The following is a 144,179-nucleotide window of genomic DNA, read 5'->3' as shown; positions in this document are numbered from 1 at the left end:
CCATTAAGTCCAACTGACATATTAACAACTACAGTTAATACAGTTAAATATCCATCTAAAGCTCTTTCATACCTGGCTTTATTAAGAGAGCAGCAGAGACAGGCATGTGCACTTCCACATAGCTCTATACTTTACTACTAGTGACCTGGAAGTGACATTTATACAAGACAAATTTGGATTATCAAGCACTCAAGTAATTCTTAGCATTATGTGGAGACTTATGAAGTCAAATTGTAGTCTTAAGCCAAAGAAAACAAAGACATAATATAAAAACATTGGTGACTAAAATAAGTTCTGCAGTGCTGTTTTAACCATAGTATTCAATGATGTAAGCAAGATGAACCACAGAGAAATAATTATTACCTTTTATTACAGGAGTCAGTGTAGATGGGAAGAGGCAATAGGTATTTTTAATAGTAGCTTTAAAACAGGGTGGAATTAACACTTTGCTTAATAGGAATGCATTATGTTTAAAGGAAAGTACTTCAAATCGATCGTGTACCTTCAGTTTTCTTACTCGGGAGTATTAAAGGATACCAACTAAACCCTGAGTATTTGAATGGATGCACGATTCCAGCTGCGCTTTTTTCTTTTTTAAAGAGATGCGTTTTAGCAATTCCAAAAATTATACTGAAAAATACTGCTCCTTTTCCTTGGATCCACTTGAAAGTCATCACTTAATCCTTTCCAAGGTAAACACTGAAGCTTGCTACATACTACATATTATTCCCTAGTAAGAGATCTCCAATTAAACCCTAAAAATATCAATCTACTAAAGAAGTACAAATATCCTTTTAAATTCACTCTAAACCAGTCACAACTTCCAGTGCTTTGTGTGAAGTCAAAGTGAACGCTCACAAGCATCCCTCTCCCACAGGATCCTAGTTTGTCTAATATTTTTATATCATTAATAGCTACAACAGAAACCAAGACTCCAGAAATCAAAAGCTAACAATTTGTAAGATTAATATGCAAGAAAAAAAAAAAAAAAAAAGGAAAGAAAAACTATCCATAGCTTTGAAATGAATGTTAGACTTGTTTTCTTAATACTTGTTTGTGCTATTACAGCAATAGAAGATTACATATAGGCTGTTCAAAGTAAACTATATCAACATCTATGCAACTTTTCAATTAAATGAAAATTTGGTTTTGGTGTAAGTACCCAACGCTCTCGTGGTCAGCATACAGCACTAAAGACTATCACTACAACATAAATCTCTTACTACCCATCCTATCTCCCCAAGGACAGTTGGTCTCTGGCTGCCTCTAGGGCAGGGTCTGACACTCGGAGCTAGCTCCCTGGGACAGTCACTTTCCCTCTGTGCATGAGCTGTACCATATCGGGCAGAATACTTCAAAGCTGCAACAGAAACAAGCTATCAAAGGAGGTTATGGGTTTTCAGATGAACTTTTCAATAGCCATGCTTAATATTAAGGAAGACTTTGCAAACTGATGTAATCTCTGATAGGCTCTCACGTTGTTTCAGATTTGTTTCTATCACTGTCACAGCCATATGATTCCCAGCTTGGAATAACAGTACAATAAGAAGAAAAAGAAAAGAACGAAATCCCTATAGCTACATTTCTTAAACATGCTAGACCTCCAATACTTCATATTTTATACATTTCTTTAGTAAGAGACAATGTGGAGGATGAATTGTTAGTTGAAAATCTTAAAACCATTTCTCAGTACTGAATTCTTTTGATATTTTCTCTTTTCACATCAATTTCTAACTGAGTCTAATAACCCAATCCACCCATACAGATTCTATTCACAAGCAGGAAAATGAAATATATATATATATATTCAAGAATGCACTGAAGTCTTGTATTCATTCTCAATATAGCATTTCTACTGTATGCACTGATATCATCTTAACAGAAAAAATCTTGAGATGTTGGTGCTTATGCCCAAAACTGAATCCAATTTTATCCATGATTTGGCTTCAAAACAGTGTCTAATTTTTGCTAAAACATACAGTTTTAGTTGAACATCTTTCTACTGGGCACCTCTCCTCTATTTATATGCCTATTAAATTGCTTAAGAAAGTCTTCTATAAAAATAGTCTGTAACACTATAAAAGCTTAAGTGAGTTACTTCATTTACCTAGCAATAGTGAAATGTACTTGCCACATACTGAATAGACTTTTGCTAATTCCAACAGGAAAAAGTTGTTTTCGGCATTCTTAAGTTTCCTATCTGCTTAAGAGACTTAAAATCTAATGCAAATACAACAGAGAATATGCAGATTACAAATCTGCCACTTGGCAGAGCAATATGCACACTCCAGAAAAAGTGTTACAGAAAGTTATAAGACTACCAACAGAAAGTTAAAGTGGGGAAGTACGCTTTAATTCAGCCTAAATTTACCTAACAGAAAAGAAAATGGTTTATGTCATAAGACAACCAACCAATCTTACATGGGGAAATAAGCAGGAATTAGAGACCTTAAAACACAAAGCTCTGTAGAGGTTCCCAAAAAGTATCACTACAAAAGCAATAACCCAGGGTCACCCCTGTGTAGAGCACTCCATTTTTTGTTAAAAGCCTTTGTCTCCCTTTTTATTTATTTTTTAAAGTGGAGACTTCAGAGGCAGTTGTTAAACTAAAAACATCCCTCTAGGTTTGGGATGAAACTAAAAATAAAAATCTTCCTCAATGTAGAGCAATATTACATTCCCCCCCTCACAGACTTATTTCATAAAAATGTCAGCTATTAAGTTAACATTATTTAAAGGACTTTAGGTTGTAGTTACTGAATGCAACCTAAGCCATATCCATAAAGGTCTGACATTGATCCCTGGTTGTATAAAACATGATACAGAGAGGCACTAAATAAATAATCTGTATACTACTTCCAAAGCATCTCTATTTATCACTGAGTTAATGATAAGGATCTGATTTAAAGTGAACCCTAGTGAGGGTCAAATCCTAGTACAAGCTGTAATATGATCTGCAAGAGTGCTGATAACCTGAAACAATATGAAGAAACCCTGTCAGATAAATACAACAAGCCAGTTGTCCATTAAACCTCTCAGAAAGAGGCCAACAAAACCAAATGTGGATGGAGCCATTTCCTTTTGTAAAGAAGCGTGGAAAAGCTGCACCTGAAGTCTAGGCTAAGCAAGCACACTGCACAGAACAGCTAAGACCGATCTTAAAAACAAACAAAAACAAAAAGAAAAAACAGCAACAAAAGAAAAGTACAGCCACTCATGAACAATATTTTAGGTGTGACCTTGCATCTCTCAGAGGCCTCAAGAATTACCACAAACCTCAAAATAATCAAAGACAAATGTTTTTAAGGTATTATTGAGTGGCTAACGTGAACTTCACCCCAAATCACAAATGAAAATTACATTTTTTAGGGTTAAATACATGGATTCTTAACATTTCATAACACAAATGAAACTGCCTGAATAAACTTACTGAATTAAAAATTGACCTACTAAATAAAATTCTCACTCATCCTTTAAAAAAATAAAACAAAACAAAGCTGTCAGAGTTCTGTGGAAAAACAGGAAAAAAAATCATTTGATTAGAGATCAATCATACATATGTGGAAAATTACAGAAGGAAGGGTGTATGGTTGCCCTTGACTCAAGCTCCATCCAAACGCAGAACGCTTGCCCAGCCTTCTCATAGCATTGGGGTTTGGTTTCTAATGCCATTTGTGTTAGGGCTGTCAGCCAAAGCAATGAGAACTTCAGAACTGAAATTCAGGAAATTCCCATTCTGCACTCATTCTGCTGTCCAAAAAAACTCTTATGCTGTAGCATATGTAACTAGACAGCTATAGTTTGATCTTTTTCTTTCTTTTCTTTTTTTTTTTTTTTGGTTTACTTTCAAGCAAATAAGTGACATCCCATCACTTCAGGCACTGTCAGAATAAACAAGTACTCTTGACCTGAAGACCACAAGGATGAAATGTTAGGAAGGGAAACCAAAGCACTTATAATTTATCCAAGCCTCATAGTCATCTTAAAACTTAGAAGGGTTCCCAGTTGGTGGTTAGTAGCTTTCCCTGACATTATAATACTTTATTGCTTACTAAAATGATTAATATATATGAATAACCTATTTTTATATTTATATATATATTTACAGCGGATCATAGTTTTTTGACTGGTTAAGAATCTAACATATATATGTTATATATATACGTTAGATATATATATATGTTAGATATACAAATACATACACACAGGACTCAATGGTATAAATCATCAACAGATAACTCTCATTTGTACTGTATAGTCTCCAACAAGCTAAGACTGTAATTTAGAAGAAACGGCTTTGCAACAGCAGCTCTGTGTGAGGTGTTACTCTACTGGACACTTTATATTGTGCGTAAGCAGGTGCAGAAAAGACTTTCAAATTTTATTCTCTTTCTGCACACTATGGTCTCATGTTTTAGTTTGAAAAAAGATTTTTTTTTTTTTTTCCTCAGTAAGTACTACTTCAACACATTCAAGGAATTACAGTAATTTTAGTTTCTTACAGAGATGAAAACAAATGTGTGTGCAATGTATACAAACTGAATCTTTACGCCCCACCAAAAAAAAAAAAGGAAAGAAAAACAGAAAACAATAAGCATAAAATACCAGTAATAAAAACTTCACATCTTAAATGTCAGCATTGGAGCCCTATTTTCTTCAAACAAGATTTAACTCTTCATTGCTGTTGCTGTAATCCTACTGATTCCGTTCTTAAAACTAGATCTTCCCTCTTTTACAAAATGGCATATGAGGAGAGAGAAAACAAAATAACAGCTTCTCCATTTTCTTCTTTGTGATGATTCCCAGTACAAAACAGTTTTGTTATAATTTTGCCTGTGATGGCATGACAGCCCTCTTGCTTCCTGATTTTACTAAACCATTTCTATGGAACTTGCTTTCTGCCTCCTGGAGTTCCAGCCAGGCCAGGAGGGACAAACCCGGTACGGGGCAGGGGTAAAGGCGAACTGAAGCTTCTCCTCCAGGGTCACTGTTCATTAGCCTTCTGTTCTGCCCACTCCCCGTTCAACTTAAATAAACACCCGTTAACAAGATGATTATATATCTGTTTCAGGGAATCAAAATAATTTATTATCTCAAAGTACGTTCAAACTGCCCACTCAGGACTTGGGTGTGCTCTGTGGTCCTCTTACAAAGATGCAAGCAGTAAGGGGTGAGCAACAGCTTCCCAAGCAGTTTAACTGTGACAGAAATCTTTATAGAAAGATTTATGTCTTTTCCAGAACTGCATGCAATTCATATTATCTGTAAAAGAGGAATTATTTTATGAAAATATCAATGTAATGCAAATTTAATGAAAAGCTAGTTTCCATTTTAAAACCCGAAGAAAATTTTAGAAATACATTACTATTAAGAAAGTTGCAATAAAAAAAAAAAATGCTCATTATTCATAACCTTGTTTCTTTGCTATTTATGAAACTCTGCAGCTCTAGACAACTGTGTAATTGTAACTTTGCAAATCACTTTTTATAAGTGTTTAGGTAGAACATCTCAAAACTTCTCGGTGGCTTAAGAAGCCAAAATTTCACATATTGCAGGCCAATTTTATGATCACTTCTAAACAACTAAATATTACTACAAAATCTGAAGTAATGAAGGGTACAGTAGGTTCCTAGTGCTCAACATGATGCATGCTTTCACTGAGTTCATAGATACATCTACGGCTGCTTGTCAAACAACTTCAAATAAATAAAAATCTGAAAACTGAGAGCCTGTTGGAAGGTAATTTAAAATTATGGGAGTAATTAAACCACACGCTTTGGTAAGAGTACAGCATGGGTAAGAGTACTCTTGGTAAGAGTGCTGCATGGGTGTGCTGGAAGCTGCAGCCCTGCAACAAGGGGTTTCCAAGGCTCCTCCAGCATCCTGGAGGGTTGGGTAGGGGCATGGAGCTTTCGGTTTCCATTCAATTTTTCCATTCAATTTCTCTTCTGCCCTTCTGCTTTCCATTGAATATCTGCTCTCCCTAGTGAGCATCCGTGTGGGAATTTTGAACTCCTAAGTAGAGCAACTTCCAAAAATTTGGTCAGTTTTTAAAGTTAATGTAGGTGAAGTTAGGTTCCCTTTTCTCCATTCAACTGAGCACCCACCCACCTAATCCTAAATAGTATTGTATTCTGTCAGCTTGGTTGCAAATAGAGCCCTGTTTTTTCGCAGTTACCATAATTTACTACAGGTCCTGCCATACACATGTCTATGTATTAAACTTTGTCTGCAGATGGATTTTAGGAATACACTAGACTTCAAAGCATGTTGATCACTTTTTCTACCGACAGCGATGCTCTGCATTGCCTAGTACTTTTATAAAACTCCCTTATCTTAACTATCACTATGAACTAGAAGATACACTGAACTCACCCTAAAACAATGGTAAAAATAACATTTTCTTTATGAAAGACTTTTTTTTTTTTTTTTTTTTTTTTTTTTTTTTTTTTTTTTGAGACCAAGTAAACATTTTGTTTCAAGATACCTCTACGGAAAACCAGCAACATGACAGCCACAGTGATGCCAAAAAGAGTCACGATCTTTCCTCACATCCTTTTCCCTTCTCCCTTGGAAAACACATGCCGATTTCTGACTTCCTGAGAAAGCCAAAATTATCTGCTTGAGCTAAACAGCTCCACTTCTCACAGATTTGGGGGCCTGCTCCAGTAAGTGCTTATTCTGATAAAGTAGAAGAGGGCCCCGTATCCCCAGCTCAAGAGGAACCCCTTGGAGATAAAAGGCACAGGTTCAAACCCTCCTAAACAAAAGCAATCTCAATTTTCACAGTTGTAAGAAAATGTTACTATGCACAGACTGATTAGAAATAAGAATTACGTCAGATTGATTTGGGGACCACTGAATCTACTTTTTTTTTTTTTTTTTTTTTTTTTTGTTTTTCAGCAAATGTAACATTCGAAAAGTTCCGACAGCTCTGTCAGTAAGTCGGTTGAACTCTTCATCCCTCAAAAAGGCTGCATGCCATTCTTGTTTTACTGTTGTAATACTTGTGGTAACAAGGAATTTAAACCATTAACCACCTAAAATAAACGTTGAATAATTTTATCAAAGAGAACGGAGCCTTGTTTTCCACAGCCACAAATCTGACCTGCTGACATTTGCCAAAAAGGTACTTTGTGTTTTCTGCACTGACTGGAAATCCCATGTGCTCATACCACATCCCACTACAAAAGTAAGTCAGCCATGGATTAACTTCCATATGTTCTTTTAATTGATTTAACAAATATAGATAAGATAAAGATACTTATGTGGCATTGTAAAGAGCACAGACTAAGACCTGGTCACCTTCTGCACCTTCTCTGCATTGTGAGCTTTGTGAGCATTTCAGACTATCAAGCAGATACGCAGCAATTCGGGAGCTACGATACACAAGAGATTTCATTGGCTCATTTTAAGTTGAAATCAAAATCACCATCATATTACTTTCAAAATGCTTCCACAGTCACTTTCTATACAGTTCAAAAGAATACCAGCAGTATGTTTCCAAGCTTAATTGCTACGATTTCACTTCCATGTGCATGTGTAATCCAGTTTAATCTCTCGCAGAACACACCCTCTAAAGCTGCAATCAGCTTTCTAGAAAGCCCCGAGAACCAGGAGCCCTCAACAGAATATTTTTCTGTCCCTCTGCAGACGTGATCACTCCCAGACTGGCTACTTTTCAGCTGTAATATCTGAATGGATGCAGGCGGTTGTTTCTTTTTGGTCATACCACATTACATGCTGAGACAGTGATGATCTGTGGGAATTCAGGAACCCGTTCAGAATTCTCCATTTTATAAGGGAGAAAATGTCAGCTGTGGTCAGCTCCCTACCCTTTTATGGCTGACTTTTATTATTCACTCCTGCCTCTTGCTGCCTGCCTCCTGAGCAAATGTTCAGATTTCTATTCAAATTGCAGAAGCTAACTTCCTCTGCAGAGAATAATACAGATTCAAAGGAGGACAAGTGTTGTTTATTAGCAATTACCATGAAAGTCCTTCCTGTAATTAACCTCAGCTTCATGGACACTACTATTTGCACTTCAGCTATCTCATAAACAGGGGCTACATTTCCATTATTGTTGGGGAAGATGAGTCACTGCAGAAGAATGCTTATCTCAAGTCAGTTTTAACCAGCTTTTGTCTGCTTGAGATATTAGTCACTGGTACCTACAAGCTCACAAGAAAGTCTGGGATCTGCGCTGCTTTTTTAAAAGCCTCTTTCCTCTTCCCCTTCATACATATGCAATGCATCAGTAACAACATCAGGGCTGTGAGATATATAAAAATTCTCTTTTCAGTTAAACATACACTTTGCCTGTATGATCACTGAATCAGAACCAAGAAGAATTCCAGATTCTGCCCAGCTAACGGGAGGTCTAAGACTGAATAACCCAACATTCGCTCTCTAGGCCATAAAGAGACAATGGTGAAGGATGTTTTAACATTTTTCAAGCACTCAAAGAACCGAGTTACAAATCGGTGCAGTGATGTATGCCTTTTGCCTGACAAAACAGAGCTTTAGTTGCAAAACACCAAAAAATATGAAAATACCACAACAATGCCCCTTCCTGGATTTTTGATCTGTACTTTCCTTTTCTATCTATAAGCAAAGAGTCTGGACATTAGGAGATGTTAATGAAAGCATTTATCTCACATGGAATTGCAACATCTCACTTAATTCCTTGAAAATAAAAGGCTAAAAATCCAAAGCCCTCCTGGACCTAATCCAACAAAGATGTATGCAGACAGAATTCCTGTAGCCCTCCGCTGATTTTACCAGGAGTCAACCCACACTGAGCTACGTGCAGGTATTCCACCACAAGGCTGGGGCCTTCTGAAGGGTGTTCAAGAACATCTTTCAATGTTTTTCAGAGCATGAATAAGTAGAGAGGAAAGTTAAAGCTTTACCAGTAATGCAGTATTAAACAACATAGTTGTGATTCTTGCAATCTGACTGTATCCTAAAGTAAAATGTGATTAAAGGTATAAGCCATCTGCCTTCTTCACCTAATTTAGCTACCGGGCTATCAAATAGAACTCCCAGAAAAATAAAAACACTAATTAAGGCTAACTGGGATATGAAATTCTTCCCACATTCACTGCTTTGAGTAATTTAATTTCACATTCCCAAGTGCCAATTTCAGACAACCAAATCAAAGTCTGCAGAAGTTTGTATGAACTGCAAGGCCACAGACAGGAATATTCCTTTACTTTAGATGTGAGTTTATTGGGCATTTGCCATTTCAATATTATTTTTTTTTTCTCTTGTTGTGAAGTGCTAGGTAACTGTAATACAGAGGAGTAGACCTGTGTTATTTCATGCAGAAGCATCTATATTTGTACATCCACAGCACTATGAAGGTAAGTTTTAGAAAGTCTTTTCCTTTCCTTTCTTTTTATTTTATTTTTAACATTTTTAATGCAGTTGATACGGATGACATTTAACCAAAATGAGGCTGAATGCCATTCTCTTGACGAGATTATTTTCAATGTATACAGCAAACCAACTACAGACATAAACTGCATGGAAGCTTGTTTTTTTCTTTCCCAGGGGGAGTGGCAACTGAAACCTGGACCTTTGCCACATTGGTTGTGCAATTCAGCTCACAGTACTTATAGAGACAGGATGGTCAGTGCACCAGCATACTAATGCATCCGACTACTAGACTGGCCATTGTTAGCATTTTATAAATTAAAGCAAAACCACATTTTAGTGTCAGAAAAATACCACTCCATGTGATTTTATGGTTGAAGCATGACTTCCAGGCCTCACCAGCTATTTCCAAGAGATAGTTTTGTTAACTCAAGCTTTCAGCTGCTCTAACAGTGTTGTTGAATTTGAAGTTCTCAAAAAATGTATTAGAAAAAAGACAAATGCTTTCTACATTTTGTATCTTTTTTTTTTTTTTTTTTTTCTTCCTGTAGCTCATGAGCATACAACTTTATGGTTTCCAGTTGTGCATAGGAATTATATGATTGTTTGTTACAATCAGTTTCTGTTTGAAACAAAAGAGAAATTAGCTGTGTAGTAACATAGCAACAAGCCTAAATAAATCACCACTGCACTCCGGTGATTTCTCTGAAACATCAAATGTGGTTTTTTAATCAGTCCTCCTCTTTCAACAGTTACACACTACCATACTTCTAATTTAAACAACTTCATTTTGTAGTTACATGAAACAATAACATGATATAAATCACAAACAATTGGACTATAGCATGTTACTTTTCAGTGTCACGTGAAAAATGAAGAAACCAACTGTCTTCAATGTCTATATCAAGTTTAATAAGAAGATTCATATTTGTAAAGAGCTAGTAATGTAAAAATATTTTTTTAATAAAAAAAAGAAAAAAATCAAGTGATAAAATATGGGCATTTGGAAAAAGCTTCTGTGGCGAGCTCTACGTTTTCAAAGAGAAGGGACATTTAATTTTTTTTTTTACTACTTTTAGAAATCATTTCTCTTTGTACTAGGAGTAGGAATAACTTTCCTAGTTTTAAGGTACCTAGTTTACAAGGATTATGTTGAATAAACTGTGTTAGCTTTCCCTTCTGTCTAGCTTTTAAAACGTACTTAATTATAACGAAATGGTACTTTGCTCTGTCAACAAGTTGTGAAGTCACTTGCTTAACCTTTTTCCTCTGATTCTGTCTGCTATTCCTCTTCTCTGGTCCTGTTTAATTTTTTGCATTTCCTGATTTTTATCTTAGGAAAACAAAAGGCAGCTGCACTAAGTTACATGAAACAGCAAAGTGACTCTGCTAGTTAGTGATTTGCAGGTTCTAAACAGTGAGTTGTGTGAAATGAAAAGGGGAGTGTCATGTTGCAAAAACTCTTTTCTCTCCCCTTTCTACAGCTGTATTTCTAATCAGCAGAAGATACATCTTGCTTGGAGTCAAACCCCTTTCTCTCTGCACATTCTTAACCTTCTATCTTATGCATGGATCACTGGTTAGCTTAGAAATGCACAGACACAAAAGGGGAAACTGACATGTGAGGTTTGATGGCAATAATGGCTGTTTATAAGCCTAATCCATCACATTTAGTGGACACCTCCATTTTTGTCCCTCTGAAAAGGTATAAATAATAAAATGGTATAGCTGCAGCTCAGAGGTGCCTTGGTAAATATTTTAACTATTTACAAGATCACACCAATAACAAAAGAAGCATCTGTACCATCCATGCAGAGGCCTGTGAATCATTAGAATAGTATCCAGATGGTTCTTACAATTCATCCACAATAAAATGTCTTCATGACAGAGCTTTTGTGACTTCACTGATATTTTTATATGACACTGTTCAATATTCCAAACTTGCAGTCTTTTCCCTGAGAACTTCTTCGTAAATATTCTTTCTTTCTCTAGAAAGAAGAAAAAATTAACAATAAGGATTCACACACAAGGTAGATCCAGTTGAACTCATTCTCTACAAATAATCAAATAACCAGCTTATTAGTATTTCTCTTTCAGACACATGTTATCTGGAATATGTCAAGGGTACCACTGAGTCAAATCCCTTGATAAGCTCAGGGTGCTGTTGGCTACTTGGGCAATAGCATTTGATAGTTTTTCTTTGATTTTACTTTGCTTGTATCAATACCACATCAAAACAGCAGCACATCACACACGGTAACCAAACATAGGAAAGGAAATTCAGCAGTCACAAAATGAATCCAATGAGTTTGCTTTTTAAGATCTGTCACAGCAGCTCTGAGGATAAAGCAGTGCTTATTTGCTTTCTTCACAAAGTAAAATACTTTGAAGCGGCAACATATATCAGCCAGCATTACAGATCTTGTTATTATCTAACTTGAGGCTTTGGACACTAGTTTTTTAGATGCCAAATCAAAACACAACAGACACAAAGCTAGCAATTTTACAATAGTGTTGAATACCCAGTTGCTAAATAACCAATGCCCTTACAATGTTTGATACTCTCACTGAGCAACTTTAGATGAAATCTGTAATAATTTTTTAATAAGGTCAGCCTCTAGTTTTTGGTTACTTTTAATCTTACTCATGCATGTTATAAATCAGGTTAGGCTTTAAATATTCTTGCCTGAATAATGACTCGATTCCTTAATATTCCTTAAAGCAGGAGTACCATTTAGGTTTCAGTAACTACGTTAAAAATGTTTCTTAAATATTACTTCAAATGGCTTAAAATGTTACTTTACTTGTACACAACTACCAAATCTTATCTCTAATTGTTCCAAACCTTGATGAAGAAATTAAAATCCACCAGCTCAATGTATGCACAAGCAAAAAGTACACAGGAGTATGAACAGTGGCTCCAAAGAATATGTTTATATCCATCCATGCTCACATTTTATGAGAAAGATGGGAAAATGAGAGACCAAAAGAGTTTCGCAAAAATATGAAAAAAGAAAGAGTAACAATAAAACTATATATTTTTTTTCAAAATAGAAATACTCTTAGATAGAGTCTGGACCCCTTTTCCTTCCCAAAGATAAGCAAAGTGGTTATAGAAGTAAAGCAATTCAGAAGCATTCCTGAATATCAATGCTACCCCAATTGCAAAATTTGCTCAATAAAATTAACAGCCGTCTTTTGAATGGAATATCACACCTCTAAATGAGTTCAAGCTGGTGCTGTTATTGTCCAGTGGAATGTGAGATTTACATTTCACAGCTCCTCACCAAAGTAATGAATGAATCTGATCTCGTAAACAAACAATTCCAGTTTCATGTTATTTCAATGGCCCTCCAACAATGTGTGCCTCCACAAAGAAAAATATTTATCATGTTTGTGCTCAACTCCAATTCTAAATGGGACCGTAATAAAACAACACCATAAAAACCATTTTCACAGCCGAGTTTGCAATTTAATAAACAGATGCACACAACAGTCTTTGGAGATCAACAGTTAAAAATAAATGAAGTAGAAGACTCCCCACATCACAATAGGAACAATTGAAATGGCCTCTAGCAATATGTAGTAGAGTCACAAGGTATGTGTCCTTGGACTTTTCACAGGCATCAACCTTTGAAGTATGTTATCATGACATCAATGCAAATCAGTCAGATGATTTCAAGGAAAGGCCAAAAGTGATTTGTTTTGTTTGCATGGTCCTAAATATTAAATATTACTCCCCAAGCAATGAATATTTTCAGATGTACTATACTCATGCTGGACTTGCCTAGTTTACTAATACATCCTATTACTTACTGAAAAAAAAAAAAATGTCAGATATTTTTCTCAGTGGAAAGGTTATGGCTGGATTTAAAAACATTTCCAAATTTCAAAAAACACTTCTCTATTGGGATGCGAAGTTCTCAGACCTGCACAGGAGCAGTGTAGTTCTCAGGAGCTTCCACTGAAGTCAGTGGGAACTTTCCCCTCGACATATGTGAACAGAGGTAAGCTGAGTTCTCGAGAGTTAAACTTCTCAAATACTGTATTAACTTAGGGGTGAATCTGCACAGAAATTGGTTGCAATTGTATTTCAATGCAAGTCATTGAAGACATGCATTAGACTATCATTGAGTGACCAGAAATTTCACGGGAGCTCAGTAATACACCAATTAAACCTACTATTTTCAGCAAATCTGTATCTTGGTATTACCTGGAGTACAATGATACCACATCAGAGCAATAACAACACAGTGGAAGGGATGCAACCACACAAGAATCTAGATTTCCAATGAAATTTTAAGAAAATGCCTACATTCAGTGTATTGCGATTAGGCTCTTGCTTTTTCCCTGAATTTGGACATAGACTGTTAATTCCTTGAAGTGGAGAGTGGTGGGATTCAGGCAGAGGCATTCAGAAGGGTAGCTGCTCAAGGTGACTAAAGGTAACAGTATCTAACACAACTGAAATTATACAGTAATAAAATTTTAAAAGACAAACAAACTATTAAAGTAACCAGAAATCTACACTATAACAGAAAGACCTAAAACTGAAGTATTGCAAAAGAAAATCTGTCTTCATTTACTGTTTTCTACAACTGGTGCAGCCTTCCTCAGGGCTACTAGCTCAAAATGAGAGCATTTACATTTTCACATTGCTTATGCAAACAAAGTACTTAGATCTTAACGGTCTTCTCACCTTGTAGGATCTAGCATGGGATGCACATCAGCTTAACATTTATTTCAGTATTCAGTATCTAACGTGCTAATTATTTTCTTTCTTTTTTTTTTTTTTTTTTTAACTACCTCCCATCAAAATAAGCCTCCCAATAAAAGCAAATTTTAATGAAAAATGTACTTCAAAACTCTAATCTGGCCAATTGCCCAAAAAAAGGACTCTGCCTAACAACAGGCTCCAAATACAGTATTAGGAAAGAAGAAATTATTCAGTGTTAAACATTTTGTTTATGTTTGGTAGATTCTTTGACCTGATTAGGAGTTTATTTGGCCTCTTAAATGGTCATGAGAATTCTCTGGTGTATGCATGATTATTTTGGTGGAAGTCCCATAACAGCTAAATTGAGCACTGATAAAAGCTTCAAAGGAGGTATCTTCACCTGGAAAAGGTCAAAATGTTTGAAGGGTCTCCAGCTCTTTAGGACAGAGTGTCCTGACAGTCAGAGGCACGGAATCATCATGGTGTCCCAGCATTATTCGTCACAATAAGCTTTACTGAAAGACTAGAAAGGCAGCAAACATGATAACATGTCAAGCATTTTCAAGCTACACAAGCCACAAGGTTTATCTTTTTTGATTGGGATAAATAAGATGAATTTTGAAAGTCAGACTCTAAATCCCTTTCCCCACTGACCAAGATGGTACTGCTCTGATTATCAAACGAATGATATGATGATGATAAAACTAAGACCTCAGTCTTAAGATGCTGCATATGCATTTTGAAGTCTGCATTTAAGAGAGGTTCTTAAAGGAATCTTAATAACAGTTTTATTGCAATAGAGTAAAATTTTGCATGATGCAACACATTAATTCTAGCAAAATATGTGCTACCCCACGAATATATAAAGGTATCACAGAAAATGAGCTAAATGATGCTTATCTGAAGTGCCAGTTAAAGCAATTTTATCAAAACACTCATGATTTATAAAGTGCAATTTTTAACAGTGATTCAAGGATGTACAGCTTAATGCCTTCGTAATCAAGAATCAGCTCAGATATTAGTGACCACTTTTATGGTAAGGCACTTCACAGATTTCTAATCCTATCAGATAGTATTTTAAATACTGAAAGTACTGTCTGTTTCCCCAGAATAGACAAGGTTATTTCATATTCCTTTACACCTAACATAGGACTTAAAACAATGGGCTGTAAACAGAAGACTGCAATGCTTGTAAGCGTCCCTTAAACACAGTCAGGTAGCCAGCTGAGCACACTACACGCTGCATTCTTAACAATCTTCTCAGTATACAGTGAAAAATCCTGGTAGTAAATTACTTCTCAGGTGATTGTTCAGGCTCTGTTCCAAGGTCCACTTCTATAAACAGGAGCATTTCCATTTACTTTAATAGGCTTTGGCTCACACTCCAAGCAATGCACATTTCACTTACATTCCAAGTTAGCACAAGTCTACTTAATTATTAAACATCTGAAAACTAACTGGACGTTTCTATAGAATAAAATTTCCAGTTACTGATCAGAAAATACTTGTTTTCATTTCTTGTTTTCTTTTTTTTTTTGTTTGTTTGTTTTTATTACTTTTTTTTATTACTCCTGACAGATGTGGTATCAACAGCTTGAAATTCCGTGCTTTCATGCTGGAGACTTGTCCTCAGCCCTGCCTGAGCTGATAGTTGAATTCCTGCTTAAGACAACAACAGCATGAAGAGTACTTCACCATAACCTCAGTTCTTCAGGTTTTTCATTCTGCTGAAACTTGCACTGTGAAAGCTTATTATCATCAGAGTGGGTGTTTTCATGAGATAAATTCAACCAAATGGCTGATGCAGGTTATATGTCAAATCCACAAAGGATGCAAATCTGATACAAGCTGTGTCACTACAGAGAGATGTGGAGATTTACAGATCTGGAAGCTCCCACTTCTATCAAACTGGATCAATACCCAGCTCAGTCAGACTTCAAATGGAAGCCACTGCACAAATATTTGCTGTTTGATATGATTTTGTACCTTCTGTTCACTTTAACAGTCATACATTTTAATATTTCCAACAGCTGCTGGTAAGATATTTCACATGAGAAACCAAAATTGTTGATTTTGATACAACATTACCTTTATTCAAAATCTAATTTGGCCTTCACAAGCTCTTGCAGACTCTTCAAATACTAAAACTGAAGTGGCAGGCAAGATGTAACAGAGATGTCAACAACTACCTTGCCACTTCCCGAGTTTTGAGGTCACTTTATGCGGAACCAATAACTAGAAGAAAATTAAGCATGCTTCAGAACATGAGCTGATAATGACTCAGCAAGACTGACATCCTGTCCCCTTCCCTTCCCTTCCTCTTCCCAGTGCGTACAATCAGTTTTGGTGACAAATGGAAGACCTTTTTACTTCCCCAGAATTCTCTTTATGTTACAGCATTTGTCCCATGTTTGTTTTATCAGCTCACCACTAAGGATTTGCCAGAAAGTTCACACAAAATCCCAGTATCACATTAGAAGTGGTCCTAAATATTTAGGTTTCTAGGTATTGTTGCAGTAGCTAAAGCCTTTTCCTGTGACAGACAGCTATTGGAGGCAGAATCACAGCTGTGGTGAGTATCTGCACATCATCTCCAGGAACAAGCAAAAAAGACTTGTCTGTAAACTGTGAAATGGGCAGACAGCAGCATGTTCCAAGACCGCAGCAATTCCCCAAACATTTCCAAAATCAGGATGAACAGAAGACAAATTTACAGCATCTAATATATGCACAAAGCCTAATTCTCATCTCAGTTGGTATGAAACATGTATTGCTTTTAATGACAAAAGAATTATTAAGGGAGAGCCTCATTCTCGTGGTATAAATGCAGTGCGCTAATTTTGGAATTGGTATGGTTGATTCAAAGGAAGTTCACTGGACTGACATCAGTATAAAACTGAGGACATAATTTGATCCCTTACCTGTAATAAGAGTGATAAGTTTACTACCAAAAAGCCCTATTTAAATAAAATAGACCTTAGAACTGAGAAATATTCAGAGCAATAGAACACAACAAAACAACTTAATAAGGATTAAGTATTAAGGATCAAGCATTGTGTTCAGTTAACAATAACTTCACTACCTATAATTTACATTGGGTGCTGACCACAGGGCTAAAAACAAAAGGAAAAAAATAAATGCCTTAAGACTCATGGTCTCTCTTAAACGCTGGATTCATGAAGTGACTATTAGGCATATTTCTTGCTTCCATTTATGCCTCAGTTTCCCTACCTGTAATCTGAGATTACTAATAAATTATTAACAAATATCCTTATAAATAGTTCTAAACCTCTGTCATCTACATAAACTGAATTTGTAATGATATTAAGTTATGTACAATAAATTACTATTATTTTTTAATTTGCCTACTGCCAATGTGGTTCGAATTATACAACACATACTCCATGCATGTTTCGTAAATTTAATTTACTGATTTTATTCAAAAACATCTTTTAAATTAAATGTTGTTATCCATTTTCTTGCTCAGCTTGTACTTTGCTTTTTTGCTGTGAGCCTGCCAAATTCATCTAATCAACGCAACAATCTAGCTGCAATCAAAGACAGTGGGAGTATTTATAAATCCAATCTGCTGCAGCAAATATGAAAGAATACAGAGACAGTGCAGTATTTAGTAATAACCCAGAGGGGATCAGAGTATCTGCTGCTTTCAAAACTTTTTCTGTTCCTTCCATCATTTCATTTGCACTTTTCTTACAGGCAAATGGGCCGCATTATCTTTAAAGGCATATTGCATATAAAAAATTAAGCTAAATTAGCAAGTCAAAAAATTAGGAAGTGCATATTTCCAATGCATTACGCCAAGAGAAGGAACGGTTATGTAAGAGCAGGCCATGTACTTTCTGCCCATGGCAAGAAAGACTACATGTTATGGCTTATCTCCTGCCCAGATGCACTGAGCACCTTTTTTGTGACCATCATCACTATGTTCTCTGAGACACTGCTAAGCTGTCATGCATTTACCTTCATAACAAGTGTTTCAAATGCAAAGGTATTATTACAGCAATTTTAAAGATAGGAAACTGCAGTAAAGAAAGCTAAGATCAAAGGTGCTAGTAACCCCAAATTCCCTGCTTTGGGAACCCTAAGACCTAACACCATCAAATGGTTTTGCAGTGTCCAGTACTGCACGTGCCCAAAGGCTCTAGCAACAACAACATTCATAATTCAATCACACTGTGAAATCTTATGCCAAGATGCTCACACTAAACAATGAATGATCATAAATCAACTTGTCTAGTATCATATCATACTTCTGTGGCACTCCTGGCTATATCTATAGTGTGAGTTATGCCAAAAAAGAACTTGAGTACACTACCTCATCTAGTTCAGGCTAATTGCCCTGGAATTTCCCATATGACCAGGTATTTAAACATAAGTCAGTCTCCAAACCCACATCTAATTGTCTTCACCTGGCAAGCCATTAGCCTCACAAGAGAAAGTCAATGCATGAGCTTGGCATCAAGAAGTTTGGTCTTGATGCCAAGACCATGGTCTTTATGCCAATCCATGATCTCACAGGATTACATGGGCATGGAATCGTAGCCTGCATGGCAGATGCAGAAGTATATCTTAATTCTTGAGGACAATATAAAAAACCTTTTATTTCTATAGGCAATGCACTCACTTTCTTCTCCAGCCTATCTAGCCTGCTGCGTTTTCTTCCCACTTCCCCGACAAGCCACTCTGTCTGTTTCTGATCTGAGTCTCATGCGTATGAAGTACAGGCAGCTCCAGTGACTACATCAGTGTAAGTGCGACCAGAAACCATCCTGAAGAGCAATAAAAGTGAGGCATCGGATCCAGGGTAGTTAAAGATATGTTTTCGTTTTGTACGGCACTGCTTTCAGGAATGTTTTACATTTTTAATATGTTGAAGTTTTAATATGTTGGGCCAACTTCAGTCAGGGTAGATTAAACAGACTTTGACTTCAAGGGATGATAACAGGGAGAATCCTGGCTCACTGCACAAAGCAACTGTGACTTACCTGATTTCTGCCCTATCCGTAACAATCGAAAAATATTGTGCTTTGGTCCATTTCTAACAAATTATTGGACTGTCACTACAATACTGAGAGATGTCTTCTGACCTCTTTTGGCACCACTTCATTTCAATATTGTGGGATAGCCTGCTTATTTACATGGAAGAGCTCATATTTCTCAGCAAGCTTGAGTTGTTTTAAAGTGGACCTGTCAGAGGGCAGAGTTTTTCCAAGTCAACTAAACTTCTAGAGAAAAAGGCTATTCGTTGATTTGTTTGTTCCAGCTGAGTTAGACACTGGTTTGAAAAAGACTTCTGGGTTTCCTGCGTTCATGGAAAGAATTAACTCAACCATACACGTCAATTGTCAAGTGTTACTACACTGAAGCAAAAGAGAGCTGTCCTCATTTACAATACCAGCATATCTTGCCCTAAAAGTTATTTGCAATTAATCAATATTTGGATGAACTACTATTTTTTCAGGCAATTTCTGTCATTAAGATTTGTGGTAGTAACACAAGATTTGCAGTATTGGAACTTTGTAACAAATTCACTAAGCAATATGACTCGTCAATGAGAAAGGAAAAAATTCTGTTCGTTGACATAGAAAATGTTTGAAGAGGGAAAGAAATTTAATTCAGAAAATAAACTTCTTAGAAAAAAATGAAAAAATCTGCACTCAAGGCAAAGATCTGATAAATATTGAGTAAATAAGTTCAAGTTCATAGCAGTTGAAGAACAGTTCAACTTCAACCATATCATTGTCAGGAAAAACAAATACAAACTTGCCCCAAAGCAAAACAACATTAGAGAAATCAGGAAGAGGATAGATAGACAGACAGTAAGTTATGGACATAAAACTCTTTGTACCAAAACCAATTAACCCTAACCTAAGGCAAGCCTTTTTCTTCTAGCCCTTCATTTAAAGGTTTTACAATTTATAGCCTGTGTTTCTCAGGGGAGGTCTAGCTCTGCTCTGATTTCACATTTCACAGCAGCACATGTGTAATCCTGCTGCAACACAAAGCACACGATCTAGCTGATACCAGGAAATCCACTTTTCACAAGTTAGAAATACACTGGAGCTGAGCTGTAACCAGAATTGACTTCTTATGCAAGAGGCCAGACAAGTATGTTTGCAGAACTGACAGCTTGGAGTGATATTCATCGCAACACCTTCCTGTTCCCCATCTGATACCCTGGGGTTGGGGTGGGTGGAGGGGGACGAATGGACAAAACCAACCCCTGACAGCACCGTTTGAAAGAGAACTACATTTTAAAAATGATTTAAAAAGTTAAATTTAGGCTTTTGATGGGCATGTATAATTGTCATTAGTAGCAAGATAGGAAAATGCAATATGATAACCATTTCATTTACTCAGTGTCCTCCGGTACCCAGGGAAATGCATGAAGTCCCCACTTGGCAGGAGCAAGTCACCAACTTCACAAAGAAAAAAACTCATCTTGCATAAACTTGCATGTTTAATGATCTTTAAAATACTTATAATCTCAAATCAAAAGCAAAATACATGTGTACGTAATATGACTTCCAGAGGGAGCTGTTCCTACAAAATTTCAGAAGAATTTGTCATTTATCTTTGCAATGGATCTCCAGATGCAGGCTGAGAGGAAAATAAATCCATTCTACAATATTTACAAATACACAAAACCTAACTCATGTCATGGAATTCATTAATTCCACTGAAATGCTCCCTAAATTCTGCAATACTTAGGGAAAAACAACTTAAGTTTTTTTTTTTTTTTTTTTTTTTTCTTAAATTATTTACTTACAACATAGAAAAGGATCATGTACTTGTTAAGTACCATGCATTTCTATAGCTTCCCAATAAGAATATACATTCATGTAGATGATATGCATATGCAAAAGTACTATCATTTGACATTTCCATTCTGAAAAAAAAAGTGCACCTCACATATGAAAATGAATGCAAGACCTATCTTATAGTTTACACAACTTTTAAAATATCTGTTGTATTCATCTTATGAACTCCTGTCTTCACTGAAGTCTATCTTGGGAGACAGATTTTCTGAAGTTTCACCAGCTCTCTACTAAATACACAGTTATTTTTTACAATACAGTTTTGGGTAGGAAAGTTGTCCTCCATGAATCTAGAAACAGATATACATATATATGTGAATAAAGCACCACCAATAAACTCAGGAAAAAACACTTAAGAACAGCTTGAGCCAAACAACACTAACTTTACTATGTTTTATACTGAATCCCAAAACTACATCACGAGCAGGTGGAAGTACAATTTTAAGGGCTATCTATTATTTCCTTCCACCAAAACCATAGAAACACTTGTGCTAAATACCTTTTCCTTTCTCATTGTGAAAATTGGTTCTGAAATTATATTATTTCTTGCGAAGAAATACTGGTCCCATGATGGACTGGAGTTAAATGAAGAGGGACACTAGTTCAAAGCTACTCTAAGATTTTATTTTATTATATAATGCCTACAAAGAGCAGCTGTACTTCTTATATACTGATATGTGTTTACCTCTGAGTATCTTGACTAAAAATCTCCAAAAAGACGCAAGTGATCATCTAATTATCTGTGGAGTTTGAAACCAGGGTTAAGGCCATAAAATGAAAACCTAGATTGTAAACTGTTTCATGCCATGAATGAACAGCCCACCAGCAAGCCAAACACTTAAAATACAAACTATAAAAGATGCAGTTTGATAGCGTATCAAAAACGTATACAGAGTACCTTCAAAGTAGACACTTTATTTCAGTCACATATTCAGGTTTATGTTTCCTGATTAGGTAAAATTAGACTATATCCTCTGAGATCTTAAATCCTAGTAGGCAAGATTATTCCTTGTATAAGCGTGTGTAGTCACTAACTCAAGAACATGTCTACTTTTAGGCTGGATGATCTTTTTTTCCAAAGAAAGAAACATTACCCAGAAGTATATGCTGCTCCCCCAAATTAATATTTTTCTGGAACTAATCTACAATACAGCTGCATAGGAAGACATGAAACATCAGGTCTATACACTAATAAGCAACTCTAACCAGCAGCCTGCTCTGTGATGCCACTATTCCTTCAGAAAGGGTTGTGATATACTAGAGCTGAGAGAATGAATGAAAAGCTGCCTTCTTACCAACCAAAGATCACACTATGTTATATATGTTATATAAATCCAGCCATATGAGGCTAAAACAACCTTATTCTGGCTTTGACCTCACTATGGATATCACCAAGTTTATAGTTTGTAGTATGCTATTCTTCTACTTTCACTGAGAGTTATTTTGTACTTTATTTAAACAGGTTGATTTTGAATTCCCATTTTTTGATCCATCCCTTCTGTACCCCTGGTTCTTCCAGCACAAATCCATGGATTTATCCATGGACAAATGTGTCACCAGTGAAATCATAAAAGCTTTGTTTCCTCAGAAAAACAAAAATTTTTCTAAATATTCACTCTCCCCATATGACATTATACCTCTATAAGCAAGGACCGCAAGGATATTTGTGCCAAAAAAAAATTGGTATAAATAAACATTAAAAATGTATCCCTGGATGACAAATGACAACAACATGTGGAGCAAATAGTGATGCCTTTTCCTGTTATATTTGTAGTATTAGAAGAAAACATCTGTGTTATCTAAAACACAGAGAAACAATATCCAAATCAAAGATCTCACTGCTTGATTTAACGATTTAGGATTTGTAACAAGACATGATCAGGCACTTCACAAAACATTGGTTCTCAGAGCTGCTTGGGGCGGTGGGGGGAAAGCAGCATCTGTGAACCCAAAGGACATGAAAGTGACAAAACCAAATGCTTCTCCCAGAGTCAGAGATTTTGTGATTTGACCTTCTGTTTTAAGCTAAGGCTTTCAAGCCAACTTGTGCAAGAAGATGTCTTTTCTTCTTCCACCTCTGATGGGAAACCACTTATTACATTTCTGGTTTTAGAATCAGTGTATACCTGACTGCAAAGAATCTCACTTTAGGGTCATATTGGAAGGATCATTCTGTATGATTCACAAACGTCTCTGTCAGCACCTCTGAGAAGTGTGCCAGGTTAATTATTAGATTACAATTGCTTCCAGTGATGTTTGTGAAGGGTAAGCATTGATCTGGCAAGCTTCTCAAGACCCCAAAGATCTCAATCTGCTCAGGTTTGCTTTTAGCCTGATCTTTACCTGAGATCTCCCATATGAGCATCACAACACAAATGATTCCCTTTCTGGGTTGCAGTGATCTATGCCAAGTGATACTGCTGACCAGAACACAGGCTGAAGCACTTTTCTTTGCTCTTGTGCATTTCAACATTTATTTTTGTAAATAATTTAGCACATTTTTAGTTATCTGTTTTGCAGTGTAGGCAATTTAAATTACTGGGACATCACTTAGATTAGGGAATTGCTCATCATTTAAAGAATCTGTAGCAGTAATACATTTTTGTATTAGGCAGGAGATAGTATTGAGATTACATTGAACACTTACATGGGTACTGTTTGTCATCTAGAGCCTACACAGAAAGACATGTCCTTTTTTATGGTAATATCACCATCACAGTCTTAAAGTATAACAGGAACCAGAGTCTTGCTTTCTCCATGCTCCAATAACTTTATTAGCCCAATCTCTCTTTGTTCATGGAGGATCACATCTGATCACACGACCTTTGTGCTTCTGTTCCTGCAATGCACTCTGGGTCCAAATAACTCCACTATGCATTATTTTTGCAGAAAACAGAAGCTTGAAAGATCCTTACAAGCTCACCCAATCCATCCTGCTGCCTAAAGAATGACCAGTTATGCACTAAACCCTCCAGTAATGACATAATAACATGATTATTTTGAAACACTTCAATGCTAATATCCATGTCATGGTAAGCCTACCTCATAAGTTGTTTCTAAATGAAGGAATTAAAATCCTGTCTTACAGACAAAATATCTGGAAGTATTTCCATTTAAGGGCCTCGTTTTAAGTCTGCTGAGTGAATTACCCAAGGAAAATATTTTTGGGGTAAACAATGAAAAAGTAGAAAATCTAGATAAGGCAGATGCCAAGTGAGGCAAACATACTGATCAACTCTTAATGGGTTTCAGACCCTTAATATTTGTACTCTACAGGGACAAGACATCTTGCCTTACTACAATCAACACTGGAATGGTCTAAATCATAAGGCTCTGTATTCCAGTCTCAAACTTTCTCAAACTGTCATGTACGGAATTGTACATGACAACGTCATCCTGAACCTGCAGAGACTTCCCAAACTGTTATGACATCAGAGCTGACAGAAAATTCATCTCTGCCAAAACCTCATTAAGAGTGGGGTCTGAAGGCCTTAACCAGGTCACCTGTTTAAGAACTGAGATGAAGAGCAGCAGCCTTTTGGATACAAATTGACATAGTTGATATTCCATAGCTTCCCTGGGTAATTCCCTCAAATGACACTTAACCATTTTTGCTCTATAGTTACTTGCTAAATAGTTGGTTTTCTGCAGCTAAATTCTGCTGAAGTCTAGCTCAGATCAGCTTTGCCGTTTTATATTTCTGATTTAGAATTTGTATTTATGTACTTAACCCATTAACTGAAACCTGTGCTTGAGCTGGAACTATAAATAACCAGTACACCAGAAATGTGAAGAAATCGTTTTAAAGGGCATAGAGAGAGTGCCAAAATAAAGTTAGCTGGCAGAAAATAATTTAGCAAATCTCATAAAAACAAACACTGTGCTACAATTTGTAAGTTAACAAAGATATTTAAAGCATGTTTAATCGACATACAAATTTTCAGCGTATACCAACAAAACGTTTATAGTATAAAAGTACTGACAACTGGAAGTTATCTGCAGAATTTTATAAATAAGTACTTGCAGATGGAAATTTAAATTACTTTTTAGAAAAAAAAAAAAAAAAAACAACAACAGTGGAGTGAAAGTGGCTTTTAATAAAACATGAATGTAGTTGGTTTGTGCCAGTTAGGTTCAGAAAAAAAAACAATTACTCCTGTTCTAGATAACATGTATCACTAAAAAAAACATACTTTGCTATTCTATGTTCTAATTATTTTGATTCATTATATTTTTTTTTGTTTTAAAATTATATTTTTTAAGTAGAATCTTTTGAAGTTAAGAGATACTTTCTTTCAGCTACACTTTATGACCTAACAGTATAAAAACTGTGCAGAATTACTCTTACGCATTATTGGAGAGAAGATTAAAACAAATTATAGAGCTTGGTTCTTAAAATATCCCAAACACTGCTTATTACTACACCACACTTTGCAAACGGCTCAGCTGTCAAATGGTATTTAGTGAAGCTCATTTTGGAAAACAAGAATCACTTGGATTCAAGGATCAGGATCAACAGTCAGAGAAGGGGACTCCTTTTCAGATAAAACAAAGCATTCCAGCTTTTTCAGAAAAACCCTTATCAGATGCCATGTTTTCATCCCATCTCTATAGCACCAAATGTGAATGAGGTAAATGAACAAACTCCAAAGGACATAAAATATTACTGTACAATGCATTTTGTCTTCTGTATTGCAGGGAAAAGTATGTATTCACATGTTTCCAGTCAGCAAATAACATGAAGTCACTGGAATTGCTTGAGCACTTTAAGTCAATGCATTCTTAGAAGCAAGATTACAAAGGTCACTTGTTCTCTATCATGATTAGCAATGTAATACCAGCCCTCAGAGGAGACAGCTCCTCAGCCTGTAAGAAGCCAGCTTGAAGAAATAAATGTGATAATGAATTCGAAAAAGGCTGAAAACCTTCCAAATTGACTGCTATTGGATATGTCTAATATTTGACTGAGTTCAAAAATAGTTTAGGATGGCATACGGAAAGCAATTTAGGCTACGAAGGTTACTTTGGTGGAATAAAATAAATAAACTCATCATATTAAATGCCTTCCTTATAATTATTTTTAAGGGTTCAAGATGATACTAACTAAAGCCTGACTGCCTGTGTTGAAGCAAAAATTGGATAACATCAAAACTTGCTTTGAACTGCCTGAAAGCAACCTTGGAACTAAGAGATCCTAAGGTAGGATCATGGTGAAGAGGAAAGCCCACCTGTGATGAATGCCTTGTACAATTTGCCTACTCTAGCAAGAAACAACTAACATTCTCTGAACTCTTCTTGAAGTGATGATAGTAAATGACAGTGCAGCTGTCACCATTAGAACCTGCTGACATGGCACTTCGAAGGCAATAATATATATTTTTGCTCAATATAAAAATGCAAACTATCCATTCCTAATCATGGTGACATTGATCCCTCCATGAAGAGAGTAGAATTCACCCTGAATTTGCAACATATAAGTAAGGAGGTTTTAAGGACATGTGGATTATTATTATATAACAAATATAAAAGATATGTTGATGTCCTCAGCAACACTGTTGAAGGGGAAAGGACTCTGATAAAAGTTATGCTGAAACTTTGAAAGCCAAGTCTCTTTTTTGGCTATTATTTTGAATGCCTTTCTTGCCTAATGAGTTCACCTCGTTTTGAGGCAGGATATCAATCTAAAGAAAAGTCATTTTTAAATGATACACATAGTTCATATAAGCACTGTTAATTTTCATTCCAATTTTAGGCTACAAATATGAACCATTAAAGCTCATTTCTATTTGGATTGAGAAGTAATACTCTACTGCACAACAGTCTAATACTTTTACAGTCATTAAAAAATTATCATAAGAAAAAATAACTAGTTCAAAATCCACAGAAACAGAACATCAGAAAAAGGCAATAAACAGGTTTGATTTTGTCCTATGGTATGAAAGGCAGTTTAGCCCTTCAAAAAAACTATATCAAAAGAAACTATATTGTTGTTTGCTTCCCAAGACAAAAAAAAAAAAAAAAAAAAAAAAAAAAAAAAAAACACTATCCTTAAACAGGGGGTGTTGGTGGAAGGTGGAAGGGATTCAAAATATATTTATATTTGAACTAAACATGCATTTAGTTTCATCATTGCGAAAGGCAAAGTGGCTAACAAAGTGCAAAATAAAAGCAAACGATCCGTTCAAAGTCCATCCATGAACAGTCATGCAGAATCATAATGAATTTTGGTTCCTAAACACATTATCTATATTCTATAAAATATGGTCATGGCAACTGTCAATTGACTGAGCATCCTTGACAGTCAGCATCAACGTTGGATTTTGTAAGGAGCACAGGATACTCTTCTATCTACTAGGGCCTAACAAAGACACTGCTCAGCAATTATTTGTTTTGTTGTAGCAACAGTAATTCAGAATTAACTCAGATTCTCTTTAAGCAGTATACCTTACACATTAGTTAAAAATCCTGGAAATCATCCAGAATACTCAAAGCTGCTCACAATAATTACAACTTGCACTCAAGGGTTTCTCCTGAAGCCTCCAATTCCTGTGCTTTCCACCCCCCCACTTTTTTTTTTTCTCCTCCTCCTCTTCATCCTCCTCATTCTCTTCTTCATCATCATCTTTTAATCCAGAGAAATATTTCTAAATAAGTATTTGCAAAGTCCTCAACCTCCACACTTTTCTCAAATATATTAATCATCCAGGGAACCTCCCTCTTACCCAGAAAAATCTGAACTGGCTCAAACCTGCTACTGATTTTTTAATGAGATTAACTATAAATTCCTCAGCCTGCTAATTTCAATAGATTATTTCTTTCAGAATTGTACTTGAAACAAACAATAAGAACATTGTTACTTCGTGCTGTCCCAGATTCTACATGCTTTGAAATGTATTCTAGTTGCCCCTCCACAGATGCCGCTGACATGCAGAAACCCAGCCAACACAAATGAAAAAACCTCTTGGGCCTAACCTGGCATGTCCTAAAATGTTGTCTGATTTTGTAAACATTTACTACCAATTGAACAAGCACACATAACCTTGCTGAAGAATTTCCAATAGCTCAGTTCAAAACAAACATCTGGAAAATTTGAACTTCTATGTACAGTTGGTTTGTGACATATAAAAATCTCCAAGCCCTTCTGTTTAAAAGCTTTCTTTGCAATGTGTTTCAACACCTAAGCAAAACTGGTTAAATTTCCACTTTGTTTACAGCCTGCACCATCTCCTATTGAACCAGAGCTGCATCTGTATACAGGAGTTCTTTTTAATTGCTATGGTAAAGATATACTGCAGTTAACTCACAAGATAATCATTAATCAGACCTCCATAATTATGAAAACTGCAATAAATTGATTTATTATTTTGCTTCCTGTATTTGAGCCAGTTGGGTACATTCAGGTCACAACCCGCTCTTCCTAACCAGATGGAAGAGATCCCTGTTTGTTTCTCTTCAGACGAAAATTCATAAGATCCCATGATTACTTGTCTTCCTAAACCAGAATTTCAGAGGAACATCAGCTAACGCGGAACACAGTAAAACTCAAAATTCGTGTCAGTGGGATTGCATTTATGCAAATGAAGGTCAGATGTAGTACGAGGAATTTACCCAGGTCTCAATACAGATAGCGACTCGCACATTGCTTTTACCACAGGACCTTTCCTAGTGATTTAACATAGCTTCAAAATGTCACTTACAAATAAAATAAAACAAATCACACGTGCACACATAAAAAAGAAAAACCAGTACAGCCCTGGACAGAGACTGTAACTGGTATCACTGTAATTTCTGATGCATCAGAAAATTTCCTTCAGCTCTTTGAAATCCTTTGCTAACTCTGCAAGTAAAACTATTAACGTTAGGATGTTTTCAGTGTCTCTTCTAAGCTTAGGCAGTAAAGGCAGGAAATAGGACTTGCAGATATCTCCACCTAGGTTTCTGGTCTGAAGACAACACCAATGAACAGCAACATAATAACCTAGACAGCAGAAAAGGTAAATTTGCCTACATACATACCTCTATGTATGTCAGAAGAGATATATAAACACTGCAATTACACTTTTTCTTCCACACAGAAAGCTCCAGCCAGGTATGTGTTAAGACATCCAGCAGAATTTAGACATGGATACTGCACAATTAGGAAATTCTTCCTAGTGCAATTCTTCCCTCTGTGTATGGAGGGCAGAACAGTGTCAGATCTTATTATTAGGACTGAAGGAACAACAACAACAACAACAAAGCTGCAAGAACTGCCAGGATAGGATCTACCAGCCACCGAGCTGTCTGTCACTTGTTTGAACTTCCTTACAATTATAGCACATCTCTATTCTTTTCTTTGTCAGAGAACAATTGCACTACACTATATTGGCTTTGCTCTGAAACATTTTAGTAAACTGCATTGTTTAAAAGCACTGTTTTTTGGATCTAACTTCTTTCTTGCACAATTTTGTCCGACTAAATACCAGCAAATCACATGTAATTAAAAAAAATAATAAATAAATAAATAAAAAATAATTAAAAAGTACTTGACCTAGGATTTATTAAACAAACAGACCAGGCTAAAACAAAAAAACAAACAAAAACAAAAAACAAACAAAAAAAACAGGTTAATATAAGCATCACATCTACTTGTTGAATTACTCCCTACTTCAATTAGATTAACAACATTGCTATTGCTGCTTTATACATGTTAGTATTATTTTTAAAAGCACTACTAGTTAGTGCTTTTTAATTTATTTCTCCCACACTTACTCGCCTTCATGTTCTTTTAGACATTCTTTCACCCTTCTGTATTGATATATTTACTCTGTTGAATGCATCAAACCCTCTAAGTAAATAGTGACTTTATCTGGTGTACTGACAATTTAGTCTAGTATGGTATTAATGAAAATAAAATACAGAAAATCTACACCCTTTAAAGACCTATGACTATGGCCTCAATATTATCACAAATTGGAGAATCATTTCTCTTAAAGCAGCAAGACTTGTGGACCAGATCAATGATTTTCAGTCTTGACAAAGCACAGTTGTGAGTAGTCATCTGAAATGGACTTAGATTCATCTCTCTTGAGAGTCAATGTCAGCATCAATGATGAAGGTTTCATCTACATTCATTAAACTGACAATGATAAAAGGAACTCACAATGATCACACTTGCTCATCTTCTTAGGGGTCAGCCAACTTAAAAAGGTATTGCCTTCAGGCACTCAGTAACAAACGTCCCTATCTTTAAGAATCAAATTGCAGCCAACAAGTAAAGCTAACATTTACTATATGCATCTATAAGCTGCTATGAATAACAATATAGTGTGCTGCCAAACTGTATGCTAACAGCTCAAATCCTATTTTATGACCACGTGAACAACATTTACTGGCTGTTATATCAGATATTCCAGAATTGTACTGGAATCTAAAGGAGTACAAACTAAATAATAGAGAAATAGCAGAGATGGTGTGATAAAGAGCTTAAGTGGAAATAAAATTAAACAATGTTTTAGAAAGAAGTAATTGCAACTTTTTATTAAGGGACTAGTATACTGGTGATGAGAGAGGACATAAAAATCTCTTATGCTTTCTCCTACAAGCATCTAAGAATGATCATTGCTTCTCGGTTTCTACCAACAGTTAAATCTCCAGCACATCATTTACATGAAACTATCTGTTCTAATTATTCAGAACATCCTTTGTATGAAACTATCTGTACCTTGGCCAGATACTAGAAAAGAATGAATCAAGATTCAGCCTCAGTACCACCTCAGCTGTACACTATTAAATTATATGTTGTAATACCCATTTCTTACAACTTTTGTCTACCCCAGAAGTTGGTGGTTTGATTGCAGATTGCATTACAGTAATTTAAGGAGACCGTCTACTGCCCCCGATGAAGAATCTGTTGCTTACGGAGATGAAGCCACATGAAAAAATATCACTGTGCTCTTCTGGGTGAGAAAATCATTAGAGAACACTTCAAATCAGGTGTCAGTGAGATTAAGAAACTTCTACCCCTCCTACATTTCTTGCACACCACTAATACAAATATATATGTTGTCAGTGGGCCCCAAAGTTTCTCTCTCTTGTGATCAGCATAGATCACAAGTTAATTCCTTTTTCTCTGGCCTCACTGTTTTACACCCTATTTACAAATAGGCCAGCTATATAAGGCCTATATAGGCTAGCTACAAGGTCAGCTAAAATAAAAAGGATCCTTCAAAACCCTCTCCCAGTGAAATCAAACTGCCTTTTTTTTTTTTTTTTTTTTTTTTTTTTCTTTTTGACACTTGGGAGCAACAATATAAGACTTTTTAAAGGTTTCAAAAGACAGCCATTCTTTCCAGCACAACACATGGAACATGAATAAATGTTTGAAACTCCCTGACTCAGTTTTTCATCAGCAGCCTTCAGCATTCCTTGTTTCTGTGAGTCACTGAGGAGCCCTCATCCCTTCTGTATATCCTTCTCCTCTGGCAGAAAGAGACCAGCTTTCTCTTTCTGTCCTCATCCATTATTCTCTCCCTCCTTTAGGCTAGTGAGGGATCTGTTTCCTTCCTTTTTATGAATCTCCAAGTCTCTATCAGGTGATCTGGGGGGACTGGCATAATCAGGTAATCTTTGCAGTACTGCCTAGCAGTATGTTATTTACTCACTGTTTTACACTGAGCAGAGCATTCCCTTTGTCCAGTTGTGCCATGTGTAGGAGGATGACTGTCAATAATTCATTCTACCAGGTATAGAAGTTTCTGCTGTAAGCTCCTCAAGGCTTTATTTCAACAAAAGGCAAAGAAGGTACCAAACTATGCTCTATCTGAAAAAGACTTTACAATCTGAAAGACGCAAAGGAAAATTCTTACCAAACTCCATTCATAATTCATAAAACAAAAATGTCAGTATTTGGGGTAGTTTCAATTTTCATCCCCACCTTTTCTTCTTTTCTGGAAAACCAGGGCAGGGACAACTGTTAAAGCACACTTGTTAGAAAGAGGGGAATGACTGCTGACCCACCGGAAGCCCTGGCATCACGATGTGTTAACACTCGGCCTACTCATGTTTTCTGACTGAAGAGACAACAATTTGTGTAAACCAAAATCATAATTAAAAAGCAACCAATCCTTTATCTCAAGGTGTAGTTTTAATTCCTAGTTAAACATTTTGGTGGAAAATTACTGCTGTATGGGAAGAAGCAGTGACTGACAAATCTATGCATATACCTTTCATACTAGTAACTACAAGTCCACCACAAGTACACATCCATATAAAGTTGCCCAGACTGGCAATTGCTTGTGGCCAGATTGCAATTCCCACAAGCCTCTGGGTCCATAGGATTTTAGACTATACCCATATTCTGGTGAAACAAACTGAATCAGAACCAATTACCCTTGTGTAAAACTCTGAATTTTGCAAAATGACTTGTTTATTTTGAAGGCCCACCCACTACACATGAAGTTAAACATGGCTCAACAAGAAAAGAAAAAAATGTGTGGATGCTCTTCGCCCACAAATTTGGGCTAGTTCCCAGCGCATGAGAAAGTGATCAAACACTGTATCGTTATGGCAGACTCTCCTGAAGGAGATGCAGGGAACACCTAGTCACAGCCTTTCCTCACTTGCTCTGCTGCCTGTGCCATCACCATGTGCATGAAAGGAGGGATCCTTGTTGCGTATAGCAGGAGGTAAACTCTTCTGATCATTCAGTGACAACAACAGCAGGCAGCAAAGCAGCTTCGACGTAGAGGAGAATTAAGACATAAGTGTAAAGCTGATCCTGTGATTTATATCTGCATAAATTTATGTTTTTCTTTAAGCTATGTAAAGAAGAGTAGTTCATAAACAACAAAATCAATACAAATTGTTCTATGAAAATTTCTGTGTGCTTTCTTATTATGCAAAGACTACTTTTATGTGTGCACAAAATATGCACACATCATATGCAAGAGGCTTTAAAATATAAAGAACATTCTGTGAAACAGCTCTTTCAAGCTATTTATAAGATTATAATCTCTCTGAACATGCCTTTTTTTTTTTTTTTTTTTTTTTTTTTTTTTTTTTTGTGAAAGAGGATGTGCAAGTATAGGTTGATATTAGAAATCCAGTTTCCCCCTATGATACACTGGTGTCCTCAGTTACACAAGCACAACCATATTCTTGACTGTGAAACACAAATGGAAGCACTAATTAAGATGTGGGTTATAAGGTTAAGCCAACTTTGACGTACAAAATACCCCAAAAATCATTTTACAACGTTATCAGTTTGGACTTGCAAACATCTTATGCACGCGTCTGGCAAAACACCCCAAGCATCTGCTAAAACAGGGTCTGGTATATATGGGAATGGTTGATTAGCCTTTTCACCTGACTAAATTTTTAATCCTAATACTTTTGGAGGTTTAAGGGATTAAAAGAACAATTTGTTATTGTTATTTCTGTTTTGCTCTTTAACAGAACTTACTACCAGTATTAGTATAAACTCAAGCAGCATGAGATGCAAGGCACATTTCTGCCAATAAAGTCATTTTCATCAATAGGTTATGCTGCTGAAATAGTATGGGATTCAAAAAGCAGCAGAAGTTTGTGCTGGAAAGCAGACTGTACATATCCAATATTAGTAATGAATTTTTAACCAGACCTAATTGACAATGGATTACATATTCAGAAAACTTTAAAAAATGCTATATTTGAAATGTCAAAACAGACCAAAGTTCTTGATTTTTCCAGTGTATTTCTGTAAACAAAATTAGAGCTGAAATAACATTTTCCTTCCTATCCATTTCTATGATGCATGCCATATCTTCTCGTAAGCTATCATTTTTCAATGAAGGAAAAATGGGAACTATTTAGCACTTCTTCTTGGACAGACAGGCTCCTCTTCAAGAGAACAAAATTAGTAGCAAAAATACTTTATAAATGACAATTCAAGCTCATTATAATTAAAACCACAGCTAACTACTTGAATATTTCGATACAAGAATCGTGCTGTTTAAAGAGCTATGCTTACTTCCAGCTGTGATTGTGTGTGAAAATAGCTTCTATAGCAAGCAAAGCAAACAAGAGATTGAAATTAAAAATATTCTACAGTTATGGCAAGGTACGGTAATCTTAAGAATATAGTTTGCTTTTAAGTGAAAACTTATCACAAAATCTCATTTCCCCATGTGACTCAACTTTGTTTTATTATTATTATGAAACCTATAATGTAAGCATTTTTAAATGAAGGTACGTATATGATAAATAAACCCAACAAACCAAAAACCCACAATCTAAAAAACATGTACCTCCCTTCTCTCAATTCCTATGTCACAGACCCATCTCACTTGGTATACATCATCTCCAGTGAACCAGAGCTGCTTTTTAAATGATGGAAAATGCACTATATTGAAAGTAAATGAATTTCAAAACATTTCATGACCCGAAATAAAGTTTAAATGGCTTTAAAGTTTTTGTTTGTTTGTTCATTTTTTTTTTTTTCCTTATATCTTATGTGGCTTCAAAAAGGGAGACATGATTACAGAATGCAGAAGTGGAAATTGCTTTTGCCATTTTCTGATTTAGAACTTTAATTTTTCAAAATTCCTCATGAACAGTCCATGTTGTCCCCTGGTAAAAATCGTAAAATATTCTGATGCCTGTCTAGTTTACTTCCTCCTATTTTCTCTCCTCTCTAGCAGCTTATCATCTACCCCTGTTAAAATTTAGCAACCCATCTATGTATTTTTACACAGTGTACAAAGCAGTCTGTCTCAAAGAGCATTCATTCTTGGTCTAGAGCTGCCTCAGAGAGACAGAACTATTGAGATTCCAACAAGGGTTGTTCTCTCTGGAGAATGTAGCATCTTCAGCTGCTGCAGCTGCACATTCTAGTACCTTTTTACCGTTACTTCTCAGGAGAAAAGAAAGGTGAAAGTACACGCTGGGAGTTTTACCTTTGCAGATCTCACTGTTGACCAAACTCTTCATTCTACCTCTCCAGCTTCCCCGTTACTGGTACAGTTTTTTTCTGCACCACTTTGTACTTAGGCAAACAGAAGTCATAAGGTTCTGAAGTTGCAAAATTGAGGAACAGACCTGTTTGCACTCAAACTTCAAGAAGATATCAAAGACTCAGTGAAAATTTGCCAGAGGCAGTTTTTTTGGATTAGTCTTTAAAATCACCTGTCTATAGCAAACTAAGTACAATGCTCAGAGCATCGTGCTAATAATTAGCTTCGAAGACCAACTTGCCTTAAACTCTTAAAGAACTTTCCAGCACTGAAGAACAAGAAAGGCAGGCGCAGAGTAAAGGTTTTCAATAAATACATTTGAATGAACATTAGATTTTATGTAGTAAAATATGATTGCCAAATTAGTTTCTGCTTCTCAGATACTCTAATACCTTGTCAGACCAGGACAGAGAGTTTTCTCAAGGCTATACGTGGCCCAGATCTCAGTCTGCCCCCTTATTTTGGCTTGCATCTGTCTAAATAAAGACAAAGTAACAAGCACTGATGCGGAGATTTTTTATGTGGCACCTAGACCTCATACAGAAGGTCCCTGGGAAGAAAACATGAAACAAAAAGCTCCTCTGTAATGTAAAGCTGTAATTCACATAAACGATTTTCAGGTGATTTACATGCTGTAAAAAAAAAAAAAAAAAAAAAAAAAAAGAAAAAAAATGGAGCCCAGGTATGGTTTGTGTATTTCTAATTTGAGAGGAGGATGTACTGTAAATGATCGGCTCAGCACTGAATCTCCATCAGGAAAGGTGATATTCTTCAATTAGTCAAATGAAATAAAATTAATGACAATTTATTTTTTTTTTTAACCTCATTCTAATATGAAAAAATTTCACAGGCATTACAGGTTCTAAGTGGAGTCCTTAATTGTGTCCCAGCATCATAAATGCAAACTTCTACATTTTTTAATTAAAAGTATACCAGCACTTTTTTTCCCTGGAGTTTTAATTTACTGTTTGCAAGGCTAAAACTGCAAAGTATTAATACTAATAGCTGCTTTAATACTCTGCTTCCAAAGAGAAAATCAGCTAAAAAAAAAAAAAAAAAAAAAAAAAGATTTTTACAAAAATTTAAAAGCTGCATCTGTTTAACAGAAATGCTTTGCACTCATAACACTTGTTAAAATCAGTGGGAACTTTGGATATTCAACCCATCTGAACCTCTGGCCCTGAAAGCCCTGGAAGAGATTATATTCATTATTTATAGCACATACTGCTGTCAGCAAGGACACAAAACCTTATAGGATTATTTACCATATCTACTCAAGTATGTAGTAAGGTTGGTGTACGTATCAAATTCTGTTATGTTCCCCGAATTAATGAAGGAAGAATTAATGTTGCAAGGAAAAAAAAAAAAGAAAAAAGGAAAAAAAAAAACTTAGAAGAGGAGAGGTGAGTGGAAAGTAGGAAAGCACCTGGATTTCTGCTTTGTTAGATGTTTGCTGTGGAAACAATCTGCTCAATTTTAACGAGAGTTGACATCATCAAGAACATTCCCTGCCATCATTTCACAACTAGCTGTTTTTCCTGATTTTTATTATTATAGTTTTAAGTACTGAGATAAAATTTTTATTCGAAGAGGAATTAAAAATAAAAGTTTCTAAGAAATTATAAAGGAAGTAGAAAAATCCAGGGAATGACATACACTGGAATGGGAAGTCCAAGAAGCTGTAATTGTGTTATGAAGATACCTTATCATCCCTAGATTTTTATTTATTTTTTATTTATTTCTGATTGGCAAGTTTCAGTTCTACTGAATGCCAGCCAAAAATTCAAGGTGGTACAAAACATTTTAAAAACATTACTTTTTAACAATGCTGAGAAACAGAATGGCACCTTTTTTAACAGCCATATGTCATAAAGACTTTTTTTATTTAGGAAAATCTATTTTAATTTAAACATCATAAGCCCATGAGCTATAACAAACATAATTATATATTTTTTTAAACCATATGCTCTGAATTATTGCAAAGAAAACTGCTACTTCTCCTCCCCCTCCTTTAGAAGCCTGAATACACACGTGTGTTTATGTGTGTGTCTGTTTACGGTGAAGGAAGGAAACCACTAAAATCCATTAGTTAACATAATGGCAAAATCCCAAAAAAGAGCTCTTCCCTTGGGGTCGCTTTTTATCCCATATCTTTCACTAGTCCATTTTCCATATAATGGCCTTCTTGAACAAGCTCTCCCCAGCAAGCTGCTAGTGATGACGGCCATCAACCCAGATGATGTGGAAAGTTGCTATAATTCCTTTCATCTGCTGCTTTCCTGAATTCATGCACTGTATGGTTTGAAGGCAAGTTCCTTTCATCAGGTGCAAAGAAATGGAAACATGTATGTGTGTGTTTGTTAGCACTGACCTGCACGATACTGGAAGGAGAACTACAGCCTCCTTTCTCCTAAATCTTGGGGCAGCATCACTAAAAATGAGTTTTGAAGAATAACCTCTGCAGCTTTTCCTGTGCAGAACATCAATGAAACAAACGTATGCGTGGGGCTCTCTTAGATCTTTGCTATTATTTGTTTAAGTCTAGGACTATCAATCGATAAAGGAATTGGTTTTTAATTTCTAATTTTTTCTTTTAATATAACATTTAAAAATATGGAGGCTTATTTAATGGCTACTTCAGGTGCTTATAACCATGGCTATGCACATCTGATAACTTACAAGATTTTAGTGTAAAATTGCAGATGGCATTGTTCACATTGGACTGCCCCGTGAGCTGCATTTGGCTACAAACGAACACAGAGAACGGAAAAACATTTTCAATATCTTAAGGCTTTTCCATAACTACTAAACATAGAGCAAACAAGTTATAAGCTCACCAATATTTTACTTAAAGAAAACAGAAAGCCACTCTGTACTTGAGATGGAATTTCCTCATTTAAAGAGGTTTTATAAATAAATTAGCCTGGCTCTTGAAATTGTAAAGACCATATATGTAGCTAAACTGATCATGCAATTTACAGAAGTCTGAGATGAAACAGTGTAATTTACCTTAAATTGAACAAAATGGTCAATAAACCAGAAAGAAGAAGCAGTATAATTGATCATCTGCTGTTTTATAAAATTCATCTAAAATCATACGTATTTTTATATTCGCTGCTAGGACACAACCCAAGCCAAGAGCATTAGCACAATCACCTCTTCTCTACGAAAGAAAGCTTTCTATTCCTGATTAATTTTGCTACACAGCAATACAGTAAAGATGAGAAACAAAGCAGACTTCATAGGTAAGGACTTATTTCCCTCTTGTTAAAGTTATCTTGGACTCTTATTTAAAGTAGAACGTTTTTAGGTAGAAGTATATTTCAAATCACAAACTCTTCTTCACTCTATCACTAACTGAATCTGTGCCTTGGAACAGCTTGTGCAATTCTGTTTTCTACAAAATGCATATATGTTCATGGCTCACTTATGACTGTGAGCTAGAACCATGCGTCTGCAGCTCAAAGATGTCTTCCCAGGTCCAGCTCCTGGTGCAGTCATCGGCAGCAGGGAACAAGCCTGCAGCGTGCCATAGTGCTGGGACATACCAGCTGCATGTCCGAGAGACCAGAGGAACTCCAACTTGCCAGCGGCAGCTGAGGCTCACAGCCCTTCCTCAAACAGGCATCACACTTGCTATGAGCAGACCACTATCTTCTGATCCACCAGATCTGGTCTCCTGTACAACTCCTGTCTGGTAAAAATACTGTAACCTTAAAGGAAAGTTGTAAAGTTCAGCTAGTACTATACAAATTCTTGTGACTCATCAGTTTGTCTTCTGGTCATATGCTTTTACTCACTATTTTCCAAAAAGCACTGTGCCTGTCAAAATATTCTGTGCTTCTATTTTCTAAAAAACACCTTGGTCTCCAGCTCTTTGTAGTTACTGAGCATTTGCAGATGCTATTTGCAGGATTCATCCACTTACATACGGCTTTTAAAAGACCAACGAAATTGTAACACATGTAAAAAAAATCAACACTGTTAGGATCATTTATCTGGGATGTTACCTCATGATATTTAAATATGGCCAATGGCACATTCAAACAGATGTCATCCATTAGTTTCAATTTTGCTATTTTTTTTGTACTGACAATTTCCACTGAAATACCTACTGAGATCCACACCAATCAAAATATTTAACACTAACAAAATCAAACCCTAACCACACTCATAAGTATAGTAATCCAAACTGTAAATCCTTCCAACTGCAGCAACTCCGGGATCTGCCCATAAAGAACCCATTTGCTAGGCTGTTCAGAGGGACGTCTATTTTGGGGTAAGCAAAAGTCCAAAGGGCAAATTGCTGTTGTTGCTTTTACTCTCTGCAGCACACAAACAGAAATCATATTAGCAAGGATAACCTCCTAAGCTCTCTCCCTCTCCCCCTAGTTTGATACTGCTTACGTGAAACTCCTCAGAATTATTATTAAACATAAACTAAACCTGCTCCTCTAAACAAACATTTTTGAACTTCAGTCAGCCCCCCTCAAACAAATAAGCTGTTTTGAAAATGATTTCCAGGGCAATGCCTGTTGCCATAGAGATGACATTAAGTGAAAAGGACAAAAAATATAGAGGGTGATAAACTGCATGGTTGGATGACACACTTGACTTCCAAGTCTGTGTTCAAATGAGGCATACATGCCAAGATTTTTTATGAAAGACAAAATTAAAATGTATCACTATCAAGCTGTAACTGACAAGGTATTGTGTGGTGGCTGTTAACATAATGCTCCATATATTTATTGTTTGTCATTTTTCTGGCCCTGATAAAGGTCTTTTACAGCTGTAAATCATACCATTAAATCTGCCACTAGAAACAGAGGCTGTTTGGAGAATGAAAAGAAAAGAAAACATGGAACTGAATCACTACTTACAGATTTCTGCTTCTTGACAGACTTTAACTATCACATCAGAGATGACATTTATTCTTTGAATTTGGCACACTTTCAGAAGCCAGGTTGTTGGCGAGTGACCTAACTTGAAGAAAACATCTCTTGGAGACTTGGCTGTTTACCAGAGCAATTCATTGTACAGATACAATATTAATGGAAGTCCTAGGGCTTAAGAGCATATGAAGCTATTCACAAGTTTAAAAATATTGATTCATTTGCACCACGTATGCCTGTTTACAAAATTAGACTTCTCTCCACATTTTGTTAATGAAGAGACTAGTATATCACTGTGATCTTGATTGGTAATAGATGTAATAAAATGCAGCAAAGCATCTGTTAAGGTTCCTGCATGAATACTTCGATGAACACCTGTGAAACACTGGCTTAGGGGCACCCAAAACTGACAGCTGACAATCTCCAGTGATACAAAACAGAGATTTGGTGGGAGAAATGTGATGCATAACACACAGAGGCGTAAGAAGGAATGTGTTTGAAGCATGGTAAAAAGAAAATATGTTATTATTTCTGGCAATATGGAAACTACTGTATTAACCCAAACCCCAACACAGATCACAATCCAGATCACGTAGGTACAATGTGCTGCCTCAATGCTCAGCTGTGGCAAAGGATAGGAGTAAACAAAAACCAAGAAAAGCCCATATAAAACAAGTACAAAGTGATGTTTCCTCTTCAATAGAGGAATAAAAAGACCATATGGGGAAAACCAAACAAAACAATAACTTCCCCCCCCCTTCCCCCTGCCCCCCCAGGAAATGCAGGACATGGTAAACTTACTGAGTTGAAATAAAAGGTAGAAAGTGTTTTAATAACTACAGAAACAGGTCATTTTTTGATTTAACAGAATCCAGAGCTTCTGTTTGCTACTTGGAACCTGTCAGCATAACTTTTTTAGACATGCTTTGGAGCCTGGGACGAAGAAAAGAGAGTATCTATAGTGTTAAAACACTAAATGGCAATGTAACTAACTGAAATATTACTGGATTTCACAGAAACATGTTTGACAAAAGGCACATTGGAAGAAAGGCAGATCTGGAGAATAGCCAGAGCCTATTCAAGCCCCTGGAATAAGCAATAGCATTGAAAAGACAGCTATGTCTAGAACCACCTAGCTACAGGAGACAATTTTGCAGACAGGAGACAGTTAAGAGCCTTCTTACACATTAGCTAAGTGTTGCACATCTTGTGCCCATCCAAAACAGCACCTTTTAAAAACATGCAACTTTTTAAAATTCTTGTTAAGAATTAGCTTGTTTTCACCCTTTAATGTTAATGCCATTAACATTTCACTATGCATTTCATGTCATTTAAAAGAAATGTGTGAGATATAAATACAATGCATAGAGCAAGACCACAGAGAAGCACAAATCAAAGCTGAAGTATGGCATCTGCATATAATACTCATGGCCTATTAACTAGAAACAAAATATACAATCAATTGCTGTAATTCTCCTTGTAGCCCATTCTGAAAGAGCCACAGAAAGTTACTACTAACATCCCATCTTGCTAAAAACAAGAATGGTAGTTAATGCAATGTCAGGTATGCATAATTTAACTAAGATGATGCCTTTGACATTGTACATATTGCCAAAATACTGCACAGGCAATAACATGAACTGCTGCAGGCATAGTAGGATAGACAGCTGTGTGCTTAGTAATCGGAAACTTTTTGAACATCTGAATATAACTAGGTACCCTTTATAGCCTACTCTTATTAATGAAACTTTATAAATCTTTTATTGGATTTGTCAGTTAAAATTAAACAAATAAACAGCTTATTGCAGCATGAAACCGCCTGATTTTATCCCCCTTGTGAATCACTGACCTTTAACAATTAAGCAGAAAGGTAAGAAGGTGTAGGTTACAGAACTTAGAGTATCTCAGGTTCATTTGTTTGTGCGTGAAATTGGATGTTCATATTTCGTTCAAAATTCTCTTTAGAGAAAACAATTTTCTTCATAGCATAATATTCAATAGTTTTCAATGAATTGGTGAAATATGATCACTTGATCACCTGCATTTACTTTACTTTCCCAGGCTATTTAGGAAGGACCTTCTTTATGTTTGTCCTTAAAATTCTTCTAGAATATAATCCTGAAGTCAGCTTAAGTGTAATTAATACCAAGTTTTTATTTTTAACACAAGCAACAAGGGAAAAACACTGCTACAAATCCACTTCTCCTGGTGTCTTACATATATCAAGTATTTTGCCCAGAATTATTTTGACATTTTAGTGAAGGTAAAATGTGACAGTTTATTTCAAAATTAACAAATAAATGTGAAGTGTACATAGCAAAATATAGAGGGAAATACATTACAAAAATATAACTCAGCTTTCTGAATATATCTAGTTTTTATGGAAGACTACTGAATTTAGCAATAAATGAACTCAAAGAAAGGCTTAGTGCAACAACTGTATCCCAGCAGTGATACATAAGGACCATGAAGATTCTGCTATCTCACTTATCTAGCCACTTACTCTACTCTTACTGCTTATGCTATAAAACAGCAAGGACTTCATGGTACTTTATCACTAGAACTGAAGAAAGAGAATGAACTAGTCAAAGGTAAAATCTCTCTTATAAACTCAAAGACTAGATAGAAGAAATTTTCGCTTTCCGGAGTTTCCCTTGCTCACTCATTAGTGGTGACATTGATACCTCTGTTACCTACACTCTGCTACACTTATACTTTTTTAAATGCAATAACGCTGAAAGACACACTGGAAGATTTCAGCTTGCATGATGCCCATTTGCTTCAAAAGGTTGACAATTCAGTAATCAAAGTAAAGGAAAGAACTGAAAATGATCACTGGAATTAAACAATCCTATCTCAGATAGATCATCCACCTGACACTAAAAAAAAGATCTTCCTACCATATATCTATAGAAAGAACCTGGACTTTATTCACTGATTTAACTTAAGACAAACGTTAACATGGCTGAAGTTCAGTTCTACTCAAAAAATCTAGGCAAAACATCTAAGTACATACAACCTGAGATCCATTTAAACTCTCATTTTGAGAAAAATTACTGCAAATGAATTATTTTTAGCCAATCTTTCAAACAACATATAAAGTTAATAACAGTTAACATTGTAAATAAGCTTCCTTTGCTGTAGATCTGAAAGGGGCCAGTAATTCTCAAACAGCTTCTGAAATCTCACCTCTTTTGTAGTCTAATTGGTTACATCAGTAAATTTCTTGGTGAGTGCTTTAAAAGGATGCAGAACAGGAATAGAAATACAGCTTTATGGGAAGTGAGGTGTGAGGCCATTAAATGCATTCACTGCATTAGAATGTTTTTAATCCTACTGACCAATTAAGTAAAATGCATCTTTGAGCAAGTAAACGTAACAGTCCTGTTGCTGACTGTAATAATAGATATGGCTGATGTGATAAAATGTGAACATTAGTTGTTAATTAACACAATGAAAATATTTATTCTTTGACAAATTATTGAATACTTCTCCAAATCACTTTAAGAAAGAAAAATAATGAGCTATTAAACTACAACCATCTGAAAAATAAGTTTTAAAATCCCAATCAGAGTAGTAGAATTCTTTCATGAAAACTGTATTAAATTTGCTGCCTCTTTCAGAACAAAAGGAAACTCTACCTTGAATACTATGTGATCTTATTTTCTACTAACACTATAACTTAGGCTAATTTAGACTCATTATTTAAATCTCAGAAATTCCAGAGCTTGGATGCCATGAACTGGATCAATCAAAATCACTGCGAGCTCAGGTTTAGCTCGGTTGAACTACCTACCTTATTTACGTCCACTTTAAGGAACAATTCTAGCCCTTAATTAAACTTCCTACAGTATTTCTAAGTTCCTAATTTAACTATGTGAATTAATTAGATCTCAACTCTAATCCCAAATTCCTTCAATACCACTTCCTCTCCCTCTGCTTCAGTTGCACCACATGGAAGAAAGAATATGTACTTTCCTTTATAGAGCAGTCTGAGATCCATTAAAAGAAAGGACTACATAAGAGCTCCTTAAATTCAGAAATAAAAATCAGCTTTAGTGATTAAATAAAATGCTTGGTAAGTAAGGTTAAGACATTAGCGGTAGCTTTAAAATACAGAAACAGCAAAACAGCACATTGGGGATATGTAAACATCAAATTTGGAGTATAAATGAAGCATAACAAGCTTCCAGAGATGCTTATGGAACAAAGACTAGGCTTGGGTTACATAATATTAACTGCCTACCTAGTTTGTTTTTCAAATGAAAATTAATGCAGGAATTTGACTAAACAAAAAGCAAGATGAATGATGAAATAATTTGGTTTCCATTGTTCACTAACCTGAAACCGGTTACTGTGTTATTGATCAGTATGAGGCATGTTTGGACAAACTAAAGATGGATCAATGACAAACACCAAGGCTGACAATGCCAAGCTTTGTGACAATTACCTGATATGGGCAAAAATTTTAACTTCAAACTTTTAACTTTGGTACGCAGACAGAGTGTTCTGGCTCTACTATTTAATAGCTATTTGTGTAAGCAAATAATTATTTATTGTCACATATATGTGAAACACAGTGGTGACTTAGGGCCTTAAACTAGAAACTGATCACATATGCTCTTAACTGAGCCTGTTGTTTTTTCTAATATAGGTCATCTTAATAATGAAAAACATTAATTTGTATGTATACAAGAACAGTAAATACACTGTTTTTAGGGTTTGGGTGCTGGAGTAAAACATTTCTCCAAAAGTGACTGAAAGAATAGCTATCGTTACATTAATGTTGCCCAAGTATTTGGAACATCTTAAACTATTTAGATAAAAGACATGAGGTAATAAAGAGATGTAGGAAAATCTGAGAGACAAGTAAACTAAGGGAAAGTTAATTCATTGTTTTTCACTACATTTGTTTGTGCTTTCTCTATTGACAACGTAGTTTATTAAAAGTTGTCTAACTTTTGAGCTATGCTGACAAGAGGAACTTTATTTTTCCTTAAAAGTAGCCCAACAGAATAACATAAACTAGCTTAAAAGCAGACTGCTTAGAGCAGCCTTCCTTTTTTTTTTTTTTTTTTTAAAAAAATATATATATATTTTCAACACTGACAACTGTAGAATATTGAATAGATAATACCTCTATTATTTGTTGATATATCTCTTTTATAGTTTAAATAGTACATGAACTTTAACAACAAAACCATCCCTTGCACTAATAATCAGGTAAGTCACAAGAATGCTTTCATATTGTGCAAGTTCTGATACATATTTACAAACATGAAAAATTTCATTTAGGTAAATGAAATTACCTAAAATTGAAATTACCTAACTGAAATTATTAAGACATGGCAATATAATAATGATATTCACTTTGTAAAAAATCCATCCCTATTCATAACACAGATGGAACTACAGATATCAAACTGGAGAAAACTAATTCTTATACTTGTAAAAAAAAAAAAAAAAAAGATTAATGCAAGTTTCAATATTATAATTATGAAATAAATGTTTAATAATTTATTGTTCAATTTCTTTAATTATTAACTATTGTAAAAAACAAACAAACAACAACAACAACAACATAAAATAGTTTTTCCTGAAAATTATAAAGTAACTGCTACTACTAAAATTTCATTCTGGCACATAATTGGTAATGGCCCTGTAGGAAATAAACAATTATTTCCCAAATACCATTCTGGAATCTGAAATTTGAAAGCACAGGAATGGAATGTGATTTTCATCGTTATCAAAGTTTCAAAGTTTTAGGATACCTTGGAAAGTAACAATCAATATATCTATAAGTGAGTAAAATGGCATGCAAACCACTAGAATTAGTTCTCTTCTTGTAATTCAAGAGGTGGATAAAACTAAAAAAAAAAAAAAATAGTTACAGAAAGAAAAAGAAATCAATGCTGTCTTGAGAATATTTTCTCTCTGTGTTACAGCATTGAGTCAACTCTCATGGACATTCATGGCAGCAGGAAAAGATTGTAAACATCTATTGCTCTAAATAATCTTTTAGTTTAGGTATTTAAAATACCGAAGCCACTGTTATTCACAAAGCATGTGCATTCACAAATGTACACTAAAAGAAAATATGGAGGAAGCCTAGACATCAAAATAGAAAATATTATGTGTATGAGAACTTTCAAAGTAACATCTTCTTGGTTTATGACACTTTTGGCTCCATAAGAATCCTTAAAACTAGCGGAATGGAAACAATTTGCTAGCAGAATGCAAACAATTTGCCATGACCTACAGAATTACAGGCAGATGCTTACATGTATTGCTCATCCCTAAACATTGGCTTCTTCGCTATTGTTGTTACATCTATGTATGGCAAACACATAGATACAGCTATATACATATATCTGAGGGAAGATGGATGTGCTCGCTAAGAACTAGAAAACCTAGAGTCATGTCATTAAACTTTGGGAGGGGGGGAAATGTAAGCCTTCTGGAAAACAAATATTGTCTATATGCACCATTACTCTGGGTGTTCATGCTAGAAACAGAAAAGAAAAAATAAAGCCAGGACAACACTAGATTGCTGTTTCTATTAGAAAGTTCAGTTCAGATACACTGACACTGAGTGACATTACTTGTGAAAAGACTACCTGTAAAACAGAAACATACTGTTCAGGAACATATGGTTGTACTAAACAATACTTTTCTTTGTATTGTTTAGGAGGTATACATTTCTTACTATACATCTACAAGGTATCCACAAGAACAGATATGGGTAATAGTGCTGCATATTTCTTGCGTAAATTTCTTTTAAAAAAAAAAAAAAATACATTGTCTCTCAATAGTGCTGAATTTAGGGTAAGTAGCATGATGTGCAACAGTTAGCCACAAAATGATATTGCAGGCTGCCATCCCTGTGCATCCTGACAACATGCCATAACCATGATGCAAAGTATAACTCTCTGGATTTCTGATCAAATGTGTTCACAGTTTGCCTGCCAGTGGTAAAGTTAGATTCAATATGATGATGATTTTTGTCTGCCAGAACCAAGGAAGAGACCAGAAACTCATTCGATAAATGTTTTTGTAAAACCACTGGATGGAAGCAGATTCCATTCATTGCTGAACAGGTCTCAATTTCAAATCTAGGAGCAGAGTGTGAAAGACATTGTCTCAGTAACAATCTCCAAACAAGACAGGTTTGGAAATTACTTATTTCAGGTAAATGCATCGTGCTTCTTTTTTCTACTCTTCGTATATGTTAGTTTGTCTTAGTTTGTATTATTTGTCTGGAAGCTGTCAAATACAATGTTATTGCAAAACTACTAATTTTTATTTATATATTTTTTAGTGAAATCCTTCAAGAGAAGGTGTTAGACTAATGCCCTAAAGGTAGGAATCCATAAGGCTAACAAAAGACTAACTGTAATTCAGATGTTTAAAATATTCAGCAGCATTTTGTACACGCTGCCTGCTTAGTTTTGCTTAGGTTCAGCTGTATATTTCTCACCATTAATGGGAGCACTATACATTTAGTTTTCTTCAGAAGACAGGAAAAAGTATATATTTGAAGAAAATTTACTGGACCACCGCTAGCTTTTGATTTGGAGAGGTCCTTGGCCATCAAAACCATTAAAGAGTAATGTTAAAGCCTGTTGGAGACTGGAACTTTCAGGTCTACGTTCTGTCTCATATCAAACACAGATAAGTGGTCCCCTGTAATTTTTATGACTACGGTGTCAAAAGTCTTCCATCCAAATCGCAATAAATATTGTAATGAAGTCTGGAAGCAAGGCCATTTTTACTTGCTCGGGGCTGAGAATTAAGATAGCCTGTTTCTAGTTAGACAGTCATTAGAAAGATCTAACGTCCATGGTAAATGGTTTCCTGTTCTGAGTGCTTAAAACAAGTTTTAGTAAAATTGACTTCCTGAACATTTTCTTACATCTTCCTCAATATATGAATTTCAATTGTACACTTTTTTAAATGATGGCTTCTTCACAGACAGCCTGCCAAATAAATATGCTTGCTCTGAGTAAATTAAGAGCTCAATCCTGCAGGTAGCTGTCTATACTAGCACATTTTTATGTTGATCCAAACCACATTAGATCAAAATACAGCACAATTCAGATATATGTTACCAAGGACTTTGGGGAGACAAAGTGTAATATATCCTCCTTCACTTTCTCTAAAACAGCACTGATGCTGTTTTCTCTTATCTCCCATGAGCTTTTTTTCACTCATGATTCCAAGTCACAAAGGTAAACCAACATTGCATTTGTTAGACTTTCAAGTTGGCTCAAATGAATTTACAGATGAATTTTTCAAACAATTTCTCTGCCTATGAATTACACTTAGACTTTTAGCTTTAACATTGACACAAGATGTGAAAATTAGCTATATTTTACATTACTACTTCATAATTAATTCAAATATATGCAGTTCTCATAATACTGTGGGTTGACTTCTGAAAGATGAAGTATAGCAAACTTTTCAACTAAACATATTATTACTTTATACAAAAACATAAAATAGGCTCAGTTGAGAATAGTTAGAGTGCATACAACTCTATATGGGAATAATTACTACAGTTATTTAAAGAGAAATTTAAGAGTCCTGTCTATACAGGTCAGTCAGACTGGTTAAATAGAATGAGTTGCTTTGGAAAATATTGTCCATCCTTCTGCTCTTTAAAATCCTGTAAAAGATTGTAAGACTTTCTATGGGTGGCACACAAGTACTTTGATACCTGACTTCCATTATATGCCTACAAACTCCCATTAAGGCAGATTCTGAGAAACTATTCTGTGTGGGTTTGAACAAAACTGTTCAAGACAGGTGCCTCCTCATATTTCCAAACTTGACCTTTCATAGTTCGTCATATTATAATGCCATCTCTTACCTGTTTCTTTGCTTATGAAAAAGTATCCAACAAGATAGATCTCAGCAGACAAGGCAAAATTTAGGCACCTTCAATGATACCTTCGGACCATTTGTCTAAAAACTCCTTCCCAGATTCGTAGAATCATCTGTACCAGCTTTTTGCAAATCAATCTTAATGGAATATTTCATATACGGTAATATGAATGCAAAGCTCTCTGTCATATGCTCATATGAACACAACAGCGGACAACGCACTCAGTTCTGGACACCACTTATGCAACAGAGTAACTAAAAAGGTAGTAAAACTATAGGTAGTAAAATAAACAGACCTCACTATTTATACTTCTATACTTGCTAAAGTAAAGATAGTGCATTTAAATCTGTATTTGATAGAATAAACGTCCCTTTTTGTATTCTTTGACAAAAGCCATGAATTATTAATTTCTGCCATTGTATTCACTGAACAACTGTAATTGTAAGTAAATGCTGAAGTTAATGAAAAAATTAAGGAAAAGGGTTTCTTTACCAGAATTAATGAAACATTTCCACAAAATCTTTTCATAAAACATTAATGTCTTATAATTCCTTATGAAATTGCACCTCCAAATCTCAATAATTATAAAAAATGAACATTCACCAAATAAACTTTTTTTTTGGTGTTATTTAAAATCAGACCACTGGTTTAGGTAAGCATTTGGGAACATTTTTCACTAAACATACTTCATTGATGTCACTTTCTTCTTAATCACAACCTCCACTAACCTTTTATCAACAGAATGGCATATATTAATGTTTGGACAGTTATTTATTTATTTATTTTTTAATCATTGCTGAAACTGCTCTGAAGGATTTACTCTAGCCTGTAAAGCCAGTGAAAAGTCCTTTTTCACTGACAGTCAGTAATGTACATGAAAGCTTTGTAACTATGCAGCACATACAGCAGCTCATCCTTACAGCCTCTTAACCTCAGAGGCTGTAATGTTGTCCAATACAAAAAACTGCAAAATACTCGAAAATGTGTACCAAGATAACCAGAAGATTTGAACTCTTTTCATATTCAAGGAACTCAAAGCCTCCACTACCAAGAATCGTGTTCCCTCTTTCCACAGCTTTTTTCTTTTTAGAGAAGTTGAAGCATTCTCACCAGCTGCTCTGCTCTGCTGAGGCACCTTTGTGAAATGTAATAACATAAAATTACTTTGAATAAAAATGACATGTTATTTGGCAAGTTTTTATTCTACTTAGCCACGACTGGATTTACAGTGTGAATTATTGTATTCCTTCATTTCTATTGTCAGTAGGGCCTTCTCAAATATTCCTTGAATTGTGATATTCTTTTTTTTGTGTGTGTGTGTGTGTGTATATCTTTAAAACAAGAGATGTCTATAATCCACTGCAATACTACTGTAGTTTTCTCTTCACAAGCTTTTAAAAAGTTGTTTTACCTTAGTTTGAGGTCTATGAATACAAAGTGGAAAAATACACCAACTGTTGATAGCAATGCTCTCCCACTCTAAATATTTTTCATGTACACAGTGGACTTTAAAAAAAAAAAAAAAAAAAAAAAAGGGAAAGCAAGCTATAAATGTGCACTGGATTGGTGTTAAATTCTTCAGGGTTGTTTATTGTATCATGTTTTACATTTTTTTTTCAGAAATACCTATTTCTTTTATAGATATAGCTATCCATATTGAAATGGACACTGTGTATTTATATATTAATAAAACCTAATAAGATATTAATAGTGGCAGCAAGGAGTGTGAATATCATACTTGGAAATATGTAAATTGCTCAGGGAATCAATTTCTATTAGAAATATGAAAAATATAAAATGTGCCCCCAAACTGCAGTTATGCAACTGAAAAGAGATTTGTTTAATGTGAATAAAGGTTAAATATACCTTTATTTGACAGCAAGAGAATTCATATGGATTTCAAATGTTCTTATTTCGAAGAAATATGGGATATTTCCACTTATGTTGCAGTCCTCTATGAAGGAGTTTAGATATAATTATGTTGGTGGTCTAATGTAAGAGACAATCAATAAGCACGCCAGTTTTCTTCCAGATGAGTATTAGTCATAGAATATGAGAGCTACAGAAGTGTAAACAGTGCCTTCATTTTAGTTTATGATCCTGTGGTTTGTATTTGAGGATCTTTTCCATTTCTGTCTCACGGAATAACGTTAACTCCCATTACCAAAGAGGGAGATGCATTGACAAACTTGCAGTCTCTTGTTTTCATAGTTATTTCAGGATGAATAATATGCAAAATATGATGAAATTGTTTCAAGAAATGTGTTTTAAAAGAATAAATAAATAGAAAATTGTCCTAAAAGTACTGTGTCTAACCAAGTTTAAACTATCCCTGACAAAGGAAGGAATACTTAGCCAGTCAGACTTATCATAAATTCTTCTAAAATATTTCAACCATTTGATGGTACTTAAATGGGGAAGACAACACACAGAGATTAAATTAATACCAATGAAAATTACATTTATTTGCTAATTAAAACAAAATAAGAAAACAGTAAAGTTTCCGCTCTTTTCCAGACTACCATTTTACAGCAGTGCACAAAAATTAAGGAGTGTAGAGTGCACCTTCCATATCTGTATTTCCCACATCCACAAAGTCCTGCCTATAGATCTGAATTCATGTTTTAGACCACTATATGAAATCATTTGGTTACAAATTCGTAACTTCAAGTGCATGTAAGAAATTAATTTTAATAGTGTATCTGTCTGAATCAGAAAGGCCAACATAGAAGACATACAGGATGAAACTGTTTACTGTGGTTTTGTTTCCAAGTCAAATCCAGTTTTTGATCTGGTATGTGCAGAAGACTGTTTTACAGTGAGTCTAGCTAATGCTGTTTCAAAGCCAGGAGACTTTCTCTAGACACCTTCTCAAAGAAGCAGTGTATGAAAGAGAGATTCAATTAGGCCAGCAAAGAAAAAACACATTTTTTTCCATGCAAAGGAAAGCATTTTTATGCATTTTAAATGCATTGTGTTTCATTCTTAGTTGTAGCAGGAACGTTTCCTAGCTCCTGAGTATGTCAGATGTTGACAGCACACACAGAATTCCACCTAAGCACCAAAGGACTGCCCCAACAACAGATTTTTATATGTAGAAAGCTAATTTACACAGTGGAGGTAGTTGGTATCGCTGTTTTCTTACATCCCTGTCTGTTTATAAGAGGACAAAGACCCCCACCTTTAAGAAGAGCTATTAAGGAAACAGTATCCCAAGAAGCATTTGGACAACACTCTCAGACACAGGGTTTGATTTTTGGGTGGGCCTGTGTGAAGCCAGGAGTCAGACTCAATGATCCTTGAGTCCCTTCCAACTCAGGATGTTCTATGATTCTGACAAGAAACAAGATTTGCCACAAAACACTTCTGCAACTCAAGAGATATGACCTACGTAAATAGGTCACAAAAAGCAAAATATGTACTTAAAAAAATAGGGCATTTTTGAATTTCATAAAAAATTAATTAAAAGAAAAAAAAAATCCACATTACTTTTTCCCTTCCTGATCTCTCTTGATGTATGCACACTATTGTCAGTTGCTGGAATGGACTTTACAAAATATTCTGAGAAAAGGTAGTGTCTTCAAATTTGTCTACAGACAAAAGTTATCAAGAATGCTACAATTTAAACAGCTCTAGCAAAACAGATCAACTTATTTGGAGATCTGTCTACAAAAAACCAAAGGCTCACCAGGTCTGATCATCAAATTGTGATGCAAGAGCTACATTTGGGCCCAGTTTAAGTAGATAGGCACTAGTACGCAAAGGTCTATATATAGGCCTATAAAGGCCTATATATAAAAGCTACATTTCTTTTTGTAAGGTCTACACTGAAAATTACTGTCAGCATCCGTTATACAAATCAAGCACCTAACACATTCTGTACAAAATAAATAATTTCTTCATCTAAGCGCAACTTTCAGCTGACGTAAATACCTGCTTAGAAACTTCAGTTTGGATTATAACAGTTTGAACAAATTTAATTTCATAAATAAAATAAACAAGTACACATTTTTTTGTATTTAAATGTCAGCAACAGGCATCATCATTTGCTGTTATAATGCAAGGATAATCAATGCTATGCTACTGTCATTAATAAAAAAATGAGTCAATAGACACAAACTTTTAATATAACCCTAATTATGAGTGTCTCTTTGCATGAAACTAAACATATTGAAAATGTTGACATTGGCAATATGCCCTTGAACCAAAAGCCAAGCTTAAGTCAATAATCTATTATGATTTTCATTTTGCAGAAGTAGTGCCATTATTTTGAAGGGTCTCAAAAATCAATTTAGCATTTAGTATATCCGTGTAATAATGACATCCTAATTAAAAATCCCAATCTGAATAGCACAAAGGATAATGTTTAATCTCTAATCAATGAGCACTGAAAGAAGTTATAGGTACAAGAATCTTTATAAATGAAGTTTACTGTTTTTTTTCATAGATTACATATTCATATTCCATACTTCACATTTCTGACAGCCACTCATTCTGAAGAGATGTGGACGTAGACATTCTCCAACTAAAATCAATAAATATGATTACAAGTTATTTAGAGAAAAATAATCAAGAAAGAGATCACTGGCTTATTATGGATTAAGGTGCAGTTGGTACATACAGAACTTGACTCGTAATTTTTTAACATGCTAAAGATCTTCAAATTGACAAACCATCTCAAAGTGAATGCAATTATTTATACATTTTAACACCTCTTTCAGGCTTTTTACAGGATTAAACCTATAGGAGATTCTTTCAATTTATCAGTAAAAATGACATTATATTTGACAATTATTTCTCATTTTCTTTTTAAAAAATAACCCTTCATATTAACTTGAAATTGCAGATTCTGAGTAGCTACCAACAAATAAACAAATTCTGCTTTCCTTGCAGCATAAAACATCTTACATGACAATGAATGCATTTCCTTACGAGTGTTCATCAGTGCTCCGGATAGCTGCTCAATTACCTGTGTGTCAAATGATTATCTGAGAGCTCAATTTCATCCCCATTACCCTTCCTCCACCTCATATTTAAAATGTTACTGGAGTGTTAACACATCTTTGAACCTGCTTTTTCTTCAGTTTTTTTCCCCACTAAGAGGCGCTGGAGTAACAGATGTCATAATTATTCATTTATTATGCACATTTTACATCCATTCTTTCAAGGCTTTGTATAAGATGGACCCACTGGACATTAATTTCAGGAACAGTGCACTCATAATCCACTACAGCCTGCTGTAGTCCTCTTCATGTGCAAGTAAAAATCTAATATATGAGACTATTGCAAATGTCTGTCAAATGGGAAATATAAGTATACAGACACTTTTCATATTCTGTGGTGTTCTGGTACTTTGTAAATGAGCATCAATCCGTGTATCAAACTTCCCCCCCCATTGAAAGGAAAATCAAGGTTTCCAAGGTACTGCATTTTGAACACTCTAACTTTAGTACGTTGCTTAGGGGCTCATGGCATCATCTACACAACGTGAAAGATCATTCAGGATAACCTCTCCATGGCATCCAAGAAATCCTTCCTAACAGTTTAACATGGTACTAGAACAGGTGTGAGCTACCGAGCACAGTAGTTAAGATGGTAGGTAACACAGTTAACGAGGGCTCACAGAACCCTACAGCAGAGAATAAAGACTTTCATGTTTTCATCTAAGTGATGATAAGCAAATACCACAACACAGCTTTTCATTAGTATTTCATGGAACCTACACATGGAGATAGGGGAAGAAGAGGGAGGCAACCAGTTGGCATAAGATTTTTTCTGTGTCAAACAGTCAAATGCTAGGAAAGTTCTAACAGCGTTTATAATAGACCTCTGGAAACTTTGGGAGAAAAATAACAATATGCTAGATCCAACATGCAAGATGCATCTGATCTTTAAAATCAAAACCACCACCACCAACAAAAATATCTTACTTTGTAGCAACGTGTGTGTTTTAAATTCAATGTAGCACTGATTAAAATATTTAATTTTCTGCTGTAAATATATACCAGATCCCTGGCCCTATCCTCAAGATCACTGAAAATCTTAGCCATTTTAGGATTTTACTTAATGTTCTAAAATATGGGAAGTAATTTGTAGTACAGAACAGGAATAAAGGATTTGTAATAAAGAATCCATAGACTGTAGATGCTAAAGGATGCCAAACAGACCAAAAGCTAGAAGCTGAGGTGTGGAATTAATCTTCTCCCTCTTTCCTTTTCTCTACCAACGCAGGACACTAGAACTATTCTCAGTATGTACATACATAGGAATTGTGCCTTATATTCTAAAATACTGATAAAAATACTTCTTAGCATGCAAGAAGGCTTTACGCATCAGAAATTACTATTTTTATACGCTATCCCCTCAGGGTGTAGTACAGTATAATCTATACTTATGTGCTTTTTCATAATAATGTGCTTGTAGCCAAAATGTGAGACCAGGTATGAGAAAATTAAATAGAACAAGAACTGCCATGTGCTCCACAATTAAAGGAAACACTAAGTAGCAGCAATGGGAATTAAACAGGACACTGTGTTATGCCAAAAACCAAATGTGAAACCAAAATATCTGCCAAGCCTCCCCTATTTGTTACAATTTTTCCATATTTAGGTAAATTCATGTAATTATGTACCCTGCAGTGGTAATGGGACTGTTCTCTAGTCCTTTTGCAGCATATGCTGTTGGCACAAATATCCTCTTTGAGGGGGAAAAAAGCCAGCTTGGCCAAGATTACATATGTTGATTTTATATTGGCATTCTGACTGTGCCTAACAGCTGGTCCTAAATGTAATGAAACCATGTTGGATTTATTCAGTTAAACAACTTTGCAGACTCTTTAAGCATATGTATTTCTTATAGCTGCCTATGTTTTTGAATCCACTTTGATCAGAGCACCAACAGTTGCACTATTTTTCTTAGCATTCAGAATGGAGCTGTGAACCAAATGTATGTGTTTATATACATATTTAAGATTTTCTTCTTCCTACCCAGTTTTAAACAATGGCGAGCATGCCCACAAACCTCTCTTGACTTTTTCCATACATGTGCTTAACAGGAGGTGTGGAATGAGCACGTCCCTGCTGCTATTGTTTCCACAACCACTATGGTGTTTCAATGGTTTTACAGTCTCTAAGATGTTCAAATTGTGTGTGCATGTGTGTGAAAAAGACGCTGTAGCAAAGTCACTCTTTTATATATATATGCTTATGGCTAAACACTGGGTGATTTTGTTCGAAGTACTGCAAACATTAATGTGAAATATCTTCCATAAATATAGAACACAGTATACCAGCCATAGAAATCTACCATTAAAACCCAACCCCCAATCCAAGACAACCACTGGTATGCGCAAATGTTGAGATAAGTTCAGTATTTCCGAGTGTTTTTGAAATTACTTGAAGGCAGTGGCAGCTATTGAAACTGGAGACAGATTCTAAGCTGACCTATCATAATCACAAGCCACCACATCCTGCAAATGCATGAATTCATCAGGAGAGCAGTAGAAAGCAGTCATGAGGCAGAGTGCATCACAGTTGTGAATAATGTGGAAAACAATAGTAATTTATTCATAGCACACATTTTGTGTCTTAAAACAGACAACTACTAATTTTACTACAAATTTCAAATAAAAAAAAGTTCTAAACAAAAACAATACTCAAGCACACAGCAATATCTGTGTATCTCAATCTAACGTAGGAGTTAATGAAACATCAGGAGTAGAATGTAGTGCTAGATCCCATTTTAAGGATAAAAAAAAATCTCACTGTTCAAATGGTTCTAATGTTCCATCTATTCTAATGTTCTATCTATTAATGTTGGTGTTTCATTCGTGCACTCAAGCTAAGACTTCAGGTCCTTTAAAAAGATGTGGATGTGGTGAGAATTATTAAATTCAACAGACTGAGAAGTTTGCTAATGCTTCTCAAGGGAATTAACAATGTCTGTGCAGGGGTGCCTCCATCACACTAACAGGAAAGTCTTAGATTTCTAAGAAAAAAACTCTTGATTAAATTTGAGTTCCTGCATAATGAAGACCATCTCATCTCACTGTAGGAAGTTCTTTGTTATTATTATTATTTTCTTTGTTATACCTTGCTGGCTTCCTCTAATACATTCAGACAACACTGTTATTCAATCTCACATTCCAGTCTACCAGACAAAATCAGGGAAGAAACTAGTTTAACTAAATCACGCAAATATTTATTTTCCTCAGAACAGTGAGATTAAAGTGCATTAAGTACCCCCCACCCCGTGTAAAAGGAAACTGTACTGGTCTGAAGGCTGAGATGGCCTAGCTTCACCTCTGGGCTGCACAGAGCTCTACGTGACTTGTAGCACTGATAACAGAAATCAGCCTTTATTTCAGGTAAGGCAAGCTCACACTACTCACTTCCAAAAGGCCATTCACAGATGTTCTTCAAAGGGAATGACAAATACTAAATTTTAAAATGATTTCTTTTTGTTACCATTTCCTCTTTACAAACACTCCAGCTTTCTTAACAACAAGCTGGGCAGTTTTAGAGCCTATTATAATAGTTACAATAGCAGCAGATGATCACTGGTAGAGAACATACAGCATTTACCAGTAGTCTGCTACAAAATGTTCAGATGTAATAAATTATTGAACTCAAAATAAATCCCTCCAACAAATTTGACAAGTGTCTCAGATACTGATTTAAGTGACACTAGCTGATTTAAACCAACTATGTGCTTTCTCTTTACCATCTATAATAATAAAAATATACCTAAAACCACGAGTAAACAAAATGAATAGTTACTTTCCCAGGCAGATACAGAAACTAGTCTGATTTTCTTTTTAAAAAATATATGACTTAAAACACTCAAGGATATAACCTTAGCTAGTATGTCCTATTTTCCTTGATGAATAAGGAAAATTAAGAGTAAGTACAGGAGTACTTGGGGTATATCTATCAGAAGAAGCTTGTTACTTTCACTAGTGTTTTTAAAGACAACTTGTTTGGTGTGAACTTCATTTAACAGTTCTGGAATGAGAAAATAGAACTTTGAAGAACTAAGAAAACAGAAACTTTGCAAGATTTTTCAGAAATAACTAGAAGAGATCTTTACCTCTTGCACTAGCAGATGTCACTAATACAACATTTATTTTAGAAGAAACATGAAACAGGACTTGGTCATAAAAACTCTCACACACACAGGCTGCACCCCATGCAGACTACCTGGCAAATGAGCCAAGTCTGTCCCTTCCTAAGCAGAAAAGCAAAGCCCATGTTATCAACCTTTATAATGGCACAGTGAAAGCACTATTATTCATTATGTAAACATTACAATATAGCAGTGGCTAGTAACACTGTATAAAATTCATTTTAATGTATCTAATTAATAGTATATTGCCTCGTTTTAGAGATGTGATCTACATCCTTCCAAAGATTCATGCTTTTATCTTATTCCATACATTAATCGTCTTTGCACATTTTTTTTCCCACCATTTTTACCAGAGCTGATTCTATTTACCTTCAGTGGAAATATTTTTGAGTTCTGGTATGAGCAATTATTAATTTAAATTAATACAGCATATGTGCCTATGCACTACATTCAAATAAGTTATCTGATAGTCATTTAATTGTACCAGAAACGTCAGGGCAGGCTGGGAAGAGAAAGCAAGTGGGATAATTTTCACAAAACATTTTATCAAAATTGTGCATCATTTAGGGAAGAGGAATGGCTTTGTGAATTGTAGCGTAATCCTATAATATATAAACACCCAAGGCACTCATCTTTTGTGTATAAAAAAATAAAATCAAGACTATTTCCGGTTTACTTTATCTTTTCTGCAGATATATAAATGTTGGTTTCCCTGTTCTTAATTTAGTTCAGCAGTCTGCTGTGGACAGCCAGAAAAAAAGAAAAAATAATCCAGATATTACCACTGGACTTAAAATTTGATCCAACTTTTTAGTAGCAATTACTATTCCCATGACACCTAACTAAGTTTAACAATTCATAGTAGCAAGCAAGCTACAGATGCTTCTCATCATGAGAATATTAAAAACAGGAGAAAAATCACAGATTTATTCATTCTTATAAGCAAACAGGCTGGCAATGAACTGAAGTTATTCAAAATTGGTTTGGGAATTTTGGTTTAAACATGAAGAACACATGGCTATTACACAACTATTCATACAACTGGCTCTTCCATAGCCAGTCCAAAGCTCAATAATTATGAATGAGAAATTCCATAATACTCTTCTTGTGCCCTTAACCAAAGGTAACAAAACTATTATGGATTTTCACTGGTGAACAGTTAGCTGTCTCAAAAAGGACTACTCAAGGAGAAACTCACTGAAGTGACTGAAAAGTTCTGAAAATCTTAACCAACCATGTCATCTCAGCGAGCTTACTTATTTTCTTCAGTTTTCAACCAGATCTTTATTTAAACCTCTTACTACTTGATAGCTTGTCTTCATTCTTAAAGTTTTAACAAAACTTAGCCAATATTTATTTCTGTGTATAAAAAATTGTGTAGGAACCAGAAAATATACAAAAACATTTTTGAGTGATTTTACTGTCATCAACATCATATCTTCTCCCTTCATTGTAAGTGGTGACAAACAGCTTAATGTAGCCCTGCTGCGTATAGTAGCAATACTTAGGGTGATGGCACCAGAAGCGCAACACTGAGTCAAATCTTGAGAGTATGGTAAATAGCCATGCCTGAACACCAAGGTAGCGCCCTATTCCACCACTCTTACTAATGAGATAAATTCTTTTGTGTATTTATTTTAATTGGTTCACTTGTGGAAAAAAGTCCCATATTGCATGATTAAGGGCAGCATTATAGCCCTGGGTAAGGACTGGACTTACTTTAAAGTCTAATGTAATACACAAATTGTCAGTATCATAAAATCTAATTTTACATACATATATGAATGCATGTTTTACTAGTTTTTTTTGTTGTTGTTTTTTTAATTTCAAAGGTCTACTTGAAAGCTTGAAAGACTACATAGAATGTATTATACTGAGTCCTAGTGCAAACAAATAAAGATACTATATTCATAAAAGCACTTTAAACTACTTACAGCTGAGAAGTTTATAAGTAACGCTTGTAGCTGGGAGAAGTTCAATGACATATACAATAGGAATTATCTGCATTTAATATAAAATTAGGCCTTCATTGCACTGATGCACTTAGATGTATGCTTGATACTGTGATTCTTCTGATTGTACAGCTATTGGATTTATGTCTACATATAGATATATATTACTCTATTCAATAGCATAGGGTAGTTGTAGCCATGTCCATTACTGGAAGGACCTATCACAAGAGATTAGTTATGTACATTAATGACTAAGCATTTCTAGACTACATATCAGCCAAAGTAGATTTAGACTTAGGCAGTAACAATTTTGTTTGATAAATAGAAAATACCTTTATGTCATTCTAACTTTTTAGTTCTCAAATGAATAATTTCTTCATTCTATTCTACAAGGCTCTAATCGTCCAACTTTGTAGGTGCACTTCAAAAGCTTTCTTTAAGAATCTTACATTTGATTTCTGGGAAGTATTTTCTCGTTAACGTCTAACACATGTACCCTGTAGGCATGATTCACACAAGCCTCTGGAATTCTAAGGAAATGATGATCAGTCACGGAAATGTGTAAAGATTCAAGAACTCTGGCAATTTTCACTTCAAATGTTGTCAGCGAGTTACTATTATAAAAGTACTTTTCTCACCATATCACTGAAAAAAAAAAAACAAAAAACACTATGTACTTTGCAGCTATGAGAAAAGTTACACATTTAATGAACTCTACCACCTGAAGGTATATTTCCTCGAAGTTGATAACTGAATCTGTTACAATCAGCGAAATGCTAATTATAGATAAAAAGATACTCAGAACATCCTGAATAAAGTTTATACCTTGACAGAGGAAGCAGGGTAGAGAAAGGAACAGCTCACTGATCCACACTCAAAATACGTGCCTAAAAGTTTGTGATCCTAATTAATCACAGAATTAAGTGATACAACAATAATCTAAATGTCAAAAATACAATTTTGCTCAATGGTAGCCTTGGAATGGCCAATACACATGCCTAATAATAATGCATATATTTAATTGATTGGTTGTTTTTCAAAAGTTGAAAACTATTCCCTGAATTACTAAAGAGATGGTAAAAATTAAAAGTAATGAGCTCATTTCAATAAAAATTTATGAGGCTGGTTTCATGCTGACAAAGTGGGTCCTGCAGGCAGTACACCCCTCCACCTGCCTGCCAGAAAAGGAAAAATCATGTATTTCAAAATATTTAAAAATCTTTTAATGAGGTACTAAAATACAGCTTCAACTGTATAGGCAAGCTGCAATGATTCCGTGTCTTTATGCATAGATTTACATTACCAATAGCAGCCTTTTACAATACAAAAATATTTTTTGATTAAATCAAAATTAATATTTTTCAGCATTAATTACTACAGATGGTAAATCCTGTTGAAGGTGTATTAATAACATTCAGTGAGGGATGTTATGATAACATCTGAATCCTCGCTTTTAAAAAATTAAAATATCATGGAAGTAAAATATAAGAGGAAGGAAAAAAACAACCAACCAACCAACCAACCAACAACAACAACAAAAAACAGAAAAAAACTAAGATAAAGAGTCCAATTTACATGGACTAGTAAGAATACTTGCTAATTTTTCTTATGATGAGGCAAAAGACAGGCTAGTAATGGACAACAGCAGCAGCTTGAGCTCTGATAAACATTATGCAGTTAGATGCAAAAATATCTGAATAACACACAGACTATAATCCTAGAAACAAAATAAAGCAGTAAAATAGATAAAAATATTCACATATATTATGAAGGAGTCAATGTACACATCCACTTTCAGTATGTACTCCTGAAAATACTCACCACTACAAAGCTAATTATTAATTCTAGCTATTTTTGACATAGCACAAATGTCTGTTTACATATTTTAATGGCATGGGTTATAGTATAAAACAGTAGAAGTCTTTACTAGATTTCTGTAACAATTTTATTGACTCAAAATTGTCAATACGAGGCACTGAAAGTTTCAAAAATCAACTACTTTGACTCAGCATTAGGTTTAACAATGATTTGAAATGGGTTGTGCAAGTTATTGTACAAAAAGTGACCCAAACTCAATAAATGTAACTGCTGTCTTAATTTACATGGATAAGCAAAAGGAAAAAAGTGTCATCTATGTTTTGACAATATATTATGACAAATTGCCAGTATGAAATAAGAATCATTAATAGCCAAAAACTCTTCATAGCCAAAACTGTGTGTTTGTCAGTAGTACCATTAAAAAATTATTAGCCACTTCAAGTAGACAGGAACTGGATGGACTTCCATCCATCCAAGTTTTTTTTTTTTTTTTTTTTTTTTTTTTTGTTTATAAAAAGACCATTCCAGCCATTTCAGCCATTCTCTAAAATGGTGGTTCTTCCACAGACACCCTTTACATACAAAAATGTTTACGTACCATACACAGAAAATATTTTACAGTAACTAAAGATTAGTCACATTAACTTCATGATAATTATTCACCTGCAGAATGGACGATGTAAGAATTATTACAATTACTGAAATAGTAGAGAAGCTCGTTGGAGAATTGCTGCGTTCCTGACTACATTGTTACTAAGCAGAGTGATTAAAAAAAGGAAGTAAGGCACCTAATGAATAAGGCATCTCCATTTCCAAGAGCTCTTTTAGATACGAATATAGAAGGAAAATGGCCTAATGTTTAGAGAAGGAATGGATATCAAATATCCTTTACAGCATGCACTGTAAATCACAGAAGGACGTGGAAGTCCTTCCTTTCTAAAACACTACTTTAAAAAGTTAAGAGAAAAAAAGAAAAGAAAAAATAAAAGAAACAAGCAAAATATAAAAATACAGTAGGGTAGATATAATTTCTATTTATGTCCTTAAAGAGTTAGTATATGTATTAAAAATGTGCATGCCGTAAAATCTTGGAGTCTTAAGAACTCTTCATATTACAACCATGTTACCAATAAACACAGAAGCTATTCTTAAACCAGCTTGCACATTAGGAATATTATGTTCACGTCACATTCCCCATATTAATTCCTTTAAGGAGTTTTGATTTCTTCAAAATAGACAATTAGGCTTTCAAATAAAGAATTTTGCAAATGGATTAGTGATTAGTGGAATTCATGTTCACAGCAAGAACTGAAATAAAAGATGGATTAAACCAACTGAGAGCTCATATGGAACTGAAGGTTTGTTTTTGTTTATTTGTTTTGTTGTTGTGTTTTGTTTTTGTCTTAACTTCTGGCTTTAGTTTTGTTTGTCAATGTATATCAGAGCATTTTAGCCAGAGGATTTTGGGAACTGATGATATTTTGGGAACTAGAATGAAAATCTGGCTATAAATTAAGTTTCTTATTCTTCTCTGAGATAAAGTAGGTGTTTGAACAGGTTTAAACAGTATATATTGAAAAATATAATTGCAAGAGACTCAGAAAAAGTAGACAAATATTGTCATCTCAAGTAAAATAAAACTTCATTTACCCCACTACTACAACCATTTCTTTTAGCAAAGTGGGACTTTTAGTATTATGTTATTTTTCTTCTCTGTACTGTTGTTGACACTCTCAGAACCATCTTCAAAGCACCGTACGCTTTTGTGTGGTGTAAAACCAGTATGCTTCCAATTTTGCCATCAATCATCTTTAATAGCATATGCTATTAATGTAATTTTGTTATTGAAGATTCCTAAATCTATTCAGTGGTTTGCACAAGACAATTATGTTTTTTGTTACATGCATGCAGGCAATCAGATAGAGCCTTTTTAAATTAGAGCAATTAAGCATGGTCATTATAAATGGTAGATTATTAAAAAAATCATGAAGTGTCAATATGACATTCTTTGATTTAAAATAAAATGGCAGCAGAATGAGGAGAGATGCATTTTAATTATTTCATTTCAAAGTGTATTTGAAAGATCTTCTTTATGAAAGCTTTCTGATGTGGGGAAATGTTGTCCATAGCTTTTACTGGGCTATGACTGGTTTTATAGATAATTCCTGAGATCTTGAAAATCAGCAGGAAACTTTTTCCAAAAACAAAAAGTCCTCTACACATTTATAAGCATGTATAAACGTCCTTTACACAGAAATTATATATACATGCACACAAATCAGATTCATGCAGAATAACTCCCATCTAAAGGTAATTTTGAAGGGCTCCTGGTGTATTTTACCTAGTTGTCTTAAGTAAACATTTTTTTTCATACTGTGTAATAGACAAAAGTGTTGATCACTCCATTTAGATTGAAAAAGGGAATATGTACATTCTACAGAGGTAAAAGGGTGTTCATTAAAAGCTCAGTAAAAATAATTTACTCCAGAACAGACAGAATCTAACAGTATCTCCCCATTTTAAGACTCCTGCTAAATTTATCATGTGATAAGCAGGAAGTGCATGAAATACCTTTTAGCTATTCACTCTTTGGTTTTAGCCAACAGGAACTAAAATATCAACAGACGCCAGCGACATCCATTTAGGGAGTATTGGACTGACTTTGCTGTATGCTTTCCATTCACCTACTGCACACTGAAAGAGCTCAAAGTCATTAAGGTGTTTGCAGTATTTTTTAAGTGGCCTGGATCATTAGCAACACCACTCTGGGAGTGATGTCAATCCTTTAGTGACAAAAACACATAGCTACATGGGAGTTCACTCTCATGCAGCAAAAAGTCACTGCAGAAAGCCTCCACAAAGTGGGTTTCCAGAGGTTTCAAAGGTCTGAATCCTCCATCCTGACCTCAGTTTAACTCATTGATACAAGGTAAATCCAGAGAAACGGTGTGCCAATTAGAACCATCAATAACAGTGGATAAGAGAATGACAAGAGGTTTGATTTTCTCTAGATACCATTAGATGTTTTTAAAATTATCTGGTTCTGTTCTGAAAACAAGACTTATGACTTACATAGATGTTATGTATCGATGTTGTGAATTAACAGAAGTGGACACATTAAAAAAGTTTTTTTTTTTTTTTTTTAATTAAGTTTGATACTAAAGATACAAACATTTAAAATAGAAGCTTAATAATGGTACTTTGCCACTGGAAAATGTAAAACACTAGATATCATTATAGTAGTGCATTCTGTGGAAAAAAAAATCTACTTAAAACCTGGCAACTATTCAATTCCAATACTATGAAGTATTATATGGAAAAATAATTAGGAAATACAGTCACTGTTCAGGTATAAGCAATTTTAAGTGATTTTTTTTTGTTGTTGTTGGTAATCATTAAAATGCAAAAAAAAAAAAAAATCAACACTAATACAGTAACATCTTTTTCATCAACATTAAATATATTTTTACATATTTGTATAACAATGAAAATGCAAAAAATTATGCTTATTTTTGCCATAATAAGCTAAACAGTGACATTATTTTGTCAGACCACTTATTCCTCTTTCTTCTTTTATCTTGCTATAACTGATTACTCCCTGTCTACCTTGGCAATATCCAATATTGGATATTGTAGATAACAGAGTAAAAGGTGACAGGGTGATGCTGGTAATTATTAAAATTTATCGCAAGATGTCATTGTCAGGGGTAGTTCCATGGTTTACTGTCCATACTGGCAATATAAAAAATACTTATCCGGTGTATGTATTTATACTGAATTTAAGCTTGTGCCTAATGTATACACATTTCTACAGATAATAAAATTCATTTAAATCAAAGTTAATAAGTTACTATATATTATTGGATAGCACACCATGCTTTCAGTCTTACTGTAGCTGTGGTTGATGAATGTCAGAAAGAGACCTTAAATTTTGGAGTGTTTCTCTCCTTCCAGGTCTTAGCTGGCAGAAGTGTGAGGAATCCTAACAGGTATATCTGGTTCATCTCCATGTCTGATGAAGTTTTTAAATATATACATGAACTATGATGTTTGATAGCTCCTTAGGCCCAGATGTCATGAAGTACAATGAAACATCTGCAAATTTTGACATTATGCAGACAGTATGAAAGACCTGTTAAAACAGCTTAAAATATGGTCCAGAATGCCATGTATAGTAACCCTCTCAGTCCAAATTTAGGGCTGTATCCTGTAGACACTTGGGTACAGTTAAGATATTTATAATCATAGTGCTTTGTAACTTACTCTTCTTACTTAGCCTTCCTGAATGCAGCAAACTGAGCGAAGTAAAGAACTGTTTATAAACTACAGCTAAGTTCACAATGCAGCCATTAGAAGAAGCCTGGCATAGCTGCAGTCTGAGATGCATATAACAATGAACGAAGAGAAATGTTTGAGTGCAATGGCATTTAACATGCTACTGAATATCGATAAGATATGGTTCTTAACTCTTAAACAAACACTAACTCTGATTACTAAGAATAGTAAAGAATAATAAAAGTTGCCTTACACATACTTTGCACTTGACTGCAACTGATAACCACGACCTGCCTCGGGCTGATATAAGGATTCTCCTTCTCCCACCTCAGTTTCCATCTCTCCCATTCCAAAAGGAGACATTAAGACCTGAAGAATCCCCCTTATGGGATCTCTGTTTTCTACCACTGATGCTTCAATCATAAAGCTACGATCAAGAAAAGTAAGGCTAATGTCATTATTTTATTCATATGTTGACCTTAGTAGTTAATACTATTTGCCTTCACTTTCATTGTACTGCTTTTCCTTCAAATATTAAGAAAGAGCTCCTGTTCAGAGCTAGCACAGAACTACTCAAAGACTGATAGTTATTAAGAATATTTCAGTTTCTCAGGTTTGCTTCAGTTTATGTTCAGCAAAAAACAAAGCCACCCACAGAACTGAATAGGCAAACTTCATATAAAAGTAGAATCTGGAAACAGGTGTGCAAAGAATCCCTTTTTCCAGGAATGTGTCCCTCAAATACAGACATGCTGGAGAGCATATAAACATAGTTAGATATAATACTTCAATACCACACATTTCACAGAACTTACTATGATTTTCTGCCAAGTATTTTTGTGTCATTTAATTTAGAAAACTTCTTGTGAGGATCAAAATAAGTGAATAATGCAGCTTTATATTATCTTAAAAATCAAATAAAAACAAAAGCCTAAATTACCATTTTTTTAAAAAAAGAAATAAATCATATGAAACAAAAGACTTCCACCCTCTTATTGTGAAAGAGACAAGCATTCTACCATTCTGCATTTCAGGCCAGCATGAGTTTTTAGATTGTTTGTTTGAAGAAAGGTAAGGATCAGAGGATGAGCTTAGCAAAAGGACAGAGAAATAAATTTGATTTCTGATAATGGTGAGTTTCAGAACTGCTCCCAACTCTAAAAATGAAGGAGTATGTGAAGATTCTCAACTGTGTGGAATAGACAAGTTCTACCTGGGACAAACAATATAGATAAGTAACAGTGTAAGGAATAAATCTATATGGGATATTAAAAAGTGTCTCCTTCCAACCTAGCACCTCTCTGCACTTTGGGATCATTAATTCTCTGGACATAATTGTGAATATATTCTGTCCCATGTTGGTAAGTAGTGTTTAATCCATTTTATAGATAGATGATGTCAACTATATCTGACCTTAGTAGGAACAAGCCTCATATAGACTACTGACTTGTATCTACCCATCACCTTAGATCTTCAGTCCTATTTTCAGAATAAAATTCAGAAGAAAATATTAAATACAAGTAGCTCTTTTCTGCATTGCTTAATTTGAGATATTAGGGATATGAAACAACAGCAGCAAAAAGTTGGAATATATCACCTATATTAATGAATGTATCAGATCAATCTAATCAGAACTAACATATTTTTTAATGACAAATCAATATCAAAAACAATGAAGTAAGATTCTTTGTGCTTTCCCAAAGTCTTTCTAGTCAAACAGGGTTGTCTTGCATTATTTATTGGCTGTAAGTACTAGATCCTATTGTGGTTTACAGTACAGAATAAGTACACCCCAATTCTTTCTTCTGCATTCTTTCAAGAGTTACACATTTGAAAAGGAAAAAGTTAATCTTTATGCCAATTAAATAAAATTAAGAACTTCAAACAAAGCCAAAAATAAACTGCAAATGCATAGACTATTTTAATTTTCTGTTATTGGTACAATTTTCTAGGTATATCTATGTTTCCTCCAGATGATTTTTCTCTTGAGTCCTGACTATATACTAAGGCCAAGAATCCACCCAAATAAATCACATTTATGATAACTTATTTTGCAGCCATTTTATAATTAAAAAAAGTCATACAAAATAGCATGAAGCATTGCAGTAGAATCTACAAGCACAAAATCACATGTACTGTACAAACAAGCAAGGAGAAGTTCCCCTTGTGAAAGCTTTTTCACTTCAGAGTGACAGCTGGGTACTTTGGATAACAGAGCAAAAGGTAACAGGGTGATTAAAATTTATTTCAAAATGTAATTGTCAGAGACAGTTCCATGGTCCTATTTGGTGGGCCAGAGACAGAAGTGAGACAGAAGTATTTATTTTCTTTCCAATACAGCTAGCTGAAATGAGTCTTCCCTAATGTCTATATCTACCATTTAATTTCTGACTAGGAATGTACTTTTGACTGTCCCTCATAATAGCAGCAAAAGATTTTTTTTTCCTACAGGTAGAAGAAAAGTAGGACAAAATCTGATAATACTTGGATATTTTTGTGAGAAAAACAAAAGGCACAAAAAGAGGAATTAAGCAAAATGACAAAGGAGGTTACTGACATCAATTTTGCATCATCCAAGCTGGGCATCACCATTCCCCAATAAAGGCAGGGATGACAAATGTCATCCATTGAAACCATTCGTCCAGCAGAAAAAATAATAATTAAAGGTGTCCTTCAAAGGGAAAAGAATTCATTTCTGTTGAACCCAACAGTTATCAGTGTGTGAGTACGGTTAATTAGAACCGCAGGCAAGCATATCACTCTGACTATGAACCAGAAAAACAATGCTTCTAACAGTATGTGGAATGATGTGAAACAGGGCGTGAGGTACTGTACCAAGGACAGGCAGGAGGAGGTTTGCTGGGAGCATTTTTTACTATTAGAACCCATATGAAGGACTTACACACTTGTGGGTGTGTGCACTTGTGAAAATGTATTTATGAAAAGGTATTTTGGAAACAAATAACCAAAATACACCAATATAGATATATTCATTTATGCCACATAAAAATATGTTACCCTTGTAATCAGAGGGAGAAGGACAAAACTGATCAGAGGCTTCAGCAGTAGGGATACAGTACAGGAACGGGACGATTGAGAATCCAAAGAATGTATTTAGAGCCAACTGCTAACATAGGAAAAAAAAAAACCTTGCTGAGGTTTTCAACCATATTAATTACTACAGTTACTCTTCCAGATGACTTTTGTCCATTTAAAAATATTGACACGATAATAGCAAAAAATAAAAGCAACATATTGTTATATCTTTCTGCATATTCAAGATTTCATTTTTATTTACATTTAAATAATTGAAGCTTACCTACTCAGAAGTATTGGAAACTTAACCAAAAGTGAAAAAATAATAGATATGCTATCATCAGACTGAATAGATTTGCAGTTTTCTATAAAAGACTCAGAATGTTATCAAAATAAATAAGGCTATAAGCAGAATATGGATGGCTCTTTATAGGACTTAGCAAAAAAAGTCAAGTGTTTCTGTTTTTTGCTTTTAAAAAACACTTTATAAAAATTGGATCTTTAACACCACTTAAGAGAGTACATCCAATCACAAAATTATATTTAATGTCAAAATATGCCTGCATATTATAAACTCAATGTCTTTAAGTGGTAGGGAAAGATGAAAACAATTACTTGTTTTTTGGAAGGGGGTGGGAATTGCAAGCAGCAGTATGTCCATCCACAAGGGGCTATGCTAGGGTTACCAAGCTAATTTAAGTTGTGACCTGAACTAGACTTTTGAACCCATTCTTTCAGAGGTGAAGAACCAGGGTATTAGGCTTGATTCATTTAGAAGTGCTCTACCAACATAATGAATGTTTTTAATAAGATCTACAACTCTACTGGGAAAACAGTACAAGAAAAGCCCAAGTGCTCCTTTAATGTTTAAAACTTGATTAAATATTTACAGTAGCATAAAACTGGTAATCAGCAAGCTCCTCCCTAACTTGATTGCACCAAATCATGTTTATGGCAGCCCATGAAAAATAACAAATCTTACCATTGCTAGAAACAAATACAAAAGCTAAATTCACATTTACATTTTGTGTCATCTTTGTCATATGCTTATGTGCTTTTGTCTACATGTGCATGATTCCACCCACTCATCAAGGAAGAAACAGGACTAGATATACTCATGTTTACTAAAAACACTATTTGCTTTCGAAATACTGTGGGATATTTGAGAGGGAATACTTATCCCCCCTATATATATATATATATATATATATATATATATATATATTTTTTTTTTTTTTTTTTCTGAAGGATTATTTTTGATATTTATCTATCAACCAGCTATTTTCACTTTTGTTTTGAATTTTCAGGTTTATTTTGTTGTCCTTCAGGGTAATGACTGTAAGCTCCTTTGACAAAAAAGCTTTTTTTTTTTCTTCTTTTTTTTTTTTTCCCCTCTCAGCTGCCCCCTCATACAGCACACACACAACTTGCAGTACAGGCTCTAACCAAGCATTCAGGTGCTGAGGCCTAACAGCATGGCTTAGGAGGAAAATGTTTCTGTGAAAGTCTGCAGACCTGAGAGCGAAATGGAGTTCATATAAGAGATTATTATGATTGAAAGGGTTTATAATCTCAGTGTATCAGATAGAAGTTAATGAAAGGAAAGATCATAATTTTATAAATATAGACCTGAGACAGAGAAAATGATTTGGGCAAAGTTGTACTATACCCAGTGTCCTCTACAAATGAAACATCTATTCAAACACCTGAACAGAAGTGTCAGACTTAGCAATGTTGTTGAAACTACAAAATCCTTAAGAAAAAAACAAACAGACAAACAACAACAAAAAAACAACACCAACAACAACCAAACAAACAAACAAAAAAAACAATTTTCTCAGGAATGGATTACTGTACTAAAATAAATATTGGTAAGTAAAAGAAGAAAAGATCGGGGTTGGCTCTTCGCAAATAAAGTCACTAACAAAAGAATTAGAAGAGAAATCACTGTAGTAATAATAAAACAATTTGATTCTATTTTTGACAACAACATCTGGCATCCCTGGGGAGTTAGCTCTTTAGAATGACTGCCTATGGGGCTTTCAAAAAGCTAATTGTTACGTTGGATCAATTTTGAAACCTGCATATTCCCAAGTAGCGATACAGCTATACATCCCCACAAGCCTATAACACACTTAAGCTAGGACCCAACAAATCCTGAGAACACAGGAAACGAATCCCACAGCTTCCATGTTCCAAGGCACTCCTCAGGGAAAAGGCAGAAAAACTGATGCTTCTTTCACCCTCTAAATCAGCTGCTGGAAAACCACAAAGGCTTTCCTGTGTCGTGCCAAAAGAATATGGAGGCCAGTATGTTTCCACAAAAACACAAATCAGCTAGCGAGACCAGTTCTTCCAACCAGTGGTAATATTAATAAGAATATTCATAAGAATAGGAGACAAAATCTATTTCTTAGCTGTATGCTTTACAAAACCAGAAGCAAGCATGGTAATTGACTAAGCAAAGCAAACCACCAAGACTATGAAATCAAGACTCCTAATCGAAGTCAAGCTGTCATTTTGTGCAAGTTGTTAACTTCCTCGTGCCTCAAGCTTCCCAGATGTACAGTTTGGCAAAAATACATTTTCAATGAAAAACAGATGCCCTTTCAAAAAGGTGAGCTCTCAAGGATAAATAAGTAGTTCAGATTTTACTACCTAAAAGATTTCTACATCTACAATAATTAGACTATTTTGGTTTAGTTTTAGAAATGGGGCATCTGTAAGAATTCCTGGAAGGAAACCTATAATTGCTAGCCACCTTTCATTCATTCATATGAATATGAAGAGTATATATAATGCACTGCAAAGCGAGCAAACTGTTCTTCATGAATTACACTACTTCACTGTAGTTTTCAGCTTTATGTACTCAGTTACAAATTACCATCTGTACCATGTATGTTAATAGCTAGATGATAGTATTCATACATAGAGGCATACATACATTCCATCTGCCATGCAGTTAGGCCACCCATAACTCAGTCCCACCTTTAGACAAAACAACTGCTGTTTACTCAGACTGACAATGAAATTAAATGATTGATGTCACCAGCAGCTACCATCTAACATTCAACCAAATGTGCGTTTAGCATTTAGGCTTCACCTGTTCCAGGCATAAAACAAAATGGGCTTTTTTCACAGTGATCACTTGTAGAAAAGTCTGACTCAGCTGCAACTTTGAGGAACCACCAGAGGAAAGCTGCCCCTCACCCTCCACCCTTCAGTTGCGTGTTTAGTAGGTATTTACTTTCCCAGAAAAAAAAAGTCTGTTGCGTACAAAGAGATGTTAAAGTATTCACAGCTTTACCTGAAAATAATTTAAATTTACCAGGATGATAAACCCACATTTGCAACCAATGCAGATTGTGATGCTAAAATAAAAGCTTATTTTATAATAATTATGAGAAATCTGATATCGATACACACCAACTAGCACTCAACTCCTGGAATCAAATAAAGTCCCTCTAAGGTTTCAATGCATTCTTGGAAAGCAATTAAAGGCCTCTTTTTCCATAAGTTTGTTATTTATAGAAAAGCATTTGATTGTTGCATTGAAGTGTGCACTCTATGCGTAAAAAGGTGTTTATGGGTTTTAGTACAGTATAGTTAATACCCAAGCAATACCTAGCCCTTTTATAATAAAGAACCCTTACTGAGAGGATATATATTGTACTTTTCATCAAATGTACAGAATACAGTTGCATTTGCTGGTGGTCTATAATGTAAAACCTAGCTGAGCTGGCCTATAGCTTATAGATTTGTTGTTTCATATACAACATTTAAGAACAGTTACATTTTTGTACTCATCTGAAACTCAAGAGTAAGATGTCAGAAAAACATTCATTTTTTGTTTCAATGGACCCTATGAAAATTTGAAGAATAATTTAAAATAAAATCTACAATGCTCAGGAAATAATATATTCTTTATGCTAGTTAGGGGCAGATAATTACATTTTCCCACTGACAAAAAGCAAATAAAAGGTGCAAAGAACACAAAGAACAGACCTTCATGCACACAAAAGATATGGTCACGTTAAATACAAATGGAACAAACCTGGATCTAACAAAACCCTTATCCACATCATAACTTTCAGCATCCTATGGGCCATGCAGTTGACAATATTTCAAAAACACAAGAGGAAAGAACCACCCACAAAATTAAAAACTCCGTTGCAATGAAATCCTAGAAAAGCATTACCTGTTCCTGAACATTCAGGATGAAAAACTGAACACCAGTTCTCTGATATGAATAGAGGTACATTTCCAATCATGTAACATTTAAAGATTTATGTTACATTTAAGATCAGTAGGCAAATTAGAAAAACAAGGTTTCACAGCTTGCACAGTTTCACATAGTCCTAAAGTACAATTTAAATAACATGCACTATTTTATTATTATTATTATTTTAAGAGTGGAGCAGAAAAGAGAATTATAGAATATCCTGAGTTGGAAGGGACCCATAAGGATCATTGAGTACAACTCCTGGTACCGCACAGGTCTACCCAAAAGTTCAGACCATGTGACTAAGTGCACAGTCCAATCGCTTCTTAAATTCCAACAGGCTCAGTGCAGTGACTACTTCCCCGGGGACCCTGTTCCAGTGTGTGACCACCCTCTCAGTGAAGAACCTCTTCCTGATGTCCAGCCTAAACCTCCTCTGCCTCAGCTTGACATCATTCCCGCAGGTCCTATCACTGGTGATTAAGGAGAATAGGTCGGTGCCTGCCCCTCCATTCCCTCTCATGAGGAAGCTGCAGACTGTGATGAGGTCTCCCCTCAGCCTCCTCTTCTCCAGGCTGAACAGGCCCAGTGACCTCAGCTGCTCCTCATGTCTTCCGCTCTAGTCCCTTCACCATCTCCCATCACCCTTCTCTGGACACTCTCCAACAGTTTTACATCCTTTTTGTACTGTGGTGCCCAGAACTGCACACAGTACTCGAGGTGAGAAGGTAATTAGAAACTGCAAAATTAGCAGTTCCTGAGATGCTTCCTTTTGATACCTACCGGAATTTAGCATTGGTACTGGCTGAGGGACAAGTTCCTAGAAGTTCCACATCTTTTTAAAACATGCCTAAGCATATCTAAGATTTAACGAGTTGTGCACCAACTGCATAAGAATAAATGAATTCTGATATGACCTACATCTTGCATAAGTCTTGCAAAATTTACCTGCAAAAAGCAGGCACCTTACACTTCACATATTTCAATTCTGTCCATCATACCCATTCATGGCCATCAGTTGAGCAAAATACTCAAGCACAGTGTGTCAGTGGGAAGGTCCCTCTTCAACCTCCCAGAATTGGAAACTCTGTGGCAGTGGTTATACCAGCACTGATCCCAAGTCTCAAACAATCCTGACAGGCATGGTAAACTACATGAGGTGGCTACTGCTCAATTTAACAATCTTGATGCAGTTTTTGTACAATAGCCATCCATACACCCAAAACCACATTTCCTTTAGAATTATTTTATGGTTAAGATTTACTGATAGATTTAAACACTTTCCTTAAATCAGGCCTTCCAGAGAAGCTTTACATAAAATCAAAGCGGATGGCAAAAGAAAGCAGCAAGTACGACCACAGGTGTTTTCCTCCTGAAAGGCATTTTGTTGCATTCATAATTATTACATGAGACCAATTTAAGATAAAGAAGTATAGAAGTTATATAAACTCTTACACTTCTAGGCTATATGCAGGCCAAATTCTCACTTTAATCATCATCTAAGTAACAAAATATCAGTAATAGATGTTTGAGGATACTGGAAGAAATGTAATATTTATATGTATAAAAGCCATGTAAAAATTTTATGTAAAATAAATCAAATTAAGCAAATTTACTGTACAGTATAGTGAATAGCCAGGTGGACAACGAGCTAGATAATGTGAAGATACGAGCATGAACAGCCTCACAATCCAACAATTAAATCAAGGAGAAAAGGAGATTCAACATCTATTTACAAGAAAGAACTATGAGATATGTTACAAAGTCAAGAGTTTGCAAAAAAATATATTTTGGTAGAAAGCAAATTAGTAGCTTATTTGACTAATTTTGTTAGCACACCGAAGAGTCAAACTGCTGAAGTTATGATAGAAAATTGTTTTAAAATCTCCTTTTAAAGCAAAATAAGTCAGGTGGAGAACAGCAATTTTATATATTCCCAAATTTTGCAAAGCTGATCCAGAACTCATCTTCCTGAAAAATCTGGCTAGATTAATTGTTAATTTAGGCTGCCTCTTCACCTACCTCTTCAGTACGATTTAAGTGTCTTGCTGGTCAGAGCCAGAATCTTCAGCACTCTAGGGGTGTATCCACCCTTCTAAAGTAGAAAAATATATTTACAGAACTTAACAGATCACCTTGTGGAAAGAAGCAGTCATTTAAAATGCATACCATGGTTAAAGAAATTCAAAAATAGCCTCAATTTGATTTTTTTTTTTTTTTTTTTTTTTTTCTGTGCAAAAATAGAATAAGCTACAGTATGACTCCGCAGAGGTATTTCCAAATCAGACGAGCATCTATCTACCCCATGTTTCAATATGAAGTGCAGTAGGGAAACAGACTCCTTCTCTTGTGTTCCACTGCTGTTCTCAAAATTTGCTTAGAACCATAACACATCTTGATAGTTCTCCAACACTATGTTACTCTGTTATACAGGTGGAACTTCCCATAAAAATATAGGTGAGTCCAGTTAGCGTAATGACTTGAATAAATTATTTGCTTGAACTAGGTTTCATAACATCCACTCTTTCCATCTCTGACACCAAGCTTCACTCAGACAAAGTGGCAACTCTCCTCAATCCAGCGTTCTTGGGCCGGTAGGAGGAAAACTGTGCATTCAATGAGGTGAAGTGAGGAGAACGATAAGTTGCACAGGCACACCTGGAATTTGCATCAACTTAGTTTTGTGAACTAATTCACATCCTTTAACATATTCATACTCCCTGGTGACATGGATAGGTGCTTCCAAACTCATACATTACTATTTACTTCAAAACACATTTCAGCTAAGCATTTAATCAGATCAGGAAATACTGGGTTAAAGAAGTTCCTACAATACAGTTAATAGAAAAGATGGTCAAATAAATATTTGCAACTTGACCAGCAAAGTTATCTTCTAGGAATAATCCAATCACAAAACAAAGCAATCTGTTTATACAGATGATTAAAAGATTATGCTATATTACGTGCAAATTTAGGTTGGTTTATGACTATTAAGAGATTACCTTTACAAAAAAAAATGTTTGCTAGCAGTTAAATATTGTTCTTGTAGAGAAACTCAGAATAAACGGATGAAGTGAAATCTGAGAGAGTATGCATAATCCAACACACTGATATTGTACACAACTTAAGCCATGTGTTTGTACAGGAGAATATATTAAACCCCATCTGTTTTAACCATTTTTAATGTTATAAATTAGGAAAACATCAAAAATGTCAGGAGACAGCGAACGCTTATTTGTTGTCTTTCAGCTCTATATTTATTAGACAAGTTTGTTATCAAACTATTCCTCCAAACATGAAAAGAACAGCAGGCCTTCTGGAAAACCAGATGGCTGCTGTGGTTTCAAAACATGTTCTGGAAGGGTTATATAGTTTACATTTTTTCTTTTTCATAAAGGATTGTGTGGGATGTGGCATGGTTCTCAGACAGAAAACTCTTGCAAAAAAGGCAAAAAAAACCCAAGGGGTATGTGGGTGGGAGAGAGGGACTACTTGAGGATACAGAAAGAAAGTAAAATTATCCATGTCAGTGAATCTAGGAGACCTTCCTGTAAGAAAAGAGAAACATTTCAGCTACAAAGGAAAAAAGTTACCACTATAAAGAAAAAATGCTTTCAGACTGCAGTCTTAGACATTTCACTGGCTTTCTCTGAAACAGAAGGGGGCCCTAGATGCTGAAATTAAATGGGGAAACAGAAAGAATAGCAAACCATCAGAAGAAATATGTTTGATGAGATGAATTACATGCATGTCAAGAGGAAAAAAAAAAAAAAGAAAAAGGTCAGTCTATCAAACTGAGAACATAATCATATTGCAAAAGGAAAAATGTTTAATAACACTTGGCTAGCCATTAAATCAACACACAGCAGGAAGAAAGCACAAATACAAAAAGAACTCAAAGCCCAATTAAGAGAAGAATTAGAAAAAGCAAAAAGAATACATGACTAACTCCAGTACTTTGTATTTTTGTTGTTTGCCACACCATTTCCTATTACAACCTCTTGTTTTGGAGCAGAAAAAAAAAAATAGACATTTAAAAAAGTATTTCCTAGGACACTCTTTTCATTCCTAAGACACTGTCATCAGATAAGAAAAAAGGAAATTTAGAACTTGGATGGACTCTGGGATAGAGATGGCCAATCTTCCTAACCTTGAGTTTTATTCTTACATAATAAATTCAATTTAAAATGTTTTGACATATTTCTGTTACAGAATATGGATAAATCTCAACACTCCAAAACTGTCAAAATTTTCTGAACAAGTCTATTTCTAAAATTTCTTTTAAAATAATTAAGGAAAAAAATGATATTGATGACACGACATTAAAAAAGAATCCCATAATAATTCTTTCAGTAAGTTTTAGCAAGTTGCTCATATGTCTATATGATGATGTTCTATTCTAACATCAAAGAAAAAAATTTACAAAGCTACTTTGACTTTTTTTCTAGCAAAATTTGCATTTCTCTTTCCTTTTGGAAAATAAACAATTTCACTAACCCTTATGCACATTTTATTTTACTGTTAAAAAGTGATACTATTTTTTGTCTAGACTGTACTAGAAAGAAATGCATAATTCCTGTAAATCTGCTGCACATCATGCATTTTATTTGTAAGGCACTGAGATAGAGCCATGCTCTACACAATTAAACCACAAAAGCATAGCAAGCCTAGGGCATCCAAGGATGTGTGCGTAACGGAGAGCTAAGTGCACACGTGGCAGGATTTTCAGACAATGGTCGTGCAATTCAGTGTAGTGAGAATTATTACTTTACTGCTTTTGGATCGCTCCAGATTTGATAACTTTATGAAAACAAACAAACAAACAAACAAAATTGGTCAATGCTCTTTTTGCTAAGACTTAAGTAGCAAGACACAAACTCAATTTCCATGCACGAGGTATTACAATTGATTGGGACAAATACAGAAAATGAGAATACAGAATGTATTCTCATACTCACGAATTCTGATGATTAAGCTCAGGAACAATAATTTTATTGCCCTGACCAAATTCACCTGTTTGGTATGCAACACAGAGCAAAATGAAAGTAAGAGTCAAATGCAAACATAATTCATTACCCAAAAATAAGAATCGGAGTAACCAAACTATTCAGGCATTTGCCACATACTTATGGAAGGTGTGAAACATTTAAAAGGCTTCCCATCTTTCAAAGAAATTCCAGTTTTTAGAAGGTATAAAACATTCTAGTAACTGTGGGAATATTATTTTAGGGAAATATGCTTCTTACAAAAACTGATGAAGACAATCATCAAATGACAAACCACAATCAGTACTATATATACAAAGTGATCAATATATTATTTGAGAATCCCACTTAAAGACTTAATAAAAAGGACAAGATCATTTAAAAATCCTTTTTCATGAATATTCTGTAAAATCTTACATTTTGAACGAACACTACACATATCTCAGTATATACTTCTCAATATTTTACCTAAACCAAAATTAACAACTATGGAGAACATCAACAGCACATGAGTAAAACTCAGTCAAACACTTGCATTGCAAACTGTATTTTCACTAACAGTTTTGAATACAAGAAATCCATTTAAATCACCCCACCCCCCCAAAAAAAGGCTTTAAAAATTGTTTTTCTTTATCTCTTCTCCTTGTTTTGTAAAGCTGTTTAAAAAAAATGTATTATTTTCTCCAAGCTATTATTAAATAATTCTTGAATTACAGTATTGTATTTTAGTTTTCATCACTCATCACATTTACCCACAAATACTACTACATTTTCTTCACTCAGAATATATCTTTTATTGATACTGTGCCTGTGATAATGATGCAGGTGAATTTTATCATTCCTTTCACCCTACTAGTAATGAACAAATTCACTGCTTATTACTTTGGACTTGATCTCTAGCAAAACACTACTGGAACAAACAATTTGATTTGTCAACACCTTTACAAGGACTCCTCAATCAATGTCACAAATCCAAATTTAAACAGCAAAATACATTTGACTGCAAGACCCCAGACTGATTAGAGCTCCGAGTTCAGTGAATTGCACCAGACAGAACAGCAATCAGATTATTAACTCCACTTGAAAATACTCTCTGCTGCCTGGGATTAGCATGCATATTTTGATATAGATCGATAAGCAATCTCCTTTCTATAAGAAATGCCTGCAACATTCATTTGGCTGATCAAAGGTATATATCAGCTTGTTGTGACAGCTAGCTATTGTTGCCCTCCTTCTTTACAGGAGAGCCTCTATTAAAAAAAAATAAATAAAAAAATCCCTGGCTCCCTTTCACCTAATAGTGGAAGTCAACAGAGAGTCACAAAATTCCATCTCCTTCTCAATACCCAAACACAATTAGTACAGAAAGGACTTTTGCCTTTTTTTGAGGTAACTTTGCTTACTTTCACTTCTTGATTTTTTTTCTACTTCTGAAACTGAACATTCTTTCCTAGCCTTCCAAACATTTTAGGATACAGTTCTCTACTTCCCGTATAATTAAACACAAACAGAGAAAAATGAAATTTTGGGTTCTGTATTTTGCAGTGAAGATAATGTTTTCAATATCAACAAATTTTTCCTGGCTTTAGGTTAAAAACAAAGAGGCTCTTTGAATGCTAAGGTGTTTGCACAACATAGTCTAGTTCCGGTTAACCCATGAGAGAAAGACAGTAAGAGCTTTTCTCCTTAACGTAACATAAACTCTCAACTAAGCTCTGGATTTTGTTGCATCTGCAGATGCACTGAAAAACCAAAATCTGCCTTTTTTTTTTTTTTTTTTTTTTTTAAACATAAAAGCACAAGCATTTCATCCCTCCTCTAATTACATATGAAATAACCACTATCTCATCTGAGCTTTTTATCTTTTTAATAAAAAAGACATACTTTAAAAAAGACATGCACAGCTTGAGAAGCAGAGGAAATGGTCAGAAGTGAGATCTGCATAAAGAAAGCTAGACATCATGCCACAAGAACGATGCCATCAGAAAGTCAACAGGCATTTTGATGTTCTGAGAAGGAGGTACTCTATCAGCCCATGAGAAGGGAATTCCAAAAATCAAAGCCATTCTCCAGCAGCACCTGCAATAGGTTTTTGGAGGAAAAAAAAAATCCTAACCAAGATCAGCTGTGCTTCTGAAGGCCTGAAGTACAGCAGAGAGGATTCTGCTGTTCTGCACACAGTTCAAGTACAGATAAAGGAACAAAGCAACTTTCACTACTGGCCTTTTTTTTTTTTTTTTTTTTTTTCCCAGTTTTGATTTTTATAAATTTTTTTTTTTTTTTTTTTAATGATTATTACTCAACAACATTGTACAGCTGTAGTTTCACTCTAAATTCCCACACCACTGAACACAATGAGCCATTCCCACTGCCAACAGCTTTGCTCCCATGGCTTGTCTTGGAACACTATTCTGAGCACACCTTGTACTCTGGGACTTTTGATGAGAATACACATATTAATTCTTATCCCACCCTCATCTCCATGCTAATACAGCTCCTTCACACTTGAGATCAGCACAGGAGATCTGGACCCACTGTCTGAATCTGGTCCAGTACATGCAACTTCTCTACACTACGCTTATCAGTGTAAATTTCAGTGTTGTACAATTTTCCCCAATACTTTCTTTCACAATACTGCTTTTGTCCTACTCATAGGCCTACTCCTAGTAAAGTGGGAGATTATTTCCTAAAGTACTGTAAATAAAATAGCTTCTTCACCACTGAATCCTCAAGGAAAATCCTGAACTAATCATTTTAACATTTACAGTTAGAAAACTATAAAATGTGGTTAAGAACTACAACATCATTTTAACCCTTTGTGTATATACACTTTGATGTACAAAATAAGCCTACATTTTCCAACACAACAGTCAAATACATTAAAGGGTATTTTTGTCTGTGTATGTTTACCCAATGTACACAATATTAGCTAAGATGACAGAATGTATACTATTCTAATGCTTGTTAGATTTGTGCCAGCAATTTTCACTGCTATGACTAATCCATTATGTCTTTTATTATTATTTCTATTCACTGAATTCATTCAAACTGGGCAATGTGCAACCTAGAAGAGAAAGTTAATGGGTATACCTTTCAGCTAAAATTGGGAACAAAAGAAGCATATTTTACATGAAAGTAATTTCTTTATTAAATATAAATTGAGTGTATATATATATAGCTCTAAGACTGCACCTTTCAAAAAAAATGAGATAGTACTAATTATTTTCCAAGGGGAATTTTTGGGTGGCAAAATAATCCTTTTGGTTTTATAAAATCAACATTAATTTCCCTTTGCATATTACATCAGTAAATCAAAGAAAATTTGGCATCCTTACATTACCTGAAAAGCCTAGACATCTCTTTCTGAAATAAAAGATTAAATTTAAAATGATTATCCAGATTATTGAATTGCTAAGAGGATCAATGGATTTAATAATATTGTTAATGCAGAACAGGATAATTGCTTATTCTTGCTGAAACTCATGGAAAGAACAATAGTACTTCCTCACCTTTCACAAAACCAGGAAGTTAAAACTGTTACCTTCTGAAAAGCCTTTAAAGGAAAACTTGTCCATCTAAATCATTAGGTACAGATAGCAGCTTCATATTTGAATAAGAAATTTTAGATGGAAAACAAAGGATTTCAAGATAAAGGTTCTAAATCTTTAAGCTTCTTAACATGCTCAGATTTGTTTAATGTACTAAGTCAAACTCAATAATACATTCATTGATTTTTGCTGAGAAATTCTATAGAATACTGCTGTGCACGAATGGATATATTAGTCAAACTTCCTTTTACAGCTATTAATAGCACTAAATGGCACCTCTGTTTATCTGTTATATACCATCTTGGGTAATGTGGTAGTGTGACTGTTCAAAAGAAACAAAAACAAAAACCTCAAAACGTTTATGAAACAGATTATATGCATCCAACTTTTTATATATTCTACTTAGTGTAACAGTCTGGTTTCCTAATTAATCTTAATACCACTGATTCAAAAAGTTTGCAAAACACCTACAAAAGACTTCTTGTTACTATATAATTACATGATAAACTACAGCAGGAGATTATTTTTTACAGAAGATAAGGAAGAGTTTCTGTATGAACTTTTGCTGCTTTTTATTTGGCACAAATATGTATTTGATAAGAACGTTTCCACAAGTACCTTCATAGCTCAATACACAGATGCAAATAACGTTTGTCCATTTCTTATCATTTCTGTTGCACATAAAACATACATCATTTTTGTCATTCCTTTCTCAACAACATCTCAGCCTGACTAATAGCAGACTGTGAAATGAAACCAGAGTGGTAGAACAGCTCTTTTTAGCAGAGGAACTCACCGTTGGCTGCCTTCCCAAAAGCAAGCAGTTTTCTAACAGGGACCACAATTTGTGTTCACAACTAGGAAGAGGTAAAGCCAAAATCCCTCCCATTTCATCAGTCAGTTCACTCAATTACAATGGAAGGATTTGAGTAGAAGTTTAATTCAGTCTTGCATACCTAGAACCACACCTACAGCAGACCATGAAGAAGAGCATTTAAAGCTACAAAATAACCTGACTAGCAAAAATACAAATAACAAATGACAATCTGCACTTTCAAGTACTTTACTCAGACTGCTTATTACTCTACTAAATCTACATTCATTGATATTTTTCATTTTTGACAAGAGTAGACCCTTATGTAGAATATTCATTCTAAAGGAAATTAATCTTCATCAATCACAACGGCTGTACACTGACACAGTGCCTACATTAACTCAATTAGACATTTTATTTTCCATTCTACATTAGTCATTTACTAGTTTCAAATTGATAAATTATTTTTGCTAGCTACAATTTTGGATGAAATCTATTGTTTGATTACAATGTGGGAAATTATTAGGAGAAATGAGATCTTAGGAAAAATAAAAATAAAGGATGCATTTAAAAATAGCATTACATGTACAGAATTGTGGATTCATTTTTAAAATTGCCCCTAATCCCGTGTTTCAAAACATGACAACGCAACTTCTAGCTTGGATTGACACCTAGGTTCCATCTTATTAAAACTGAAGAAAAACAGTTTCATGCACCCAGTGGGGTATCGTCATCTAGGGCTATTTTTGATCTGTTACCATACTGCTATATTCCCCCCACACCCCCCTTCAGGCAGAAACAATAAAGCTCTATTGTAAACAGCTGTGTACCTATATACAACAGCTTGCAGTTTTACACTCCAGCACCATCTAACATTTAAGGTAAATTACAGAATGGTTGAGGTTGGCAGTGACCTCTGGAGGTCATCTGGTCCAATCCTGCTAAAGCCAGGCCACCTAGAGCTGGTTGCTCAGGACCATTTTTTAAATATCATCAGGGAGTGAAACTCCACAATCACCATTTTCTTTCTGGGAAAGCTAGAGAAACAACATGCTAAAATTACAATTACAAACCCAACAACACTAACATAAGTGGAATTTAATTCATCGCATTAGGTAGAACTATTAGCAATTTACTAGTTAGCATCTTGCAAGTAGTGTCTAGAGACACGTGTGACGTTCAGCTCAAAAACTGGACTACTCCCCTCACAGCTTTGTCTTAGAGCTAACCAAGCCAAACACTTGGAAATAATGACAAATGTTATGCTGCTTGTTCAAACCACTGAGGTTTTAACATTTAATCATCTGAAAGAAATAAAAAAGAAACCTTAAAAACCTTATCAATAAGGATATGTACCTTCAGAAAACCTGTTACATTTTCCAAACCCCCCAAAACTTAGACAATACTCCATCTCACCTGGTGCCCACTTAGGTACTTAAAAAGAAGCAATTTCAGCAGCTGCAATTGGTAGGATATGTTACACCACTTAAAAGGGAAACCACTCTCCTATTTTCAACTCTTGATTAAATGTGCACTTCAGTTTAGAGGTTAAGTGGAGGCTTATAGCCTTTGTCATTTCCAAATATTTATAAGGAATGGAAAAAGAACACATTTAAAAATATTCACACGCCAATGCTTCCAGCTCACAGTCTTAAAAACAAACAAAAAAAGGTAAGGGAAACTTAACTTTTGACTATTTCTCTATACAGACCTCAGTGACTTAAAAATCTTTTAAGTACTTTTAGCGATACAGAATTGGTGCCTATCGCTATTCATTTATTTCTCTGATGCAGGATGTAGAAAGCAAGAAACACTAAATGAAGCACAAATGTATCTTTGGAATCAGATGCAGAAGTTTGGCCTTAAGCATCTCAAAAATGGAATTGACTACTTCTTCAAACAGAGAGGAAGAAGCCATTAGATGAAGCAGGGAAAAAAAAAAAAAAAAAGGAAAAAAAAAAAAAAACAATCATTGATAACTTTTCCTTACACAGGCAGTGCAACAAGAATTCAACAAAAATTCTCCAGAAGCTTCTTGGCAGAACACAAAATCTGCCCCGTAATACATGCAAGAACACAGCTCAAAACATCAGAGCTGCACTAGCACTGATCTAGGCTTGATCTTTTTGATTTACATCAGAGTAAACCAAACTGAGTTACATGGAATGAAACAATATTTCTTGAGTTTTAAGCTAGTATTCTTTTAGAACAAATATTGATGAAATTATCCCACTGGTAGAACAGAGGCATTCAAGTTTCAGCGCTAATTCCTTTGAACTAAAGATTTTGGTTACAGGACACAGGATACTATTGTTTTAAATAGTTAGACTGTTCTGAAAAAGCTGGATGTACTGAAAGGAAAATAAGATAACAAGATTAAATTATGGTAATAGTGTGGTACACATGTAATGGGAGATACTAAATTTGTACTTAAGTGTGTAGTGTCTATTTTTTAATACCAATTGCACATTAAGTGTTCAGGCAATCCCTGAGGGTCTTAAAAGAAAAAGGAGCTGAAGGGGTAAAGAAGACACCGGCTTTCAAATGATCACTACTGAACTGTGGTATACAAGAGGAAAAAAAATTTAATCTTCTCAGGACACTTACTCCTTATCATAGTGTGTCTTTAAAAAAAGATTTAATTACTTAAGCTTGGATATATTTGTCAGTATATAGCGTGTTACTATATTGGGATTAATGCTCTGAAGCATCTTTCCTTGTCACCTGAGATTTTCCCAGAATGTCTCATGTATAACTAAATACCATGTTTAGCATTTCAAGTCTTATGTAAGAGTCTTTCTGCTTCTGTTTCCACAGAGCTTATGCTAAAAACAAGTGACTGATTTAAGTGATGCTGGTAGGCCCTTAGAGTGTAATTCTCTATTATCGTATCAGTGGTCAAGTCATGGAAGTGTGAATCTTATCTAAGGATTATATCTGAAAAGGATCACCATTAAAAAGACAGTAGCTCGTAATCTATCTCCATTTATTGTATTTATGCTATTTATTATCTAGATTATGTTTAAAAGCCATGCACCTAACATACAGGTAGGCAATTTTGACTACATGCTTATATAAACAGTATTCAAAATGCAAACTGGGTTTTCCCTCAAGAATATAACAAAAAGTGAAACAGAGACCTCAAAAGACAAAAACAAACAAAAACTTCTCTGAGCATATACACAAACGCCAAATAATTATAATCCAGAATGGAATGAAGCACAACATCTATACACAGGAACAGACAGGAGCAGGGATATGTTCTCTCCAGTATCAAAGAATTTCACTAAGGAAGAATTCAAGTTAAGTGTTGGTCACAAAAACCTCTCCTGTTGCTCCGAAAAATTACCAATTCAGAACAGTATTAAAGAAGTGTCCCAGGAATGCAAACGTAAGTGTTTGTGTTTCTATAACACTTGAAATTCTGTATTATCTATGAACTATTTCAAGGTTATCAAGCACCTGTTTTCTTCAGTCTATTTGGAATCTGTTTTTCAGTCTAGATCTCTGCAGACAAAACCGCATCCCTGCAGAGCCCTTGTGCCTTCTATAGGTGCTCTGCCTGGGCCCAGGGGACAGCAATGCAAATCAGGTGTGCTGACACTAACTGAGGAATTAAATTTATATATAAACTGGATCTCTTATCTATGGTATTTTTGGACCTCCAGACCAATGCAAATTGCCTACAAACGAAACCGAAATCAACTCAATGTTGTGAACACCTGTGAAATTAAAAGCACCTATATCACTTAAGTTACAATCCCAGAGCTCTGTGGACTGACCTGGTGGCATATTTACCCACCAATATTCTGGCAGTCCCATAACAGAAATTATGCATGAAGGGAAAAAGCTTCTGGTTATGAACGAACCAACCAAGAGCTGAAGTCTTCGGAAATACTTCACATCTTTCATATGTTTAACCAACCCTCATACTGGTTGGAAACAAGGTTTAGATTTTGTGCTACTGTTCCTTTCCTGGATAAAAGACAGACAATACCTAAACCAAAATAAACGGCACTGTTCAGCTACCATCTACTTTTTAGGGCAATTACTTTCCTCTTCATTTCAGTGACTAAGGTCCTGTGATAATCCAACAGTTTATCTACATGCGCTAGGTAGGGACACTACTGTACATGCTCCCCATACTTCTCAAAATCTTTCTGTTGATGTTCATTTTATACTCAGACACACGTCAAACAAAAGGCATGACTATGCACCACACTAAGTGAGGACAAAATCCATTTATGAGGGAATTGTTTCAGAGTCATCTTCCCATTCCATGCCAAACTGCCAGGCAGTGAGCTCATTTTCTTAGCTTTGCAAGAGCGAGGAGATTTGAGTTTTGTTTACAGCAAAAGCAAATGGCACACTAATTCTGAAGTGACCTTTGGCCATCTAACTGCCACTCCATCTAGTTATGTGGTATAAAATATTTCCTGGTATGCAAACCTCGTTTATCCTTCCTTTACCACAGAAATAAAGTATTCATAAGCAAAACAAAAGAAAAAGCCTTCCAACACCATCCAGCTTGTAAAATAACTCCCTGTAAAGAACAAATTTAACATAGTAAAGTGGCCAGTGGTTTTCCAACTTCAAATGGCTAATAGACAGCCAGCTGTTTGCCATGCCATTACAACGCTCTGATAAACTCCTTTCGGCAGATGGGAGTTAGAAGGTGATTTAATAACTGCCAAATGAATCATTTATGAGCAAATCTTATTTTAACTGGAATGTTTTACTTTATAATGCAAATCTCTCAAGCACTCTGCAGACTAGAAATACAAATTGTAACTAAGCATTTTAGGATAAATGATTAACAAATACATTGTGATCTTCAAACAGTAGTAATTTCTTTTTCTGAAGAAGTTATGCACTATTAGAATGTCAAAAAAAAAATCTGTATCATACAGCTGACAGGCCATTTCAAGGTGGCATAGTACAACTGCAATTTATAGAAAGAAATCTTCCAATACAAAAAAAAATCAAGCCATATTAAATGAGCTGGAGTAAGTATTTAAACCACCAAGCAACCCAGCCACACTTAAGACTCCTCTCTCCAGGAAGCTCCAATACAAGACTACCTTTTATGTTCAATATATACCTAAGGGCTTATCTCCTGTACGGTTGTTAGCTCACAAGCCACTGAAACTGTTTTGTTATTACAATATCTCACCAGTAATCACCCATCTGCTTCCTATAATCAGTTCACTTTAGCCGAAGCCTATTAAAGAATCAGTATTATGAGGTAAAGATGTCACTTCATAATATTGTCTCAGGCTACAGGAGTCAGTTGAATCCGCTATTTTACTAATGTTAGCTTATAATAGGAAGAAGGAGTTTACTAGTAAAAAGAAAAGTTAAAGAACTATTAAAGGTAAAGAACTATTAAAGGGTAAAAGAACGTCATCCATCCATATGTTAAGGTCTTAGAGGTAGGAGTGCTCAGAATGATGATAGTACTACTCGAGTAAATGAGCATACTTTAAAATATAAGCCTGACTCACAGACACCACCCACTTAATTGCTTCTTTCATAAATTCTGCACAATCCATACATCATAAGAAAACATCAAAAAACGTTTTGCATAACAGAATTAAAATGGAATGTGGTGTTGTAATGACTCACCTGCTAAAGGTAAAGCCTCCCACTGCTTGTAACTAGAGCCAGACTCATCATCTATTTTGTAGGCAGTTTAAACTTTTGAGAGCACAAATGAAACATGAATACATGAGAAGTTACACAGTGATGTCTTCCATCCTGCTGTTAGATAAAAATCTTCTCGGTGAATGTAAGGAATGGGGCACACAGTTTCTCAAGATCTGAATCTAAAGACTTCTTTCCCTTCATCTAATTTCTGTTGCAAATCACAAGCCACAGAAGGTAACTAATGTACGAAGATTATCTCTTTCTTACTTTATCAGCATGACAATTAGGTGTGAGTTAAAACTGAATCCAAGAAAAAAAAAAAAACACCTTCCATCACAAAAGAAAAATAATACACAAATCAAAACAAACAAACAAACATACAACCTACGAAGCACAAAACTTTGCAAAAACCAGAAGTATCTTGGAGAGTAATGACTAAATTATCCTGAAGAGCGGGTACTAATGAAGCACTAGATTTGCTTCTGTGACATAGCAGACTATAGAGATCACTGTGATGGAATTTAGTAAAGCTACAGTTAGTTATTAAACCACAGTTTTGAGGTCAGAGCTCAGAGTTAAGGAATATTTACCCATCTGCACTACAAACACAAGGGAATGCTAATGCTAAGGAACACTTTTCTAGCTTTATGTACATAGTTTTGTTTCACTGCGACATGCAGACAACCCCAAAGCACTGATACTTTAAAAGCTGAAGAGTGCCAACTTTTTGTTGTTGATTTCAAGAAAACAAGTCATCTTGAACATAAAAGCTGCCACCCACAAAATGATGCTCTTCAACAGTTACCAGCAGAAAATGCACAGTAACAACTGTCTCTTGGAAAGCATAAAATAATGCATTTTCCCAAACTCCAATAATCTTCAAAAGCAATGTTATTCCATCAGCAATACTTGATAAGGGAGCACTTTTTCTTCTGTGAATTTATCTATTGGACTTTTATTATTATTATTAATATTTTTTGGTGAAGTTTTTAGCATCCACAGCCATCCTAATGAAGTCCATATTTACACTTTGCTTTGTCTAAAGGTTTGAGATTCTCACTTATTTAATAATGCAGAGAATTAGCAGTGCTTCCTTCTTATAAGGCATTGAGCAGTCGATGATTCCTAGGATCTGGAAGATTTCTCCCCCATGCCCTTCCGATCACCTCACTTTTGTCAATAAGATCTAGCTTACTGATTGATGAGTAAATTTACCACAAATCTACATCTCTTATAGATATAATGAATCCCCTTTTTAAGGACTATTAATCAAGTGTACTGAAAATGAAAACATTTTACACAGCTTGTAACGTTAACAAAAAGTTACCATTGCCTGACAATTCTAGAAGTTACCTTGAGATCTGCTTTGGTAAGAGTATGGACCATGACAAGAACACATACTTTGACATACAATGAATTACATTAAAGACTAAGGCTCTCAGTAAGTATGCTAACAGGGGGCTGTGTGTGTATCTTTAAAAATATATATAGATATTGCTTTGAAATGCTATAGAGCTTTCTAGTGTGGTACAGGTTTAACGGACTTTTGCGAAGACATCACAACAATAATCTTTTCAAATAAAAAGCTTGAGTAAAATAAAGGTATAATTTTCTATAAGTAAGGAACATAAAAGAAAAAAAAAAAAACTGTCAATAGCTCACATGAATGTGTTGTAGAAGTGTTTATGATCATTACCTAAATTACTACATAATTTAATCCATGTTTATTAAAAATACATGAACTAAAACTATTTGATCTTAGTTTGAGGGTGCCCATTATACAGTTTCATTTCATGTGTACGACTTCATATATGCAGGCCAAGAAAGTGTGTTACTATTCTGTACAAACATAACTTCATTTAGCCAGAAACAAGTGCCCCATTTCAATCTAGTGTTTTTATGTGACAACTGAAAAGCCTATCTTCAAAGAAAAACAGCAACTGAATTTACCAATGAGGCACTATTAGAGCTGCTGACCTAATACTTCACCTGAATTAATGAGGACTGTGCCTATCTAAGTCAAGCCTGTGCTGTCCACTCTGGTACAATGCAACAATTCCTGTTTCATGGAGGAAAAACAAAACCAAAAACAAGTAACATCTGATCATTCATAAGAGGCAGACCTTTTTCACACTTCTGGAAATATGATCTGTCCAAGATTCTTGAACAGGAATTAATTTGCTAAGAGGTATATTTTAAACATTGTTTTTACCCTTTAGCTTATCTGAATAAAACAACATTAAGTCAATTGTTTCTACTCAGTCTTATTTCTTGCTGGTAGACCTCAACTGAAATTATGTTATAGTTACAACATTTAAAAGCATTCAGACTAATACTGCTGTAGGAAGCTCCCTTACTAATCTGACAAGAGATGGATAGGGATGAGGAAGGAAGAGATACGAGGATCTTATAGGGCAGACATTATTACAGGCTTTTCAAGAGCACAAAATTTAGAATTACTCTACTTTTTTTCAAGACTAACATGGGGGAAGTTCAACCTGCAGTTCAAGACAGTCTCTGAAAACACCTAGACAGTGCTGCAAGGTAAATTCTTAATTTCTCACTATGCCATGATCTGTAGGCAACTCAAGGATATTAAAGTATAAGTAATAAAGTATATTAAATATACTTTCTGTTACATAATGACTACTGCAGAACTCAACCTAGTTCCATTGGAGTTCTCAAAAATATTTTCAGATATTTAGAAGCATAATCCCTGCTGCTACCTCTATCATCACGTCATCCCCTTTGCATTGTTGCTCCCCTATGTTGCCTGAAAGGGTTGCAGTATCCAATATCTTGCCAATAAATAGTCATGCTTAGTATTCACATCTGGAATTCTCTATGTGGGCAAGCAACAAAGCTAGCTTTAAGAATTGACTTTTTTTTTTTTTTTTTTTTTTTTTTGAGTATCCGAACTGCTGACAGGGATAGGATCAACCTGATCAGGTTTTATTGTGACGTTTTTCAATATTTCTTCATCAGTTATATCTATAATGTTCATTTAGACTCTTACCACTTCTACAGTGCAACAATTTATTTTGCATGAGCACAAGAATCCACGTAACATACACAAAAATATCACAATATCTCTAAGGGAATAATTAACATTTAAAAGCTTTCTAAATAATAAGATGTACAAATTTAAACAGTAAACAATCCTAAACACATACTGTAGGACTGCACAGATTTGGGGGCGGGGGTGTGTGTGGGGGTTAATGCTCAAATGCTGTAGTGCACTCTACACACAAACAGTAATAAAAATCTATCACTTAATCATTTACATGTTGTGTAAAACAGCAGTCTCCTTTTAGTTAAGAGCTGCTTTATGTCGTTTTCATCGATACAAATGTTGCCCAAGTGATTGTGTGGGAGAATACAAGAACAGACTGTAATAAAATTAAAAATAACTTTCCAAGGAAATAGTATTTGGAAGGATTAATTACAGAAGTTCAAACAGGAGGCCATATGCTTTCCCCCCTCTTTACTGTTGAGCATACAGTACGCCTGTAATAAAACAGGGGGGAAAAAATGTGTGCTAGTCAAAGCAAATCAATTCAATTACTAGGTGACTATTCAAAATATTTTCATGATTTCATGTTCCTGAATATGGTTTATCTAGTCATTTGGCCTCTACATTAATATTTTAATCAGCTGTGGAATAGGTTTGTGGAATAAAATAGTTAGGCCTTTGCTACTATTCTCACATAGCAGCTGTTTTTCAACTGCTTAATAATAGAAGGAAGTTGGTAGTGTGGGTTTATTTTCTTCCTACTTTAAATTTTCTGCTCTGAATATCAAATATACTTTCAAGGCAATAGAGGTTTTCAAAGATCACAGCTGCAAACACCATATAAGAACTTTCTTGAAGTTTACAATGATATCATTTGTTTTTATGCTTTCCATTTAAGTAGTACAGAGTAAAAAAAGTAATTATGATATGATAAAACTTCACTAAAACCTTACATCACCATGCTGAAATAAGTATATATTCCATTGCATTTCTGACTTGATTTTCAAAGGTTTCATTTTAGAAAATGGAGGTTACTTTTCCATTTCCAGCAAAATATCTTCATGCCTTTCCTTAATTTGGAGGATTAAAACAAACAAGAACATTTTCACAAAATATAACACTGATCATGTAAGCAGGAGAGGATTTTGCTGGAATTTAGTTAATGTTGTAAGTGGAAAATCAAAGCAAAGACATGATATGAATCAGAGATTTTAAACCCCAAATAAATTATGTGTAATGTGACCAAGCAGTCAAAATTCTTCACTATGGTTATTACCATCTTTTTATTAATGAAATGTATAAGATTTTTATGTGATAAGTTCCCTGTCTGTTGCCATCATTACCTTAAAGAGTCGGTCAACAAATGAAAATCCATTTTACAAACATAATGAATGTAAATTACTTAAATTGACATTATTAGATATTGTAGTGTGCTGTATGGTCCCAGAATATAACATCACAAAAAGAGGAAAGTGTTGATTCTCACCACTTACTCTACATGAAAAATAATAACAAAACAAAAGCAACAAGAAAGCTTACCTCTGTACTGCCTTAAAATAATGGAGAAAAGTTGCATTAAAACACTAAAGCCAACTGGGGAAAAGTGATTGAGATGCCCTATTCTCTGCAAAAATCAGATTATAGGAAAATAATTTCCTAAGTAATGTCAATCTGTTGTAGACAAAAATAAAAATAAAAATTAAACAGTTGGTCAATAGTATGTTTTTCAAGAGCATTTAAATAAAATCTCATGGAAAAAGAGCTACAGAATTATTAATAATTATCAAATGACAGGAAGAAGTAACTTCAATTGCTTTTCTTGTTCTCTATCAATGTTTGAAATTCCATTTTATGAAATAATATCTTTATGCACTGAAAGTTTTCTGCAAATATAAATCCATCACGTCTAAAGTGAAAAATCCAGTAACAGTAAAGCTGGTTTCTATATAGTTTAAACATAATGCACTACTCAGTCTAAATCATAAGGGAATAAGGCACTTAAAATAGGGTGTCACATTTCGAGGTAATAAATAGCAGATTGATTCAACCTCCCAGTTGATCCTGCAGTTTACTTACATACAAGATGGAAAATAAAGTACTGAAGCCACTTTGATTTACTTCTCAGAAATGAGACACTCTATATTAGTGTAAATGAATGCAAAAGTCCAGCATTGACAATTTATTACATTCTTAGTCCAAGCTCTGATTAGATCAAATTGCAGGCTTTCTGAGCACACTGCATATACCTCACTTCAGTTTCCAATAAACACTATCAGTGACATACACGTGTACACACGTGCATTATATAACACACACAAATACAATATTATATTTATTAAAAACAAACAAGCAAACAAACAAAACCAACCACAAAACTAAGTTTTTCCAGTACAACATTCTTTCTCAAAACTTATCTGTCTCCTGTTTTTCCAATGGGGAGGGAAAAACCTCAACAGAAAATGTACTACTTAAGAGTGGTTATACATGGGATTTTTCCTAGGAAATATTACCTAAATACTGGAAATTGGAGGAATTCTGAGCACTGGTCAAACTCTAAGATCAGTGCATGTCTCTCTCCACTAGTATTAGGATAAAAGGGATTGAGATATAAAATACAAATTGAAATATAAAATACAAACATGATTCCTGAATTCTGTTTTGAGGTATTTTAGTCAACTGGTTCTGTTTCATCCACTCTCAAATATTTTGGATCATTTCACATTGGAATTTTAATAGGTTTATCAAGCAAAGACTATTTAAACAGCCTTAAAATAGAAATTGAATTTAGAATTTCCTTTCTAAATACTCTAAACTGTCACTTACAATAGTAATGGCGGGGCCCCCCCCCCCCCCCCTTTATAAATCTCAGAATAATATACTCCCTGTGATCTTCTCCAAAATATTCATAGCAATACTATAAGTAATACTTTCAGCAACCAAAACCATTTACCTCTAAAAGTTCTAGGGCTTAAAAGAAATAGTAAATAATTCAACATCAGTTTATAGCCCATTTATTATTGAAAAATAATGCTATTCAACTGTTTCCAAAGAGCCTTGCTCTACTTATTCCAGAAGGCATATGGATATTCCTTAGTATTTCTACAATAGCACAAACTTTGAGATGGATGTTCATTTTTTTCTTTCTTTTTTTTTTTTTTTTTAAAAAAAAAAAAAAGTGTAGGAGATTTGGAAGCAACAAGAGTTCTTATCTTCTTGTTTGAGAAATGAGGAAAACTAAGTATGTGGGATGCAAATAGAAGTACAAAGGACGACTAATGTGTCTGCACACCTACAACTCAAGGTTCAGCATCCTGGGCTTCAAGACTGCAGAAATTCAAGGCCTTCAGTTCAGAATTAGTTAAGAAAGTCTAAGGTTGTGTTTTAATGTATGAACATCTTTACAATTAAACGCAAGAGAGTCTAACAAAATATATTTCAGAATTCACATAGCTATGTGAAATCTCTCATTCAAATGCCCCCAAAGGGTTTCACTTTTCCCACCACAGACATCCCTTCTCCCCAGTCCCTTTCCCATTACTATTGCTTAGAGAACAATATTCCACTTTTCACCACCCACAGGATTAACAATATGCAGAAATTTTCCACTGTTTCATCTCCTCTTAATCTTATACTAACTGTCATTCATAGAACGGGATCTTAGCTTTTACTTTGATTTTCATCTTTGTAACTTTCCTGGACTCATTTAATTCTTAGCTTTTTTAACTAAGCTTTTCACTGCATTATCTGACCTCCATGAGCCCCTCATCCTCCTTTTCCACTAAAGGTATCTCCATGAGAGCCCCAGCCTGATGAAAGCTCAATAGCCTGAAAGCCATTCTCATACTTCTTTGCCAAGTAAATGCCTTAGTACTAAAATCTCTTCTTGTTGATATCCTGAGTTTCCTTTCATTTGCTTTGCTATGTAGTTTATATGACCAACCTGCCAGTGAAAAGGCTTCACTGTTACACTTTTCCAGTATTTGATGTTTTCCCTAAAGCTTCACATCCACAGATTGCCAGATTGTAATTTCATTCAAACCTTATCAGTATTTTGCATAAGATGCTACTCAATTCATAGAAAAAAAGCCATCGTCATTGCCCAGTTTCAAAGCACGTATAACTACATTCAAATTTAGGACTACAAAAGAAAAAACACTGATTTGCTGCAGTCTGACCAACCCATTGCAAAAAATGTACTGGAAAAGTGCCGAGAAAATGCTTGTGCAAGGAAAAAAAAAAATCAATCCATCTTAGTTACAGAACAAAGCAGGTATTGACATACAGGATATATATTTTAAGTGTTACATTTAGTATGGAACGGATTTTCAGAGTGAACAAAATCTGTATCACTCACTGTTTACCAGAAATTCGTTGTTGCTATGCTAAATAGCAGAAAAGTTCCTGTCATTTCCAGCTACTTCTGCAACACCACACAGTGCTGTTTCCAATCCAACTCTTCTTAATTCAGAAGATTCTTAAGAAAGTTTAGAATGACCTCTGGCAGAAAAGAAAAAGCTTAATGAAGAAAGCCTGATCTGAAAAGGAACCTCAGGTGGTGTCCAGACTGCTTCTACCAAAAGCTCTCAATTAACCATCATGTTCTTTAGTGTACTTTTGGTGTAATTCTCTTAACCTCCAAAGCAAATATAACTCCTGGGAACAAGTGGAAGCAACGGTGTGACCGAATATATAAATAAAGAGAAGCATAATGGTAGCAGCAGCAGCAGCACCGTCTTAGATTGTCAGTGACTGAGTACAAGGTATTTGAACGAGAACACACCACCAATCACCCATACTTCCTGAAGCTTCCCCTTACAATGGTTAGCATGCTTATAAGCCCATTTTACATGAAGCTCAGTAAGATTAAGATACAGAAAAAAATTCTCTTTGTGCATCAGCTCATACGTTAAGCTAGAAGTCAGAAAACTTCTGTAGCAGCATAAGCACAAAGTATTAATAGGTCAAAAAAAGGAGACCTATTCAAGCTGATTTCCTTTAGTTTTCCTGAGCATTAAAAAGTATCTGGAGGTAGCAAAGGAAAGTATTTTGTAAGAGTAATAATATACAGAACTGTATTCAGCTGAGATAAAATAGAACAGGTTCCCAAGTGCTCTGTACATTAAGGGCTGTTTTTCTGTTTCAGTCTTAATAGAAGGGACATTCTATAATCTCCTTGTCTTTCAAATTCAACTTAATTGTGCATCCCATAATTAACTTTTGGTAAGCAATAGTCAAACAATCCTTTAATTGCATATAGAGCACTACCAATTTTTAAATTCACATTATTTTCAACACCAACCTTTTCTAAGGCCATATTATACCGTACTAACAGAGCAATCTTTGCAGCATTTCTGTCACCTTTCCTTTGGTATGGATACAACTTATGTGCTACCCTAAAATATAAATAAAATGGAGGAAAAACATTTATGCTGAATGTTTTGATATTTAAGTTACGTATATTTCTCCAATGGATTCTGGTGATTAATGAATCCCAACTTCACAGATATTTTCTACATCTTTAATTTCACATATATTCAAGATAGTTTCAGGTGTAAAAAGTATCATTTTTTCCTCCTTATGTACTTCTAGTATTGCAAATCTTAGTTACAAAATATCTGTATCAATACCTGTAACAATATGCTAAAATGGGACACTTGCTGTACTCCAGTATATGACAATATTCAACAATTAAATTTCCTAATACTTTTTATTTTTTTATACATAATAAATTTATATTTCATATTCATGCTAGTCATTTTTCCACAAAAATTGTTCCTCATCCTTAGCTTTCAGAGGAATAAACATAACCAAAAAAAATGAAACTGGCATTTACTAGGAACTTGTGTATTTATATATATATATTTAATTAAGAAAAAACATCTGCTTCAGGTGGCTTATAATTCCTTGGTACGTAAACATGCAAACAACTGCTTAAACAGCAAATTCCATTCCACAGACTTTTTAATATTGAAAACTACACTATATCTACCTTATGAAGATGAGATGTTTGATATGTTTGTGGAATACAGTGCTGCCTGCCAACAAACAAACAAAATCTGAGAATAAAGGCCATGTAAATTATTAAAAAAAGAAAAAGAAAAAAAGGAAAAAAAAAAAGGCCAGAAAATTGGTCCTATGGCAGAGGACCAGAATCAGCAATATTTTAATGTGGTTGTAGTTTTTTTTTTTTTTTTTTTTTTTATAACCTTCAGCATTTTTCTTGTAAAAGCTATGAAGTCTGACAATGTTCTACTACCAGTAGAAATCCTTGTCTTCGAAACCCAAAGCAGCAATTTATTTTTTTATTTTTTTATTTTATTTTTTTTATAATATTAAGGACCTTGAAGGAGGACTGGGGAGTAATTCAGTACTTTAATCTACTAAATATTTTAAAGGTTTGTCATCTCTGCTTTAATGTCTATCTTTTCACCAGGTGCATAATAGCTTTAGCACTGCACAAGAAGGATCTATACATATCTCTTATGTCATAAAACACTAATCAGAATAAACTTCAAAGCTTTTACTTGAGAGTGTAAACTTCTAAGAAAGATTAGATAACTACTGAGCAGGTGCAATCCAGGAATAAAAATAGATGGAGGCATAATAAGGGAAGCCAGACAAAGCTGTTGCTAAAAAAATAAAAAATAAAAAAAATCCAGCCTTAAAGAACTACAATCACAGCAAAAAAAGAAATTAAGATACAATTAACACACCTGTAAATATAGTCAAGCATCTTTTAAATATTTCTTCAAAAATTTGAGTTCATCATCCAAAAACAAATACATTATTAGGATTTTGATAGACGTGAAAAAATTTGATATTCTCTTCTTGCAGTTGTTTTCATCATATTCTATAAAAAATAGACCATAAACATAACCATATTCATGTTAAAGGACATCACAAAATCTATAGAAAATTTGACAATTTTCTTTGAACTATTACAATTCTATATAAATCATTCAACATTTGAATCCTAGTTCTGTAATGTTCACTAAAGCCAAAAATTTCATAACCTTTTCAAACACATTCAAATAATAGTCTCATAGTGAAGCATTCACAGATGTCCCAATTAATTTAAAACATTTAATGGGATTATATTAACACCTAGGAAATTCAAGCAAGTCCTGTCCACTTCTAATTTTCCATTTTGAATTGGCTCTAAAAAACAGAGACAAGCATAAGTTGCATAAATGTGGAAACTTCAATGTTTACATCTCACAACACTGCTTTTCATACACATCCAAACTGAAGAATGGAAAAACTTATCTTTCATCCTATAGTTTTCAAACAAAATGTTTGATTGTTGTCATACATGATGAAAGTGTCATTAAAGTGGTATCTTAGTATGCAAAAATAAAAGCATGAGCCCACTGCCAGCAATCTCACCAACATCCCTAGAAGCAGTCTGCTTTAGAAGAGGGTTGTTTAATGCCTTCTTTGCCACAGTCTTTAACGGCAAGACTAGTTGTTATCTGGATACCCAGTACTCTGAGCTGGTGGAAGGGGATGGGGCGCAGGATGTGGCCCTCACAATCCACAAGGAAATGGTTGGCGACCTGCTACAGCACTTCGATGTACGCAAGTCTATGGGGCCAGATGGGATCCACCTGAGGGTACTACAGGAACTGGTGGAAGAGCTGGCCAAGCCCCTTTCCACCAATTGTCAGCAGTCCTGGCTATCGGGGGAGGTCCTAGGCAGCTAGCAAAAGTGACGCCCATCTACAAGAAGTGCCAGAAGGTTGACCTGGGAAACTACAGGCCTGTTAGTTTGACCTCAGTGCCAGGGAAACTCATGGGGCAGATTATATTGAGTGTCATCATGCGGCACCTGCAGGGCCACCAGGTGATCAGGCCCAGTCAGTATGGGTTTATGAAAGGCAGGTCCTGCTTGACGAACCTGATGTCTCTATGACAAAGTGACACACTGGGTGGACGAGGGAAAGGCTGTGGATGTGGTCTTTTGACATTGTTTCCTACAGCATTCTCGTCAAGAAACTGGCTGCTCTTGGCTTGGACCGGCGTACGCTTCGTTGGGTTAGAAACTGGCTGGGTGGCCAGCCCCAAAGAGTTGTGGTGAATGGAATTAAATCCAGGTACCTTAAGGGAGGCTGTAGCGAGGTGGGGGTTGGTCTGTTCTCCCACGTGCCTGGTGACAGGACAAGGGGGAACGGGCTAAAGTTGTGCCAAGGGAGGTTTAGGTTGGAAGTTAGGAAGAACTTCTTTACTGAAAGGGTTGAATGGGCTGCGTAGGGAAGTGGTTGAGTCACCATCCCTGGAGGTCTTTAAAAGATGTTTAGATGCAGAGCTTAGTGATATGGTTTTAGTAGAGGACTTGTTAGTGTTAGGTCAGAGGTTGGTGATCTTGGAGGTCTCTTCCAGCCTAAATTATTCTGTGATTCTGTTTAAAAATTGCTAATAACACAACTTTTTAAAGTGTGCATCTTAATATTTTTCTGTTTTCCTGAAATACCACAACCCCTTCCATTGTATATAAGCACATAATTTTCTCTTTTGCATTTTTCCTCCTCTTCCACAACCTCAAAACATTTTTCTCAATCAATCAGTTAGGCTAATTACACTGGCTGCTTTGTCACCTACCAAATTCTGACATACAAAAACTTAGGATCTTTAAGAACACAGTGTCCCTCTTTCTTTCAGAATATATAGCCTGTTTTCCTGAGCAATGGAGTTGTGTCCTCATTACTCCCATCAACCTGTGAATTTAAATCAACTATCATAAAAAGTGCAGGAAGCAGCTGTGGTCAGAAGCAAGCTTTCATTATATTTTGTTTTAGAGAGAACACAGACTTTAGAAAGATACTGGCTTCCCCACAGTTTTTATGTAAACTATTAAACTGGACATTTAATTATGGGCAAAATATGTTTATTTGCAGAGGGCATAGCACAAGCATATTCTATGCTGAAATTCTGTTAAAACTTTTAGAACAGTGTCCTGCCTCTCAGAAACAAGTTTCAGAGGCAGTTATTTACTGCATAAGAGACAGATTCTAGAAAACCATGGGTTGTGCAAAGAAAGCCACTAGAATCTGTAATATTACCGTCACATCCAAGTAGATGTGATGGTAATATTACACTTCTTCAGGTACTATTAATAAATAAAACACTCCTATTAATATAGACACTTCTATTAATAACTATTAATAAATAAAACACTTCTTCAGGTACTATTTTCAATATCCCGTACCTAAAAAACTGCCTAGTGCAACAGTCTCAGACAGTAATGGGCTCTGAGTAAAGCTGCACTTGAGTCAGACAGCAATGGGGGATCCTACAATAAAAAAAGAACCTTATGTAAAATCCTGGACATGCTCCAACTGACTGGAGAATTTATAGTGGTTAGTAGACAGTAATACCTTGCTCAAGTAGCTCTTCTCCTGGTGCATATAAACTAATTTAATACATTCACATCAACAACTTACATGCAACATCCTTATCACACCTCTGCCACTCCATCTTTTCTATTGGAATACTGACACATTTTCACTCCTGAAGAGTTCTTGGCATTAAACTGGAGAGAACCCAAACTATTATAAAATGAAAGTACCTGATCTTGCAGTTAAAGAAAAAAAAAGGGGGGGAGGGGGAGGGGACAAGAAAACACAAACCACAACCACCCTAAAATACACATACAGCAATTCAGCAGGAATTACAGAAATGTTCTGTATTATCCCCATCTATGCCTATTCAATCCATTTACAGCATAACGTGTGAACAGACGGTTGTATTTCTGGAGTCATCTACTCATATCTTACCTTTCTAATATTTAAATAAAACGGAAAATAAGCTGGAAAAATATCCAATCAAACATTTTTCAAAAGAAGATGTCTTCATAGTTTGGCATAGAATTCTAGATTTTTCTTTGAGGTTTTATTTTTATTCGTTTTAGGACATGGAGTATATCGTATGAAACAAGATTACTTCTTTATGTATTCAACACTTGCTGTGTCACAACCATCTATTATACATCTGACTTTCAGGATAAATTGAGAATCAAGTATTTATTATTCCCATAAGACACCATACCTAAAAATAGTTTTTCATCTTGCTCATTTTAAAATTGCACATAGACATTAAAATATTTTTTGTTTTCAAGTTGAACTTCTACATAAACAGTTCACTTGGAAGTGAATTCTCAGTATCAAGCACGCAAATACACACTGCGAGGTCTATATACATGCCAGTCCACAAACTTCACATGCAGAATATTTCTAAAAAGGAAGGCAAAGAAACAAGCAAGTTTGCAACATGTGGTCCTTCAGAAATAGCCTTTCTTGGAGCCCCTTTCTATGGGCTGAGGCAGCCATGGCAGAGGCCTGCTTCCACCAAGGGCTGGGAGAGTTGCTGCCTAGTCTCTAAGCAGCTGCCAAGAGCAGCTACACAGCAAGAAAAGGGCTAGCACAGAAAACCCTGAGCAAGCACCTGTCATTTCAGACAGGTTCCGGTCACCGATCAGTACAAGGGGATAGAAGGTATCAGAAAAGATGGCAAATGGGTGAGGGGAAGATAACTGGTCCCAATACCAGCCATCTCCCCAGTTCAAGTGAGACGATGATGTAGAGACACATAAATGCATTTGAGAGGGAGATGAGTATCTATTTTCCTGATTGTGGACAAAAAAACCTGCAAGATTATATATAGTTATATATTTCTAGCAACAAGAAATAAAAAGGGGGATTACTTTAGACAGCCTGATACTTTTCTTCCCTGGTGGCCAGCAGTGGGATGAAAGAGCAGTTCCCACCTTTGCAATGCAAACAGAACCCACCTAAGGCACTGTGTAAAGCAACAGGCACAATGTGCATCGAGCAAATTAGGACGCAACACAAAAGACAACCTTGCACTGAGGTGGCAACCTATGCATGTAAATTACAAGAGTGGAAAACCCTCATTTCTGCCTTAAAATAATAAATGATATAATGATCACTTGAAGTCTTTCAAGGATTAAGCCATTTCCATGCTGTTTATACACCTGTCACTTGATGATGCTGTCATCAACTGTCAGTTGATGATGCTGAATAGTTACTGCTACTGGGTTACTGCTATTGAGTAGCCAAAACCATCTAGCTTTCATTTATTTTGAGTTGTGAAAAAAAAAAAAAAAAAAAAGGAAAATAATGAGCTCGGGATAATTAAGGCATTTACAATGAAACCTAATGTGTCTGTATATGGCTTGAGAATCTTATCTGATATGGCTGACATACAAATAATCTACTAATTTTAGCACAGAGTTCTTTCTTTTCATTGTTAGATATCATTTCCTTCTTTATACCAAATGCTTACTAAAAACTAATCCCTAGAATATTAAATATATCACTTATTCCAATTTAGCACTTAAAAAAATGAAGTATAAAGCCTTCTTTAATATACTTTGTACAAAATACATGGATATTGCTCATTTTGTGGAACAGGTATATAAAAGGGAATCAAATAGAACTCATCAAGACACAAAGTGATGCATGAGCCTATTAATTTGTGAGACATCAATAAAAAAAAGTACAGCAAGATAGTTTGTAGTCTAGCTCCCACATTCCATATTGAACAACTAATTTAACTAGGTAAGACAAACCACTTAGTTGCTAGATGTGTGCTATAATGAGAGTATCTGTATTAACTACAGATATTTTTATTAAAGCAGGGTGTGTTTACATATATAAATCAGAAAATAATCAAAAATAGAAAGTATAAGTTGAAGACTCCTTTTATATGAAAGCTTCTAGTTTCAAGCAATGATGTACCTGCAAATAATGCAATTATTGTTATTATTTATTAAAGCAACACATAGAGTTCTCTCTACAAAGGACCCCTGAACAATGAATCATAAGCCCCATGTAAGTGAGACTAAACTGGCATACCTAGCTATTCAAAAATCTTTGGTCAGTAGATTATCAGAGGCTAGTTTTGATAAAGAGTTCTACTGCAAAAACATCAAGCATCAGTACAAACCCTAGTGTGATTTCAATCTCACCAGGAACAAAAAGCTTATAATTATCATAGCAGACACGTGTACACAAACAGGATATTTACTATGATTATCTGTTACTTAGGTTTTGTTTGATTTAAGTAAGATTAAACCTGTTTTAACTGTTCCAGATGATGGGTAAGTGGGAAATCAAACCTAAGAAAAGAGAAACTACTGTACTTCTCATTATGATATGGGTAAAATGAGTGGCTTTTAATGAAGGAGAGCTGATGCATGGGGTTTCAGGCTGAGATCCTCATCAGTCTGTTCCTTCTCCCAGGAACTCAGCAGATCCATTCCTTTTCCTAGACATGGCCTCACACTGGGCCCAATCCAGACAGCAGGAAAAAAGACAAAATTTCATTCAGTGATTCGTAAACCTAAATTAAACATTTTCTACGCTAACATACTACCAATGAAAATGTGATACAAAGCTTATATCCTTATCTCCAGTTAATTTGGCTGAGTGGAGTTCAGGCCTTTGTGCACTTCTAGTTCAGTTCTCTGTTACCACTTAACTCTTCTGTGAATCTAGGCTTAAGTTATCAAAAATCCTACCTTTTTAAGGAACTGAATCTGAGGAAAACAAAACAAAACAAAACAAACAAAAAGAACACTTCTCTAAGTTATATATCTGATTTTCCTATGCAGTATTTCTTTCTGAATCAACACAGCGATCCTGCTGAACACAGACTTTCACAAGGAACAATCAATAGGAAACACTAAAAGGTATCTTAAACCCATTGCCTTCCCCAGATTCCATCAAACTGGTATTTATAGTTCTGAAACATTTCGGATCAAGAACTTTATTCTAGAAGAATGGCTTTAGAAACAAAACAAACAACAAAAAAAAGTGAGACCATGGCAGAAATTCTGCTAGGCAGGGGTTCTGCTAGAATTTATACATTCACCTGTATAATTTTTAATTTTCCTTTCCCTGAAGAAATAAATACTTATATATATGTGTGTGGGTAGGTAGAAATTATTTCAGCTTTCTCTGAACTTCCAAAAATCCATGTTTTTTCTGACCCAGTTTTAGTCACTTTAAAAAAATCAATCCTTTGCATTGGTGCTTTTATGTATAAGGAGAATAATACTTAAAAAGGAAAAAGCAGCCAGAAGTGCTGATTTACCTTTCTACCTGCTTCAACTCCAAGACATTGTAATAGATCCAACACCTAAAGATAGGGTAATGCTTTTAAGTATCCTGTCTATGGGTATAGAAGAGCATCATGTGCCGATTTAACAGAACTAAAACACAGCAGCTCACACAGAGAGGATCCACATGTAGTCATTAGGGATCATTTCTGTTGACAGCACAGCTAACTCTTTCCTGAGCATGTCTGTAGGTCATCATTCTGTTTTTACCTTTCTACTTTTCACACATTAGAAACTGAAATTCTCTTTAACAAAGTTATTGCAAGTTGCCAGCAAAAGAGCTTGCCCTGTCTACGCGCTGGCCAGGTCACACAAAGCAGTGGAAGGCGAGTAGCCATGTTAAAGTGCTTTCTCTCCCCTAAATCCCTCAGGGAAAGGTCCTTACCACTGTGCCAGTGAATTTCTATAGCTGCCTCCATCATAAATACTCTGATTAAAATGTAAATTCAACCAGCCTATCAGCTTCCCATTAAGAGGACTCTTTAAAAACACCATTAATCAGCTGAGAGATATGTAGTGAAATACCACTTATCAATTCTAACTGCTTATGACAGTTAACAAAGCTTTATATTTGCCCCAAACATGTGCTGATCTATCAATTATGCCAGGGTTCACTCTCACGCTAATTGTACATTTTCTTCTCTAATGCATTTTTGCTGTTATCTCATAGGCTAATGAAAGCCAGGAAATCAATACATATAAATTATACATGCAAAGAAGGACTGCTGTGAACATAAAGTTTCTAATTAATTGCACTTGATTAATTTATATCCTTTAATTATCTTGCTAAGCCACAAACAACATAAATATCCTTGCAATCTGGTTATTGCTATGTCAGTCATAAAAAAAAAGCAGACACAGTAAATCTATGAAATCTAGCAAACTCCATTGCCAAAAAACATGGTATGGCACAGCACATAAATATAACGGGGCTTACTCAAGACACCTATGAATAATTTTAGTGTGACAAATTACCACTAAATATGTTGTATAGTTATTTGACTAGGGTTATAATGATGTTATAACTTTACACGTAGCATACAGGATAAGCAAAATGGAGGCTTGCTATGCAGGATTATGGATGCTGTTACTTGTATTTATAGAACAGCTTTGCAACAAAAATGTAAACGATATTGATATCTGATTGGGCAGGGTCAGTGAGCAAATTATCAATATTCTAAATTAGAGTATTAATGCTTTTCTGCACTTAAGATCTCACAGCAATTTGTTTGAAGAGTTATCTGAAAACCAGAAACGCACACAATCAGGACATAATAATGATATACCCAGCTCTAAGCAGAGTTAAATAAGAGCTACCATACTGTCTTTTATAGGAGACAATGGCCAAATGTGGAATTCTTCCATTATGTGAATAGCTGTAACTTGGTACATACTTTTTTTTTTTTTTTTTTTTTTTCCTTTTCAAATTGCATGTACTTTGATAAACCAACCATATGTCACTGTTCTGAAATCTAATCCTATCAATCCACCAGGCTTGCTCTTTGTCCTACACAACAGCATATTACTGAATATCTGTATCTACAACTTTCATAAATGTGTAAAAAGAAACTGTATCTGTCTACAGAGAGACTCAGACAGAGACCATCTGTCAGCGACTAAAGCTATTCTTTAAAAAAGAAAACATTCATCTGGGATTTGCCCTTTACAGAGTAAACCCACTTAACCTCCCAATAAGATTAACTGTTATTTGTTTCCATTAAACAAAAATGACCATGCTAATATGCATTTAATAGCACTAACAATGAGAGAAACATGAACTTTGACAAATTTAAATTCTTTAAAATCTGAGAACTTTTTTTTTTTTTTATAAAAAAAATTAATGACAGTTATTTTGTTATTCATAAATTACTATCATTTTTCATTACAGACTTTCTTCCCTGAAGTTGAGGGTAAAAGAATAAAAAAAAATATCTGGGTAAATATTGAAACTAAGACAGCAGGCTCTTGAGTCTGCTACATATTACAGAGAGCAATGAGTGTATATAAATTAAGTCTGAATAATGCATATAAAAACCCAATATCTTTGGAACACTGATGATTTTCACCTGTGCCCTGAACATCTACGCATTTATGAAGAAAGGTATTTAACTAGATTGATTATATGAGGCTGCCTGAGTAGAGTTAGTGTAATGTAATGGAGACTGTGCTGCTCTCTGCAGCAGCACAAGTCACTGAAGCAGCCTGAAGCTATACTGAAAAATACTTTAATGCTTCTTCCTCTGCTGAAAAAACAATACTACTGTCATCTAAGACTCCCTGTTCTACTGGGGGCATGGGGAACACTGTAGGAGAAGCCTTTAAATGTAGGCTCTTTTTGCCAGCCCAAGTTACCACAATGTATAAGAATGTAGGAATGAGCATCATAAAACATGAAGGGGTGAAGTACAAAATGCATCACAAAATTAATTCCCAGATCCTTTTTTTTTGGTATGATTGTGGTGTTTGTTTAAAACCCTGCTTCTAGGGTAACCTTGAGGAGACATACAGAAAGTGCATTCATCCCCTCAGCAGAAGGAGCCTGCGAAGAGTTCCTCGAAGTCTGTTTCCACTGTAGGCATAATGCAAATCTTACTGGAGACAGTGGGAACTTATTTACCAGGTCCAGATAGCTCTGCATCCAGCTTTCCTCATTAATGGGAGTGGCACAATGCAATCAATAAGCATTGAGATAAAACAATTATACAATCATTTCCTCAGTGAGAAATTGATGTATGTTATAAATAAGAATAATTAAATTGATACGAGAGGAATTATTCCAGTTCATTACAGATAAGAAAGTTCCTAAAACAAAAAATCCAGAAAACAGCAACTTCTTCAGCCCTTAACACAAACTGTCCCAAGAAGCAGAGGAAAAACCCTCAAGCATACAGATACTATCTTCTCTAAGGGTGATTAGTCAGGTCAATGCATTAGTTGAACATACTATTAACTAAGATTCAACACTGGGGGAGTGGACCTCATGAGATATGCAAAATGTTATAACAAAGCAGGTATCTTTAATTCCATCCTGGCAGATAATCTTATATCTAGACAAAGATGTATCATCAGTCATTTGACAACTGCTAAAATGCTAGGCGATAAGACTATAGTATTTTAAGCAGTTAAAAATCAATCCTCAACAATGTTTCTGTTCACTTCTCTTTCTTCCCTGTGTCATATTCAGATTGGCATTGCCCAGTACTGTCTGTAAAGCTATGGACTTTGTGTTATTGTTATTTTACAGAAAGAAGAAAAGCGAGGAGTGAAATTGAGAGGTGTGGATTAGCTAGAATCACGCTTCGTTGCTGATAAAGTTCTGACGTGAGACTTGTCACATGCCAGAAAATTTCTGCACAAAATACTCCATGGTCGCTATGAACTAACTGAAGGCACCAGGGAAAGCCTTTATCCATCCAAAAAAAATATCAGTTCATCAAAGGAAGAAAGGAAGTATATAACTTCCACCAGAGTTCACTGGATTTGTCAGTTCAGACATAAAGCACCTAGATAGAAGCAGAGTTCTGAGGTTTGACTGCAATTACCTTATCTTTCCTATTTTTAGTGACAGGACCAGATTATTTTAAGTGCATTTTATAGAAAACCCTTCTTTACTGAAATATAAAGACTGTAATAAAGACAATACAATGTTTTGAAACTGTTTTAAATCCTTCACTCAGCTTTGCTTCTACAGATTTAACATGTAGGGGTTCTAATCTTACTGCTACTAATTAGAGCTTTAGTGTAATTGTGCCAACAGGGTGCTTGGCATAATAATTACTATTGAGAGATTCTGGTGGAGCTGTAACGTGCCCACATAATACAGATATGTCTAATATTATACAGCAGTCACCTTTGTATGTTGACTCTTAAGTTGGATTTTAACCAAGTAAGGGGTTATTTTGCCTTTATTATAAAGCTCAAAAGGCATATACATATGTATGATTTAGGTATTCATTTTTCCTCTTTGATTCTTTTGAATATTAATTAGTTAGAAGAAAACTAGAAGGAACTTTTTATTCCACATCCTTCATAACTTAGTCTAGTTTGGCATGAAGATATGCACAAAAATGCTTATGTTGGCAGGTCATGCTTCTAATGTAATATTAGACTTTCTTAGGATAATGGCCTCAGCAACAATGTTTACCACAATATATAATAAACTGAACTGAAAACTGGGAATGAATAAGACAAAATCTGCATTTAGAAAGCATCTGTGCTGTATTTCATTACAGTCTTGCGAATTTTGAAAGAAATTGGTATATAACTATTTGAGTAAATCTGTTCAGTGCAATACATAAGGGACAATGTAGGAAAACTAATAATAGTAAAAAAAAAAAAAATAATAATAATAATAATAATACAGAGGAGCATTTCTGAACATGAGAATTTTGATCACTTAGTAATATTTACTGTCTAACAAGCCTCAGATATTGAAACTTTCCTAATGATTTAAAACAAAAGAACACTTAGCATCATTGAGTTGTTTGGTTTAGTTTTGTGTTTTTACATCTAAAAATATCAGCTTCAGCCATATAGGCATTAACAACAAAAATCTTATTTATGAATATTTGTTAAGTACTTCAAAAATAATTTAAACACACCAAAACTGTACAGAAAAACTGTATTAGACTGTTTCAGTCTGACTGTAGGATCTTTTTTTTTTTTTTTAAAAAAAAAAAAGAGAAAAAAAAAAAGAAAAAAAGTGAAAATGTACAGCATGGAGCCTGAACCAGAGCTCCATTTAGAATAGACAGGCTTGTTTTTACTGCCCCTTAGTGCTTCCCTTTTAAAGTGACAGGAAACCCATTTCTGATTACAAATCAATAGGTTAGCATGTTACCATCAGACAGTAAATGTAGTTGTTGACATCAGACCATAGAAGATGATATCAGAAAAGATGAGGTGTTTCCATTTTTGAGGTATAAACCTTAAAGAAAAAAAAAAAAAAAAAAAGCATAGAAAGCAGTATTGCTTTTCTTCAACTCCATATTTTCAAATAACAGCCCTTGTAGGAGCAAGTCACATGTGGCCTATTTATCATTTAGGGGTCACCATCAGAATGAAAACCACAACAAACATCATATACATAAAGTGCTCAAGTTTAAGTCTTACAAATCAGGAACCACTGAAATGTGCTGTATTAGTTAATATAATAGAAAGTAAAAAGTATGTATGCTTCTGTCACACGAAATACCTTTTGATGAAGTCTCTTTTTTCTTTAAGCTTTTGAGATAATCTTAGAGAAATCATCAAACTATAAAAAGAAATCAATGAAACAGAAAAGGTTCCCATCACCCCTAAAAAAATCCATAACTTTTGCATTTTAATAGAGACACTACAAGACTATACCAGTCATTTTCTTTCTGATGTGTTCCTTTGATTTCACTCTTATCTCACAGGACTCTTGACTTTCCTGAGAAAGGGATTATTGAATTGTATGTCTCCCTCAGATGCTCTTGATCATTCAAGTAGTCTGTACTTAAGAATGTTACAGAGTCTGCTCAGCTGCTGGCTCCTTGGGAAACTCATCAGGGACTGTCATCTTAATATTAATTGGGTTTTGTGCAGGAATCTGAGTCCCACAATGAGAGGGTTTCAAGAGAGAAGATTATGCCCAAAGCCAGATATAAAAGACAAACATGTTTAGCACAACAATTATGATAATTGCAGAAACACTCTGAGAAATAAGTAAATCTGATTAAGGGCACTTCTACATGATCAAATATTAATCTGATGTCTTCACTCTAACCTGGTTTGAACATAAGAGGCTTCTTATGGTTTTATGTATTAACAGATTTGTAGAAGCTGAACTCATAGTACCTAATAATATGGTACATCCAAGTCAATACAGTAAAAGGATCTTTACGGAATGTAATCCACTTAAATTAAAAATAGACACGGATTGAATCATAAAGCTTAAATTAAAATTGACATACAGTCAATCAATAAAACATTTCATATGAAGACCTGTATAAGCCACCGTAACACTTTTCAATTTCGTAGCATTAAAAGTTCTGTATTTCTTCCTTTTTAATAAAGATTTCATCACTAATCATCATAAATACCACTCAGACAATGAATTAAAACTTTCCAGACAAGCATAATATCCAGCAAACTAAATACACCTATATTTGCAGCTGTGAGATTTTTCCCCCCTCTTTTAAAATGTGTATTAGTTGTAGAGACTTGAAGTACCTGATTAAGCCCTTTCACCTTAAAATCACTATGATCTGTAAGAGCCTGGAGCCAATAACATATATTTGAGTGATAAGGCAGTGGCAGAAAAGCATTCGCTATACTCATGTCTCTCTGTGTGCATGCACATACATACTTGTAAATAAATACACACATATACATACCCCTCTAAAATCCATATAAAACCATATTTAGTATTAGGTACACATTTAATACTGTGATGACAAGTATTTTCAGCTTCTTATGCACAGACTAGTTCTGAATCAACCTTAAGCTTATATACATACTATGTATACTTTTGAATATATATGCACAGAGATAAAAGCAACTCCTAAGAGCATTTACACTATATTTACATAACCATTGGAATTAACTCAGATGAAATCTTCCATGTATAACTAAGTTTTCAAAATATTAAGCATCTGAAACCTATTACAGTAATATATGCACAGAAGCCTGAGACAAAAATGAATTATTCCAACGTGAGAGAAAGAGAAATGCACACATATGGATGTCTATCTATCCATCTTTATTTGTAAGTATTAACCACATATAGACCTTATGTGAAAGGTAAATCTTGCCAGCATGGCTTACCTCCCATAGTAATTAGGCTTGTGTTTCTGCTTTATTAACTCTGATACAACAGTGTCCTGCCCTCTGTCACCAGGGGTACTAATAGATGATAATCACTACGATTTGGAAACCATACAAATTAAATGATGAAGTGAGATGAAGTGTAGTAATGCAGCGAGTTCAAGGATAAGAGAGTTAGTCATTTCAGTAGTCATTTTCAGGATATTAAATAGAAAATACATGAAGAGATTAGATCACAGTTTAGCACAGAAAATAATCATTTAAATTTACAAGGTAAATGTACATTCTCCTGAAATACTACTGCTTTAAGGATGATACTAAAACAGTTTACCTCATGCAAGATAGTTTCCCCTAAAAGAAATACTTAAAATATATTTCATATGCATAAATACAATGAAATCTTTAAAAGGATTAATAATACTGCTTGAGAACAATTTTAATTTCATGTGGACAGCAAGTATATTATTTCAGTCTGTTTTAAATCAGCCTGTATTACAATAACAGAAAAACATTCTTATCTGTATTACTATAATCTTTAAGATGTGGTCCTGATCCTTATCTTCTACTTTTTGATCCATTAATCTTCTGAGCACAAATATGACAAACCTACTGTAAATTTTTTAATCCGGTGCTTAATTACTGAGAAACATAACTCAACTGACAGAAGAAATAAACAAAAAAAAATAGTTGTAGGTGTTTTTAAATATTTTTAGCTGTTAAATATTGTGATGAATATAATAATTTTGCAGTAATTTCAATAGGCTTCAAGTTCTAAAATGTCTGTTTAAATGGAAGATTTTTCTTAAAGATACACCAAAAATCATAACTCTTTATCAGCTTTGTAAGAAACAATTAAAAAGCTGACATGAAGATGCTAAGTGTGGACATTGAGTGTCTGTCTTTTCAAATCCATTCTTGTCTTCTGTAACTTATCAATAGCACATTCTTGCTACTGCAATTATGCTTTGAAACTGAATGTCTTGTGTATTCAAAAGTATTACATGTTTTGAGTTAAATGTAATAAATACTGAGGTAGCCACCTTTTTAGAAGGGAGAAAGATATTTCAGCATATTTATTGAAAGCCACATGTTTCAGTATAAGCTAACTTTTTCAAAAATACGTAAGTATTAGCGAAAGACTTCTGGCAAATAACTCTTTTTATTATTTTTTTAAAGTAAACAGGTGAATGCAGCTATATAAGCATATTATTCAGTTATCTAAAAAATATAAAAACCCTTCTTGGGAAAACAATCCATAATATTCAAATTAAAGTCACATTTTCCTAATATTTTTCTAAACCAATATATTTAGCTACAAACAGTTCACCCTATACTGATAGTTTTAATTTCTGTTAGATATAAGTTTCAGTAATAATGATGCTCTGCAGAAACATAATTCTGCCTAGGCCTATATCGTGCACTTCAAAAGCAAATACCCAGACTCCACATTCTTTTTTCAAATTAAGCAAGTACAGCACATTTTTAAACACTCCTTGAAACCAAGATGTATAAAATTCTATTTATACCTTATTTATGCATACTGATATTAAGTATTTTTCATTCTTTAAAATGCTAATGTAAAAAGTAATGTCTGAACTAAAATTTAATTCTGCATACTACAGCTATTTTAAAGGTTATCAAAACTTTTAACAGCATAGGTCTGCTCTCTACTGATCTCAGATTCTACAAAGGATTACTTTTGTACAATGTAACAAATTCTGTTTAACCCATGTAATACACTTCCATCTCTCATTTAAAATTTCAAACCACTGGATTTCAAAAAAAATATCCTAAAAGTTATGTATTCCATCACTGAAGAGAAAATGCTTAATAGACAAAAGAAGTATAGATACTTTCCTAATGATCACCCAACTAGTTACTTTCTGTTCTGAAGAATTGTTTTCTATGGTTAGCATGTTTGCAGCCATTCAATTCTAGATGCAGATTATGGCAATTAGATATTTATCCTCCTTAATGTACACTGTTTTTATTTATGTTGAACTTGAATCCATTATCAGAAACAAAGCTGCATACATATAACCCTAACCAATTGCTGGAGATGCACACAGACTACTGCTTGTTTACTTTGGGTAGACTAATCTTATGGCATGCATTAAAAATGTTGTACTTGTCACTGACTAATACAGCAAATTGAAACCTTGGAACAATCTTATTTACAATTCAAGTGCTCAATATTTGATTCTTGCATCAGAATTTTCACTTAACCCTTTTGTTAAATAACTCAGGGCAATGTACAGCTATGCTGCAATTTAAAACTAAAAACAAGGCCATTTCATTTGTTACCCAGTTTTTCACTAAAAGATACATCCACAATGTATTACCTCACTGCACGCTTTTTAGGGCCTCAGTTATTATGCAGTATATAATTGAATATTTCAACTGTTTTGTACTATTCATAGAGCTAGGGTTATTGTTGAAAGAAAACCAAAACAAGACCAAAAAAGCCAACCCTTCCCTCATCTGTATTCTATAAATAAAAGGCTTAGCTGCTGTTTTTACTTACAGCTCCCAGAATTTCTCTCTCTTCTAAACCATTTTAGCTCTTAATATGAAAGTTTTATTAGTTATTCTGTCAGAAAATTCAAACCTTTACTAAGTAACATGAACAGTTACAGTTGCTTGAAGTGTGGTTGGGTACCCCTGATTCCATCAGGAAAATAAATAAATAAATAAAACAATATATGGCATATGTTAACATCTAAAGACTGAAAACATACCCAGTAAAATAGTCCCACAGACTAAAGGAAATCACTACTTAATTCCACAAACATTTGTTTCAGCTCAGGAATTGTACTAGAAACTTTAAGTAGTTTTCTTGTTCAAAAAATAGTCTAGTTGATAATATGAATTCATAAGATGCTGCATAGCACCATCTGCTGGTTTGAACAATGGGCTTTGGAGACGAGTCCAATTATTCCTGTTATCTGAAATCTAGAAAGACAACATTTCACTCACCTTAGTTTCACAGGATTTGTAGGATTCTGCATAGACTCACTGTACAAACTGAAAGAGAATGACAGTGAGAGAGAAAGAGTATCATCCCTTGTGCATATAAAGACATCTGAAAATCATAGAAAGATGAAATCTGAGCAGGAGAGCCTTATTCAAAGAAAAAGGAAAGCTGAATTTCCTTTGTCCCAGTCCTGGGAAGAGATCCTTTTAAACTGTCTCATGGACTTTATTTTCTTGCTTCAACCTAGATTTTTTTGGAGGGAAATTTAGGAGGTTTTTGGATATGGAAAGATTTTTTTTTTCTTAAGCAAGAAAGTCATAACAGCTTCTATCCTAGATTAATCATTACTTAATAAATGCTAAATTCAGAATCAGTTGTTTTATTTTTGGTTTTAAATAATAGAGATGTAAAAAATGTATAAACATAACTGATGAAGAATATATCTTCCTTTGGTCCAGGCTCCATATATGCAACAGATTAAAAAGAAGTGATTACTAGAATGCTAGGTAAACTATGTTTTAGCTAGGAAAGCTAAAAAAAACTCAGGAATATTTTCTGAGAAATGACTGGGTTGGGAAGCTGTTTAAATTTGCATTTTTATCTTTTATTACTATTTAAAATGAAAAAAAAAAAAAAAAAAAAGGAAAGAAAAACTCAATTTAACTGGATTTTTTTCCACATCAAAACAAGAGAAGAAACATGTATATATATATATTATTTTTTTTCCACAAAAGAAATGAGACTATCCAGACCTCTGAATTGCTAGCCTTTTTTACTCCTATGTAGTTTACCTAGAAGCAGTAGCCATAGGCATGGTACAAAAATTAAAGACAAATAATTCTGCAGCCTTAGTGGGACAGCTTCTGTCAGCAGCACCCTCACACTGTAGTATTACAAACGATAGGAGTGGGTCTGAAAGTCCTTCCTCAGTGACACCTCCCAAACTGTGGTAGCAGAATTTGGTATATGGGAAACCCAGGTTCTGCTCACACCTCTGGCTGCTCCCCGTAAATTAATTTGTTTACTTGATGCCTGTTTCATGAGGTGCGTAGAGGCCTTAGCTGGTACATGTGCATACCAAAAATATCACACGTTTAGTACCCACTGTGGGGTCCTGGCCAAAGTGCTCTCTGCAACAGCTTGATGATAAACAGCTGGCCTGCTAGTGGAACGTGCTGAGTACACTGGGCAGCACGAGCAAGAAACAGGTAACCAATATTAGCTGAACTCCCTTTTCAGAATAATAGGACAGACTACTGTGAAAGTCCTATTGCTGAGCTATCCAAGTGTGGTTAGAACTCAGTTCAATGACTGGTAAAGCAAGCATACAAGTATTAATTTCAAGAAGAGCTGGCTTGTATCTTTGGGGCAAAAATTAAGAAGCTGAAGAATTCTTCCTTTCACTTCCCTTTCTGTCCCCTCCTAATAAATCAGTTAAATACTTTTTTACATCTACGAAGTCAGAATAGCTCCAACAGCTTCAAGTAGCTTTAGTACTTCATACTTAAGCCAATGCCAACGTTTGAGAAAACTAAATAAATGAAAGAAAATCAAAATCCAGAATATTCTGTCTTCCATTCAGTAAACTAGGAATCAAACCCACCTGCTTGCCACCTCCTGAAACTAGCATGAGTTCCTACTAAGCTCTGCAAATCCAAAGGGAAATGCATCACTGCCCATTTATACCGCAGGACTGAAGGAAGCTATGGAGACATACAGTAATTCTGGTTAACACTGGCATAAATAGGAAAAGAGCAAGGTGGTTTGGAAACATAAGAAGAAAAAGCCTTGAGCAGAGTCTGAAAGGGATTATCACAGACTTCTCTGACAGCAGTATCATGTGTCATAACAGTCATTTCTCAAAAGTACAAAAGGCCTTCAGTGCAGAAAGCTCTTCACCCAATAAGTATTTTTATGAAGTTTTATTTGGTGATGTTCATCTCACAATACAGTTCTATTTCAAATCATAACAGACTTTTGCTGAATTTCAGTGACTCAGTAGCTGTTATTTATAATTTTGTCACCGTAGTGCTATGCAAATTCCTCAGTGTGATATCACAAGAAAGTTTTGTGCACCAGTTTTAAGAAAATAGTAGCTGTTAATAACCACCACCAAATAAAAGACAACAAGAAAACATGATCCAGAGTAGTATCACTAGCAGAACCAGCAGAGAATCATCTCCTCGGCACAACTTGAAGCAAAATTCTTGGAGCAGCACCTTTACCACATCAACACAGAGCACAACTGTGCATTTTAATTCATCCCTATCACTGCACAGAAACAAGTTTAGTATATCAGAAAACTACAAAATATTTGAGTCACCACCAACAAGAGAGGCTCAACTAGCCATTCCAAATATCATTTACATCAAACATCAACTGTTTAGTTGGCTTGTGTTCTTGTAAATGCCAACTACACGCTTGCTAATTTCTAATATCCTTACAGATGTTTTAAACTACACAAAACAAATTGGCTTAAAAGTTTTAAGGAGACACTTCTATATGCCTACCATCTTGCAAATACATTGAATGTCAATATATGCTCAGAATCCAGTATCCCAGATGAAATGCCTTGGCTCATAAATAGCAGTACAGATTTGGGCATTTCGTCTGGAGTTCATTTAAGACAATGTTGTAGAGATAAGAGACTTTACTTCCAAATCACCTTTAAACAAACAAAAAAATCTTTTAGCACAACATCTGAAAATACATGAAACCTCTCAACTAACCAGAAAATATATTTTTTTCACCAGTTCCAAGGGACTTTAGATTAGACATTTGTATTATAGACTACCTGGGACAAAAATTTTTCCACAATTTTGCCAAGTGCCCTAAAAAACAGAGCACTTAAAAAAAAATAAAACACCAAAAACTGCAAACAAAAAAGCAGTGCTAGCCCAGACAAGTCCTATTTCAAACTCCATTTTAATTAAACACTGTTCAAACTAAATCAGTAAGAAATCCCATTTATTTAACAGCTTCACTGAAAACAGATACATGCATTATAAAATTTAAAAAATCTCAGCTAGGTATCGTTAATTAGGATCTAAGTATCATGTAATCAAATGAAAATTAGCAACATATACTTTGAACTGATGTAGAAATATTTACCCATAACATGGAAAGACTAACATTCTCGAACAGAGCAATTTTCAAACTACTGCCCTTGTTAAAACTGAAGCTGCCAAAACAAAAAACTGGTTGGAGCATATTACTTACTGAATATGATTGCCCACAGACTCCTGAATATTTGAAATCACTACGTCCTGATATAGAATGAGTTTGGATTGTTTATTTATGGACAGCTACAACTATAAATACCTATCATTAATAAACACAAACAGATCTTTGTTGTTCCAGAATAGCGACATGCAATTTTTCCACTAATGCAGTACCATAAATACTAACTTTAGCAACCAATTAAAGAATTAGCAAGAATGACCTCAAGTAATACATGTGTATTGTGCCTGCAGCTTGGAAAGTTTTGAGGATGCCTTAATTTTCATACACTAAGTTTGTATAATCATTATGAATGCAAGCTTTGAAATGGCATACAGTGCTCTTATTGAATAAAAGCCTGTAGGAAAAAATCTTCTGAAGTCCCCAAGAAGTTTCACCATAGCATGTTTTAAAGCAGTGACTGCAGTTTTCAAAGCATTAAGTACCAGTCACAGAAATGTCATGTTTCAATATAATTCAACAAGGCCTTTCTCTTGCTTAGCACTATAGAGCTACTATAGTTTTAAGAATTAATAATACTGTGATCTCTGTTACTATATAACTGTATTTTCTTTCTGTTTTATGTGCTTATGTTTTACCAATACCTTGCCTGTTTACAAAAGAAGCTGCCATGACAAGTCAGCGTCGGGATCCTGAAAGAATCATTTCATGGTACATTCCTACTGCCTATAAGCATAACTACAAAAACAAAACAACAACAACAACAACAACAAAACTAACCCCTTAAATTGGAAAATAAGTTTATATAGAGAGCTAAAACAACTGTCACAAGTTTCTATGAGCATATGTTACAAACCTGGCAAACAAAGTAATGAAGAGTGCACTTAGAGCCCTATGCAGCAAGCTCAATAGCTTAAATTCTTACTGTACCCTAATGGTGGGCATGTAATTGTGTAGAAATTTTTCAATACAGATAAGTATTACATAATTAGATAATACAATATTTTCAATACATTAACATAGTACATTGATTTCTCATATAACTAAATACTGCCACAATTCTGCAAAGGTAATGTATGAGCACTTGTCTAACTGTGTTAGCAAGCCTACCAAAATCTCTGCAAACAATCGTAAACTCAAAAGCACGCATAAGCTACAATATCTTCGCAGGTATTCTAAATGACATTTTTTAGGATAAGTATATTATAACATCTACTCATTTGATGGAATGAGAATCTCAAAACATTCACTACTTTTCTACTTTAGGCTTTCACCTAATCTAAGTGCATTAATGCACGAGTTCTGAAAATACTTTACTTCATAAAAACAAGAGCCGTAACGGTTACACTCATGTTAGTGCATCCAAAAAAAAACCAAGCAGTTTATTTTTCTAAATATTTTCCTTCAAAGAAAATTCTGACAGCATGCCTGAAAAATGCTTTGGGATAAATATAGAAAGAATAAGATATTTTTGAGCATTTTTCTATTTTTAAATCAGTACACAAAAATATTTTTAATATGTCTGATTCTCAAAAAAATATTAAGTATAAACACTTATGAAGTCAAATGTGCTCCTGGACAAGTGAACAACCTGTCTTCTGCTAAGTCAATGATTAGCTAATTAAACCTGAACAGAACGAAGAGGTAAGAAGGTAGTTCATTGCATACACAGCAATAAACATTAGTAAATACTACACGTTACAAGATTAAAATATATATATGTATGTGGAAAAAAAAAAAAAAAAAAAAAAAAGGTGAAAAGAGAAAAAAAAAGAGCTTTGAATGATGTTTAAATTCCACCCTTTATATCTCTTAGATTTGCTCAGTAGAAAAATAGATAGCGCAAAGGAAAAGGAAAGGAAAAATGGCTTTCTGGTGATGCAACACACATGATGTTTTCCTGAACAGACTTAGAAGTCAGACTACACAGCATGCAAGTAGTAGATGACGGTTTTAACACCTGTCCACCGCAAGTTAACTTATGCCTTTCAACTCTGAGCTTCCTTCTTAATCCATAGGAACTTGTCTGAATACACACATGCTACATTGTACTTTGCAAGAACACTTTTCAACTCCTGACCAGGGGACAGCCTTTTTAAACCCAAATGCCTTCCTTAGCTTTAATTAGTGAAGTAGAATGTGATCATATGCATCAGGATGCAACAACATCCTGAACTCTGCTGCTGCTGTCTTCTCCTCATAAACCTGAAACCCATAGAATATAATTTAATCCCCATAAATAAAATCTTCTCTCTTATCAAGGACATAGTTCAGCGACAAGAACAATGAAGAGGGGGAGGGGGGAAATGCAGGACGAAATTACGGGGAAGTGAAGAGCCAGAAGATGTAGCCTTTTGAATATTGCCATATGCTCTTGAGGTTACAAACTAGTTTTATGCAGATTCAAAATTTCCCAGATTATGTGTCAGTAGAAACAGAAACTTGGATGATATGTAATAGCATACGCTCCCAAACTGCATGTCCAGGTACAAAACCGGTCAATTATAGACATGAGGAGATTATTCAAAGATATATCTGTGCTTACTCTCCAAATTCTTTTCACATAGCACGTTAATACAAAGATTATTAGAACTCCATGATGAAAATGAACGTCTTTACCGGGCTCTTCTAATCCAACAAGGAAATGGAGCTGCATTTCCCACTGTAGGAATACAGCAGATCCTAGTGATTGATGCAGTGGTTACCTACTTTCTCACACAGTACCTGCCTACTTAGCTCCCAGAGTAATAAGACTTTTTATCTAGGTAAATATGACTCCAAAACAGTTTCTGGGGAAACAAAACTAATGAAGCCTCCTTTCCTGCAGAGTTGTGCCCTAAGTTTGATAGCTCACGTCTTCCCTGATTTCTCATTAAGGCTGAGATTACTTTATACCTTTCTCCTCATTGCAGTAATGGCTTTTTCTTCTAACCATTGTATTTTCCTAGGATCTACAGAACAGAAATTTCTTTAAGATTTCTAACTCTCCATCAAATTTACTACAGAATCACCAAACACAAAAAGTTGTTAGGGACAGACTCACAAATACTCACATACAGCCAGCATAACTGCCCAAAGAAGTCATCTCTATCTCAAAAAAAATGTGAGACTGCCACATACCTTGGAATTTCTCTATACATTTTCAATAATTTCCATTTCCAAGTAATAGCTGCTATCGGTTGATAACAGCTGATAAAGATGTCTGGAAAATTAAAATTACCTCGAAGGACTGCTTGCCAGGAAATTCTCACTGTGAATAAGGAAAAGGTTTTGTTATCATACGAACAAACACATCGGTCTATTTTAATCATTCTTAAGGAAATGTTTCAAGGATCTTCAATAAAATAATCACTTAATTTAATAAATAAACTAGTCAAGAAACTGCAAATTGGACCTATGTAACACACTATATTTCTTCAGAAAAGAAAACCAAAAAAACAACAACTGTATTTTAATTTCAAAATGAAATATCAATCCTAAGGGATTTGCTTCCCCTCCTTAAATTTCCACTGGTCTTCCCCTTTTCCCAATTTAATAACTGTATCTTTTTTATAGACGAGAAGATAAACATCTGTTGCTAAACTAATCCTTCCAAGATATGAATTCATGAATTAGAATGCTAAATAGTATCATGGTATCTTGGGAACTGAGCTTCACCTAAGCATAACTCTGATCCAGGTTACATGCAAAGCAAAATTCTCAATAATGACACTAGTGTTTGGTGCTTGGATATTACCAAGGTAATAACTTGAATTAACCAAGTTTGGAAACTCCTGTCTTCATAAAGAAGATTAAAGGGAATTAGCAAGCTTCAAAGACCTGCTTTGCTTCAGCCAATTTGGTTCAAAAATTGAAGAACCTACCTAGGAACAGATTTTAAAAATAAATAAAAACAAACGTGCTCACAAATTAAGTTTAAGAAGCCTTCAGTCAGGATGAAACAGAACTACTTAATATTATTTAGGCCTCAGGTTAACACATTCATAAAGACTGTTCAAACACTTTTTCTTTTTAAATAGTACAGTGATGCAGATATTAAACCTTGATTCATACTTGAAATGGTGTTCCTTTAACGTGCATACCCAGAACCGTGGACTACTCTCTAACTTTAGGCCCAGCAGTTTGATGTGGTTGTTAAGATACCACAAATTCAGGACATAACTTACAGCTTTGCTTACTTCTTAACAATATGTTCTTCACTTTCACAGCATCTTTTCTTTCCAGTCTTTTCATAAACACAAACCAGATCTGGAAAAAAAAAAAAAAAAAAGAAAAAAAAAAGGAAAGAAAAAAAGATTTTTTTTTTAATATATATATAGGTAGAATTAGTCTCAAGTTTCATTCTTATCACAACAGTTTGCATTTATTTGTGCAACCAACCAAAATGCTGTGGAACATACCAGGCTAATCTCATATTAAAGAAACTGTAAAGGTTTATGAACTCGTGCAGATGGAAATAACAAATAATTTGAGCGCTGTCAGTTGTTACATAGTTATACTATTTACCAGGCCCCACTGAAGAGTGAAAAAAATAACCACTTAACTGCATCACTTGTTTCCAGATTTCTTAGGTAAGAGGATGAGTCTAGCAACAATAAGGTTGGGTCCAGCAGATAGGAGCCTGAATTCTCTTGGTGCAAAGCCATCTTATTTGAATCCAAAGCAGAAAGAACCATATAACTACTCGGGTCTTTGTTATAAGAAACCTAATCATCTCCACTAGCAGAAAAGTCAAGACAGACATTTACAAGGATCCCATACTTGCTGAAGTCAACTTTCTTCTCCACCCCCAGCATCAGTAAAAAGCCAAGAACAGGCTAGCTTCAAAAATTTCAAGAATTTATATGCTTCTGCACCTTTCAAGGCCTAACAGTGTAAGCCAGTGAAAGACCTACTTTCACATGAAAAAGATTTGTTAGCAGAACAAGGATGCCAACTATGGATAAGGGCCAGTCCAGTCCACAGCAGAAAAAAAAGGTTTAGACTTCGTGAGAAGAGAACAGGGACTCTCAAATTCTGTCTAGCCCATGCTTTCTCCCTCTTAACCCCAGGGTGAGAAGGGTTGTATTTCCAAACCTCTTGTATTATTATTAAATGTCTTACATGTGTGTATGTTTACTAAGTGAAACAAAAATGTACCCTGAGCCCTTCAATGACTGTCACTTCACTAGGTTGTTCAGACCAGCTGCTGAGGAAAAACAAATATATTTGAGAAAGCCATCTCCTAAACATAGAGATTCTACAGGCAATTAATTCATCATCAGTTCTTGCAGATTTGGGCTATTTTTGAATCTTGCATTACTTTTAATGTCACTCCTATTACCTGAAATTCTAATATTCTCTTGCATCTTTTATGTAACTAAAATGTACATAAAATGTACAGACTAACATGATCTGAAATGTACCATGCAGAGATAGAACATGGAAGATTGCCTGTCAGGATGTTAAACTACTTTCAGCAGTGTTGTCAGGAGTCAATTAAGCAGAACTTAATTCCTACCTCTTTAAAATTTTCTACTTTTTGATAATACTCGGTATATTGGGAGTGAAAATAGTACATTGCACATGGTAGCAGTAGTGAATGCAGGAATCCAAGGGCCTTGTTCACTACTTTGTTACTCTAGTGAGCAGCTTGCTGCAGCTCTAATTTTGATGGGCTTTTCAAAGGCAGTCACAAAATGAATATCAAAGCACGTAAGTAATCCACATTGGGAAATCTGTCAGAAAATTGTTGGGAAAATAAAGTGAATCAATAGCATGTCAAGAGACTCAAATGGAAAAATATTGAATATTCATTTTCTTGGTTTCAGGGGGCTAGAGATTTAGTAGAACCAGAGCAGCTTGTAGGATTTTCATTCTTCTTGAAAACATTCAAATAATTTTTGTGATGTGCTTTGGATTCAAATGTAATTAGTTCCCCTTAAAATTATGTTTTGCATCTCCATGCTGTTTACTGATGCATATACAGCATAATTAGGAGAACTAGTCTGAACCAACAACAACTTTTAACTACATTTTTGAGGAAAGAAAAAAAAGTACAACTATTCATGTTTGCTTATTTCCATGCAGAAACTCATGCAAGTCAGCTATACATTTGAAAGCGCTACTACAAATGGGGCTAAGTAGAAGCAGATATAAAAAAAATACCTGAGTTAATTTCAGTGCTTTAATGAGATTTACAGCGTATTAAAAATATATATTTTTTAATGTGGTTCGATTCCAGGAAACATAATATGCTGACACAAGCAACGCTTAATAGAGGGCCATGTCTATGCAGTTTTTTACTGAGGCCACAAACTCTTCTGTTTGCCAAACAACTGTTAATACCTATGCAGATCATCTCATGCAATGTTGTTATCTGAACAGACAGAAGCACACTTCTACCTTAATTTTTTGAAGAAAAATATCCCCCTCCATTTCACACACAATCCAAACAAGTAACACAAACTATCAATTCATTTGTGCATGCGTGCATGTGTGTGTCAATTCCCCTACTGCACATTTTTTCTTGTATATAACTACACAATATTTCCAGGCAATCCAGTAATCCATTCATACTGAAATTTATGAAATCTTATTAAAATCCAAGCTTTGCCAATGGCTAACTCTTGAGCCACATGTATTTTACTATTGTCACCTTCCCTGTCTCCTTTGAGGAATCTAAATTAATAAATAAAATAGTAATAATTTCCTGGTATTCAATGCTCAGCCATTTCACAAATTGTTTTAAAATAAAAATGGATCTATAAATTCCATCCAATGGATCTCAAAATTCCGTCCTTACAACACTGCATAATATCTTAATAGCTCTCCAATTCAAAGCCCTCTTTCCCTAATATACACAAAAATGATGAAACTATCATGATAAGAATAACTACTTTTGATAAGAAAGTTCTACACTTATACCTCAGAAGTCAGAAACCACTCTGACTATTCTGAAGATCATCAAAAGTAATAGAAACTTAAAGAAAGCTCAACTTTTATTTATTCATTTATTTTAAGAGCTATTCTGTCCCTTGCCTTAGATTATCTTTTGAAGAGACTGGGAAATCACTAATGTACACCTTTTCAAGCCAAAAGAAAAAGAAACAGGTAAATACCAAGCAATTGTTCTTTGCAGCATAACTAGAAGGAAAAAAAAAAATAATCAGTTTCCTAAAATAGGTTAGGAAAATATTGTCTAAGTAGCATTTCCCTAACACTAGGTTATTTTATTCCTTTGTATTGAATTTATTTTCACTTTAACAGCAAGACTTCATAACCCACGTTAAAACCAACCAAGCAAACACTCACTGTCCTTGTTACACAACCGACCATTACACTTACATCCTTTCCTTATCAAAAGGAACTTCTGGTTAGCATGCAAACAAAAATAATCTCCTCTGACGTCCCCTTGGAAAACTCTTCACACACAAGTTATTCAGGCAGTGTCTAATTAGAGAGCATTGAACGTTGTAACTACATTCTTTGCTTCTGCTCACATCCAGTATAAAAGACAAACAAAACCTTAAATACTTCTCATCTCATGACAATAACTTTGCACCTGCTTAACACCTTCACATTAAGGCTCTTCCATACAACGGCTTTCTCCCAAAATAGCTTAATAACAGTGAAGAAATGTTCTTATCTTGCTAACTTTTCACACTTCTTAACCTTGGATCTGTGAAGAAAATGCTAAGATACTGCTGAAAGAAAATATGGATATTCATATTTCAAATAGTATCTCCCAACTTCACTTCTTTTCAAACAGTATGGTTCAAGAGAAAATAAAAAATAAATAAAAAAATAGGAATTAAAAAAAGCTTCCAAACCCACCCCCAAACTACCCAATAGTCTACATGTGCACTTACCCAGGGAAACTCAGCAAAACACCAATGTTCCTTTCTAGCTCTTTGAATTCACACGTTTGAAAGAGTATACCTAAAACTGAACCTTGCAGGGCAGGTGGTGATACAGGTACGATAGTTTTAAATTCAGGGCATCTGGGAAGATATCAACAAGTGCGGGTTTTAGAAGACAAAAAAAAAAAAAAAAAAAAGAAACCGATCTCACTGGGAGTAATAAATAAATATTTCAAAATGACTATGTCAAATTGGGAACAATTGCCAGTGGCAATTTAAGAATCAAGATCTCCTCTTTATGAAAGAAGCTCTCATGAAACAGCGTGAAGTTCTACCTCTATCTCCACCCAACTTTTCAGAGCTCTGTATTATACATAAACTTGTCTTTGCAATTACATTAACCAGTGCAAGGTGACACACACTGATGTAACAAGTTGATCAGAGAGCTGTTCAGTATAGGTAAACAAGATAAAATCCATCTCTGGATATAGAAATCACATTTCTCCACAACTAAGCCTGTGTCCTCAAAGCAACTAGACTTGATTACTCATCGTGGGAATTTGGCATAGCTATGTGGTTAGAACTATCAGATAGAAAAAACAGCATTGATCTCTAATGTGCAATCATCTTTAGCTGCTCATCTCCAAAGGAGGAAAGCTTCTCTCCTAAAGAGATTAGCAGCATGTACTACTGCACCTCCATGCTGTGTGCAATTCACATATGCATTTCAAATGTGCATACTTTTTCAGTCCATGCACTGTTCCACTATTGATCAAACTGCTAACCCTTACATACTTTTCCAGATTGTGTAACTTATAAAATGGGAAGTCTGAGCTATCCAGGAGAGTATTAAACAATGTAATCTCACCTTGGAAAGCTCTGCAACCTTAAGAAGATACTGATTTGCCAAGTCAGTTAGCCCTCTTATTGTGAGAAACTCATCTTTCACAATATTAAGTTGCCTGAAGCATTCAAGGAGAAAAGAAAAAGAAAAACAAGCAAACAATTCAACCCCACAACAAGTTGTAAGGGTTGTGAAGAAACCAGTAGAACTGACAAAATAATGCTCAAACTATCTAAATGCAGGGAGCTTTACATGGAGAACAGCAAGAGCCTATATGAAAATGGGGATGTATTGAAGCAAATGAAATTCTAAAACAAAATAATTACTTAGTTACAGCCTTGTTTGATATAGACAAGTAAAGAGAATACTCCAGTAAAAACATCAAATTAACATCTATGGAAACTGCAGTCTAATGTTTCACAATTCTTCCAACACTCACATACTTCATTAAACAGAAACAGTCTTGTGACCAGCTTTTAAGCAATCTTAACTCTGCTTTAGCAGCAAAACGCTCATAATAATAAGTGTAAAACAATGTATTTGATTTGTTACACATAAGTTCTTCTTAGAACTTTGTTCTTAGTACAAAAGTTGTAACTTCCAGACCTATAAAGCCTTAGACAGATAAGTTAATAAACAATTCTATCTACTAATCTGATCCTGTCTCCCATTTCATTACACCTACTACTAAAATATGTAATATATGTTAAAACATTTTATTTTCCACAAAAGCAATTCCGTATCAGTAGCCCTGTATCACTAAAAGCAAAGGAACTTTGAAAACATACCAAACATAGAGTGATCACCAAGTGATCTAGAACTATATCTAGACCATATTAAGCATTATGGGTGCTTCAAAATACTGCCTAAAACAAGGAAGCTATAACTATTGTAAAATTGTTTATCTCATCCCACTTAAAATACCATGCAAATATATTTAATAACTAGCAATTACAACTTCTATGAAGAATTACAAATGCAGGGACACACACTTAAAAGTACAGTTCATCCATCTTCATTCTGACTTTTTATAGCTCCCTAATCCTAAAAACCTAGCTCCAGAACTTTGGTTTTTCTAAACCTATGTTCAGTCCATGCTTCCTCCAAGAAATGTTAGCTAGTGCTTTCTCCACAAGCCCAGTGTGACAATAAGTACAACAGTAGCTCCCATTGCCTGCAAGAAGTGAGGCACTTCATGATAGTCCGGCTAGACACACAACAAGCTAGCAGTAATATACAACAGGGCAGCTAAATGCATTTCATATGGTCTACATGAAATCTGGCAGACCTCCCATATGGCATCTCAGTGCATAAGTTATAACTGAAGGAAAAATTTACAAAAAACAAACAAACAAACAAACAAACAAAAAACTTACAAACAAAATCGTCATGTTTCACACAGATACATCTTCATTCCAAATCCAGAAAGTAAATTGGCATGTACATGTGATTAATTCCAGCAGAGACTCATGAATTTAAAGTACGCATTCTACGATCATAAATACAATTCTAATGAGTCCAAGTGACTACTTGGATCATGATGTTAAAGTTGTTACTAGCTTAAATGAGAAACCTATCTCATCCCATAGAGCGATGTCAAGGCAATTCCATGTGAAATCTCAAACCTACACATCATCCCCATTCAGCACATCCACATATTTGTTACCATTTAAGCCAAAGAGATTAACAAACCCACAATAAAATCTGTTGATACCTTAGTGGATGTCACTTCAACTTTGGTTTATTGTGCGCCCTGTGAAATGCCCCCCTCTTTACTTTGTTACTATTTGAAGCACCTCAGAACAAGGTAGGTAGCCCTTCTCCCTTCTTCCCACTTTTTACCCACAACAGAATAATATATTGATTTTCTCAAGCAAGCACTATATTCTTCAGAGCTTGATTTTTGTGTTAAGCTGACAGTAAAAAGATCATATGCCGAATATGAATTATCCAAGAATTAGGCTCAAGATTGACAGGCTTGTCCCCACTACTAATGTATAACACATTTAATTTTAAAGAAAGCAACCCATTCAAACAGCAACCAATTCCTTTCAGAATTCTTCTTTCCATAGCAATAGCTTGGACTGGTAGTCAAGTAGCCCGATCTTCATCAAGACATATCCAGTGAATAAAAACCTGTAGAAGGCTAATGGATTGTATATAGAGCTGTTTTATATATTTATGTTAAAATTCATTTTATGACAGAAATTTGGAAGCATGTGACATTCTATAAACAGATCAAGTTTTGATACAGGCTTATCTCCAGTGTGCGTTTGGCCTGAGGGGAAAGGACTGAGGGCAAGTTCTCAATTTTTATGGTATCTAAAATCAACATAATTTTCAAATGCATCTTAAGTACTAGCTACTTTATGCTGCTGCCACTTTGTTGTGAACACTTAGAAAAGTATTTAAAAATTCATATTTACATCCAATGTAATTGCCATTTAAGTCAGGAATTTACTTTTTAATAAACACATTCTTGAGCTGGTAACAGTAAAAGCATCATTCAAACATCATTTCCTGTACTAAATTTTACCCATATTAACAGACTTAGCAAAGCATCAACCACAAACATGCTGGTGATAGAAATTTCCTAATGCAAGCAGTCTTTATAGATTTCTGCTATTTCAGCGTGGGTCTCCAAGGACCATTTGAATCCATATTAATTTCCTTTCTGGCAGTTATGCGGCCATGTATGAACTGCACTATTTCACTTTTAATCTGTCAGTAATTTAGTAATGTGTAAACTAATTATGCACAGATATTAATGTAATCAGTTTGGGGAGCTATAAAATCAATGTACTTTTACAGACTGTGTTAAAGAGAATTGTGTTATTATAATCATATGTCTGTTACAGATAATGTTATGGAATTAAAATAATTGTGATCCATGCATTGATGCACATTCCCACAATCCATCCAGAGATACAATATTATAATTTTCTATAGCAGATAGGTCAGGTTTTTTAGTAACACTGAAATTAAAACTGACTGAAAATAGTCTGTGGCTCCCTATTAAGAAATATAATTTTGATGACATCTCAGGTTTCCTACAGTGAACTAGAAATGAACTCGCTAATAACATTTCATCTATAATTCAACAAAAATATTCAGCCTCACTCCAACAGAAAACATGCAGGAGAGACTGTAGCTACTACTCAGCACCGGGCCACATAACTTAACCAAGAATCACATTTAAAGCATCACATAGCAAGTCGTGAAAATGATCAAGCATGCACATCCAGTCATATCCAGACGTATGGCCCTAGAGCAGCTGTCCACAGGGGCATGGCAGCCAGGGTGCACTGCCAGAGCCTGGCATGGCTCTCAGGTACCCAGCTGCCACTCACTATGCAGTCATGCCTCTGCCTCAGCTCCACCTCTTGAACATCTCCTGTGCTCATTCTACATGCTAATTCCTCCATTTTTCTGCAATACAGGTTGCTCAAGGCAGGGGTTTCACATGTGAAATTCAGTAATTAATGCCTTCCACCAGCTGTGCTTATCAGAGGCACATGAATCAGGGCAAGCAGAGCAGACAAGAAGAAAGTGGTCCTAAAGTTACCTCAGCAGTTAAGACTCTCCTTTTCCCAGCTAACTACTTCCAAGCCAAAGAAACTGAATTATTGTTGAAGAGAGCAATAGCAATATTCCTCTCAGGTCCGTTTGAAAACATCATTGAATTCAGAGCTCTGCCACGCTGTGGGAAGACTTCCCGCATAACCACAGCATTTCTCCCATTCCCTTCCAAAGGCTCAATTAAATAATGTGCTGAAGTTACACAGCACAGTGAATGCAGCCAGCCATGAGGTGCTGCCAGGCTTTCCCCTCTCCCGGCCTGCCCGCGGCCCCTCCACTGCTCATCCCTCCCAGGCAGGGCGAGGTCAGCATGGGCAAGCACTTGGCAGGCTCCTCCAGGCCTAAGATCGATGCGCAAGGATAAGCACAGTGCACTGATGAGTGAATTTGTACTCACTGCTAGTGAAATTAGCAGTACTTTCTGTTCTAGCCCTGTATTAATTTACAGCTATAAATTAATTTCTTCATGTGTATAATTAACAGTACCTTTTCAAAAAAAAAAAAAAAAAAAAGGTTAAATTTGCAGAGCATACAGCTCTGTTCTGGTGCCCTGTTTTGGGAAAAGGGCTTCATAGAATTAACCTGAACTTCAGACCCAGCTGGAAGTAAAAAAAAAGCCACTTGTCACTGTGAAAACAAGTTACCACAGATCTCCAAACACCATTCACAATCTCACACCAAGCTGGTTTAAAAACAAAACCAAACAAAGCAAAGCAAAACAAAGAAAAAAAAAAATCAACCACCTGCCACAGCAGATGCTTTGAGTGATAGAAGTAAACAGCAACACACACATCCCACAAAATTTACATCCATATGGAACAAAAACCAAAACGATGGATTTAAAAGAGCAACAAACCAGCTACTTTCACCTAGCTGTAAAAACAATTGTGCCCATTTGCTTCCCACGTTGGATCCTCTCCTTGAATTTCCACACAGAAGACCCCAGGCGCAGCAGCGGGAGCAGTGTGGGGCTGACAACCTGCCTCACCTGGCAGGCGGATTGGTGACAGGATGGCACCAGACCACAATGCACTGACCCACACCTGCCCCTCATGCCCCGCCATAGGATCTCCATGGGCCATGCCACCACACCTCAGTGAGGAGAGACTGCCGACAGTTACAAAATACAGAGGGATGAGAGTGTCAGCACATCAAAAAGCTGCAGCTGCTCTCCTTGCCACGGCCTGAAGGAAAACCTTGGGCTGGCACAGTTCTGGAAAGTTCCTCCTGCCTGCTCTCTCAGGCTTCCTCCTTTGCAAGTTCTGAGCTAGGCCTGCAGCCGTCTTGCACCTCACAAGCAGCCATGGGGCACCACCTTGTCATCCAAAAGCAGCAGGCCTTGGTGCATTGCATCCCTCAGCTTTCCCACTAAGAAAGGGCAAAGCCAGGGGAGAGGCCTCTCACCTGTGGCTTCAAGACCTTCAGGAAAACAAGGCGGCCAAGAAGCAGCGTGGTGGTGTTTGACCACAAAACAGCCTCACTAGCATTGTCAGTGAAACAGCACGCAAAAATGTCGTTCAAATGACTATCAGCTTTGCCAAGCGTGGTGGCAAAAGTGTTCACTCTGCCTCTCTTTTACTATAATTTGTTGCAAGTCCCGTGAAACAAGAAAGCAAACTCTTAAGGCCTGTGAAGTCTGTGGAAAAGTGAGAGCAGCTTGGGGCAGTGCCCAGGCAGCGTGCTGGGCTCTGGGCACCTCAGTGGTGCTGGCTGCTCTGGGTGCGGTGTGAGGGTCCTGGGGTGGCTGGGCAGCAGGGGTGCGGGCAGGAAGCCAAGAGGAACCATGGTCCCAGGCAAGCTGAGGGGATGGATGGCAGAAAGAAGAGGAGGTTCCAGGGATATGGAGAGAATTCCTTAGAGATTGTTATAAACCCTGAGGGCACTGGAGTTGCTGGGCAGGAAAACAGGATGGAGAAAAGGAACCATTCTGCAGTCTTAGAGGGCAGATGCGAGATCTGTGTTCAACCTTTTTGTATGTTTAAAGCATTTACTTTTCTTGCATTCAAATATAAACCAGCTTGGTAACTAAGCACTTGTCTTGTGCACTCATCTTCAAGAAATGGGAGAGCACTTCTGCAGCCTCCACAGCAATTTGTTATACCAACTGTTAGCACAGATGGGAATGGTTTAACCTCAGATAATACAACTTGTGGAGAAATAGTCAATAAATACTCATTTAAGGATCAGTCTAGGTAAGAATAATGCAAGAATGAGTGTCATTTATTTATAATAACTACTGCATATTGATTTGGTTAATTTCAGATCAAATTACAATGTAAAAAATATGCGTGATAAAATAATAATAATAATAATAAAAAATAACAACCTTTTCCTTGCTAGAGTAATTCTTTCAGCTAAATTTCAGTAGCACCCAGTTCTGCAATAGACAGATAGTGGCTCTAGCAGATAAAATGTCTCAGAGGAGCTCCTCAAAGTCATTACAACACACGTTATTCCTTGTAGAATAGGCTTATCTGAAGATACTACTTGCCTATAAAACTGAAGCCAAAAATATTTCCAAAAGTAAAAGTAAATGGAAGCAGGGAAATTTTGCAAATTCTCATGTTGGCAAACATTATTTGTAAAAGGTTCAGTGGAGAGGAATGTAACAAGGAAAGAAACCAACAGCATGCAGAAACATGAAACCTGAGGAAAAAAAAAAAAAAAAAAAAAAAAAAAAAGGTTTCTAGTTCAGCTTTACATCTCTACCTGCCCTCATGCCAGGTTAGGCTGCCTTCTGCTTACACATCAACAAATGAATGAAAGCAAATATTTTAAGTGAGCATGAAAAGGATCAACTTACTTCACTGCCTGCCTTCCTTCTGAATTTGGACTGTTTTGTGTCAGACTTTTATACCATCAAACAGTTCTACCTGTTATCTTTTATATAGGTGGGAAAATCTTTAACAAACTAGTTCATGCATTTAAAACAAACAAACAAAGAAACAAAAACTCAAAATTATCCAGAAAAGTAAACTCTTCCTCCCACACCAGGTACTAGTTCTTAAAATATGCTGAAATGCAGAAACTGCTGAAGTTAAAACATACTTTTGTTTATAGTGCTTGCAGAGCAGTGCATGCACAGACAAGCTAATTAGGCAGGGATTGTGTCCCTTTATTTTTATAATTCCAGTTTTAGGAGCAGAGCATTTGATTTATTACATGAAGGTATTTTTATAGCCACAAGTACTACTGCTCTTTAGGACACAGGGAACATCACAGCCCATTTAATTTACACAGGAGATGTTAGTACTATTTAATGGCATGTAAACATTTTATAAGGTAAGCTCAAATAACCGGAGATTTTTTTTTAATATACTTCAGCGAAAAGGTTCACAAATGGATTTTCATTCTACTTTATTGGACCAATCTCTGTTATTGCATCAGAAGTGAATCGAGTTTTAAAAGGTGTTAAGAGTTTTCAATATATTTTGTGACACTGAACAGAATCAAAAAGTATACATAAAACAACGAATACATGAATTAATTCCAGAACTAGCATAACAGCACACCCTCAAATCATATGTAATTGTGGTTTTGAGTAATAATTGCAATGGACTATGGATGCTATTTTCATTCTATTTCTTTCTTGATATTATAATTTTACACAATCCTAGATAGAAGCATTTTAAATATACTTTGTCACTATTATTATTTTCTCACAATAGGATTTTTAAGGAGTGGCAATATCTTTTCTTAGACCAACTGATGCAGTTGAAAACAACAGAGTAGTTTTTAAAAAATGTGATTATATTAAAAGAAATTCCTTCTTACTACAAACTTTGCCACATATTTTTACTGCCACCATGTTTCCTGCAATAACACTAACATTTTTTACTATTTCTACTGTTCCATCCAAACTAAACTGTGTGCCTTTTATAAAAAACAAAATATATATTTTTTTTTCTGGTGTGTTTACACTATAAAGATATCAAGGTCAGAACTATTGCTTGTTTTAACAAGGACTTTTATTTATTTATTTATTTTCCAATTTTAAAGGGAAAACGATGAAGTGAACTTCAGTAGGAATTTTGTGGAATAGCTAAGAAACATAACCAGGCAACTCAGATATCACTTCATTGTCAAAATAATTTCACTTGCAGAGACAAAGGTAAGACAATAGCAAATAATTTGCACAAGTACTGGTATGACTGCATTTTCTCCTCTTCAGTGTAAGGAAGATGAAAACTGCAGCCTGTTTTCCGCTATTTCTTATGAAAAGCATGGAAAAATCTGTAGATTCCTTATACATTAAAAGAGAATTTGTATAACTTTGATGAAAAAAGGAATTCTGCCCCAGTCCCATAGTATGACTTTTTATAAAGTGGAAGAGAGACATTTCTTGAAAGACTAAGAAAGAGTAGTGGAAGTTCTGGTTCTTTCAATTATGCCACATCCTCCCTAGTGGGAATGGTGTGTTTCAGTTGTTGTTCTATTGTGCTATAACAAAAGTAATTGTGCTGACTTTGGGAAAGCATTCAATAAAGAAAAATATGATTATCTGATACTGACACAAAGCAAAATGAAATAATTGTGTCAACACTAGTTTTGTTAAAACAACATGCCTAAAAATCTACTTAAGTGAAAGTGCTGTAAATACAAGTGTTGAATATTAACTTTATGAGGTGCTTAACTGCACTGGATTGTAATGAATTATCTAGTTCTAGTGATGCTTTGACACATTTCAAATGAGAACCATAAGGAGTTAACTTATGGTCTCTAGTCTCTTTCAATATGTTCAGTGACAATATAAGATCCCATTCGTTTCCCAAGGTATAGTCATTTTCAATAACATTTCATTGTAAAATACATGAGTATTTCTCCACCTAAAAATATCTGTGTTAGGATAAATATTGGTACAACAGAATGTTTCCATATGCAAAAGTAATTTCATTTGCTCTGTGATTCATTAAAAACCACTAAAATGTATCTCTTTTGCCATTGTATTCTATTTCTCTCAACAATTAATGTATAAGTCTGTTCTTTTCATGTTTTTTCTGTCTTGAAGTTTTACATGTCAGAGATAAAAGGATTGGCAGAGCAGAGCTTTTCTGGCTGTCCTGCTTTCACTGAATAATCAATGCATATATATAAAAGTTTAAAGAGAAAATACTACATGACTCTACTATCTATACGTATTGCGTGTACTTCTGTTGATAACCAAGGAGTGGATTTACACTGGTATATACTTTGAAACATGGAGGATTTTATATTTAAAGCAATATCCTAATCTTGGCCTCAATTTTTACACTTTGCATTATTTTTATGTAATAAACTGTGCTTTCTTGTTTACCTTTACTAATGCAGGTCTAAATAATAGCCTCCCTCCTGCTGTCATGTGCAATTTTGCTAAAACACAACTTGTTCTACCACACTAGACTTCCCTATCATATTCTCAGAGAAGAAATAAAGTACAAAGCTGGTCAAAAAGTCTCTTCATGGGAAAAGTTCCTTCTTTAAATGTTTCTGTTGTCTTTCACTATGAAACACACACATTGCCATCTGTCCAAATGATCCAGCAAACTCAGCAGCAAAAGCTAGTGTCCTAGTGGAAGGCTTGGAACAGCTACGCCTTGTACATGGCATAGCATCATGATCAGGCTCCTTCTGTGACAGCAGGAATGGCATGCTATGAGACTTACCCCATTCTTCAGATTGGCAACGTTTCATCAACCATATTTCAGATAGGCTAAAGTAGCCTCTATGACTATTTAAAGATGTGGATACATCAGACTCTGCATTCCATGACACAAAGATCTGATCTAGGTATATGGCTCCAGAGGCCATACACTGTTATCCCTCCTTATACAGAGTCATTTCTCACCTTGCAAATAATCCAGCTGGAATCAAAACTAAGATGTCTTCAATGAGATTTAAGCAAGTCTACTCTCGTGTTTAAGTGCTTCATTGGATGGATGCCTTAATTTTCCCATTTGCAATCCCATCCAATAGCCATTGTAATCAGTGGAATAGAATTCTATTGTCTTCAGTGAGCTTTTGATCTGATTTTATTATTGCAAGTTCTTTATCCAGATACTTTTCTCATTGTACATAACTACTTGCTGCCTTTTTTTTTTTTTTTTTTTTTTTTAACATAAAGGTAAATATCTGTTCTGTCAAAAATTTATTGCAAACCTGGAATTTTTCCTACTTATTCTATTACAAAAATGCTGAAACTATATAAAGCTGGATGATGACCAATAAACCAAAAAAGACCACTCGTATTTTATAAAGATAATTCTGGATCTTAGCCACAATTCTAAATAATGGTAACTTCTAGGAAAAAATAAATAAATAAATAAATAAATAATTAAGAAGTCTAATAAATTACAATTTTCTGCTTTGATATTATTCTTCAAATTCATATTTATTCCATATGCCCTAAAATAGTTAGCTGCCTCAAATAGTAGATGAAGGAGTTAAGTAATTTTTCTTCAATATCTATGATATTCTGGGTGTCCTTAAGCAAATGACTGTGGTTATTCTACACTGAGGTAACTCCACATATTGTCTACTCCAAACTGGTTATTTAAAATCCTAGATACATACAAATATAAATACATTATTCATATAGTGTTTGTTTCATACGTGCCATTTTTCATTAATTCATTTCAAAGCACTTAAAAGAATGAGCTATCAGTATTCCATTTCACTAGTAATAACTTGAATTACAAAAAGATAAAGTACTAAAAAAAAGCTGGGAAATCTGAAGAAAAGTTGGGAATAGAACTCAGTCTTCTGAATCCCAAGACTCTGCCCTACCTTCTAGGCAATACTGCTTCCTGTAGTTTTGTATGCATACATATGTGCATGTGAGATGTCTGTCTGGAAAGAAAACACCTTAAAATAGCCAATAGCTGTGCCGCAGTACTAAGCTTGCTAGTGCTCTTGTTTTGATAACGTCTGCACTGCATAGACACATTGCCAAAGACTTGTAGTGTAAAACACGTTTCATTACCAGTAGTTATGAGAGCATATCAGTTTATGGGGAAGATTGTGCAGGTGGCAGTGAGAGTTATAAATATTTACGCTACTGCAAAGCAAAACTCCCTCCTGAAGGTGTTGGAAAGAGGGTCTCTGTTTTAAAAAAATGTTGAAATCCTTCCTCACCTTTTTTACCTGACTTTAAATCATTGAACAGACTTTCAGTGTCTACGTATCTTGTGGGATTTTTACCATCACCAAAATTGAGCTTTCAGTGTTCCCAAAGTATTCATTAAAAGCATGCCTATGTTAACCCCGTGGAAATGACTGATCACCTTACTTCTGTAATCCTGTGACAAATCATCACTGGCATGAGGTGCAAAAAATGCAAGTAATAGTTGAAAAAATAATTGTAAAGAAAATTGCTTCCATGATATACTGTACTTCCTGGAAAATGTGACATAATGGTCATGAATTTAAAAGCAAATGCTAGTGAAAAGAGCTGCAATGTAAAGATATTTTCCACACCTTTTCTTTTGTATTGAATATTTCTGTACATGGTATTTGTCATTAACCTAGGACTGTAATTTTCTTGTGATACCTCCAGAACCTCTTTGATCATTATAAATCCTGTCTATAATAATTTCTTACGTCTATTTAGAAGGCATAGTAGGATAATCTGTGTCCCACTGAAAAAGCAGAGAAATATTCACATACTCCCATGTGAGTCCATGAGCAATGCCTTCTGGATTTAAGTCAGAACCCTCTCCACTAGCTCACATTCCCTGACACTTATTCACTAAGAGAATTTAATTTACATCTTAAATGCACTTCCTAAATTGAACTCAGCTCCTTTTGATGGAACTTCCTCTAAATCATTTAAGCCTCTTCTAGAGTTGCATAGCCAGCTTCTGAAGTCAATGTTTTCAGAGCTAGCTGTTACATATAAAATTTCATAAAAACGCAGGTATCATTTTGGACATATTTTAAAATCCATATTTTTTAAATCAGTTTTTGTTTTGAGGCCACAAGTCACACTCCTAACATAATGAAGCTTACAGTGTCCTTTAATGGATTTTAAACTGCAGCATGAGGTCCACTTAGGCACTTTGCTTGTTTTCTAGTTTATTCTCAAACTCTGCAACAGTAATGTTAGGAAATCTTGTAACTGAAGCCAACATCAAGAAAAAAATCAGGAAATGTTTGCAATTTCGGTTCACTGTAACTCATTTTCAGAACACAAATTCCCTTTCTTTGTACACATAAATGTCATGTGAAGGGCATATAAAAGTTTAGTGAAAGGGACCCTATTAAAAGCAACAGTGACATTAAGCATGAGCAATGAATAAAATGTATAATTTCAGAATCATAAAAACACATAGTTTCATTAGACTGGCGTGTGGTAGTTCTCTCCTGTGTCTCAGAAGAGTCGGTATTGATCTGACTGTGAAGCTGTGACAATAAAACTGTACTCTATTGACTGCAGCTGCAGGGTCTCCAAATATTATTTATCGAGGCAAGGAGAACAGCAAAGCAAAAGCACTGCCCCAGTAATAAGTGGTAATTGCTGGGAAGTGAGGCATTGCACTCCCTATTGACCCTTGCATCCTGAAATTTCAATGGATTATATTTAACTCCATTAGGATTGGCATTATCAAATTACATAAACCACATTATAGAACAACCAGCCTCAGTTTAGATCATTGATTTTCGATTATACTGATCTTCCATATGCTTCAGAAGTTGCTTCTATTACCACAGATATGATATCAATGTTGATCTGTAGGGGAGGAAGGACTGTTTTATTACAATGAGATAAATAGCACAGAAGGAAAAAAAAAAAAAAAAAAAAAAAAAAAAAAAAAAAGTAACCACTGCTCTAACAATGGTCCTCTTAACAGAAGGACCTAAGTTTTCCTGTAAATTGAAATTTTTGTACATTAAAAATTGTGTACCTTACAATGAGAATGACTAGCATAAAATTTACATACATTTCTAAAAGCTCCGATGCTTCTTTTTTTGTGTGTGTTAAAGGTGTTAAACCTTTAGTGTTAAATTCTCACTCTGTGTAGATCTATATATTAACAGTTAAGCTGTCAAGTTTCTGGTATGATGTGTTACCTTTTTAAGATAAAATATAATTTAATGGAATATCTCATTAATGCCTGGTTGTATAGCTACCACCAAGGTGCAGCAATATGAACTTTTAAGTCATCCAAATTGGTATGTTCTCAAAGTAATTAAATTATCAAGGGCTTATCATATTCTTCTTACCCTCTGTCAAAGTGACTCTTCATTGAAGTGAACTTTTTATGGAGCTCTAAGGTTCACAAAATTTTGATTATAAACCTGAGTCAGAGAAGATGTATGTTTATTATAGCAGTTTGCTAAAGTTTTTTAAAGAGTCATGAGTTTAACTCCAGGGAGTACTAGGTTATTCTTGATAACTGGACTCGGGTGATGTCCATTACTTATGCTTTTTTTTTATTATTATTATTTTTTCTCTGAAGGTTACAGCGAGTTTAATGCATTGTACTATGCATCATCTTTTCCTTTCTAGTTATTTCTTCAAAGATTTTAGATTTTATCTGTGTGCGTAAACTGTCTAATGCTCTAGTTAGAAGAACCACTTGGAAGGCTTAAAAAAAAAAATGTAAAGAAAAGAAATAATAAAGAGTTTAAGAGGCATTGATAAAAAGCTCCCTATTTATAAAAGTGATGATTAAAAGTCTCTCTCAATGCTCACTCATTCATTTCCATTAGAGTTCAATGTGAAGATTAGTTTCCAATACTAATTATTCCAACTTGCAATCTTTCTTCCTTTTTCTTGACGTCAAATGAATGTGGCTACAAAAGTTAATGGTATTTTGCAACACTCAAAAGGTTCTGCCCGGGTAGGTATTTCATCCTCAATTTCCAACGTTAACTTATGGCATATTGTAAACCTTTCTGATAAATTCATGTCTAAAAGCTGTCAGAATAGATCAAATTGATTCAGAAAGATGGAAATTATTTTGCATTTAAACAGTAAGATTTCAGTAAACAAATTCTCAGAAGTAAATAAAGTATGGATTGAATGGTGTGGCATTGCAATGGAAAAAAAAGTTCTTTAAATGTCAGTTGAAGATCACTATAGGGCTATCACTGTCTGAAATTAACTGGATGAGAAATGGCTCAAAGTCAGAGAGGAAGATGAAATTCCAATGAAGTCTCGGTATGTTTTCATTGCACAGAAGACCAGATTTTATCTATCAGTATTTCAGATTTTATCCATAAAGTTACATTGTAACTAGTTTTAACCATAGTAAGGAAAAGTTTTTGTTTGTTTGTTAGTTTTTGTTGTTTTTTCTTTTGTTTTGTTTTAAGCTATTTCACTCTTAGTAGGAAGCCATCTATTGCTAAATTCTCTTTCCTTCTGAGGATGAATATTAGGACATAGGCTCATCTCTGTTAAGTACAATTCTTCATAAAGCATATTTCTCTAATTCATTCAACTTTATGTTGAATTTAACAGGCATTTTAACAGGCATCATGTTTTCCAAATGTATAGGGAACAGCCAAGCAAAATGTCAAGAAAACCACAGTGTATAGAATTTCTGTTTGGTGATAAATGTCTCTCCCTGAGTAGCAAATGTAGCTAGCTGACTCTTTAATGCTATGCTGTAGTTAAATAATAGGTTATAAACAGTCAGGCTAATGACTTCAGTATTATAACAGCTCTAGACCTCCTGGATGTAGCTAATAATTAGCACTGAATGTCATACAGAAATATGTCGTGTTCTGGCCTCTTGATTTTTGTTTCAGTCTTGGCATTTCAGAACCACGATGTACTAAAATAAGGTTGTTAAATTAAGATCCTGAAGAACAAGCTATATTAGGAAGTGTGTACATTTGTCATTTATAACTGGGAAGATATTTGATACTGAATCTGCTTCTAAAAGCCCTCGGTACTTTTTAATTGCTATAATCCTATCAATCAAAAATAGAAATTAATTTTGTGATGAAGACTAATAAATATGGTTATGTAAGATATGGATGAACTATTAAGTACCATGAAACATTAAGGCTTATTTTATCATCAAGAATTACAAAAGTCTGAAGCCTGTTTTACCTGACACATCTTGCTTTGACAGAAAATAGCTTTAAAAAAAAAGTCACGAGGGAGGAAGGGAGGAATTACAACTCTAATGGAATAGGATATATATATATATACTAATATATACACACATCTGAATTACATAGATATATAAATGCAATATGTGAAATCACTATGACTTACATGGATCTTTTCAGATTACTATAGTTCTAAAAACTTTTGCTTTTTCTGCTTGATTATCTACTTATTTTTGTCATTTGAAAGTATATCAGTTTAGTATATAAACATTAGTTTAGGGCAAAAATATTGCAAAAACTATCAGTAAACATTTATTTTATTCTTTGCATATTGATTTCCATAACTATTCAGTAGTTCCAGGACCATTTATTCTTTTCAAAGAGAAGGCTGACACGCTGGTTAAGCTACAAGGCTGGTATTCAATTTCCTGCACCCCATAGGCCTCTTTTGTGATTTTGCCAATTCACATAGCCACTTTGTACTTTAATTCCCTCTCACTATAGTAGAGACAGTATATCTTATATCACAGCTATGTCTTAGGAAATATTAGGACTATGAGATAGATTTTTATTTATTTTTATTTTTTTAATTTCCAGGATTTATTTTTGCTAAATGACAAAGATTAAGACTGGTATCCTTGCTAGAGGAAAAGCCTGCTAAAGAAAATCCTACTTAGTTCATGCTTATGTGGTGATGTGATGAGTGAAGATTGCAATACTCTCCCTCAGTGATAGGGTCAGCTCTGAGAATGAAGTTCACCCTTTTATATAGCAGAATATTATTTACATATCCCTTGGGCTCTGCTTGTTCTCTTCCCAGTTTACAGAGTGAACTGGGGACCCTGGGAGAACAAATTTTCCATCATTTAAGCATATTGATCCAAATCAGTCTTGTACAATTAGTAGCCCAGCCAAGAGCAGTGTGGTTTCAAAAGATGGCTATGCCTTCTTCTGGAACGCAGATGTAAAAGTGCTGCATGCACACATGCACTGACTTTCACAACAATCTCTTCTTTCATGTCAATGATAGCCGCACAATCATTTGCAATTGTGGCAGTTTTTCAAGGAGTTATTTCACAATCAAGTAATGTCTCAAATCATGTTTCCTGCGTATATGGTTCTCTTAATGTTTTTTATGGAGTAAATAAATGCGGTTTCACTTACTTCCCTGAACTTAGCTGGCAGTGGTATATCAGGTTTATTTTTTTGTAGCATGACTGGTCAAATGCAGGAGCAAAGTTACATATCTGTAATGAGAGCTGAAAAAAAACCAGAGGACTCCTAAAACATTTTAGAAAACACTACTGCCTTGTTCCTATGGCACTTAAATAGCTGCCTATTAAAAGGCAGAATTCTGATTTTGAAAGAAATTACTACAGCTTGGTATCAGGCTGCAAAATGGGAAACTGTTTTCGTTCCATGACTAGATTAAAATCTGACAAAATTTAACTGTCTCATAAAGAGCTGTTTATTATTTTCTAATTAAAATATACATATATTTCAAAGCGATATCACGCTTATTCACTTAGCATATACTTCACTGGTATTTAGATTTTTCATATTTAAAAGCTTTCTCTAAATCAGAATGCTAGCAAAATGCATTTAGTGTCATTGAACAAAAAGACAAACCTCTGTAATACAATCACACTGCTGTAAAATAACAGTATTTGGCTGATCAAGTAAGAACCATTTGAAATAAGTTTTTTCACAACATTGCAGGATATATTAACAAAGACTGAAGGAGACACCAGATTTTATGGGAAAATAGCAGGAGTTATAGTATGGAATGATACTAAGGAATATCATTTTAAGTGATTTTCTTCAACCAGTGGGATAGCTGGGGAGTTGTGTGAGCAGGCAGTAGCAGCAGCTATTTGATAATTCTCTCTGAGAATTATTAACTGGGAAGCCAGGAGATGTGGAGACATCCGGTCCCTCATGACTGAAGTTTGAGCTGAGAATCCATCAAGATTCAGAAAAGGCTTACTGGTTCTAGGTCCCATATTTTCACTCCCTGTGGGAATGGTACAGCAGTAAGCCAAGGGAACAGACACTTGACAAAGGAATATTCTAAGTACTGAAAGTAGGATTTAATTATTTGAATTTCTATCTCTGCTTGCCTTGTGTGCACCTCAGGTATGTATCTATTGTCTCAGCACATGGCTTAGAGGTGCACAGATTGTCTCCTGAGTAAGAAAAAATTTTAGAGTTCTTGCATTTCCTTTAATTGGAGCTTAGACCAGCTGTGTCCAGCTGAATTACTATTATTAATTATTATTATTTTAAAAGAGTTCTTTCCCCATACTGTTCCCAGAGGTCATGACAAAGCATTTCTAAGGTTGTCTCATGAAATCTCAAAGATTTTCCAGAGATGGCATGCAACAACCCACTTTGCAAGTGATGAGATTGGTTCTAATCGTCTGTCTGAGGGCGGGAGGTTATTAAAATAGCAGAGGTGAGCGAGGCGGGGGTTGTTTGCATTCTGGTATCTTTTCTATGTGATGCTTTTCAGAGTTATCTGGTGTCATCAAAGTGCTTGACAGGCCTTACATGCAAGTATAATGGCGTTATTTGTGCCGTGCTAGCTTAGAAGTGGAGAGTGCAGCTTACAGTGCTTGGATGTAGTAGCAAGGGACAGCATCTTTTGTTAATGTTGCCAATTCGGCAGTTGCTGCCTCACATGCAAAGTCACTGACTACCAGGGAATGCATCTCAAGGGGGGAAGCAAGGGAAGAAGGCAAGGGGAAGTCTTCTCTTTGGGGATGTGAGACACAAACCGGAAAAATGTGCTATTTTGCTGTCATCCTACACTGCTCCTTGAATACTTGATCCTGCCGTTTGCTGTGTTGATACTCTACCAAACATAAAAGAAATGTTCTTCAGTGCAGCCTTCATTAGGTAACATGGCAATGTACACTATCGTACCATGTCATGAAATTGTTGGAGTCAATGTGGATATGTAAGAAGTTGCTGGCATTATAGATAACATCAGCTGGCTCTAGATAAAGCAGCCTGCCCTAAGGGGAGGGAGTGGGTGGGGAGTGGAATAAGCGTTTCAAGTATCTTCACTGCAGTGACTGCCTAGCCTGATCACATCATTTTGAATGAGATAATAAAGAATAAAGATTTCTGTGGTAGAATTAGTCCTGCAACTGCACAATATCTATTTATTTTTAATGTTCTAAAACTCACTGTATTTTTTATTGTAGAAGCTACGAAGCTTTCACTATGGCAAATTCTGTTCCCAGCTTCACAAGCACTGCACACAACGTGTTGCATGTGTCCAGAACTGCAGTGAGAACCTCTTCATTTAAACTTATTTGTCCTATTCAAGTGATTCAGCATGTAATTAAGGTCTATCGCATTATAAAAATTAGCCACAGATCACCATTTGTTACAAGTGTGACTCACAGGGGCTAAGCCTGTTTAATATTCTGTCTGGCAGCAAAATGTTTGAGGGCAGAATCCAGATCAATACACACAATTTTTTTTCAGTCTTCCCTGCAGTAGCAGTGTTGTACATTTTGGCATCTCTGTCTTGCCAACTGCAATGAAAGAAATTGTCATTCAAAATAAGACCGATTAAAAACTGATGTCCTTAAAAAAATAGCACTGCAGACTTTTTTTTCTTTTGGATCCACCATGTTCAGCAGACCACCATGGCATGAATTGCCATTAATATGTC

The 144,179-nt window shown here is 35.0% G+C and overlaps 2 long non-coding RNA genes across 2 annotated transcripts; both read right to left on the bottom strand.

The window, feature by feature from the left end:
- Positions 1-31,172: 31,172 nt before the first annotated feature.
- Positions 31,173-88,469, bottom strand: LOC118172470. Its single transcript, XR_004753717.1, has 2 exons — positions 88,079-88,469; positions 31,173-31,690 (listed from the first exon to the last, which is right to left on the bottom strand). It is a non-coding gene; the product is annotated as an uncharacterized LOC118172470 (long non-coding RNA).
- Positions 88,470-119,333: 30,864 nt separating this feature from the next.
- On the bottom strand, positions 119,334-121,443 carry LOC118172471. The gene is made up of 3 exons (XR_004753718.1): positions 121,360-121,443; positions 120,332-120,443; positions 119,334-119,398 (listed from the first exon to the last, which is right to left on the bottom strand). It is a non-coding gene; the product is annotated as an uncharacterized LOC118172471 (long non-coding RNA).
- Between the last annotated feature and the right edge of the window lie 22,736 nt (positions 121,444-144,179).

The sequence above is a fragment of the Oxyura jamaicensis genome, chromosome 11 (genome assembly GCF_011077185.1).
Source record: "Oxyura jamaicensis isolate SHBP4307 breed ruddy duck chromosome 11, BPBGC_Ojam_1.0, whole genome shotgun sequence".
Taxonomy (NCBI): Eukaryota; Metazoa; Chordata; class Aves; order Anseriformes; family Anatidae; genus Oxyura; species Oxyura jamaicensis.
Note: the sequence above shows the minus strand (reverse complement) of the source record. Positions and strands in the feature narration are given on the sequence as shown.